General features: G+C 37.2%; 3 protein-coding genes and 1 long non-coding RNA gene across 8 annotated transcripts in view; 2 read left to right on the forward strand and 2 right to left on the reverse strand.

Moving 5' to 3' along the window:
• mau2 (MAU2 sister chromatid cohesion factor) overlaps positions 1-10,821 on the reverse strand; it is a 46,476-nt gene extending 35,655 nt beyond the window's left edge. The window contains exons 1-6 of the mRNA XM_039766682.1: positions 10,558-10,821; positions 9,154-9,171; positions 8,790-8,855; positions 5,071-5,166; positions 4,531-4,625; positions 2,261-2,288 (exon numbers count right to left, since the gene is read on the reverse strand). Of these exons, the coding sequence (XP_039622616.1) occupies positions 2,261-2,288; positions 4,531-4,625; positions 5,071-5,166; positions 8,790-8,855; positions 9,154-9,171; positions 10,558-10,791 (537 nt within the window). The 5' untranslated portion in view covers positions 10,792-10,821. The remainder of the gene's footprint in view (positions 1-2,260; positions 2,289-4,530; positions 4,626-5,070; positions 5,167-8,789; positions 8,856-9,153; positions 9,172-10,557) is intronic.
• A 455-nt stretch (positions 10,822-11,276) lies between these two features.
• Positions 11,277-34,279, forward strand: armc6 (armadillo repeat containing 6). 2 transcript variants are annotated; one of them, XM_039766683.1, is made up of 8 exons: positions 11,277-11,420; positions 17,702-17,844; positions 17,931-18,016; positions 22,589-23,159; positions 30,951-31,096; positions 31,201-31,332; positions 31,489-31,626; positions 33,573-34,279. In XM_039766683.1, exons 2-8 carry the CDS (start codon positions 17,724-17,726, stop codon positions 33,783-33,785), a joined length of 1,407 nt encoding a protein of 468 aa, XP_039622617.1. In that variant the 5' UTR covers positions 11,277-11,420; positions 17,702-17,723; the 3' UTR covers positions 33,786-34,279. The 2 variants fall into 2 exon arrangements, with proteins under 2 accessions (XP_039622617.1, XP_039622618.1); XM_039766684.1 differs by lacking the exon at positions 11,277-11,420 and adding an exon at positions 11,514-11,643.
• Positions 34,280-44,378: 10,099 nt separating this feature from the next.
• Positions 44,379-47,786, reverse strand: LOC120536268. 2 transcript variants are annotated; one of them, XR_005635091.1, is made up of 5 exons: positions 47,710-47,773; positions 46,358-46,543; positions 45,785-45,926; positions 45,575-45,667; positions 44,379-44,783 (listed from the first exon to the last, which is right to left on the reverse strand). It is a non-coding gene; the product is annotated as an uncharacterized LOC120536268 (long non-coding RNA). The 2 variants fall into 2 exon arrangements; XR_005635092.1 differs by lacking the exon at positions 46,358-46,543 and having other exon boundaries at positions 47,710-47,786.
• Positions 47,787-61,137: 13,351 nt separating this feature from the next.
• On the forward strand, positions 61,138-101,073 carry slc25a42 (solute carrier family 25 member 42). 3 transcript variants are annotated; one of them, XM_039766685.1, is made up of 8 exons: positions 61,138-61,397; positions 83,484-83,605; positions 94,955-95,066; positions 96,597-96,622; positions 97,160-97,326; positions 97,418-97,534; positions 97,611-97,762; positions 98,031-101,073. In XM_039766685.1, exons 2-8 carry the CDS (start codon positions 83,525-83,527, stop codon positions 98,354-98,356), a joined length of 981 nt encoding a protein of 326 aa, XP_039622619.1. In that variant the 5' UTR covers positions 61,138-61,397; positions 83,484-83,524; the 3' UTR covers positions 98,357-101,073. The 3 variants fall into 3 exon arrangements, with proteins under 3 accessions (XP_039622619.1, XP_039622621.1, XP_039622620.1); XM_039766687.1 differs by lacking the exon at positions 61,138-61,397 and adding an exon at positions 79,612-79,677; XM_039766686.1 differs by lacking the exon at positions 61,138-61,397 and adding an exon at positions 79,664-79,733.
• Positions 101,074-121,896: the final 20,823 nt, after the last annotated feature.

A 121,896-nucleotide genomic window follows, 5' to 3' on the forward strand; every position in this document is an offset into this window, starting at 1 on the left:
ACTGCAAGATCAACAAGCTGTTCTAAAATTCTTTACCATTAACACATGTGTTTTTATGTGTCCTACAATGGATTAATGTTACTTAATGGGCTGAGGCCTGCCTGGTGAAAACCTTATTTGCATGAATTTGTAAGAAAGATAGATATATCAATGAAACCCACACTGTGTAAATGTTTACTGTGATCTCCAGTAGAGTATCCCTTTCTGTAAAACAAAGGTTGCCATGCATGAATATATGTGTAAAAGCAAAAACAAACAGCAAAGTCCAACCAGAACAGAAAGTAAATAGTTTTGTTTTACTTAAATAACTAAAATAGATATCAGTGCTGTTGATCAAATGTAGGAAGGATTAATTAGCTTAATGATGCTGAGAGTCTAATAAAAAAAGGATGCATAAACACTTGAATAATGACAGCACGGGTCATTGTTGCCGCTTGTATTAACAAACTTACTCTGTTAAAACTAAATGTGCCAGCTCACTTCTGAAATGATTGTAGCTTGATGTGAAACAAACTGAAAACTAAATCTTCAAAACTGCTTAGGAAATTAAGTAATTCTGATTTTTTTTACCAGATAACACTTTGACGGCTGCAAAAATAAAAAAAATTAATACGCAAAAATGTTAAAAATTGGATTTTTCAGTGTTATATGGAAAACAAGTTTAATTTAAACCATATGGTAATGTTTACCTTGGATGGCACATCAGTCATGCAGGACAAATGAAGAGGTGTAGCTACTCTTTTGCACTAGTTCATTCCATACTTATCAGAACAACATTGTGTGGCACATAGTAAGGACCTGGGTGTGGGTGATGCTTGCAAAGACTTTCCCCTGATGTGTGATACTGAGAATTTGCTAAGGACTGTTTTCAGAATTTTCTGCAGGTCCTCTGTTAGGAAGACAAAACTGATAAGAAGTTGTCAATGGTGCGGAAGCAAATGATGTGCCTGAATTTAAACCATTAATAAAGGTCAGAGGGCTATCCAGATATTTTGAAGTTAATGTTGTGATTAGGGACTATAACATATTAGTGGAATACTGCAGAAAACGTTTAAAGATGACAATGATCCTACTCACAATTACTGCGCTATCTGGACCTTTGTAACCAGTACCAAGAGTTTAAGATACTGATTAAAGAAAGATTAGAAACTGCAACTACAAAGGCATTTTATGATATGGTTACATTTACTAAACAACCCAATCAATTCAAGAAGTTATTTTCTCTTATGATCATCCATCCATTATACAACCCACCATATCCTGACTACAGGGTCACGGGGCTCTGCTGGAACCAATCCCAGCCAACGCAGGGCGCAAGGCAAGAAACAAACCCTGGGCAGGGCACCAGCACACCGCAGGGTGCGCGCACACACACACCAAGCACACACTAGGGACAATTTTAGAAATGCCTATGCTCCTAACCTGCATGTCTTTGGACAGTGGGAGGAAACCAGAGTAACCAGAGGAAACCCACGCGAGAACATGCAAACTCCACTCAGGTAGGACTCTGAACGCGAACTTGGTTCTCCTAACTGCGAGGCAGCAGTGCTACCCACCGTGACCACCGTACTGCCCTCTTATGAACATTTCTGGCAAATTCCAAGTCTCAAGTTCTGACCGTGAAAGAGAATTTAGTTTAAAAAGCAATATGAAAACAAATTCCACAAATCACTTAAATGCAGAGCATATAGAAAAGTTGATGGGAACTAAAACTCTTAAAATTCTGGACAGATTATTAATGTTGATTAAGCTTATAACTAATAAAAGAAACAAAAGGCCAGACGAGAAACTGTTTGAACATTTAATCAAATTTTGAGTAGAAACAAACTTTTTAATTTATTTTTGGATACTTAGCATTAAACATGAAATATAGCAAATAATCATGTGTGTGATTTTTTGTGATATTTACAGAAATGCATTGCTAATACTAGAACTTTAAAAATGGTTGCCTTTAAAAACTTGTTGCTCACTCAAAAAAAAAAAAAAATGCATCCACCAGGCTACTACTTAAGGGGAACATTGCTTATAAACTGTTATTTATTTATTATGTATTTATTTTAACAGCTGCATCACAGCTGTGACAAATGCTTTGCTCAGAGGCACACAGTTCTGAAGCATGGACTGAAACTGCAATGTTTTAGTGCACATACGTGTTTAAAAATACAAAAACTACATTTTAAAAAAATTCCTTTGCGTTTCAAGAAATCATTCAATTGATAACTAAAGCAGTACTTTACACATCTCAGTAAACAGTACTCACCATTCCTTTACTCAAGAGAAATAGTGCTCTGTTAAAAAAGAAAAAGATCAACTATTTAACAGCTGGCAGGGACTAAAACAGACACAGAATTTTAGAAAGAATAGCTCAAAAATTTAAGTACAAATTAACTTGTTTACAATATCCAAGCATTAAATTAACTTGTTTAACAATAACATTTATTTATATAGAACACTTTCATACAAAGAAGCTCAAAGTGCTTTACAAGATGTCAAAAAGAATGCAACAAGAAAAGAGAAAAAAATAAGATTAGATAATATTAAAAAATAAGTAAAGAGAGATAAATAAATAATCTAAATGATCTTAAAAACAGATAAATATTAATTAGAAGAGTAGCATCCTTATATACAATATCATGAGGTAAGTCTCTAAGTATGAGTCTGGTGATAAGGTCAAACGGCTCGGAGGGTGGGGGAAAAAACAAAAAGAAAAAAAACTCCAGTCATGCATTTGTTCCCCTTTTACTCAAACCCAGATTTAGAAGTTTTATTCATCTCCAACTGTATCAAAACTCAACATACATTTTTCATGTCACTCATGTAATAGGACTACTTTCCCATTATTATGCTAGAGGCAAAAAGACTTCAATTCAATTAAATTAAAATATAAAAGATATGCAAGGAGCTTAAAGCTGACAAGGGCGAGATCTGTTTTTATGGTTTCAACCTGTGACATATGATACAAACTATTCCAATAAGGGCTGTTTTGGTGAAAGCCAAGAACCCCATAGAAACATATAAAGGCATGACTGATCTTTGCCCAGCCCTGTCTGGAAATAAAAATGTTCTATGGAATGATGAAACCAACAATACTCCCTGGAAATGCAGACCAATGATCTTTCTTTATAGAAATATTGCTATTGGAAGATACTCAGCAAACACATAAGTGAGAGCAGAAACTTCAACTGAACAGTGGGAGAAAACGCCACCAAGAATATTTATTTCTATAGCACGTTTTCATGCAAAGTTTACAGCTCAAAGTGTTTAATATTAGAACCAAACAAGAGGATGATCAAGAATCATGGTAATTAAGATTATTCATGGTAAAATAAAAAAACAGCTTTAAAAATATCATTGTCTAAAGGTGAAACAAAAAGGCAGCTTTCCAACAACTGCAAATGTCATACCTGAAATAAAAATTACACTTTTGTTCATGCAATTGTTGTGAGGTACTGTGTTACTGAGCAATGTACAATATGTACAGTCAAGAGTCCTTACATAAACTGTTGTTATTTACATGGACAATACCATAAACTATCAATTTAAACCTCATAAGATATTTACAAGCACAGTCCTAGCCACTTAATATACATTCTTCTATACTATTTAAATATTTTGACAGTTAATAATCAATGATGCTGATCAGAATCATTGCTTAGGATTACCAAGGCAAAAACTCAAATATTGCATCATTAGTTTTTAACAAACAAGCCTCAAGCTTTCTAAAAATTATATTTAGACAGTGGCATGAGTGTCAAGCATCTAAGTGTACATTCCATATAATTTACAGAATAAACATGCATACACACACACGCTTGTTTGAGGACAGCACTGTGTACAATGACTACTACTTAAATTTTTTTTATGTTGGAATATACATTCTATAATTCATCAATTGTTAGAATAATTGAAACTGCAACCAACTGATTAATCAAATATCAAATTAGTTGTTAGTTGCAGCGATAATGTATGGCATAATTGGTGACCAATAGGGAAGCAACACTAAGTCAATTCTGGGCCAGAACAGATAATCAATCTTTCCAGTTTCAGATATTACAGACATAGATATATTTAATTTTTAGCACTTTTTATTCACAAATCACAAACAAGTTTCTGTAGTTAAGATTTACATGTGTAAAATATTTAAATAAAGTTAACTTGTTTTTAGCAAACATGAATTAAACTGACCAATCTTATAAACAGAACAATGAATATAAATATACACTTGGAAATGTATTTGCCTTGCTTCAATACATAGCCTTTTTTGTTTTACTGTATTTTTTCTGGTGAGTTGCGGTGGTGGCTTCAATAGTACTGCTGTTGCCTTGGTACAAGCTAACTGTAGATTTTTTGCACAATGTACTTGCATCATTTATGGCACTGGTTTAGACAGGAAATCACTGGTAAACAAGAACAACCGGGATCAGCACATTTAATTCAAATTACCTCAAAACCAGAAATTGGATTCCTTGGATAAAATTGTGAACCAGTCTACGTTTCTTGTTTTGAGGAATGTAAAAGATTTTAATTTACCTTGTGTATTCTGAGCCAACCACTCTGGCATATTCTGCTCCAACGCCTAAGAGATCACAGGCTGAAACAAGGTCCTTCTCTAGTGTGTGTAGTTGCTAAGCGAAAGATGAAGCAGAGTGGTGTAATTAACATAATGAAATGCCTTTAAAAAACACTGCTAAATATTCCGCTTTAGTTTTCCTTTCTGTTATTTTATCTTCAACATCCAAATTTCTGCTGCATATAGACTCTTGATTGAGTTAAAATTTAAGCACAATACTAGTAAAGACTGCAAACAATATTGTGTTTCCTGTAACTGATGAAAATTATAGTAATAATTGCCAATAATAAAGTATATTTTGCAATTACCATAAAGTTAAGAACTGACCCTTACCATTCTAAATAGTAAAGCTACGTTCAGAGCTGTTGCAAGGACTGACTATAAACAAGATAGCATCAGGAATCTATGTAATTTGATAAAGGGTCATAAAATGGCAAGCACAGCTAAAATGTTTTACCTGGCCCCACCAACCAAATTAATAAATAGGAAACCACACTTACAGCAAGCTGAAACAGAAGCCGGCAATGCCAGTATGGCGTCTGCTGTGAGATCTGGATTGCCTTCCGTAACAAGGGTTTTGCTGAATCAACAAGATTCTTTGCATAGTAAAAAAAAACAAAAAAAAAAAAAGACAACAATTAAAAGGCTTAAAGAACAAGGCTGAGACAAAACTGCTTCAATCTTACTTGCAACAAATGGGATGTCTCCATATAATACACTGTGATGAGACAAAGAAAAAGAGTAGCACATCACATGAGGTTTTACCTTTTCTTTTTGTTTTGGATTAAAAAAAAAAAAAAAAACACAACCTTTGGAAATAACATTTTGTATCAGACTGGTAAATTGTGTGGAATGCGTCCACATGCTTTGGGATCTCAAACCAATTAACCAACTTTAAACATGTGTGGGTTTCAAATACTTGTATTTTTTACACACATACAATAAATTATAAAAATATTTTTTATATATATGTACCGATTGGCTACACACAGGGACAGTGCTGGAAAAGATGTGCAACAGGTTTTGGTAATAAAGGATAAAGATGGAAACATACTCACAAGCGAGGAGAGTGTGTTGAGCAGATGGAAAGAGTGCTTTGAGAGGCTGATGAATGAAGAGAACGAGGGAGAGAAGAGGTTGGATGATGTGGAGATAGTGAATCAGGAAGTGCAACGGATTAGCAAGGAAGAAGTAAGGACAGCTATGAAGAGGATGAAGAATGGAAAAGTGGTTGGTCCAGATGACATACCTGTGAAAGCACGGAAGTTTTTAGGAGAGATGGTAGTGGAGTTTTTAACCAGATTGTTTAATGGAATCTTGGAAAGTGAGAGGATGCCCGAGGAGTGGAGAAGAAGTGTGCTGGTGCCGATATTTAAGAATAAGGGGGATGTGTAGGACTTTAGTAAATACAGGGGGATAAAATTGATGAGCCACAGCATGAAGTTGTGGGAAAGAGTAGTGGAAGCTAGGTCAAGAAGGGAGGTGATGATAGGTGAGCAGCAGTATGGTTTCATGCCAAGAAAGAGCACCACAGATGCGATGCTTCATCTGAGGGTGCTGGAGAAGTAGAGAGAAGGCAAGAAGAAGCTGCATTGCATCTTTGTGGACCTGGAGAAAGCATATGACAGGATGCATCGAGAGGAGTTGTGGTATTGTATGAGGAAGTCGGGAGTGGCAGAGAAGTATGTAAGAGCTGTACAGGAAATGTACGAGGGAGGAGTGACCATGTGAAGTCTGCAGTAGGAGTGATGGATGCATTCAAGGTGGAGGTGGGATTACATCAGGGATCGGCTCTGAGCCCTTTCTTATTTGCAATGGTGATGGACAGGTTGACAGATGAGATTAAACAGGAGTCCCCGTGGACTATGATGTTTGCTGATGAAATTATGATCTGTAGCGACAGTAGGGAGCAGGTTTAGGAGACCCTGGAGAGGTGGACATATGCTCTAGAGAGGAGAGGAATGAAGGTCAGTAGGAACAAGACAGAATACATGTCTGTAAATGAGAGGGAGGTCAGAGGAATGGTGAGGATGCAAAGAGTAGAATTGGCAAAGGTGGATGAGTTTAAATACTTGGGATCAACAGTACAGAGTAATGGGGATTGTGGAAGAGAGGTGAAAAAAGAGAGTGCAGGCTGGGTGGAATGGTTGGAGAAGAGTGTCAGGAGTGATTTGTTACAGATGGATATCATCAAGAGTGAAAGGGAAGGTCTACAGGACGGTAGTGAGAACAGCTAAGTTATATTTGTTGGAGACGGTGGCATTGACGAGAAAGCAGGAGACAGAGCTGGAGGTGGTAGAGATAAAGATGCTATGATTTGCATTGGGTGTGACAAGGATGGACAGGATTAGAAATGAGTACATTAGAGGATCAGCTCAAGTTGGACGATTGAGAGACAAAGTCAAAGAGGTGAGATTGTGTTGGTTTGGACATGTGCAAAGGAGAGATGCTAAGTATATTGGGAAAAGGATGCTACGGTTAGAGCTGCCAGGCAAGAGAAAAAGAAGAATGCCTAAAAGAAGGTTTATAGATGTGGCGAGAGAGGTCATGCAGGTGCTGGGTGAAACAGAAGAAGATGCAGAGGACAGAAAGATATGGCAGACGGTGATCCGTTGTGGCAACCCCTAATGGGAGCAGCCAAAAGAAGAAGTTTTATATATATATATATATATATATATATATGTTTATAAACACTCAATAGCCATTAAAATTATGCCCAAATGTCAAATTGAGGTAAGCTGTAGGAGTTCTACTATAGCCTAAGTTCAACAAAAATATGAAAACATAGAGGATTTGCATACAGAAAAGGATTTTATAATATAAAATGGGGTATTTTTGACATTATGACTATGCTGTGTCACTAGGAATTAAAAATCATTTTTAAAATAAAAAAACTGGTTATATTATAGAACATTTGCTGCATAAACACTGCATTTTGCACATCCAAAAATCGTAGCAACATGTCCACAAATAAAAGCTGGACAGTACTGTGTGTATGACTGATTTAACGAGACACTAATAAACAGTATAATACTATGATTTTCATTTCTGTTGATGTGCAGGGAAGCCATCTTGGATTTTGAGGTTGGGGTTGGTAAGGCTGCCTAGACTTTCTCAGTAGGAAAGGTGACATGTGCAGGCTTGGAACTTGAAAATTCCAACTTCCCAGTTCAAATGGAACAAAGCAGAAGATTCTACCCAGGACTCAATAGGTGCACCTAATAAAGTAGCTAGTCTGTGTGTGATGGGTGTATATTCCTTATACACACACATATATGTCCAGTATAAACCAACTCTAGAACATTAAGATAATTCACCACGATACACAACTCTTTAAGTATAATTATGGATTTACTCTGACAGAAAAATTGAGCAGTTACTTTGTTTATGTTTTATAAAACTACGACTCAATGACTTTTTAAAATTACACTAGCTTTGTAGTGACAAAAAAATGATTATTTTTGCAAGACTCTTCATAATGAACAACATGCTTTTACAAGTATCGGATAATTGTAATGTCTCCAGATCAGAAGTTGGTCACACAAGTCAGATGTAGTGCCTAAAGAATCATTCTTGTGTTTTACAGTCCACTGCATTACTCATACTGCCTACCTAGAGTGAAATCTCCAGTTTGGAAAAATGCATAGGCACACAGAGACTTACATTTTGAAACTCTGTAGTGAAAAGTCAAGCAAAATGCCACTTTTTATTGGCTATCTAAAAAAATGACAATATGCAAGCTTTCGAGGGAACTCAGGCCCCGTCTTCAGGCAAGATGTAATCTGTATTTGATTGTAAATTGATTACATCTTGCCTGAAGAAAAAAAGTGTCATTTTGTCATGACTTTTCACTGCATTCATAATGGCTAACACAGTACAACACCCTAGTACTACTTCGAAACTCTGCTAGTCAATGCAATACAACTCATAATACAGTTGGTTTTGATTAATTACTCTTCAATTCAACTATCAGGTCATATACTGTTACTATTTGCTAACAAATTTAAACTCAAGTTTGATTTATGACATTCCTAGGGTATATCAATTGAACTTTATTTACAAATAAGCAAAGAATGTGTATAAATAACTAAAGGTACTGAAATGTAGTAGACAAAGAAAGTGTGTGTGTATTAGACACAGGATTTTGACATGGTCGAACTTTTCCATCCACCAATTACTCAAGAAGGTAACACATACAAGAACTTCTCAGAGGACCTACCTGCTGGCAGTACAATTCTGACAGAAGGCTGGCAGCTTCAAATTTAACATCTTCAAACTGTGGTATCTACAGAACTTAATTAAGGAATTAAAACATAATTTTACAGTCAAATAAAAGTCACAAAAGAAACTAATAAAAATAAGATTGTCAGAATCTTCCTTCCAGTGAATCATAAGGCCAGAAAAACAAAAATTGTTTTCACACAACGTTCAACTTTTTGACCAAAACATTATTTTTTAAGATAACGGATTTGAATATAAAAATTTATAATACTTTACTAATTTTCAAATATGAAATCAAAACATTTATCCAACTGCCCTTAATCCAAAACAAACAAAAAAATAGTAACAAGAAAAAAGGATACTTGTTGTGATATCAACCACTGGAAAACACAAAAGAGACTGCATTAGTGACTTCACAGTTCACATTATTGCACAAACAACAATTATTTCTTGGAGGCAACTTGCAATTTATTTTTTCTTAAACAGATATATAATGCTGAACTAAATATTTTCAAACAAATACTAATACTAACTTAATTACTAGTATTTCAAATGCTGACATTATAACAAGAGACATAATTAAAAAGCATACGACTAAAACTGCACAGCACTGACAGAAACCTGAATTTTAAACCTAATACATGATGTACAGAATTGAAAAAAATGAACCCTATAAAAAAGCTTAGCAATAATTCTGGCGTTGACAAAAATAACTGACATCTCTTTTTTTTAACGTGAACATCTACTGATAACTTATTGATCTCACGGAAGATCAAACTGACAAACTGTTGTGTTTGTTGAAAAATATTTCTGAAGTATAAAATCATTATGTTCAAAGGTAAAAACGGCAAATAACAAAATCACCACCCGGTTGACTTTCACTGAAAAGAACATGAATTAGAATTTACAGAACAACTCAAAGCAATACATCCAGTTAGTACCTATACCAAGTGATGCTGTGTAGCAATAGGGGTTAAAAAAAAGTTAACTTTAAATGTGGAAGGTTTTCTTATATTACTGTGCACGGACTGAAACTGAATTAACGTTTAAAAAAAAATGCAGTATATGACTATCCCTTACAAAATAGTTAATGCCAATTAACAGCCAGTAGGTCTCTCCACTGAATATTGTTTCAAGTCCCAGTTTGAGCTCCACTAGTAAGGCTTTGTATTCATATCTTGCACAATGTAGATGGAACAACGTATTACATGCCCAGTGTGTTTTGCATGTTGTCAAAATCAATTTGTTTGAAACAGCTTATTTATCTGCGTGTTTCACAAAGACGTACTGATTTCTGTAAAAAACAGACCACAGTGATCTGAAAAGGAGACAACCCTGTGATTTCTATAAACTAATACCCGTACATACTCATCCCTATAAATGATGCATTTTTAAAATGCACATGAAAAGTGTTTAGAGATACAAAATAAAATCCGCTGCGTCTAAATTGTACTTCAGAGGTTTCTGCACATGTGTACAGCCTAATACCTACGCACCAATCAACTTTCTCTTCTGAATTTGCACGGTTAAAGTACAGGTCACTTTAACTTATACATATTACAAACATCTTTAAAGGCACATAGATATTTAGCCAATCAAACTACTTCGGCGTTAATGCATCTATAGAAAGACAAAATAAACTGGCCCAGGAGATTTGCTTCCAATCATACTGAATCCCAGTTTTGCACCCTGACCCCTGCGCCCCCTTCCGCCCGCTTTCCAAGAGAGGCCTTTTAATCCCCGCGGTTTCCTAGCTGCTCCCTCACCGCTTTCTCCAAGTGATTTCGGGCGAGTTCGCTGTTCTTGGTATGGTGATAGAGCACCGAGCCGACCTGCAGATGAGTCCTAGCCTCCACCCGCTGTGGCGGTTTAAACTGGAAGACGGCCTGTAAGCAGTGGACACAAAGACGAATCTTGGGAGGGCTTGATGTTCGAAAGTGTTCAGCAAAACCAAGCAAGGCGAGGTACCAGGACTCCGGGGCCTCACCACCAGACGCCATTTTGCCGACAACAACAACAACAAGCGATACAGCCGCTATTGCGTCCCCGCGGGATTTCGCTCGGCCACGAGAGTTGAGCGAGACTTGACCCGCACAGCTACATGGGAGTTGTAGTATTCCTTGAAAGAATGTACAGTATGTTTTTTTACCTTCATCTTCTGTAGCAAAGAAAACTATAACTGTTTAGTCAGTGTTGGGTTTCATTCTAATAATTACAACTCAAAAAGGTTTAGTCGATGTTGGGTTTCATTTTAATAATTACAACTCAAAAAGGTTATTTATTAAATTATATGTGTATTCACATACAATTGAGTAAAGTAAATTATCTTTATAGGACCTTCTGTTTTTCACTATTTCTGATCGTAAAATTATCAAACGTTTTGTTGATGGGTTGTTAAGCTGTCAAGCGGCTTCAAACACGTTCGCGGGAATAGAGGCGGGAGTTGAGGCGGGAGTGTCGGGAATTAAAAAAAACAGCGGAACCTTTCTGTACGGTTTTGGGGGCCAGCCGAGACTCGGAAACAGAGATTCTCGAAATGATTTACGTATTTTTGGAGTTCTTGTGATGGGTTGATGTCGTAGCGTACTCTACTTTCTTTGTGTGATTCTACGCGATTTTGAGGGTTGAGGTGAGTTAGTTTTTCTTATTCCAATTCTGATAACCAAGTGCATTCCGAAAATATTGTCCTATACCAGATGCATGTCGTCGGTTAATATTGTCGAAGATACTGTTGATATATACAGTTTCCACACGGTTGTACGAAAACTCGTGATTTACAACAAGATGTGGCGAGGCTAGGATTTTCAGTCCATTGTCAGTAAATTATGAACTTGGGAAGCGAACAATAGCTGGTTAGTGAATTAAATGTTACTATAAAGATGTTTTTATATTTCTACCATAAAAAACTAACATAAATCGAATAGTTTCATTTGATTGTAAATGTATAGTTTAATGCAAAGATATACATTTTACCACACATACTAAGAACAATACGTTTCTAGCGCCATATCGCTTACCGCAAAGGCTTTAAAGGGTACTGCAATTGAAATATTGGCCAAATGTGAAACATTATGTTGTTTACTTTTTATCCAAAGCAATTTGCGATTGACAAGTGGTTGAACATTATCGAAACGCTAAACGGTAAATGATATAATCAATGTATTCCTAAAGTAATCTCCGAAGTGCTTAAGTTAAAACAATTGTACTTTAATATTGTAAACTAAATTAATTTTAATTTCAATTAGTTTTTATGGGACCTTTCACACAGACCACATACATACATATTTCCTTATTGTAGTAGCTCCGTGCATAAGCCCAGCACCAACCCTGGATACGGTGGTCAGCTGTTACAAGACACCCACCCACTCGTGTTCAGTCACACCGAGAAACGTTTGTGTTGCCAATTGGGAGGGAAATCATAGTACATTAAGAAAAATCCAGGGAGATCAGACAAACTTCAAACAGTGTCTTGGAACCCTGGACTCAAGAACTATAAATCTTGAGCCAACATACTGATCCTGGTATCAGTGGGTAAAAAAAAAAAGGTGGGGGGAGTCATATTGTATAACAACTATTTTTAAACTGTCATATTTCAGCATTTCAGGGGGCTGGATACTCTCTCGGCTCACTCGCAGCAATGCAAAAATCAACCCCCCATCCCCAATTCATACTTTTATATGTCCCAGTCACACTCAAATAGGGGCTCATTTGGGATGCCAACTTACCTGCACATCTTGGGGGAAGGCAGAAGAAAAAAAAAAAAACGTCGCCAAGAAAATGTGCAGACTCCTCATGGACACCATCTTAACACCATCACACTGAATCTTCAAAGCAGCAACGCTAACCACTGAAGTACTGTTCCTTGCAATTCACATTGCAGTGTCAGAATAATACAGGTGCCGGTCATAAAATTAGAATATCATGACAAAGTTGATTTATTTCAGTAATTCCATTCAAAAAGTGAAACTTGTATATTAGATTCATTCATTACACACAGACTGATGTATTTCAAATGTTTATTTTAATTTTGATGATTATAACTGACAACTAATGAAAGTCCCAAATTCAGTATCTCAGAAAATTAGAATATTGTGAAAAGGTTCAATATTGAAGACACCTGGTGCCACACTCTAATCAGCTAATTAACTCAAAACACCTGCAAAAGCCTTTAAATGGTCTCTCAGTCTAGTTCTGTAGGCTACACAATCATGGGGAAGACTGCTGACTTGACAGTTGTCCAAAAGACAACCATTGACACCTTGCACAAGGAGGGCAAGACACAAAAGGTCATTGCTAAAGAGGCTGGCTGTTCACAGAGCTCTGTGTCCAAGCACATTAATAGAGAGGCGAAGGGAAGGACAAGATGTGGTAGAAAAAAGTGTACCAGCAATAGGGATAATCGCACCCTGGAGAGGATTGTGAAACAAAACTGTGGGGAAGATTCACAAAGAGTGGACTGCAGCTGGAGTCAGTGCTTCAAGAACCACCACACACAGACGTATGCAAGACATGGGTTTGAGCTGTCGCACTCCTTGTGTCAAGCCACTCTTGAACAAGAGACAGCGTCAGAAGCGCCTCACCTGGGCTAAAGACAAAAAGGACTGGACTGCTGCTGAGTGGTCCAAAGTTATGTTCTCTGATGAAAGTAAATTTTGCATTTCCTTTGGAAATCAAGGTCCCAGAGTCTGGAGGAAGAGAGGAGAGGCACAGAATCCACGTTGCTTGAGGTCCAGTGTAAAGTTTCCACAGTCAGTGATGGTTTGGGGTGCCATGTCATCTGCTGGTGTTGGTCCATTGTGTTTTCTGAGGTCCAAGGTCAATGCAGCCGTCTACCAGGAAGTTTTAGAGCACTTCATGCTTCCTGCTGCTGACGAACTTTATGGAGATGCAGATTTCATTTTCCAACAGGACCTGGCACCTGCTACCAGTACCTGGTTTAAGTACCATGGTATCCCTGTTTTTGATTGGCCAGCAAACTCGCCTGACCTTAACCCCATAGAAAATCTATGGGGTATTGTGAAGAGGAAGATGCAATACGCCAGACCCAACAATTCAGAAGAGCTGAAGGCCACTATCAGAGCAACATGGGCTCTCATAACACCTGAGCAGTGCCAACAGACTGATCGACTCCATGCCACACCGCATTGCTGCAGTAATCCAGGCCAAAGGAGCCCCAACTAAATATTGAGTGCTGTACATGCTCATACTTTTCATGTTCATACCTTTCAGTTGGCCAACATTTCTAAAAATCCTTTTTTTGCATTGGTCTTAATTGATATTCTAATTTTCCAAGATACTGAATTTGGGACTTATATTAGTTGTCAGTTATAATCATCAAAATTAAAATAAATAAACATTTGAAATACATCAGTCTGTGTGTAATGAATGAATCTAATATACAAGTTTCACTTTTTAAATGGAATTACTGAAATAAATCAACTTTGTCATGATATTCTAATTTTATGACCGGCACCTGTACATAGTGATAATAAATGTATTGCATGTATGTGAGGCATACAGTTAGCTTCAAATAAGAATAAGAATGCAATTTCAGTGAGGCAAAATTAAGATGAGAAAGAAAAGTGCAGTGTCTCCTAACGTTTGTTACCTTTGACTCCGTAGTCCCCTGAACTTGAAACAAGACCACAGGGTCAACAGAAAACTTTAACATCACCAATTACAGACCCAGCATCAGTCCTTTGTATTTCACCAAAACCCTGAACATTTCCTATTTCTTTTATCTGCATCTTACCCTGCAAGCAGGCCCTCCAGCCTGCAGGGAAAAACCTGGCGGTTGGTGGCAGAATTGGCACTCCGGCCACCATATAAAACCTCACACTATTCCATTCCATCTGAACTAGTGTGGTGCTGAGGGTGTCACCCGTTGCATGGCTGCACTCGGGTCCTAATCTGGGCATACTGAGTTGGCTTGTCATGTGGTGGGTGTGGCAATGCTCTGTATCAGCACATGCTCCTAACCTCCTCCTCCTATACTTTCTTCATTGTTTAAGAATCCATCTTCAAACTTGCTTTGTCCAATTCATGAACACTGCCAATGAAACTTATCTCAAATATATCAAGAGCAAATCCCAGAGCACATATGCAGTCCCTAAATATTCGAACAGTGACACAATTGGTATTAGTATGGCCTCTAACCAGGCATGTCAGTAATGAAATGAAGCAGACTTTGAGCTTTGGTGTAGACTTTCAGCATTACATCTAGGATATTTACATAACAAATTGGTAAATGGTATAGGAATTGTAGCTCTTCTTATGTAATCCCCTCCCCTCCACAGAGTGGAGACTGCATTTTATGATTTTTATTGTGGTGCACAGTACTACTGTCTTTGGATGGTTGTTCTACTTGGTACAGGTATTGCAATACCACTTAGTGACAGAGGGGGTGCAAACCACCTTCAGTAGCACACCTGTAGAAAGGGACTTACTTCCTCTGTTTTCTTTAAGGCTCTGAATTTCTTTAACTGTCTCAAAAAGAATAGGCTGTGGTTCCCCTTCTTGACCGTAATTATTCGTTTGAAATTTACTGTAAAACATTAGATTTGTACTACACTTGCAACCTAACCATTCATGTATAATGTTGAGTGTGTTTATTCCACCCTAGTTCTTTTATTCTAACAACATAAGAATACTGCAGACCCACCAGAGGAGTATATTCTTTATGAATTCAGTTAAATAAAAGTTTTGCTTTCATATTGTCTGTTGTCAACTTGGCAATTTTCAATTATCAATTTATTAGTACTTTATATTGCCATGATTTATTTATGTTTGCCATAGTATTCCATTCTGTTTTTCATTTTTGTTTAACTCAATAAGTGAATATATATTTATAAATGCTGTATGGTTTAAGGATTTATTATTAGTGCATTTATAGTTGTATAAATAGTTTAGCACCTCCTGAGCCTGTGCGCGGGTGAAGATTGCCAGACATGAATAAATCGGATTGAGTTGCAGTTCCCCTTCCCTCCTCATCGACACTAAAGCAAAGCATGCATTAAAGGCACTGGTTTTCAACAACACCATACCCTGGTACACAGTTAGCATAAGCCAAACACAAAACAGCAAACTCATCCAGTCTAACATGGCTAACATGAACTCATCATGGTGTTGTTAAAGCATGACTGTTTTTGCATTACCTATGAAGAAACTACAGATTTGTAAAGTTTGAACTATAATTTTGTTTAGTATATTTTTAGGAAGTAAAAATGTTAGGTTTCAATATGCATTGGGAGGTCTGAAAATTGAAAGTACCCCTTATGAGAAGAATTTAGGAGTCGTAGTGGACTCTACACTGTCAACTGCCAAAAAGTGTTCTGAAACTATTAAGAAGGCTACCAGAATGTCAGGTTAAATAGCGCCCTGATGTATAGAATACAAGTCCAAGGCGGTTCTGCTCAAGCTTTATGACACACTGGTGAGACCTCATCTGGAGTCCTGTGTAATGTTTTGGTCTCCAGGCTACAAAAAGGACAAAGCAGCACTGGAAAAGTCCAGAGAAGAGCAACGAGGCTGAACCAGGGCTACAGGGGAAGAGGGATGAGGAAACACTATAAGATCTGAGCCTTTTCAGTTTAAGCAAAAGAAGATTAAGAGGAGACGTGACTGAAGCATTTAAAATTATGAAGGGAATTAGTTCAGTGGATCTGTACTGTTAATTTAAAATGAATTCAGCAAAAATACAAGGACACAGTTGGGGACTTGTTAATGATAAATTTCACACAAACATTAAGAAGTTTTCTTTACACAGAGAACCATGGATACATAGAATGAGTTACCAAGTAGTTTGGCAGACAGTAGAACTTTAAGGACCTTTAAAACTTGATTTGATGTTTTTTTGGAAGAATTAAGTGTACAGGACTGGCAAGTTTTGTTGGGCTGAATGGCCTGTTCTCTTCTAGATTGTTCTGATGTTGTAATATTTTAAAGTTTTTATTTAATGTCAGTTTTTATTATACTTTTAAATATGTGCCCATAGCTTGTAAATGAGAACTATGCTATTTAATAAGAAATAAATCATACTTAGTGTTACAGCACAAATTATTCAAACTTACTTAAACTGCAGTTAAAATTGTCTCCTTGTTTTTATAATTGGAGCACTGACATGTTAGTTGATGCTATGTCTGTTGTATGGTGATGGTTGTGGTAGCAACATTATAGTTTACAATCCAATACCTTAGCCACGAGGTCGGAGAGGTAGTACTAGTTTCTCTCATTTTGTGATAGCTTAATTAAAAGTGGTGGTTGTTAATCCTGATGCTGAGAATGTGGTCTGTTATAGAATAAATCAACATATAGAGGTGTCTCGGCAATGATTCTTTTTTTTTTTGGTCGGGGCATATTCAGCTGAAGTGAGGACAGCTCTGTTTGATAGATCAGGTTTCCTTTTGGCATCTTTTCTTGGAAGCCTCTAGCCATCCCGTGAGAGTCTATTGGGGTTGAATTTTCTGACAACTGTTTCATAGTCTTGCTTTGTGAGTAAACTGTTTCTTAAATTATATTTTTTGTTCTGGTAGGTAGTTTGTTTCTACCTTTGTAAGAGCAATGGACAAGGAAAAAACTTAAACCTAAATGTGATAGGGGTCTCTTGGCTCAACTGCTTGATATCCAGACTTAATTTCTGCTGCTATTATGTCTTTTTGTTCTCTTTTTCTATACCTATCTTGCATTCTAAATCAGCTACCCTTAGTTTTTATCTTGTACAGTACACACAAAATGATGGCCTTCTTCAATCAGAGGAACAGTATTTATAAAACCAAATACTAATACACTTGACATGATTGGCTATAAAATATTACTTTTCTAGCTACTGCAAATTTTTGTTTTGCACATTGTGTTTGTGATTCAGAATCTCCAGAAGATGTCACTATATAACAACCTTCCTTTTGATTGCAGGGCCTGTAAAACTGCATCCAAAATGACATGCAAACAGATCACACAGGAGACATTTGATGCGGCTGTCAGAGAGAATATAATTGACTTTGAGATGGAGCCGGAGGAGGCTCTGAGGGAGGCGATAGAGCAGTTTGTGTCTCAAGGTAGGCTCTCTTCCTATCTCTTTCTTATTCACCAGTTCCCGTCTGATGTTTTAAGGCCTGGTCGGTTGTTCTTTCCTTATTTGCAGGTGTGGATCTCCATAATATTGTGAAGACAGTTGTAAGAAACAGTTATGAAAATGATGAGGAAAGACAAAGTCACCTGGTTTTAGAGGTAAATTCAGATTTCTTTTAACTACTTATCATTTAACCACACAGATACATTCTTATGTAGTCCAATTCAGTGTCCCAGAGAGACCAAGTCTTACCCTGCAGCATTTAAGGCAAAGTAAAAATTAATAAATGGGGCATCACAGATCCCATTCTTCTGCACACCCATTCATGCTATATCATTTTACCTATCATGTACGTCTTTGGGGAAGTAAAACCTGGATTATTCTGAGAGAAATTCACACAGACATAGGGAGAATGTGTCACCTCCACAAAGAATGTGGATGGCAGCAACACAAACTACTGTGCCACCATGCCATCCTCAAATACAGTTGTGCTTGAAAGTTTGTGAACCTTTTAGAATTTTCTATATTTCTGCATTAATATGACCTAAAACATCATCAGATTTTCACTCAAGTTCTAAAAGTAGATAAAGAGAAGCCAGTTAAACAAATGAGACAAACATTTGGTCACTACTTGGTCATTTATTTATTAAGGAAAATGATCGAATCTATAATAATAAAAGGCAAAGCCTTCACTGAATGACTGACTGACTGACTGACTCACTCACTCATCACTAATTCTTCAACTTCCCATGTAGGTAGAAAGCTGAAATTTGGCAGGCTTATTCCTTACAGCATACTTACAAAAGTTAAGCAGGTTTCATTTCGAAATTCTACACGTAACGGTCATAACGGTCAACAACGTTCATCATGTTGAACTTTCTTATTTATGGCCCCATCTTCACGAAATTTGGTAGGCGGCTTCCCTGCGCTAACTGAAACCGCTGTACTTATTTCGATGGTATGACGCCACTGTCGGCCGCCATATTGAACTTTCCAACGCCACCAATTTTCAAACTTCCCGTAGGTAGAAGGCTGACCCCATCTTCGCGAAATTTGGTAGGTGGCTTCCCTGCGCTAACCAAAACCGATGTACGTGCTTATTTTGGTGGTATGATGCCACTGTCGGCCGCCATATTTAATTTTCCAAATGTCACTAATTCTCCAACTTCCCGTGTAGGTAGAAGGCTGAAATTTGGTACTTATTTCGGGGGTATGATGCCTCTGTCGGTCGCCATATTGAACTTTTAACGGAAACTGATGTCTGTACTTATTCGTTGGTATGACACCACTGTCGGCCGCCATATTGAACTTTCTAACGTCACTAATTCTCCAACTTCCCGTGTAGGTAGAAGGTTGAAATTTGGCAGGCTCATTCCTTACAGCTTACTTACAACAGTTAAGCAGGTTTCATTTCAAAATTCTACGCGTAACGGTCAACAACGTCCGCCATGTTGAACTTTCTTACTTACGGCCCCATCTTCATGAAATTTGGTAGGTGGCTTCCCTGAGCTAACCGAAACCAATGTACGTACTTATTTCGGTGGTATGACGCCACTGTCAGCCGCCATATTGAACTTTCCAACATCACTAATTCTCCAACTTCCCGTGTAGGTAGAAGGCTAAAATTTGGCAGGCTCATTCCTTACAGCTTACTTACAAAAGTTTAGCAGGTTTCATTTCGAAATTCTATGCGTAATGATCATAACGGTCAACAACGTATGCCATGTTGAACTTTCTTATTTATGGCCCCATCTTCTCGAAATTTGGTAGGCGGCTTCCCTGAGCTAACCGAAACCAATGTACGTACTTAGTTCGGTGGTATGATGGCACTGTCGGCCCCCATATTGAACTTTTCAACAGTATTTGTTACTTATGGGCCCATCTTCAAGAAATTTGGTACACGGGTTCCCAACGCTAACTGAATCCTACTTACGTACATATATACGTCCATAGCCTGCAGCTCGGTCGCCGTATGAGGCGGTGTTGGGTCCCCCATCCCAAATCTCCCACGTTGTTGGCTGCCTGCCTATATAAGGCCTTCCGTTGCTCTGGTCTTTACATTCCCTTCCTTGCTTTGCCACGGGATTCACGTCTCCCTGCTGATAAATGCAGCCTTTTTATTTAATCCATGGCTTCTCCGCTGTTTTATCGTTCGTTTATTACGATTATAGTTATTGTGTAGGTATTTTAGACTTACTTTACATTGTTCAGGTGCCCATTTCCTTTATTATCCCAACCGTACCCCCATTAACGTGTCTATCGAGGTGATCACCATCGATCAAAGAACTGTCACTTACCAAGTGGTTTCCATGCCCGGAGATGGCACCTGCCTTTTCCATTCTCTTTGTTACATATTGCACGGCCATATCAGGCTCACTCTTGATATCCGGAGGAACATTGTGTCTAATGTATTGTACTGATGATGGTACAGGAGATAATTATACTACACAGGAGCACTATAGAGAGTGAAATGCTTAAGCCCTTCACCTACGGTTCTGCATGTGAGTTGATGGCTGCCGCTGAATTGTTCAGTTGTCGCTCTCAAGTGTACCGAAATGGCCAAATATTTTACACCTTTCAACAACCGCCAATGCCTCTTAAACATCCTAGATTCACAGGTAACGATTTCAGTGTGGACACTTTGATGTTTATGAATGTTTAAACTCTCAAAAGCTGGATATGAAGTTATCGATGAAACCGGTTGTATGATTATAACTCTTGACAGATGCCGAATGTCACTTCAACACAAGTCCTGCAAATGCTGTCGTAATTGAAACAAACCATGAAACTCAAACCGATTATGACAGCAGCAACTTTTTACATGGCCAACTGTACATTGCATGCTCAAGAGTAAGCTCAGCACACAGCTTGGTCATAATACAACCGGAGGGCCGAACTGACAATGTAGTATACAAAGAGATTCTTAACAAATAATTATTGGTATATTTTCCCTCAGTTTAAAAAGGTTTAATTTTCTTTTTAATAAAAATTTTAAGGCAGTAGTTCGCCGCTTTGAAGCGCGGGTATTTTGCTAGTATTACATATTTGTGAGTGGCAAATGTATGTGAACCTTTGCTTTCAGTATCTGGTGTGATCCCCCTTTGCAGCAATAACGGCAAAAAAATTTTTCCGGAAACTTTTGATCATTCCTGCACACCGGCTTGGAGGAATTTTAGCCCATTCCTCTGTACAGAACAGCTTCAACTCTGGGATGTTGGTGGGTTTCTTCACATTAACTACTCGCTTCAGGTCCTTCCGCGACATTTCGATTGGATTAAAGTCAGGACTTTGACTTGGCCATTCCAAAACATTAACTTTATTCTTCTTTAACCATTCTTTGGTAGAACAACTTGTGTGCTTAGGGTTGTTGTCTTGCTGCATGACCCACCTTCTCTTGAGATTCAGTTCATGGACAGATGTCCTGACATTTTCCTTTAGAATTCTCTGATATAATTCAGAATTCATTGTTCCATCAATGAAGGCAAGCTATCCTGGCCCAGATGCAGCAAAACAGGCCTAAACCATGATACTACCACCACCATGTTTCACAGATGGGATAAGGTTCTTATGCTGGAATGCAGTGTTTTCCTTTCTCCAAACATAACTCTTTTCATTTGAACCAAAAAGTTCTATTTTGGTCTCATCCATCCACAAAACATTCTTCCAATAGCCTTCTGGTTTGTCCATGTGATCTTTAGCAAACAGCAGACGAGCAGCAATGTTTTTTTTTTGGAGAGCAGTGGCTTTCTCCTTGCAACCCTGTCATGCACACCATTGTTGTTCAGTGTTCTCCTGATGGTGTACTCATGAACATGAACATTAGCCAATGTGAGAGAGGCCTTCAGTTGCTTAGAAGTTACCCTGGGGTCCTTTGTAACCTTGCTGACTATTACATGCCTTGCTCTTGGAGTGATCTTTGTTGGTCGACCACTCCTGGGGAGGGTAACAATGGTCTTGAATTTCCTCCATTTGTACACAATCTGTCTGACTGTGGATTGTTGGAGTCCAAACTCTTTAGAGGTGGTTTTGTAACCTTTTCCAGCCTGATGAGCATCAACAACTCTTTTTTATTAAGTTCTCAGAAATCTCCTTTGTTCATGCCATGATACACTTCCACAAACATGTGTTGTGAAGAGCAGACTTTGATAGATCCCTGTTCTTTAAATAACACAGGGTGCCCACTCACACCTGCTTGTCATCCCATTGATTGAAAACACCTGACCTGAATTTCACCTTCAAACTAACTGCTAATCCCAGAGGTTCACATACTTTTGGTACTCACAAATATGTAATATTCGATCATTTTCCTCAATAAATATTATACTTGGTCATTTATTTTTGTCTGATTTGTTTAACTGGTTTCTCTTTATCTACTTTTAGGACTTGAGTGAAAATCTGATGATGTTTTAGGTCATATTTATGCAGAAATATAGAAAATTTTAAAAGGTTCACAAACTTTCAAGCACAACTGTATTGTTTTTATATCATATCTATTGTATAGAAAACAGGGCTATCAAGTAATTATTGGTGAGATTAATGAAATTTCAATGGATTGAACTGTGTCTTTGGTATGCTCTACCCTTCTATTTCTGTCACTCTGGGCAGTGTCTGAGGCCTGGTCTAAATGTGCATGTTTAATATGCTATTGTCCTATTTTTCAATGATTTCCTCTTGTTTCACATCTTGCTTCTGGAATCCACACTTCATGTATATTTTTCTATTTTCACTAGGCTCTTGAAACACTTCAGAAGTCTACTGAGTCTTCTTTAGTTGATCAAATGGCAGATTCTCTTGCAACATTCACTGAACAGTGCAAGTTGGACTTTGCTAATCGCTATTTGGCAGCCCAGAAAGGAGCATATCCCGTAATTCTTTCAATCTGTAATTTATGGCAAGGGGATAAAAAAAAACTGTTGTGTGCTCTAACAGCTTTATCTGCCCTTACAGAAGGGCAGCCAGATCTTCTGGACTCGGAAGGGAAAGAGCTGTTGATATCACTTCTTCAAGATAAGAGAGAAGAGTTGGCACAGACTCTTGTAGTGGTCCGTATTCTGCGTCACTGCTGTGTAAAACATGAGCAAAACCGACAAGATCTCGTCAAAGATGGCATCTTGTCTTTGCTGACAAAGGTTATCAAGCAGAATCTTGAGGAAACTGAACTGGTTAAGGAGGCCTGTGCAGCTCTTCGAGTCATGACCTTTGATGATGATGTTCGAGTTCCTTTTGGGCATGCTCATGAGCACGCCAGAATGATTGTGCTAGAACACAATGGACTAAAGGTCATCACTGATGCAGCAAAAGGTAGGAAGGATATTAATTAACTACTCGGCTCTCATCTATATTTATTTGTCTGTTGTACATTTTGGGGAAAAGAGTTAGCTCTCTATGAGACTATTTATTTTCAGTCTAAAGAGAAATCTACAAACATGTGTCTGCTTTATTTTCTGCTGTTTCACTTATTTGATTTGCCGATACTCTTCTCTGAAGTTATTGTGTAAGAGTACTTAGTTCAGGGAGCTCACCTAGTAGTGCAGTAGTCAACAGCGTGAGGAAAAAATTAGCCAGTCAAGAATTGGAGGAATTGGGATCCATGGTTTCTGTATATACAGTATAAGGGCAAATTGAAATCCTATGTATTTTTGTTTCATTATTAGGAAACTGAATTTGTTTTGTCCTTCTGCTTGCCTAATTCCACAAGGCTAACATTGGCAGTAACCATTTTAAACTTACTTAAACAATCTGTTTAAATATTGTCCCTCTCCACAGATCTGATAAAAAGGATATTGTACAAATGAATAAATAAAACTGGAAGAGATCCTACTTGATATAGATAAACAGTCATGTAAAAGTAATGTTTTTTTTTTCCTTTTTCGTTATATGTGGACATATCAAGGTTTTATCTTCATTTTAAACAGTATCTATAGACAAAGGTGATTGTCTATTTACAAAAATGCACTTAATTAAAAATGAACAGATAACTTCAGTTTGTGGAAAAGTAAGTACATTCTTGGCTGTAATAGCTGGCATTGCCCACTTTGGCAGAAACAACCTCAGGCAGGAATTTCCTGTTACTCCCTACCAGTCTCTGACATCCTCCTAATGTAATGAGCAAGCACGTGGAAGGATTTTATTTTGCTTATTCAGCACAGGGTTTATAGAGAATGCGATCATCATAGACTACCTGATTTATTCAACCATGTGCATGTACAAAGTTTATTCAACATAAAAATAAATATCAATACTAAAAATACAAATTCAAATATTATTGTAGGAGGTCCACATTATTTAGCAAATAGTAATATTGTTTATGATGTTTTAATTTGCAAAAAATCTTTAAAACCGCTTTCCCCTTTTAAAATCAGTTTTGTTTGTTTTGTTTGACATTTACCATTGTGCTATTTATATTTGCATTGGTATATAAAGGAGACATTAACTGGTTAATAATACCTGTAAATATATAACGGACAGGTCAAATTCAAATTTTAAATGTCACAAATTAGTGATGCTTTTTTGATGATTGATTCTTTGTGAAATCAAACTTGTCAGTTGAAGATTATTATTACTTCAGAATCCTTATAAAACAGTCTTTCTTCTATTATTTTATAGTGTCACATAAATTATCAGATTTAGTAATTGCTTATTTCTAAATAGATTGAGCTTGACTGACCTTAGCTGTAGTAATTGCTTGTAACTGAGAACTGTGTCTCATTCACTTTCGTACCATTCAAAAATATGTAGTATGTGCTTTCACTACATTTATCACATTTTAATTTTTATACTGCTGTAGCAACACCACCATTTACTTATTTAGCACATTTTCAGACAAATGGTATAGCTTAAAACATTTTACAAGAAGTACAAGAAAAATTACAATTACTAAATCAATAATTACATAAAATGGAATAGACCCAAAACTAAATAAGCTTAATTATTATTAAGTTTACACTGCCTGTGACTGATGCAGTGGTCTGATAATCAAAGATGAGAGAAAAATAAAAACTCCTGCCAAATTGATACTTAAGAAATAAACCTATAGAGTATTCAAGGCCAAAAGATCACCCCTGCCCCCCTAGGCAAATGAGCATTGCTCATGAACATTGCTTTGGCTTGAAAAACCTAACTAATGACACAAATTTAGTGTTTACTGATTTGTTGTTGGAAATTAACTATGCTGTTTTAGTAGCCCCACTAACTGCACATTTCTACAATTATATCAACACATTACACTATATCATTAAATTTGCCTTTTACTGCTTCATATTTGAGTAAGCCGATATAGAGATTTTGAAACACTAACTAAACAATTCAATTTTGAAATTATCCAGCAGACTAGCCATGTGTACAGTAGAGATACATCTGTGCAGTTTGAAACTTGGCTTAATTTTTACTTCCTCACAGCCAGTGCAGCTAGCATAGGCATCTTCTCTCCATGATTTCTAATTGGGATAGGCCATTTCTAACTCCTTCATTCCATTGCAAGAAGCTACAAGGTAATATGATTGCAAGTCATTTCACTCTTGAGGTATGCACAAGTTGTGTATTTTTATTTCTGAACTGATTCCAAAGTGGGGTCAAAATGGCAACAACAAAGATCTGTTTTTGGTTTGAACACCACTAAAAATTTCCAATTTTATCAAGTTAACCATTAAGGATTTTTAAATAATTGTCAAGATTCCTGCTTTTTTATTAGCCCTTTTATGCAGTATTCAGTAGGCTAATTCAGAGAACAGTGAGTTAATGGTAAGAATAGTCTAACACAGTTAAAGAGGTACTAAGCCCAGTGTCTAAAGAACATTGCCTTTTCAAAAGTCTAACCAAAAGGTTGATCAAGAGAATTGGAGGAAAAACAGTTGGCCAAGTGAACTGAGGAAATCAACACTGGGTAATATTGAACTGCTAGCTACTTCATCTTTTTCACCACAAAAGGAACTTCCCATACCAATGATGTAGTTAACCATATAGTTGACAATCAGCTTAATTTGAACTCATTGTCTTTTTTCTACACTTGGTACACACAGGATATGTCAGAAGGGAAATAATGATGGTAGATGTAGAACCCACAATTTTCTACTTTATAGTGCCTTCTGTTTTTGAATTTAACTTGTGCTCCTCTTTAATTTATTTAAAATTTGTTCTTACTGTGAAATTTCCTCATTGTATAATTTTGTTAATAATAATTACGGATATTGAATGCTATATACATGCATTACTTTGATCCAAAGTGACATTTTTGGTAACGAAAACTGTATTCTGTTTCTTTTTAATTAATTTGCAGAAAAGACTTAGCAGCAACTTCTCAAAGAGCAGGAGCCAGTCACAGCAGCATTAGGTACTAGTCAGTAACCAATTCTAGGTGGAGAACAAGTCCTTGTCAGGGCATATTCGGCATCCCCCACACTTCTTCATAGTGAACCAGTTTGCCGCATATGCCATGGTTAGATGTGAGAAGAAAGAAGAGTACTGACATGAACAACAGAACAATGAACATATTCCACATAGACTGTACCTGGATTGAGAAGTAGTCACAGGTTTTTGTAGCTGTGAGAGTGCAGAGCTAATTACATTCCACAAGATGATTTAATTTTACAGATCCTTTTATCCCAAGTGATCAAGAAATCCAAGTACAACAGTACAGTTATTCTATATTGCTATAACATAAGCACAAGCAAATGAAGTGATTTACCCTGGGGTGCACAGGGAGTTGCTGGTGAGGATCAAATTATGAGTCTGACAGTTTAGAGCACAGCACTACAGCCACATGGCTGCAGATCCTGGCATTGCTCCAAGAAAACTACTGAGTAATATGGTAGTAAAATAAGACCAAGCAAGCAAAAAGTTAGCCATGGCCACAAAGAAGTTTTTCATGTTGCAGTCTGATGAAAGTTATAGTGAAGCATTTGTTTATTAGATGGTGTTTTTATCAAAAGCAGCTTACACATCACAACAGCTTTCAGACAGACTGAATATGTTGAAGAGATACTGTAGCAAACATCAATTGCCAAGCATTTAGACCACTATAACAAGCAAACACAGTGCATTGAAACCTGGCTGCTGCTGGCAATGCCCTACCACACCAGTATTAACCAACAGTTCTATATAGTATGTGTCTGCAGTTGAGGCATGTTGCCTCTGGGTTTGAATTCCATGTCCAGTCATTCTTAAGAGTGTACACCCACACCATCCCCAAATTCACATTGATTTTTCTCTTGATGCCCAATTTTTACACGTGTGTTTAGTTAATTGGCAATTCTAAATCGACACAATGTACGTGTCTGTGTTGAATATTGGTGTATATTGCTGGTAGCATAGGTACGTAAAATCCTGATGGCCTTAAAATGGATTAAATTGGTTTGAGAATGTTATGTTACCTCACTGTAGTGACTTCCATCAAAGAGTGCTTTCCAAATACAGAAGTATACTCATATAATTTTTATTTTTGAAGCACGTATTTCCTGGGGGACATGCTTAGTAAATAGAGTGAGTCTGAAGTAAGGACTGAGCATTTTACATACTGAACTCATCTAAAGACATATAAGTATGGTATAAAACATATGTTAACGTATTGTTTTGCAGTTGTGGTTCTGGCAAGTTAAATGCTTTTCTTAGGGTCACATGGTAAGACAGTGGTGGGTTATCAATAGGTAACCTTGTGCTTTACAGTTGTGCCATATACAAAGGCAAAGACGGTCATTTTAATGGAAAAAATGTTCAGTGTACCCCTACTAGTGCTATGTAATAGCAGGTGAGAGAGACTATTGTTAGTATAAAAGTTCATTTAAATAGTTTGACACATGTCATAAATCATATAGGATGTTTATTGTTGGCAAAACATATTACCAACAACAATAATAATAGACACCTTGAAGAAGACAAACAAAAAATTGAGTTTTCGTTTCGTTTTAGTTTTTTGTTTATTTATTCAAAAAATATGCCTTTCAATAGGAGAATTATAATGCCCGGCCATCAAACACACTCTACTATAAGCAAAGATTGATAGCACTTTATTTGTCCCACAGGGGAAATTTCGAATACTTTGTCCAATACAAAGTACCATCATTCTAGTAAACTGTTAAAATTTGTTAATCTAAAACAACACTACCATTAGATCACACTAAAGTTTAATGGATAGCAAATGCTGACACACAGCCTAGGCCATTTAAAAAGATCTAGACAAGCTTAATGATTAGGCAGATACTTGGAATATGCAGTTTAATATGGACAAGTGCAACATGTAGGCAAAAAGAATATTAACTACTAGCTGTGCTACCTACCAAACACGGGTTGTAAACTAAACAATCACCGTTGACCTAATATTTTTTATTTGATGCATGTGTTGTTCACTTGGTCATGTACTATAATATGCACCTGATGAAAGAGTGATAATAATGATGAATCAATGTGCATCCCATTTTCCCTCACAGAGGCCTTTTCCTCTTCAGACGGAGTTCCCATTTTCACAGATTCCTCCTAGTCATGTTAGGGCTTTGGTTTCCCAACATGTTGAATAATCATTATTTTCACTCTTTCATTGCCCACCACATATAGTTATCAGTCGTTAGCATTTCAGCTATAAACCAAGTTCACATGGCCCATGTGGGTGCAAAAAAGTTGCTACCACACTGCAGTTGCTGGTGTGTAATGTCAGATAACAGAATAGGCTTTTAAGACCAAGGTTCTTATTTTTAGACCCTTTTTGGAAATTTTTTAGATTTTTGAATTTTTTTGCCCTTAATCTACATGTGTTGTCTATTTAAATATTTTTTTTTTTCCTAACCCCATCAACCTAATGAATACACAGATTCAGAGATACCCACACATACACAGACACTTGTCCTTTTATTAAGATGGATATTAGAGTTACTCTGAACTAAATGAAGCAGTCCCTGAAAAACTATTACCAATAACATTACTGTTGCTAAACTGACATGTAATTCTTAATATTTATGCAATGTGAAGAAGCAAATAAAAGCACATAAAATGTAAAACCTGTAGTGTTGAACTTAAGGACATTATGCTGAGACTCTGTAATGCTCTCAGGAGTCCTGTGTGCAGTTTTGGACACCACTTAAGAATCAAGATTTTATTTATTTGTCACACTTACACACTCAAGGGTATTTATTGAAATGCAGCTCAGTGTGCAGCATTTTATATTTTTATATTTAAAAATTTTATATTTTTTATATTTTTATTTTTAAAAGTATAAATTAAAAGCAGATATAAAATATGTAAAGTTATAATTATTGTTAAATAATAGGCAATAGTTAAATAATATAACTAATCAATAACTATTTTGCAATTTTGAGGAATGCCTGACAAGATGACTATTTCTTATTTTTATTACTTGGGAAATGAAGCATGGACCATGTTAAGTCACTCCTGATGTTGATTCCCAGGTATTAGAAACACTCGTTCCTCTCCAGTGCAATTTCATTAATGAACAGAGGTGTGTACTTCGGTTCTTTTTTTTTTTTTTTCTCTCGTTATCCCTGATGAAATCCATTATGCTTTTTTGCTTTGCTGACATTGATAGACATACTGTTTCATAATACTGTAGTTTCATCAGGTGTGCCAGTCTTATCTGGCAGGCTGCTATTGCTACCATTCGCATCAATCCATGCACTAAGTAAGTTCAGCTCCTCAGCTACAGTAGCATTTGCGTTTGCCAGTGTGGGGGATTTGTTCCTATAGTCAATGATGGTCCTGACACTTTGCCACAACCATCTGGTTTCATGCTGGTCATCACAAGATTTGTGGTTCCTTCATTTGACCGCTCGTCTCACATGTGATCATCTGTTTGTATTCTGGTAGCAAGAATTTGATAGAGTGAACAGATTTCCCAAGTGGAGGCATAGGAAAGGCTTTATAGGCACTCTCTATACTAGTAGCACTGATAAAATAATGTTCCACTACTAAATACTAAATACTCATTGATCTGTATTTTTTCTAGGAAGTTTTTAATTTTTCTTATTCTATGTTAACGGCCATTTTGTTTCTTACTGTTATATGGTAGTCAACCTTTTTTGTTGATCTTTGCATGGCTGTGGCCATTTTGCATACAGGTTATTATAGCCGGTCACATGACATGTCACATTTCTTCCTATATAAAATCTAGGCTTTCATTGTGCAAAGTATTGTTACATGGATTAAAGAAATGCCTTTCCAGAAAGAAAAAAAAAACACCAGTCATTAGGCTAGTTAGGGGTCCTCTTATAAATAAGTCACAGATATTTGGACTTCCAGAGTCCATAACTGCAACCATATACATTCCAGGACTAAATGGCATGTTTATCTGATAAGCCAAGGAAATGAAACCTCTTTAATTATGAGCAGAGGTGACTACATATGGACCTAATCCAGGCTGTCAGTGGATTTGACAAAGATGATTTTTTAGAATTCTTTCAACTAAAGAAAGTCGCCTACTCAAAGACACCCATAGAAATTAACAGAAGTGTAGTTAAGATTGAAGGCAGAAACATGTCTTTACTGAAAGGGTTATAGTAATCTCAAACAAACTACTAAGTTATATTGTTAAAGGTGAAAATTTAAGGAAATTATTATTATGAGATCATATGACAAATTATTGGCTAACCAAGCAAGGTCATTCCATTCTCAAACTTGCTTACTCCATATATTTGTGCAACAAGTTGGTTATTTAATGTTTGTTTTAAATAAATATACCAATTTTCCTAAAGCAGTTTCATGTAATACAAATATTTGTTTAACAGATTTATCTCTTTAATTCTCTATTGTATCAGAATTGCTCTGGTCCATTTAATTAGTTGATCTTTGTGAAGGAGTCATCTTTTAAAACCGCACCTAAACATTTTTTAGCTGTTTGCTTAAACCAAGTTGAAGATTTTCCAATACATACCCAGCTGAAAAAATGTTAATGCATGTTTTTACTTATTAAATAAAATGAATTGATTCTACTTCTTTACAAAAGTGTTGTGTGTATAATATTCTGAAAGAAAACAATTGATAAATATGAAGCTTGCTTGACATCTTAACTTGCCAGAATATTAAGGTTTGAAAAAGCATCCAAGGAGAAAGGGTGGGTGTTCATAATTAAATTGTCTCACTTTTGTCTTGCAGCCCACCTGGAGAACCTGGGTGTGCTCAGTGAACTATGTGCCACATTGTCAAGGCTGGCTGTTCGGAATGAATACTGCCAGGATATTGTTGACCTTGGTGGTTTAAATCTTATGTTAAACCTGCTGGCTGGCAGCCTTGATAATCAGGTAGTAACAATGTTATCATAATAATTTGAAGATTTTTTATTTTTATTTTTTATAAGTTCCTGTTGTTTAAAACCATTTTCAAAAACTCTCTTACTCTCTCATAGGAGCTTGTCAAGCAAGTGCTAAATGCACTTCGTGCTATTGCTGGCAATGATGATGTCAAGGATGCCATTTCTGCTTCAGGTGGAATTCAGCTAACCATACTAGCATTAAATCGGCATGTAGGCAGCTCTCAGGTACACAGCTATAGGACTGTATGTCTTTAGTCTTATACTATAATTTCTTGGAGGAAAGTGATTTTTTAAAGAATAAAAAAATAAAAGAACTTGTCCAAAATCTAGAGTATTTATGTCTCACTATGGAAGTGAAATAAACAGGTTTACTTCCTACAGGTCTGTGAGCAAGGTTGTGCTGCCTTGTCAATGCTGGCTCTCAGGAAACCAGAGAACTGCAGAATTATCATGGAAAATGGGGGAGTCCCAGTTGTCTTACAAGCCATGAAGGCCCACCCTAATGAAACTAATTTGCAGGCAAGTATTACATGTAAAATAATTTCCAAGGGGTGGGATATCAGAGCAGAGAAGAGTTTGTGAGCTAATGTAACATCTCTTTAGAGCATACATGTTCTCTATAAAAGAACATAACAAACAATCCTCAATATGTCCTACAATTAGTAAATAATTTCAAAGTAAAACCTGCTACATGCTATTGTCCCCTGAATTTTGATTTATCTAAGTATAAAACAGGGAATATGCAAAAAAAGTCTGAAAAAGTAAGGTGATTTGAGCCGGGTACTGAGGATCAAGTGCACTTGATGGGTTGATGATCAGGAAATGCTATTAGATCACTATAAAAGAACAACCTTTGACTTTTTGGTCTAGGACATTCAGGTTTGCGATAATACTGTGCCAAAAAAAGGATATCTGTAATAATCTCAGAGAATCAGGTGCTCCTATCCATCAGTCAAGGAAGGCTTATAAGGTCATTTCAAGGCCATGTTAAGTCTGGCATTCTGCTGTAAAAAAGAATTATTTACAAATGAAAATCTTAAGACAGCATTGCGAACTTTCATAGAAGTGTGTGTCCCAGTAAATTCACCCAAAGATCAAACCAGATACCCAAAGCTACATTTAAGAATTTACATGTCTCTATTAATATGGTAAACCTAGGTTTTCATGGTTGCATCTGAGGAAAGTATTGGACTTCTGGAACTGGAACTTCTCTGAACAAATGAGATCAAACTGAAGTTGTTTGGCCATTCCGCATATAATGCTTGGTGAAAACCAAACCCAGCCCATCGCTATAAGAACTTTATACAACCCATCAAGCACACATTGATGAAAGAAGAGATGATTTAGGGTTGATTTTCAGTCAAGAAGACCTGGGTGACTCTCAGTCATTGTGAGTCCATCGGGAATCTTTCCTTGTGCCAGAATGTCCTTGAGACCATCTGTCCTTGAGCTAAAGCGTTAACATAACCGAATCGGGCAATGGGACAATCTGCAACTAAATGAATGTAAAAATAAACAATCAAGATTCTGGAACAGTCAAGTCAAAGTTTAGAGCTCTGTTTTAATTAAATACAATTTTTAGATCATAATAAACCTGGACATATATAATTACCCTCAAACATCAATGAACTGAAGCAGTATTTTAATGAGTAGCAGGCCAAAATATATCCAGCACAATTTAAGAGATGAATTAACTCATACACTGCGGTGGGTTGATGTCCTGCCCGGGATTGGTTCCTGCCTTGCGCCCTGTGTTGGCTGGGATTGGCTCTAGCAGACACCCATGGCCCTGTGTTCAGATTCAGCGGGTTGGAAAATGGATGGATTAACTCATACAAGAAATGGTTACTTCAAATTTTTGCTGCTAAAGGTAGTTCTACAAGCTACTGAATAATAGGATGAATTTACTTTTTCACATGTTTTATGCTCTTTATAGCTCAGGTTAGATTTATCTGATTTTGGGGCTTGGTTCATAGCAGATTGATTTTTAGCTATGTTCTGATATGTGAAACTGTAGAGTTGAAAGAGGATGTGCTTATAATTTCACATGACTCTAGTATAAAGACCTGATTTCCCTATCAAAACTGGCATGGAGTAAATAAGCAGGATTATGCAACAGATTGGCTTCGCAAATATACAGTAGATGGTCCTTGCCTTCTACTTATTGCTACCAAGGTAAGCTGATGCATCTGTACAACTCTGTAGTGGAAAATTAATGTGTTGTGTCACTTTGTATGTAGATAGCTATTGCCACATAATGAAATTATTTGAAACTTGCCTGAATGAAACATATGGCTAAGGGGCGCCAAAATGTCTGCTTGAATCTAAAATGCCTTGGTTTGTATTGTCCTGATGAAATTTGAAGATGAACCTCTGCCAGTCCTGAAGTTATAAGATAAGCTTAGGTGCCACAGATCTAATATCAGAGATATCAAATTTCAAATTGTCTATCATCTTATTTGTAGAAGCAAGCCTGTATGGTGCTCCGGAATCTGGTGTCTCGAACTCGGGATTTTAGTTCCGCTATATTGGACCTGGGAGGAGAAACCCTGATAAGCCAGGCCATGGTGACACATCGAGACTGTGAGGATGCAGCCAAGGCAGCACTTCGTGACCTAGGCTGCAAAGTGGAGCTACGAGAGCTGTGGACTGGAAAAAAAGGTGGCCTCTCCCACTAAGCTGACCTTGTACTGCATGGTAACACTTCTCAAAAAGTGAGCTAGAAACAGACAGCATCTTACAGTATGAATTCACTAAGTGGTAGCTCTCTGACTAGATTACCTTTAAATATGTAGTCCGTCACTGAGCCAGACTGATGTGTACAGGATGTCGGATGCTGAATTTAAAATGAATGCTTATGAGTTGACCAAACAATTGGAGTGAGACGTGCCAGATGGCAAGCTACAGATGTCCAACGAAGCTGAAGGCACTAAATTAGAATAAATTATTACTAAATGTTGAAATTAACTTATGTATCGGAAATGTTAAATATTTAAAACAGCCATTGCCGCATGTGTCCTTGTCTTGTTGCTGTAATTACTTTGAAAACTGAAAGAATGTCTCATGTTATCTCTCTCAGCTTTGTTGTTAATCTTTGTCTATGGTAAAATAACTATAATATTTGAGAGTCCTTAAAAGGTATGTAAATTCATAAATAAAAATATGTTGAAAGTAGCTAAGAGTTGTAGTGATGCTCACAATTAAGTATGGGCTGGGATTAGCACTGTTCCCTTTCTGTTGTAAAGCTTTTTTCATCCTGTTTTTTCTGTTCACTTGAAATGATGTATGATTTGTATTATTCCATCAGAATGTGAGTAAACTAGTGTAAAAGAGGATAAAGGCAGATAAGGGTGACACGGCAACTCTGCATATTGTAAATAAGACAATAAATCAGTGTTTTTCAGCAAAGACATATCTTTGCAAATGCAAGTCTGAAATTGGACTGCCTAAGATGGTGACATTTATGACTAATTGCAGACCAGGCAGGAAGAGGTGAGTCCAGGTGCCCAAACACTGGAAGTGATGTCAGAGGTGGTAAGGTTGTCAATCATCCAGTCTGCAGAGGGAGGAAGAGAAGAGGTGTTAGCATACAGTGCCACCTTGTGCGTCGGTGAGTAATTACCTCCACTAGAGTCTTTAAGCTGTCCCCAATGTGCAAGTAAGTGTGTGACGTTAGATATAATGGAAAAGTACATCTGGCTCGTGTCACTTGTTAGGTTCCTCATGAATTTTATATCTCTTTTTAAATAACCACAGTTATTAGCTTTGCATGAACTGAAAGATGGTGATAGTTTCACTAACCTTTGAATGAGTGACTCTGTTTTGTAGTTTTATGTGCACTTCATACATTCCGTTGGTGTGTGATGCAGGATACAGGATTCAAAACATTAGTGGTGAAAGGTCATTATCAATAGCTTAAGACTTTTAAGAACCTGACGTACATCTTCCATTTCCAGGTGTGAAATCTGAGTTTCTGAAGAAAACTCATTTTTAATATCGAGAGAGCATGCAAGTTTCACACAGCTGTACATTTATTAACCATTTGAATACTGTGAAATAGTAATGCTGTGTCAACCCAAGCAGAAACAAAAAAATAAAATACTATTAGTCAAGTGTGGAAATTGCTCTGCTGTATTACCCCTCACTGCCATAACATGAATGTTACCCCTGTTTCCTTGGTTACTTAATTCTGAGTCTGCAGAGTAATTATAGTATATAATTTTATTTTTGATGTAATTACAGAATCTAAAACAAATTAAAAAAGATTTGAAAAATTGGGTTTATAAAGTTTTTTGCCATGTAAATTCAAGAATATTACTCCCTAAAGCCTCATTGACACTTATGGAAGACCGACATATTTGCCCCCATGGAAACATAGCAAAAGGCTCCATTGCACCATGGGAACTTGCACCTTGCTGTTACCTATCAACCACCGGTTCCTGCTTCTTGATTGCTGCAGAGTGGTTGAGGAGGTGCATACTCCAAATGCCATGGAGGAGTGTACTGAGTATGATTGCCATCACCAAGATTGTCATTGAGATTTGCAAAGTAGGCATCATACTAGCTGAATAACCAAAACTAAGTTCAACAAAATGTATGTGTGCCAGGAAAAGAGTGAAGTGATTTTTATTTTTTCTTTTCTCACTAGAGGTGAGAGGTTGCACTGACAGCATGTTGCCGCACCCACCACATGACGAACCACCTGGATTAGGACCCAAGTGCAGTGTGTTATGCCTCAGCACCACAGAACAGTGTGAGGTTTTATACAGTAGCTGGAGTGCCAATCCTGCCACCTACCCCCAAGTTTTCCCTGTAAATTGAAGGCCCTACTTGCAGGGCTAGATTTGGATTAACATTATACCCAGGACAAAGCAGTTGCAGGTTAAACGCCTAGCTCCACGGCCCAACAGAGTAGAGTTACTTGTGGCATTTACGGGATTTTAACTGGTAACCTTCCGATTGCCGGAGTAGATTCTTATCCTCAGAGCCACCCCTTAAATGACAGGCAGACACATGCAGATCTGGTGCAAGAGAATTGGTCCAGGGACTAAAAAGTTTTTTTCTTTGTCAGTAGTGCAGATTTTGCAGTGATTTTTAATGAAGCGAAGTTTTGCTACAGCTTAAATTGTGTATGAACTGCTGCATCATTGCATATATGGCAACACTTTAAGATGGTAGCATGGAATTCAAAATATCCTAGTTTTAAAATTTCCAACACAAATGTTTGTTTTTGTGTTTATTTTGCTTAGGGATCTTCCCATGGGTAGTTTGGCTACTGAATTTGGCTCTGCTCTCTAAAGACAATGTATTTTGCTTGCATCTAAATCTTGGGTCACTGGCACCTTCCTGTTTTTGGCTTTGAAATTTGCCAAGTCCTTTCAACAATTTTCTTCAAGCCATGTCTTTTCTTATTTTATTATTATTATTATTTTTAGTTTAAAAGCAAATAACAATCCATATAATCAAATCAACTTAAGAAAACCACCACCAAAATGAAAGAAAGAAAGAGAAGAGAGCCAGACAACAAAAAATCATTTCTAATTAAAATAATTTTAGACACAGACATTTTAAGCCAGTTTCTAAAAGACGCTAGATTAAAAAGGGCTTTTACATAAACAACTACAAAAACAACAGAAAAAACTGAAGGAACACGTGAGCAAGTTATCCGCCTCTTCAAGACAAACTAGTCATGGAATTTAGCACATTCAGGCAAAAAGTCAAATGTTTGCCATTGGCTGGAGTCGGGTCTTTTCACAATCCTTGCATTCCTCCCACTGACCATTTCTCCTGGAATCTTTCCAAGTTCAGAGGTTTTATCAATCAAGTTCTGCTTGTTTTTGACCAAAAACATATGCTGTACTACTGAAAGTTCTAATGTTGCCGTTGTCATTTCTTTTGACTGATAAGCCTCTTGATTGGGCTTCCTTCCTATATGCTACTAGACATCGTTGTAATTGTGTGTTTTAAGATTCTGTTAAAGTATTTTCAAAGACTTTTCATTCACCTGTTTGTAGAAACTCTATAAGAAATTAAATGATAAACTGATGAAATCATAGACTCCACTTTAGTAACACTATTTTGTAGTGGTTCTAGTGAAAATTTTTAAAAAAGTGTTATGATCTTCAGGTTGTTAAGGTTATAAATGTAACATTAAAATTAAGATCATGGAGAAATGCAAGTTAGAATGCAGTTATCATAGGTTATATACTGGAAAAAATCTCCCAACCTTAGACACTGAACTGAGCAAAACAAGGAGACGTTTTAAAGACAAACAAACAATAGCTGGTCAAAGTTTTTAATATGGGAAGGCTGGTCATATGACCACAAATTGTTCTAAGCTGAAAGAAAAAGCTCAGGGGCATAACAATTGGTTTGGGGGGGTCCTGTTGTCAAGCCCAGTCATTTGGATTTTTTAATCTAGATTCTTTGATTTCAGGACCTCTCTTTCTTTCACACTCATCACCACCAGGCAATATTGGGTAGAGTCAACATAATCGCACTTAGGCAGTGTGGTGAACACTTTGTGAATTTATTTAATGTTCAGAAGAAGTTATAGAAAATCAAACAAAAGTACTGAATGTTGCAATATTGACTTCTGGTTTTTCTTAAATATCGAATCAAATTAAAAAATGAATATATTGTCCTGCCCAAAGAAACACTAAGGTTTTGTCGTTAGTGGATCCAAGTTTGATCGACCAGAAAGTGCCCAACGCTGAACTTTAAACTGTCGCGCCATGAGATCATGCGTTTCACAATCCTGGTTGTTATTGACTGTGCATGGCAACAGTTGCTTTCAATAATGAAATCGGAAGAAAGAGCAAAGTTGGGAAAGCACGTTAATGCTGTAACCAGGTGAGCAAGAATCTAATAAACTACACCCAGAACATAAGACAAAAATATGCAGTGAAAAATGGGAGAGAGAAGACTGAAAACCAGAAAATTGCACTTAAATCGGCCATAACCAGAGACGTAAATCATAGTCAGCAAAGCATAGTCATCATAGCAAAGATTCTGACACAAAAAGAATCTTTCAAAAGAATAGACAAACAGATTGCTGAGTCAATTATAAGTGGGTCCAAACTTGAAAAACCAAAATGTCCAAGGAGTTAACCTTTATACCCCTTGACATGTCGTGTCACACCATTGGTGACCCCGATGTTGCCCCCTAACAACCAAATAGCAACCATGAACACTAAAGTCTCAAAATGGCGGTTGCAAGAAAAAAAAAGAAAGAAGTGTCATCACAGAAGAATGCAAAAATAAGTAGTATAAGAAAAGCTGTACTAAGATAAAAAAATAAAGGTGACCATTGGATTCTTGGGTCTCAAAAAAATGAAAAATAAATTAGATTTAGAGGAGGAGCAGAAAAAATTAAAATAGTCATATTGTAACACCAAACATAGCCTAACAACAGCATAGCAACTGTCAACTGAACTGTCTCATAAGCAAAACAAGGCAGTGCCGCTGAAGAATATGAACCATTTTTAACAATTTTAAAAACACGTAGGAACAACAAATAAACTCCAAAAATATACTCAGATCGTTTTTACAAGCCAAGGAACAGTTTGGAAAATTACACTTCATGATGCACACTGTTACAGCAGTTAGTCTCATTTCTTGCAATTCATACCATCCGGGCACATCTGAATAATTTAAAAACTGCTCTTCCAAAGTCCTGTTTAAAGAAGCAGTTTAACATTTAACACTCTTGTACCATCAAAGCTGCTCACCAAACTCCTACATTTCAGACTTCGCGTCACCCACTACAACTGGGTTTTGATATTCCTAACTATCACACCTCAGATTTGCACATTGACAGCATCACATCCTCCATGCTAATTCTCTAACACGGGCATTCCAAACGGTAGTCTGATGAGCCCCAATATGATTGCAGGTCCAGACACAATGCTAACTTCATCACTAAATATGCTGACAAAACACCATCATAGGCCTGAGAACCAATGTCATAAGAAATGACAAGATGACTTTCAGAGAAGAGCCCTACCAGATGAGTTAAAGGTGCCTGGACAACAATCTGATATTTAATGTCATTAAAACCAAGGACCTGGACGTAGACTACAGAAAGCAGATCACACTGCCATCTCTTTTGGGGGAAATGGTATAGAGAGGGTGAGCAGCTTTAAATTTCTTTCAGTAAACAGCATGATATGTTATTACTGGTAAATTGAAGTGGAAACAGCTCATTATGACTTTTGTCAAGTTCACCAATACCGTTACTTCCTCAGATGCCTAACAGTTGCACATTGGAATCCATCTTCACTGGCTGCATCATATCCTGATAAGTCATCCACATCCATCCATCCATTTTCCAACCCTCTGAATCTGAACACAGGGACACGGGGGTCTGCTGGAGCCAATCCCAGCCCACACAGGGCACAAGGCAGGAACCAATCCCAGGCAGGGTGCCAACCCACCGCAGGACACACACAAACACACCCACACACCAAGCACACGCTAGGGCCAATTTAGAATCACCAATCCACCTAACCTGCATGTCTTTGGACCTGTTTGGCTTATTGCAGAAGGTGGTGAAGGCCAAATAAAATATTACCAGCACCCAGCTGCCTTCTGTTTGGGACATTTATAACTCATGCTGGCAAGATTATTACACATTTTGCCATTCTACACACTTGATTTCCTTAATCCTCCCTTCTGGCATATGCTAAAGGACCAATGGCCCTCACACCACTATAGATTCAGTGATAGCATTTCAGTTGTGGAGTTACTGAACAGTCAATCATAATAACAAATATTGTAAAAAATGCAAACTATACACCCAGAAATTTTCATGTTTTTGATAGAAATTGATATTTTTTATCAAGATACCATTCATTTTATTTAAAAAATACAGCCAAGACATTACTAGTATTACTAATGGCTCTTACTCCCTGAAATGACTGATTTTAATTAATTGTTCCCAGATGACTCCAAAGCTCATTTTAGTAGCCAATCATCCAGAGTACTAATAGTCAACTCCTTCAGCTTATCCTTATTTACTTATTTTAAATTCTGTTTGGTTATTAGAGAAACCTTTGTAATTGGATTAGCATGACTGAAACCTGTAATTGAAGAGCTCAGTTCCAAAATCAACTAAGTGCAAAAGATACATTTTGGAGATAAATAGGAAAATCTGGATCCGTACTTTGCAGATTTTGAAACTAAATCCCTAAAACTATAACGCTACACTGTTGCAATTAGCAGGTTTTGAAGCTCAAACATATTTTTGGTGCATGACCAACTGCATGAAAAGTCAAAATCACGTGTTAACTAAATTTTACCAAAAGGTGTAATTAGCAGATTTTGAAACTCACATCTTCAATTCTGTTCACTTTGATTGCAAGGTATTGGCATTCCTAAATTACCCTCCTGGGTTCAAAATGGCCAAAATGAAATGCGTCAATCTAATTTTTGTAAAACAAAATTAAGGTTATTCCATGTGAAAGATTGCCAAAAAAACTGAAGAAGTCATACAAAGACAGAAAATGAAGGCCCAGATGAACAACTATAGAAGATAATATGAACAACAAAGTGAGTAGTTTGAGAAAGAAATGTCCTTCTGGTCCTCAGTTGGCTCTTTCCTCAAATACAACATGCCATGCCAAAAACCAGTGTCATCTGCATCAGTGAAAAGACAACTCTAGGATGCTGACCTTAGAGGCAGAGTTTCAAAGAAAAAGCCATATGTGAAACTGGCAAATAGAAAGAAGAATGGGCAAAAGAACATACATAATGGACAGAAGATGACCAGAAAAGCATATTATGGTCAGCATCCAGCACTTCAGGATGATTCAATATTGAATGCACACTGTATCTGACTCACTATTCTTTTTATCATTTGATATTTATTTTATATAAAAAAGTTAATGATTGTTTTTTTTGTCGATCTGAATTTTTTCTCAAAACTGTTTATTGCAAACAACTTTAATGCTGTTATCTACACTGGCTTAAGATGAATCAAGATTGTCTCAATCTCAACAGTTATTCAGATATGTTGAATAATGTAAATCTTATAGCTGCCACATACCAGTCAAGTGTTCTGGGTATGGCATATTATCACATGCAGCTTTTAGTAATGAAATAGCTGAAATATTGATAGATCAAAAAAATCAATAAAAGACTTGTACAGATTTTCAATTTATTTGTAGCACTGTCTTGAAAACCTTTTAAAAATTTGTAAAGTTTAATTTTGTTTCACATGTGTATGATTTGCTAATGGGAAGGCAAAATACCTTTGTAAATAAATCTCTTTGTACATCTGTGCTTGTATATACTGTATGTACATGTTTCTGCCAAGATTAGGACCATGTTGAATTTCTAACAGTGCCAAAAAAATATGGTTAATGCTATATTCATCCATCCATTTCCTAACCTGCTTGTTCAGAATGGGGTTGCGGAGCAGATGGACCCTATTCTAGCAAGCATCAGGCATGACGCAGAAACAATCGCTTTCCAGAATGGCAGGTGCAATGCATGGTGAACACATGGACACGAGCCAATTTAGCATTGTCAGTTCAATGAACTTGCATGGCTTCGGACTGTGGGATGAAAACAAAGCATCTAGGGAAAATCTACACAGACAGGGGAAGAACACACAAACAGAGCTACCATTTCCCTACTGTTCATTCTGCTAATGGTATGTTACTGATATACAACACATTAACAATCTGCTAATTGTAAATATTTACCCTATAACTTCCATGTGTTTGAGTGTATAGGAAGAAGATAATACAGTTTCTTAACTTTATTGTTGGTATTCTGTTAGAAACACCTGATGGTAACTAATATGGTCTGCTACTTGTATTATAATGTAACATTTAAGTAAAAAAACACACATTTTTAAGGTATGGGAAAGTTAACACCTATGTGATATGTGTGATAATCACATATGTGATTATGTGGCTTGTTTACTACGTTAAAAAATATTGCCGCATCCCGGGTTGGCAATATGGCAAACGCCTCTGGCAATGCTTTGGTCAGGGCGGTATTTTCATGTATTTTTTCAACAATACGAAACAACAATACGAAAAAGTTAAGTGTGTACCTAAAGACTGGCATTCACATCCAGTACCGCATTTTTATGATATCTTATAGGTGTTCATGGTGTACATGTTCTTGATTTAAATATACTGACTTAGGTGCAGGGGAGTCTTAGGAAAGGGGATAGCGAGGGGGTTTGTGGCAGTGCTGGTGCAATGCTAGAGAAAAGTTGCCAAGGTAAAAATTGCGCTCTTTCTTCATGTTTCTGCAAGAAAATCGAATCAATGTCATATTTCATAAGTGCTAAATAGGTTATCTTTGAGTGGCACTAAAACCAGAATAAGTCTCTATTCCCTCGGTATTTAACTCTCTGGTCTGCCAGGTAGCTTACTGTCCGGACTGCCCAAATATAATTACAAATTTCTACGAAGCAGAAGTGTAATGATTATCCTTACCTAGGATTCAAGTTTGCAGTATATTCGCTAATTTATGCAGAGAAAGCAACATAACCATCTGAGCAATGCATGGTGCCAGCTTTTATGCGAGATAAAAGCTACAGAGATCTGTTTTAGCTTTCCAGGAGCAAATGTGTAGGTACAGAACGTGTTTTCCAACTGTTTTTCTGTGGTGGCACGTTTTCGTAACCCAAAAAAATCCCAAAGTACGCCACGATTCTACCAATCACAAAAGCATTAACTCTGATTTTTTCTCTATATATATACTGCTCAAAAAAATTAAAGGAACACTTTTTAATGAGAGTATAGCATCAAGTCAATGAAATTTCTGGGATATTAATCTGGTCAGTTAAGTAGCAGAGGAGGTTGTTAATCAGTTTCAGCTGCTGTGGTGTTAATGAAATTAACAACAGATGCACTAGAGGGGCAACAATGAGATGGACCCCCAAAACAGGAATAGTTTTAACAGGTGGAGGCCACTGACATTTTTCCCTCCTCATCTTTTCTGACTGTTTTTCACTAGTTTCACATTTGGCTACAGTCAGTGTCACTACTGGTACCATGAAGTGATACCTGGACCCTACAGAAGTTGCACAGGTAGTACAACTTCTCCAGAATGGCACATCAATATGTACCATTGCTAAATGGTTTGCTGTGTTCAAGGTAGTCTCAAGGGCATGGAGGAGATTCCAGGAGACAAGCAGTTACTGTAGAAGAGCTAGACAGGGCCATAGAAGGTTCTTAACCCATCAGCAGGACCAGTATCTGCTCCTTTGGGAAAAGCAGAACAGGATGAGCACTGTCAGAGCCCTACAAAATGACCTCCAACAGGCCACTGGTGTGAAAGTCTCTGACCAAACAACCAGAAAGACTTCATGAGGGTGACCCAAGGGTCCTATGTCCTCTAATGGGCCCTGAGCTCACTGCCCAGCAGCATGCAGCTGGATTGGCATTCGCCATAGAATACCAGAATTGGCAGATGCACCACTGGTGCCCTATGCTTTTTACAGATGAGAGCAGGTTCACCCTGAGCATGTGACAGAAGTGAAAGGGTCTGGAGAAGCCATGGAGAACATTATGCTGTCTGTAACATCATTCAGCATGAGCACTTTGGTGGTGGGTTAATGATTGTCTGGGGAGGCATATCCATGGAGGGTCACACAGACCGCTACAGGCTTGACAAAGGCACCTTGGCTGCCATTAGGTATCAGGATGAAATCCTTGGACCCATTGTCAGACCCTATGCTGGTACAGTGGCTCCTGGTGCATGACAATTCCTGGCCTCATGTGGTGAGAGTATGCAGGCAGTTCCTGGAGGATGAAGGAATTGATACCATTGACTGGCCCCCACACTTTCCTGACCTAAATCCAATAGAACACCTCTGGGACATTAACACTCTAAAAACTACTGTTTTGAGCCAACAAAAAAAATTAACGCAACGCTCTGCATCAAGCTTTTTAAGTTACTACAACTTCTGATTAAAATTACGTTGAACCAACCCACAACATTGAGTAACTGGAAAAGGTTTTTCTTTCAGATCTTAAATTGCTTTTAAGCACCATCAGCTTAAAAAATTATAGGGTACACAGAACTTTTTAAATTCACTGCACATAAAAAATTAAGTTGTCCCAACTAATTTATGTTACATTTTTAAAGACTCTTTTAAGTTCTACGTACTTAATTAGTAATATATTTTAAAGTTGTGATGATGTAAAAAATGAAGTTGGTGCAATTAGTGTTTTCACACTATTATTTTCAGCTTCATCAAGTTTAATTATTTATTAAATTATCAAAAATACAGCCACTTAAAGAATGGAAGTGTTGCAAAATTTACTTTATTGGAAATATAACATGGCATTTTTACATTTTTCAACATCTTTCAAAAACTTTGACTAACAAATAGCCATACTACAGTGGTTTGAAAGAAAAGTGTTGTTAGAAATTGCTGTTCTTGAAATTCATTACTTTTTCCACATGTTTTTAGTCCATCAAGTTCAAGGAGCAGTTTCAGAAATACTTTGTATGTACATTTGAGACCCTTGATAGCTCCGATTCAGAGCACATATTAAACCCACGAGCAAAGCACAGCACCTTAAGACATCAATTCCATCCAGGATTTTGGCTGCCTCGATCACGATGGTTCCAGTGTTCGGATCCTGGTCTTTGATGATGGCGATGTTCAATACTTGCCTGTCAAGGTTTGCTTCAAACTCTTCAATATCCTGACAGAACAAAAGCAAAAGTATATTAAGAGGTTTAGTAAAACAGAATTGTGTTATTACTGTTGACGTTATTTTAACCATTCCAACACACAACCATACATATCTACTTACATGAGCAGTGAGTAGCATTGCCATCACACAATAGCTATGGAGACAAATTTAACTCGCTTTTTTTGTTTGTTGGGGTCAAAAGTGCCAATCTGAAGTATTACAAGAGCAGTAAAGCTTACTAGAATCTTCATAGTGGCAAAGTTGGTCAGGTAGTAATCCACCAACAAGAAAAGACGGTGTTTGGCAGCCTAATCAAAAACCTGACTATGTCCGGACTAAGCATTAAGTCAATACATTCAGAATTTTTTTTTTTCTCAGTTACAAATGGAACAATGGTCAGATCGATTTCCAGGATTTAGCAAAATGCTGCTGTGCTTATTTCTATTATTTAATGAAGTCTTCTTGCATATAATGTGTTAAGTTATCCTCTAGCATTATAATGTGTCATTCTTTAGGAAAGTGAGAAGGTTTAATCTATTTGTGATGTCAAATTTTGCCACTGTAGAACTTACTTTCAATTTTCAATTCTTTGGTTGAGGTCTGCAGAGAACAATTTCCTTTTTAAAAATGTCATCTCTTACTTTAGGCATATCACAGTGAAAGTTATAAAAACACCACATTTTTTTTTTTAAATAACCACTTTACAAGTGAAACAGGTTTTCAGTAACAATTACAGTCCTCTACAGCAGGTTTTTTCCTGGTGTATTAAAATGTAGATTCCACTGTGATAAATTACTTACATTAAACTCCTTGAAAAGGTCCTGTTCCTTTTCTCCAAGGTAGACAACCAGGCAACGAATGGCCACCTCTCACCGTACGTCAATTGCATTGTTCTTATTGAGTAAAAAGAGAAAAAAGAATAAAATTAAATTCCAATATGACTAATCCAAAAGGGTGACAAGTCAGCAGGCTGAATTTCAAAGACAGACAAGTCTGATTAGTGTTCATACCTCTAGAAGCTGATTCTTAATGTGCCTTCTCCTCAGTCCTGAAATTCCTCCCCTCGATGAGACTACATCCATTAATTTGGAGTTTGGCCATAAATGTCGATTCAAGACTTACAGTGGTTATTCTTGTGAATTCTTCATTTATCTGTATTTTACACAAATAAGTTGTCACATAATTAAAGTTAGCAGGCCATTAGCTAAACCACATCTTGATAGTTCAAGAGCAACAACAAAACGCAGCCTAGTGATATTCCAATATGACTGTTCACCAGTAATGCACTACGCTGCTGGGCTTTAGCTTGAATGTGTTGACTGCTGTTTAGTACCTGGCGCGCTCACTCTTGGGAGGTTAACAGATAATTCGACCTTAAACTAGGGAGGCATCCATCCAAAATATTCAGTATCAGTTACTGGGTCACTCAAATGGCATTGCCACAGCAAGGACCAGTGTTCTGCTTCTATGTGGAGAGCCACTAAACTCAGCAGGACTGGAAACACTTTGCAATTAACTGTCTAAAGCATGCCAAGCAAATGTTGACTTTTAAATAAGTTTTAAATAAGAGTGTACAATCTCACCTGTGTTGCATCAAATAAAGCAGGCCATCGGTCAATGATGTCTTTAATTGCAGGGGCCTGATAAATTATTTCCTTCCTGCTAAGAGAGAAGGTTTTGGCCATTTTCTCTGCAACCACAACACAATTATCCCTCTTCATCACTTCATATAGAGGTTCTTTCCTTCTCCAAACTTCCACTTGTTTCACCTTGAGGATAAGGTGGTAGATAATTTACTTCAGCCTTTTTTGGTTTTTTAACATTTTACAAGGGGGGCGTCGAATAAATGAACAAGACATCAAAATTGTATTTGAAATTTAAATGTGCAAGCATATAATCATAATGAATGAATTATAACTCAAATTAAAATAAAACATTTCTAAGGCAGAGATCTAATGACTAATATGTGCCAGCTTTAAAGTCCACAGTCTGTCCAGGTTTGGTTTGATATCCGAGATACGACACTCTGAGCTCCTTTTGAAGTTTGTTTCTATGACGAGCGCCACTGCTGCTGCTTTTATAGTCGCGTATTTTCAATCCAGAAAGTTCGAGACGTATCGGTGTCTGTCGCGAACATTCGGGTAACAGTAGATCAGGTGATCATGCAGCGCAACTGCACCACCTTGGCAGTGTAGCCAATATTACCAAATTGAGTGAAATAATTTACTGCGTATTGGGTTATTTTCGTGATACAACTAACAGCGGCATAATTTTTGTCGAAAATACGTTCGTCTCGCGCAGATTGACTTCATCGGTGTCGTCGTTTACGAGATTTTTAAAAATTAAAACATATGTAATCTTTTCTTTACATAAAAAAATTAAAGAAGAATAAATAATTTATTCTTTGTTTTGGGGATTAGAATTACTACCAAAAACCGCACAAGGCATTTTAACAGTCATTAAAGCACTTAAAAAAAATACATTGTAAATATTTCATCGAAGTTAGCCGAACACATGCAAATCTTATGGAACTAAAAATGATAGGATACAGCGACACTGCACGAGTATCATACCTTTGTTAGTTGTATCAGGGGTTATTGCCATCTATTTTATATTATGCAGGGGGCGCAGATTTATTCCAGGTAGAAAGGGGTGCATAATACGAACGTTTGAGAACCGCTGTCTTAGAGCAATGTAAATAATTATTAACTTGAAATGGCTCCTCTATTACTTAGCTTTTACCTGCTCATCTGCATAATGCTAGTTAGACAGCCATTACGTTAGCCTGCCTGACTCCGTTGCTTAACTTCTACAGACGTAAAGTAAAATTACTAGTCCTGTCAGCATTGCGCAAATAATAATGAATGATTACTGAGGGAGGAATTAAGTACTATTCACCTTTGACAGCAATTAAAATATCTGCTATATCACTCACCGTAGTTGTTTGTTTCATTAGCAGTATGGCGTTACGATCTTGTCACAGCATGTTAAGAGGGAGGAGCTTCTTGCCCACTCATGAAACAGATAAATTAAGTAGCCATAACATTATATTAGGTTAGACGAACTTGAATATTGCTTTTCAATAAATGAAAAAAGGAATTTGAGTTTAGATTACTTACAAGTCTAAGCTAAAGTATGTACTAATAAAATTCTTTCACGTCAACATACTAAATCATGTTTTCAAATTAAAATGTTTAATAAAATCATTGAACTTGAATTTTTAACCTAATATAATGCATTTGGTTAAGTGGTGGTTAGAGGTCCCTTGAATTGCTTTTTATATGTTTTGGTCCATCCAATGCCACCAGGTTGCACCTCAGACTGTCCAGGAGCTCAGTGATGCCCTGGTCGAGATCTGGGAGGAGATCCCCCACAACACCATCTGTCATCTCATTAGAAGCATGCACCGATGTTGTCAGGCATGTATACAAGAACACAGGGGCCATACAAACTACTGCGTACAATTTTGAGTTGCTGCAATTAAATTTTGGCAAAATGGACTAGCCTGCCACATAATTTTTTCACTTTGATTTTGGGGCGTCTTTGAATTCAGGGCTCTGTAGGTTGATCATTTTCATTTCCATCAAACGATGTGGCATCCTTTCGTTCCTAACACATTACCCAGTCTATATCAGTATAGATATCCAGGAGGATTTCTTTTTCCCATTGAGATCTGATGTGTTTTCAAAGTGTTCCTTTAATTTTTTGAGCAGTTTATATATATATATATATATATATATATATATATATATATATATATATATATATATATATATATATATATATATATATATATATATATCGTTCGGAGTCTGAATCACAATCTGATTATGTTTGGTCTGCAGACATGCGCCCCGGGTGCCCTCTCAGTTACGAGAAGCAGATCATAGAATGTTACATAGTTAACTGTCAAATAATTGCAAAGAGTACGCGACACGAGTACACGCCCTATTTTGGACTCATCAGGCGTACACATTCCACTGCACCCCTCATCGGGGACCGAACCTCGGATGTCAGACAAACGCACTTCGATTGAGACATTGTGAGAAAAAAAAATCCTATTCCAGTTCCACCTCCAGCCCATACCCTCCCTAAACACGTTTTTAAATCCCTTCTTTAGTCGATATAAATTGGAAGGCTAACTAGATCACATCCGGAGTTTTGCAGTAGCTCGCGCGTTTGATCGGGCGTGCGGGACGACCAGTGTGTGAGATGAGAGATCTCAGACTGGCCTGTATGTCAATCAAGTGGCAAATGGCATAGGGAGGATATATGATAAACTAACGTTTAAAAAAAAAAATGAATGCAACGCGATCTACCTGCACTACCTTTGCGATCTACCGGTCGGTCGCGATCGAAGCATTGGGCAGTCCTGTGTACAGTATAATTTCCAATCGTTGATAATGAAGAAGCATTACATTTAGCATTTGTGGAGTTTTAACACAGGTTTTAATGTACACCTATTTAAAGGGTGTTTATTTTTTCAATTAATTCAGTGTTTAGCAGTGCAGTCAAAGTCAACAGTCGTATCGATCGTTCCTTTTTACTTTGACTCGTCTGCATCTCATATGTAATACCAATTTGATCATTAATACGTTAGCCTCGTTTTCTTATTGCCTTCTTTTCAACTTGCCTTTTAGGAAGGTATTCAAATTCGGGTTGTACTTGCCAAAGTAGTATTTTGTTAAAAGTTCATGTTTAAGGTTATTGTTTAACTTTAAACTGTGACAGTTTTTAAAATTCCTGAAATTGCTCCGTCCTGGATATGAAGTTAATCTGCATCCAGCCCTGCAAGCAGGTCCTCCAACTCCAGGGAAAATTTGGGGGTTGGTGGCAGGAATGGCACTCTAGCCACCATAAAAAAAAACCTCACACTGTTCCAGTGTGGTACTGAGGTGTCACCTACTGCACTCAGGTCCCAATCCAGGTGGTTAGGCGTGTGGTGGGTGTGGCAATTTCAGCAACTGGATAGCCAGCAACAATTTTTTCATGGCCCTTTAAAAAAACTCTGTTATATCATTAATCCCAGTGCATTCTTAAAGTCAGTTAAAAAAAAAAAACGATATCTGCCAGGGTAAGTTTTTGGCATCTAGGACTGAAAACACAGTGACATTTGGCATTTGTGAAGCCACTTCTTTGAACGCTTGTGTCAGATGGTTAGGCTGCATGACAGGTTTGTTCAAGTCCCTTGGATCGATGTGAACTTTGTCAGTATCTCTTTTATGAGCAGATACCATTGATGAAACCCAATTAGTTGGTTCTGAAATGAATGTTATTAGTTCCAGATTTATCATGTTGTTTAGTTCTGTCTTCACTTTATTTATCCTTCATTGCAATAGGAACGGGGTGGACAACAAGAGTTATATTTGGATTTAGTTTCATTAAATATATCACCAGTAATGAGCCTATTTCATCACTGAACAAATCAGCATATTCAGTAAATATTTTACATGACAATTCAGTGTTCTAAGTGACATCAACCTGATGCACTTCGTCATTTAGAGATATTGAGTCCCCTTTTCAATCAATCTGGTAGTCCCAGTAATGGCTGGACCTTTTTATCCACTATATGAAACTGCAACATATGTGACTGGTGTCTGTTCGTCCTGCACTCAAGTAACACTGTGCCTGTAGTGTTTTTTTACAGCTCTTTCACAGGCCACCAGTTTTGTAGTTTGCTTTTCAGTGATTTTCCTTTTGCATCACAGTTCTGTAGGAGATCAAGGGTTCATGTCCCAGGTACTCCCTGCGTGGAGTTTGCAAAGTGCTTTGACTATTGAGAAAAGCACTATATAGGTATTGCTTCAAATTATATTATATTTCGCTCCAGTGTCCACTTTATGATCAAGTGCCTACCATTAATTGTCACACAACAATGAATTTCTTGTTTTTTAATTTTAACTTCTTTTATTGTGTCATTTTCACAAGCATCTAGTGATAACCCATACATTTGAAAGACTTCTTCCCTGTCACTCATATATTCATGAGTTGTCTAATTGACAGATTTGTAATGCCTGCCTTGTAGGGCAGGTCTATAGTGAGATTTAAAATGGGTATAATGTTTACAATAGTAATACCACAGTCTGTATGCTCTGCACTGATCTGTTTTTGCTGGGTGATATCTACCACAGTTTCTGCAACTTGCAATGTCCTGTGTTTTGCAGTCTGGCCCTTGTGCTGCTTCTGGTTAGCACTTTTGTGTCCTTTTCTTAATGTAAGCAGGACTTTGATACGAGTTGTTGCAATGGGCTTCACGTACTGCTCAGTTAACTTACTGAGCTGGTGGATATCAATGTCTTTGTTAATTAGTTACTTGTAACGTTTTCCTTATGATGTCACTGACTGGGCCACAAAATTAATCTGTCTCTTATTAGCTCATCTTGTAAAGTTGCAAATGTACATGTTTTCGCTTTGTTTTTCAACGCACGTCACCCTCTTAGGCAGGGGTGAGCAAAGTCAGCCCTGGTGGGCCGCGGTGGCTACAGGTTTTTGTTCCAACCCAGTTACTTTATTAGAAAACAATCCTTGCCAATTATTTAATTTCATGGTTTGTTAGCACTTTAACTCTACCATGTCAGTTCATTCCAATATCCTAGATTTGTTTTTCCTTTCTAAGAATATCATACAAATGATTTGAAGTCTTAAAACAGATTAATAATTCTCAGTCCTTAACTTTTGTCTCTTCACTTTCCTTCCAAATGTTTAATTAAACCAAATACTGCACAATTAATACACATAGATGTAAATGGAAACAAGCTAAATGGAGAAATGCTTTTTTCTTTTCTTTTGTCAATTGCATTTTACTTCTATTAAAAACCAAATATACAGTTGTTAAGGATGAAAATACTGCAAGTAATAAGGGTTCAAAATCTTAATGAGCTTGACAACTGAAATGAAGCAGAAGTGTCACTTGAACAATAAGTGCTTCTTATTGAGCATTTGTGTTAGAACAAAAATCTGCAGCTACTGCGGCCCTCCGGGAACGACTTTGCCCACCCCTGCACTGAGATGCCTTTCTATTGTGATGTTGCTTTGTGGGCTGCACATTCCTCTAAACTTTCTTCTCAGGCATTCTGGGTCCACATGCCACTGAGCTGGTGGAATTATGCCTCCACTGTTGTTGACATAAATAACACAACATATGTGAACGAACGTTCCCTTTCAATTGCCTGTGGCTCCACAAGATTGAAGAATATGAGCATTCTTTTTTTTCCAGGCTTGCTGCTGTTCATTGCAGCAATAAAGATTTCGTATTCTTGCTTAAATATCTTCTAGTTCTTTGCTAAATATCAATTTAAGGTTAGCATCTCTGGCTGCTCTTTTAGCCTTCTCATCTTTTCCATATTGTTTACAAGTTGCTACACCAAAAGAAGAAAGAATTGCGAACTGGTTGTTTTCCCGGAGAAGTTAAACTGGAGCTTGCGTTAGTTAGAAAATCTTAGTTTTTTTTTTTTTTTACTTCAGACACCATGTTGATTGCTCTGTTAAACTTCAAGTAATCAGGTTTCAGAACTGCAAACATTTACTAATAAACCATTCACAGAACATGCACCTAGCAAGCACACATCCAACTCCCAGTTTCTACATTAAAGATGTTTTGCACATGTCAGTTTGTCCCTACATAAAACACTAAGGTATATGCAGCGTGTATGGTGATGAATCTTCTCCTTCTTTTGGCTGCTCCCATTAGGGGTTGCCACATCTTCCTGTCCTCTGCATCTTGCTTTGTTACACCCATCAACTGCATGTCCTCTCTCACCGGTGATGAATAAACAAACAATATTATTACTGTAGTAGTGTAATTAATTAATAAGTAATAATAATAATAATAATACTGGGTAGTAGTGAAGAGTTACCAGACAGTTGGGAAACTACAGCAGAAGTAGTAAGGGTGACAGCAAGAAGAGTGCTTGGCGTGACATGTGGACAGAGGAAGGATGAAAAGGAAACCTGGAGGTGGAATGAGGAAGTAGAGGAGAGTATACAGAGGAAGAGGATGGTAAAGAAGAAGTGGGATAGTCAGAGAAATGCAGAAAGTAGACAAGAGTACAAGGAGATAAGGAGCAAGGTGAAGAGAGAGGTGGCGAAGGCTAAAGAAAAAGCGTATGATGAGTTGTATGAGAGGTTGGACACTAAGGAGGGAGAAAAGGACCTGTACTGATTGGCTAGACAGAGGGACCAAGCTGGGAAAGATGTGCAGCAGGTTAGGGTGATAAAGGATAAAGATGGAAATGTACTTACAAGCGAGGAGAGTGTGTTGAGCAGATGGAAAGAGTACTTTGAGAGGCTTATGAATGAAGAAAACGAGAGAGAGAAGAGATTGGATGATGTGGAGATAGTGAATCAGGAAGTGCAATGGATTAGCAAGGAGGAAGTAGACAGCTATGAAGAGGATGAAAAATGGAAAGTCCAGATGACATACTTGTGGAAGCATGGAGGTGTTTAGGAGAAACGGCAGGGGACTTTTTAACCAGATTGTTTAATGGAATCTTGGAAAGTGAGAGGATGCCTGAGGAGTGGAGAAGAAGTGTACTGGTGCCGATATTTAAGAATAAGGGGGATGTGCAGGACTGTAGTAACAACAGGGGGATAAAATTGATGAGACATAGCATGAAGTTATGGGAAAGAGTAGTGGAAGCTAGGTTAAGAAGTGAGGTGATGATTAGTGAGCAGCAGTATGGTTTCATGCGAAGAAAGAGCACCAAATATGCAATGTTTGCTCTGAGGATGTTGATGGAGAAGTACAGAGAAGGCCAGAAGGAGTTGCATTGCATCTTTGTGGACCTGGAGAAAGCATATGACAGGGTGCTTCAAGAGGAGCTGTGGTATTGTATGAAGAAGTCGGGAATGGCAGAGAAGAACATAAGAGTTGTATATGATATGTATGAGGGAAATGTGACAGTGATGAGGTCTGCGGTAGTAGTGATGCATTCAAGGTGGAGGTGGGATTACATCAGGGATCAGCTCTGAGAAATTTCTTATTTGCAATGGTGATGGACAGGGTGACAAACGAGATTAGACAGGAGTCCCCATGGACTATGATGATAGCTGATGACATAATGATCTGTAGCGATAGTAGGAGCAGGTTGAGGAGACCCTGGAGAGGTGGAGATATGCTCTAGAGGGGAGAGGAATGAGGTCAGTAGGAACAAGACATGTATAGAATGGTGAGGATGCAAGTAGTTGACAAAGGTGGATGAGTTTAAATACTTGGGATCAACAGTACAAAGTAATGGGGATTGTGGAAGAGAGGTGAAAAAGAGAATGCAGTCAGGGTGGAATGGGTGGAGAAGAGTGTCAGGTGTAATTTGTGAGAGATGGGTATCAGCAAGAGAGAAAAGGAAGGTCTACAGGATGATAGTGAGACCAGCTAAGTTATATGGGTTGGACACAGTGGCACTGACCAGAAAACAGGAGACAGAGATGGAGTTGGCAGAGTTAAAGATGCTAAGATTTGCATTAGGTGTGACAAGGATGGATAGGATTTGAAATGAGTACATTAGAGGGTCAGCTCAAGTTGGACGGTTGGGAGACAAAGTCAGAGAGGCAAGATTGTGCTGGTTTGGACATGTGCAGAGGAGAGATGCTGAGTATATTGGGAGAAGGATGCTAAGGATAGAGCTGCCAGGGAAGAGGAAAAGAGGAAGGCCTAAGAGAAGGTTTATGGATGTGGTGAGAGGGGACATGCAGGTGATGGGTGTAACAGAACAAGATGTAGAGGACAGAAAAATATTGAAGTAGATGATCTGCTGTGGCAACCCCTAACGGGAGCAGCCAAAAGAAAAAGAAGAAGTGTAATTAATTAATAAATACACTTGTAATGTCATAACTCATAACTCATTCTGCACTCATCTCTGTGTAGCTTATTGGCACAAACTTTGTCACAGCATTAATTAATTTTGGTTCCTTGAAGTCGAAGTGTGTATGTGACATGATGCTACTGTCTGTAAAGGTAAAAAAAATAAAAACAACATTACTTTTACTGAACCTCAACTAAATATTATAATGATTAAGTATTTCTCTTGACACTGTAATTTATCCGTAAAACGGCTCAACCATCCACTATCTGTTATGTGCAGATGCTGCCAGCAATTTTAACTTAAGACTTCTGCACTGATGTTAAATCTCCATCAGGTACTTCTTTGAAAAGTTTTGTTTAAAAACTACAAATAGCGACAGACCCTCCACACCCAACAAGTAACAGCAGCACATGAATCTTCTCATCACCTGAGTTTAAATCTGCTGTCAAAGAAAGCAATTTTAGCCAAATGATATTGTAAGATGATGTTAAAAATGTATTTTCTGCACACTACTAGTACAGGCATACATGTAAATGATATTCTATTATTATTTCAGTTATTTTGGATATGGCTCAGGTCAGGTTGGGGAACATGCACTAGTACAGCACCCACTACATGACAAAAGAGCTGAGGATCCCGGTTGGCAACCCCTAAGTTGAGTTCCACACCCCAGAAATGGCGATCTATCTGCTTCAGCCTGGTGTTACATGGGTGTCCCCTTGGCCTGGTCCAGCCATTCAGACTTGCAGCAATGAGGATCATGTGAGCCGGATCACCCTGTGGAATTGTAACACATGTCATAGTGCCGGAACTGATGCTCCCTCAGAAGGCAGGTAATGTGCCTCATTCTGAACTCTGTGAGTAACCGCTCACTTGACACAAAGTCAAACCAACAGTACCCAAGGATTCTCTAAATAGACACAGTACTGAAGGAGTCCAGTCTTTGTTTCAGGTCGCTGGATAGCATCCATGTCTCGCAACCATATAGCAAAATAGGAAACACCAGGACTCTAAATACTTGGACCTTCATCCTTTTGCATAGATACTCGGAGCACCATGCAACCCTTTCTAGCAAACTCATGATGCCCCAAGATCTACCAATCTGTTTACTGACTTCAAAGGAAGACTCACCAGAGACATGAATGTTGCTGCTGAGGTAAGTAAACCTCTCAAGGAGGTCGACACTCTCTCTGCAGACAGACACACTGCTGATAGCTGTGCCCAAGAGGTCAATAAAGGTTCACTGTAAAAAAAAAAATATGTAATAAACAAAAATGTGACTACAAACGTTTTAATGAAGTCACTAGAGAATTTTAAAATACTCAAACTTTCAAACCAGCTATCCAAGTCTACAAACACACCTGAATGTTACACCGTGCACACTGTTTGTTACTTTTGTTGTTGTTTAAGTGTACACATTTCTTTCCTGATGTATTTAACAGAAAGCTTAAATTTATAAAATTAGACCAGAAGATGTTAAGAACAAGAATTGTTCTGTGTACAGATCAGCGGATGCTGCTAAAGAAAGTTAATGATTATGTACTATAGAGTTAGCAATTAAATTATATCACAACCCTCCAAAGGACAAGATAGTGTTTCTGAGCAGAGAAAACAAGTAGAATCCAGATGTTAAACATTTTAAACAGGCAGCTTTAGATGATGAACATAAAAGATGTGATCAGTGATTTCACATTACACATATTCTACCAGAGTGCATTTGCCAAAAGGAGAAATAGTATGAAGAAGATATAAAGAAGTTAGGCAACTTGTGAAAAATAAAAAGGGGTCAGAGACAAAAAAAGTTAAAACAACAATAACAACAACATTTATTTCTATAGCACATTTTCATACAAAAGATGTAGCTCAAAGTGCTTTACAGGATGAAGAAAGAGAAGAAGACAAAATACAGAAATAATGTTAGGCAATACTAATTAACATATAACTAAAGTAAGATCTGATGGCCAGGTGGACAGAAACAACAACACAAAAAAAACTCCAGATGGCTGGAGAAAAAAAAAAACAAAATCTGCAGGGGTTCCGAGACCATGAGACTGCCTAGCCCTCTCTAGACATTCTACCTAACATAAATGATCTCAATCAGTCCTCTTTGTATTCTGGGTTCACATGGAAGAACTTGATGATGACAGTCATGTGGACCTCTGGCCTTCAATCCATCAATGTAGGGACTGCACGGTGCTTTGATTGGGTGGTGGAGACACAGATCACCACCACAGAAAACTGGAAAGAGAACAGTAAAGAAAGTAGGGGTTAGTATGGAATTTACAGCCACCAAGAATGATAGTGATAATTAAATGCATGTACAGAATATAAGGGTTAAACTAAAATGAAGCTATGAGAAAGCTATGTTAAAATAATGTTTTTTTAGCAGTTTTTTAAAGTGCTCCACTGTATTAGCCTGGTAAATTTCTATTGGTAAACTGTTCCAGATTTTAGGTGCATATCAGCAGAAGGGTGCCTCACCACTTCTTTTAAGTTTAGCTCTTGGAATTATGAGCAGACACTCATTTGAAGATCTAAGGTTGTGATTTGGAGTGTAAGGTGAAAGGCATTCTGCAATATACGATGGAGTGAGATTATTTAAGGCTTTGTAAACCATAAGCAGTATTTTAAAGTCAATTCTAAATGGCACGGGTAACCAATGTAGTGACATAAGAGCTGGAGAGATGTGCTCGGATTTTCTTTTCCTAGTTAAGATTCTAGCAGCTGCATTCTGCACTACTTGCAATCGATTGATGTCTTTTTTGGTGGTCCTGAGAGGAGTGCGTTACAGTAATCTAGCTGACTGAAAACAAAAGCTTGAACTAATTTCTCAGCATCTTGCAGAGTTATATTTCTTAAGTGAAAACATGCTGTCCTAGTAATTTGATGAATATGTGATTTAAAATTTAGGTCAGAGACAATAATTACCCCTAAGTTCTTTACCTCTGTCTTGACTTTTAATCCTAATGCATCACGTTTATTTCTAATATCCTCATTATATCCATTCTTGCCAATCACTGAAATTTCTGTTTTCTCCTTATTTAGTCTGAACTTAAAAACCAAAATCAGAATGCAAACTAAACTTGTAGACCAAGAAACACACACAGTCTTTATTCCCTAAATAGATTCTGCACTAGCTAACATTGCAAAAAGCTTTGTTGTTGAATTTAATGACATGCTGCCATTTTAAATACCCATCAGATGAGGACATCATACGGTGCTGGGTTTCACATGATACCAAGAGGGCAACATTGCTAAAAACAACTTGGGCACTGTTCCCAAAAATAATCAAGTTAGCAGTGCTAATAAAAAATAAAACAGAGTCATTACAATAAATATAGTGATGAATATTTACCTTGAAATTGACAACAAATTGCAAAACACATACAAATTTAGATCTACAGTGCTCAAAATATCAGAATCAGAGTACCTAACAATTATTACTAAAAAAGAAGACCTTTGCTTACACTAAAAGAAGGTGGTCATTTTTTAGCTGAATACTGGGCAGTGGGAACCAGCCTGAATCACTCTGAGAAGGGTTTAGGCTTTGCACTATCAAGGCTCCAAAGAGGGGCAAACATTTCACCATAACCACTATTATCTCTTAAAGGCAAATGAGACATATCTATACTAGAAGTTACAGTATCAACAGGTCAATGAGGACCAAATGAATGATGAGTGCCAAAAAAGCATCAAATCAGTCACAAGAGAAACGATTCAGCTCAAACACACAAGCACATGCTTATATTACCTCCTGGTCTGGTCACTGAGTCAATAGACATATTATTAACTCGCAGAATGCTAAGGATACAGAGTAATCATCATCCTCAACAAACAATGTATATGTGTTCCTTAATTGTTGTGTTTCCAGTTAACACAACATTCATGTAAAGTTTCGGTGTCATAGGTCATATTTAATGTAAGGGTATGCAACTGCATTATGTGAGTAGTTATAGCAATTTTAACTACCTCCATTATACATTTACAGTATTTACGACAATACATGGAAGTTGGCTTAGTAGCATTTCTTTTGTTATGTATTTATAGAAATATGGGAATTTTATACTTTGCAGTATTTGCAAGTTGTACAACTATATTATCTATAAAAACCTGTTTATAAGAGTGGTCCAAAAAAAAAAAGAACTAACAGATTCAAGTTTTCCATAATTTATAGCAAACACACAAAACTTTAATAAAAATAAACAATATTTAGAAGTCACTCCATTTGGCAGTTTTTATGTTATTGGATCTGAACAAGTGTTCCAAGCTTGTAGGTCTAGCACAATCTTTGATGAAGACGGAAAATTCTTGGCAAGGTTTGTAAAGAGTCGAAGAATAAACTATTTCTGTTCATCGCACTTTGTCAGTATATTATTGTACTTTGCAATGAGACTTACATCTGTTTCAGTGCTGTCATTCCCTACTGTCTTGCTTGCTGACAGATCACAACATTTGTTGAAGATCGGATAACCTGTTCACTGTTCTGATGGTTTCCTCAGAAATGACTATAAGGACATTAAAGAAGGATGTTGTTCTTTATGTTACCAGATCCTCCAGCTTCAGCTTTTCAGATTAATTTATCAGCTTAAGATGTCGAGGGATTTCTGTTAACTGTGACTGCTGCAGGCTTTGCACTATCCATTCTTTTGTTGTCATCAAAAAGGGTGAAAATAGAAACTCCTATTTACTACTAGAATCTTTTTGAAAATTCTACTTAATACTGCAGTGTTCTGTAAACATCCCCTTAATGTTACAGGAACTTCACCTTAGCACTAGAATATACTGTGTTTGATTTTTTTATTTTTATTTACTAATTACTTTGTTAAGAACTCTGTGTACATAGTAACAATACAAGCAAAAATTTCAGAATGGAACGAACTCTAAATGTTTCACAATTGGGCCAGAATTTCATGGGTAAGCAAGCTATCCCTAGCTGACAAAAGTAAGTCTTGTGGAGAAATGATTCTGTAAGCATCAGCTCTTTGCAATAGTTTGTGGATCACCTACTGGTGTATACACTATCTGCACCCACCTTCTCTATTGTCTTTTTGTAAAAATATTAATGGCACTAATGCACAGAAGATATTACATAGTTCAAAAGATATAGAAAGCCTTTTGTTTGAATGGCAAATCCTTAAAATGCGATTTAGGGTGCTGTCATTTGCTGATTATAACCTTGTTGGCATAAAACAATGAATGTATGTCTGTCAAGGTTGTGTCGGTTTAATTATCTCCTTGAGGCACTGCAGTATTTTTGGTTACTGTCCAGTACACCAATTTATTTGTTACATTGCACTACTAAAACCCAGGGTGGGCTAATCAGTGTCTCATTTGCTTAAATCAGGTGTGATGATGGTAAAATTTAACAAATACATGAAAAGGCTGGGGAGGGTGGAGGAGAGTTTTGGAAAATAGCTTGATGGTGTCTTAACCATCTTACAAGATTTCAGAAAATAACAGTTTGCATTTACTCCAATGGTAACTTGAAAGACAATGGATGCTCAGATATATGTTCCTTTTATCAAATGTGTACACATAAAAAAAGAGCAGGAGATTATCTATGACATTTTAATAGGATATGCTGTATACTTTAACTTTACTTGGTAATAATTAAGCTAGAATCCTAACTGCTAATATTTTAGAATAACATAGCTCTTCAAAGGGCTGGTACAATGGCACAGTAGTTAGAGCTACAACGTCCCTGCCCCAGCATAAGAACATAAGGTATTTCACAAATAATACCACTCACTTTTATTTGATTAGCTAATGTCTATTTTGTCCCAATATCTCATACAAATATGTAGATTTGTCCCACAGTCCTTTGCATAAAAAATGTCTTAATACACTTTCCTTAATTTCCAATGGTGTCCTATTCACTATTTAACTGAAAACATTCTGATCGATCAATTTTATAGCCATCTTTAAGAATTTTGAAGACCTGGATTAGGCCCCAGAGGGTTTTCCCTTCTCAAGACTAAAGAGTATTAATTCCTAAGACCTTTTTAGAAAATTGCCTTCAGTCCAGTGGTGCACTGGTTGTCTTTCTATGCATAGATTCTAGTTCGGCTAAAGGAGACTGGGTTTGAATTATTGCCGGTTTATGATCTGTGTTGAATCTGCATGTTTTGTCTCTGCTTGGGTTTCTCTAACTTTAACTTAACGATTCATCCCACATCGTAAAGACCCGCATTTTTAGTTGATTGTCAACTGTAAACTGAGTCTCTCTGAGTGAGTGTGTTAGTGTGGCACCGATTAAAAGTGTTCATTGATGTGGGTGAAATGCTGCTGTAGCTCTAGCAAGGTTTCCTAATATAATGTTATTTCCTAAATAACTCATTTGTTTCGCAGTTTAAATTTTACAATATTATAAGTATCAATTTTGTTATTTGTCTGAATCTAAAAATAAGTTGGAAAAATTAAGGACAACACGATGCAATAATATTTGTCACGTTTTCTTTTCGTGACATTAGCGGCTGGTTCCGAGTCACTAAGACTACATTTCCCGTCAACCCCTAACTGCCGCGAGGAAACTTCATTCACCAGAGTGCTCTGCGCATCGTTAGTGGGGCGGTGGAGAAGGTTCCGTCAAAGTCACTGAGGCGTTTAGGTGGCTTGCACTTTGAACAAAAAAGAAACGTAACAATGTTCATTTGATAATACTAAAAAAGGAAGAAGGCGAGTGAATGTTGCGCACTCCAAAGGGAGGCGCTTCAGTGTGCATTGTGTGTGCTACATGCATTCCAGCCTGTAAAAGTATTTGCATGTAGTTTCGTTTAGGAGAAAAGTCGAGAGGACTGAACAGCTGTTAACATGCAGTAAGGAGGTAAGTAACGTGTGCAGTTATGGCATATTGGGGTTCTCGTTGAACATGATACCCAATTGGTTAAAGGTGCAGTGTCGTTTGTCGCCAGTGTTAGGTTGACAGATCTTCGCGCGCTTGGGCGTCGAGGGGGTGTGGCGTGGCGTGGCGTGGCGTGGCGTGTGTTGTGTTATTTATGATACGCTGTGCTTCTCCGTGGCACTATGATGAAAGCAAGCACCTTGTCCAGTTTGTCAAAAGTTTCACAAGAATAAGAACTGTGTAATTACTGCAAGGGGTCGCCAGGGGGCAATGACTCTTTCGTCCCCACGCATTTTGTTTTAAAAACGGATGAGCTTTAACGCCGTCACGTGACATCAGTGGGTTTAGGATTCCCTTTTTACCATCATTAGCTGTATTTATAGGCCAACGTAACAGGAATTTAAAGCTATAGTTTAAAACTTGTGTGATATAATTTGGGGCCATTGATGGGCATCCCTGGCCTTAGATATAGTGCTCTTTTCTATGTCCCCCTACCATCATTGGAGCTTAAGTTTGCCGTGCTTTAGATGGATTTGAGAACCCTCATTGGTAAGAATCTTTTTGTGCAAGACCTGCCCACTTATAAGGGTCTGGTGATATCTGAGCAGAATTCTAGTGAGTTAACATGATTGTACACATTTTGGGTTTAAAGTCAAACTTCAGGAAAGCAATGAAGAAGCATTGACATTTTGCAGACTTTGAAGGACTTTGGTCTTTGTTTTGTGAGTAGAATTATGTAGAAAAATATCTGATATTGAGAAATCTAAAGCAGACTGAAGTGTATGCTGGATAAAGTAAACAAAAACACAGAAAAAAAACTATTAGACATCAAACACACCTTCACCCCTTCCTTCACATACTTTCCGGAGGGAATATACTTTGCTTCTGTAACATCAGTGGAATTGAAAGTGGTAGTCTTGTCTAATAATACAAGATGTAAATTGTGCTTTATCAGTTTTATTTTGGAAAGTTTACATATCACATTTGGTATGTAGGATGACCAGATATGTGTTTTACGTGGTTCTGTATGTATAGAGTTAACATTTTCAGTGAAATGTGCTTAGCTTAGTAATTAACTTTGACCAAGACTAGTCTGATGGCAAACATTTTGAGGACCATACTGCTGAATTTAATAGGCAAGGGCTCAGATATGATTAGTTGTTTTTAAAATTGCTTTTGTTTTTACCATACCCTTGCCAGGCACCTTTATCCAAGATAAATTACAAAGTTGTAAAAAGTTACATTTTGTTACATGATGTATTTTTTTTTTACAGTTGGATCATAATCAGATTAAGTGTATTGAACCAGAATAACCGGAGTCTGAAGTGCAGCGCCATAGCCGCTGTTCTGATCTGGACACATTCTTCTACCAGGGGTCCTCAATCACGGTGGTCCTGGAGAGCCGCAGTGGCTGCAGGTTTTTGTTCCCACCCAGTTGCTTAATAAAAAGCACTTATTGCTAAAGTAACACTTCTGCTTCACTTTAGTGATTTTGAGCCCTTATTGCTTAATTTTGTCTTAAACAGCTATTTTAATTGCTCCTTATTATCAATAACCTGCAAATGACAAGAGAGAGCAGCATTTCTCCATTTAGCTTATATACATTTACACCTGTGTGTATTTATCTGCACTATTGGGTTTAATTAAATACTTGGAAGAAAAATGAAGAGAAAAAAGTGAAGGACTGAGAATTACTCATCCATTTTAGCCTTCAAATCATTTGCATGATAGAAAGGGAAAGAAAATCTAGGATATGAGAATGACCTGACATAGCAGAGTTAATTTAATTTCATAGCTTGTTAGTGCTTTATTGGCAAGAATTGCTTTCTAATTAAGCAACCAGGTCAGAACAAAAACCTGCAGCCACTGCGGCTCTCCAGGACTGGGATTGAGGACCCCTGTTCTATCCTGTTTCAGAATACTCGTTTCTGTTACAGCCACAAGGGAAGCAGAAGCTTGTCCTGGTAGCATTGGGCACAGGCAGAAGTCAAAACTGCATGGTGGCCAGTCACAATACAGGACATGTAACTCACACTGTAAAACATTAAAGCTATAAATTAACATAACATGCAAGTCTTTGGAATCTTGAATGAAAATCAAGTACCTGAAAAAAGCACATAAATCCTGAAGAGATTTCTTTTATAAAGTTCATTCAAACATTAGCTTAATCTCAATCTGTAAAATACAATCACTTATCATTGTGCCACTATAACATTATATTTCAGATATGCAGTTGTTGTTCTGATGGTGTAACTTTGGCTTTTTCCTCTATAGTTCATACATTACTTTGATACAGCCATGCCTTACTTCATGTTGTGTTTACTACACCAAACTATTTTATGAAAAGCAAATAAAATGCCCAACTGTGTTAATATAATACATTGAATACACCTAATAGTATATATCAAAAGTACAGTATAGTTACATTTCCAGAATAAGTCAGAATAATAAAATAGAATTTAAGTAATTAATGCCAGAAAATATTCATTAAAGGTATTATTGAAAAGTTTGAATTTTAATAGTGTACAGGAAAGTAATGGGAGTGATGGTCATAAAAGTTTATTCAGTGTATATTTGAATGTTTAACTTTAGATTGGCGAGCAGCAAAATAGTGAACATGATTCAGCAACTGACATAAATTCAGGGTCATATATTGGATCAGATAGTTTGTTGTTATAGATCTAACTTGGAACTCTCGTTGTTTTAAGTTTGTTCTTCATTATAGAAAAAACATTTTAAAAACAGAGCCTTTAATTCTTCCTGCTTCCCATATTCATGAGTTTTTTTAGAATTTAAAAATAAAACTACCTTAAAGAACCCATGCCAGGAAATATAACTGATTAAGATTGATACTTTATTTGATAAATAAACTAGCATCAAATAATTGATACTGGTGTAACTATCGTTTGACAATACTTGTTCACTTAGTGCAATGTTTTTTTCAGGAGTGTTCCATAAAATGTAGAAGTACTTATTTTTGCCATCATGTCTGTCTTATGTCCGTCTGTTTACATGAAACAACACTGCTCCCAGTGGACTTTACAAGCAAGTTGTACAACCCATTATAAGGTTGAATTCTCCCATTCAAAAAACATTGACAAATTTTTTAAATTGTTTTATCTTTAAAATGAGAAACATTCTACATGACATCAGTTTCTAATTAACTTAGGGGTTCAAATTTATCTTGAGAGACTTTATATCATATTGTATATTCTTTTAATATCTGATAGCCACTGATAACAGCAAAACAAAAAGGAAGTACAAGTTATTGACATGCTAATGGGAACTCTATTGCCATGTCTTCTGCTTGTCCAAGTAAAGGCAGACTTTGTAAACACTCTTCAGAGTGCATTAATTGAATATCACTAGTGACACAACAGTTTTTTTTTTTAGGAAAATTGAGCTTTTTTTTTAATGCTGATATACAAGTTTAATGTAATCAGGCATTGACTTCAGTTTTGTTTTGACAGTGCCTTTTGTGATGTCATCTTTACCCTGGATGTAGTGTTTTCTTAATTTCTATGTGTTGGCTGATTTGTGTTGCAAATACTTGAAGCACCAGAGTATCTGGTTATACTCCCAGTGTATGCCTATTTTAAATGAATATGGCTACTTTATACTTCTTTTATAACCTGTAAAAACAGTTGAGCATCATCTGTCTAAAAATGAAAAGTCCAGTTTAGTTTATTCTTTAGATGCTCTTTATTTTCCCCATACTTTCAGTATTTGCATCAACTCCATAAACAAACACTGCTTGGCTGACAAACAACTACACATGCCCAATGGGAAAGAGTTACATGTTTCTTCCTTTTTAATTGACAATCAAAAAACCTTTGGAGTGATATTTTCAAAATATCATTGTTGGTGTGGACTAAGCGTGAGTTCCCACATGTTCCTGAAACTGTGCATACATTTTCTAACTTCTTTTAAATTTGTGTTTTTTTTTTTTTCGGTGCTGTAAGAACCTTCTTTGTGTAATTTGCCTCATATCAAGCTGCACAATTTTTAAACTGTGATGTTAGCAGATCAGTTTAAATATCTAGGGGTAAATATCACAAGTAAATATAAAGGTCTTTTTCAACAAAAGTTTGCTGTCTGCATGGAAACAATTTAACAACACATGAAGAGAAGGTCTACATTCCATCTTACATTAGCAGGGAGAATCAACATTTCTAAGATTATCATCCTTCCCTAGCTTCTCTTCCTATTTCAAAGCATCCCCATATACATTAACAAATATTTTTTTTACGAAATTAGACTCAATCATATCATTTATTTGAAATTTGAAACTTCCACACATCCAAAAGGTGACTCTACAATGACCTAAAGCAATAAGGGGTATGGCACTACATAACTTTAAATTGTATTGCTGGATGGCAAATATACAAGCTATAAAGACCTGGGGTCTCATGTATAACGCCTTGCGTAGAACTCACACTATAACATGGCGTAAGCACAAAACCGGGAATGTGCATACGCAAAGAAAAATCCAGGTGCAGGAATCTGTGCGTACGCAAACTTCCATGTTCTTCTGCTACATAAATCCTGATCAGCGTGAAAAGTAATGCGCCTGCTGACCCGCCCCAGCTCCTCCCAGAATTACGCCTCTTTGAATATGCAAATGAATATAAATAGCCCTTAAGCTCAGCCTTCTGTGAAAAGACAATGGGAAAAGCACAGGGGAAAATATAAGAATTTCAGCGAATACCAAGTGGAGGCAAGGAAAAACGTACTATTTGTTGGTTTAAACAGTGGTATAATCAACAAAAGGAAGTTGTTCGAGTGACAGAGTGTTGGAGAAACTCAAAAGCTCAAGTTGACAAAGTCGCACAGTGCCTGAAATAAAAAAGAAATTGTCACATATCAAAGTCGCTGTGAAAAGGCGAGTTGTAGCCCACTGTCTGAGTGCCATATGAAAGCTTATTAGGGTACAGAAAAAAAAAAATAGGCACACAGTGGGAAAGAAGCACGAAATGTCAACTTTAATCTCGAAATTTCCACTTTAATCACGTAATTCATGAAAGTAGAACATCATAAACTTCATCTTAAAATCGTTTAATTTACTAGTTTCTCAATTCCCATCGTAACTAAAGTAGCACGTTAAATGCTTTGTTTTGTATGTGATCTTCTATGTGCTCATTGTGTGTGAATCACTACGTGCTTCCATGCTTTCTCTTTCTCCGACAGGACACAATATCCATTACATTTGTAATATTACAGCTCTCTGAATAATTAAAATACTGAGATGTATACGTGATATCTTTTTCATGATGATAGGAATGAAAGCATGTTATTAAACATGGGAACATGGTGGCGCATGCGCGACCTTCGATGAAAGTATTGCAGCAGTACTGTCTCTTTCAAATGTACTAACTTCCAATACCTGTCCTTGTCTTTCTCCAAATACCCAATTGCCACACAGTCAGCTCTGTAATAGACGTTAAGCCATCTGTAAACTTACAATGACGATTCTTCAAAACTTTTAAGGAACATTGAAATATCTTTGTAGTACGTGTTTAATTATTCTATCCATCTATCCTTCCAGTGTCGCACCAGCCCAGCAAGAATACAGCACGAGGTAGGATCAATCTGTGAACTAGCTAGCGCTGCAGCATCGTGTCCTCACATGTTTAATTATTAACAATACAGATTATTTAAATGAAGTTAAAGTTTTATCTGTATAATATAATCAACATATTTTGCTGCATTTCATCTTAAAAATGATATCGTCATCATATGTAAATACATATATAAAGTGGCGCAGGTTGTGCAATATTATAACTGTAGTGCAAGTTTACAGTGAGGTGATTGTACTTCTAAGTACAAACAGTTCTACAAGGAGCACTTGATGGACTGATTGACTGTGTTTAAAGTTCTTGGGATGAAACTGTTTCGTAACCACGAGGTCCGTACGAGAAAGTCTCTGAAGTGTTTAGCCATGGCTGAAGCAGCATGTGCTTGATGCTGTATCCCGATAATTCTCTTTCCGATCAGCTTCCGCTGTGATTCCCTACTCAGATATAGTGATATAAATACTCCGAGTGGTGCAGTGAGAGTAATATGGAAAAAGATGATCCGCTATGGCAACCCTTGACGGGAGCAACTGAAAGAAGAAAAAAGCTGCACTGACAGTAACAACGCTAAAGCAGTTATGGTTTTGGAACACTATGGCTATTCCCTGGACCATTATATTGTTACAGGTTGTGGGATATGGCCAGCCATTCATCCCAGCCAATACCCCCAGGTCGCCAGGTGGAGCCCTTCTTGCAACATAGAGGTGCCCTGAGTTCCAGCAGGGCATCATGGACAGTGGAGTTTTACATCACAGCCCTGCTGGATACCATGGGGGCCTCCAGGAGATGCTGCAGGAAGGAGAAAGAACTTCTATTTTCCCCATAACCCGGAAGTACATCTTAATCACAGCGACAGAGGAAATGACGTACTTCCTCGATGAAAAAGAAGAGTTTTTGATCAGACCCGGAAGTGCTAGGAAGTCACATGGGCTGAGGGTTCAGAAGCACTTCCGGGTCAAGGACTATAAAGGACTCTGGGAAATCCAAGACGGATGAGCTGAGTCGGGAGGAAGGGTGGCAACGAGTCTGGGAGTTGGAGGATTGTGTATTATTGGCTATTGGTTTATTATTGTACTAGTAAAATACCTGCGCTTCGCAACGGCGAAGTACTGCCTTAAAATTTTTATCAAGAAGAAAATTAAATCTTTTTAAACTGAGGGAAAATATACCAATAATTATTTGTTAAGGATCTCTTTGTATACCACATTGTGAGTTCAGATCCTCCGATTGTAATATGACCAAGCTGTGCGCTGAGCTTACTCTTGAGTATGCAACATACAGTTGGCCATGTGAAAAGTAATCTTGTTTCAAATCCCACAGCTTGGATTGCTGCTGTCATTATCGGTTTGAGTTTCATGGTTTGTTTCAATTACGACAGTATTTGTAGGAATTGTGTTGAAGAGACATTCGGCATCTGTCAAGCGTTGTAAGTATACAACCGGTTTCATCGATAACTTCACATCCAGCTTTTGAGAGGTTAAACATTCATAAACATTAAAGTGTCCACTACTGAAATCATCACCTGTGAATCTAAGATGTTTAAGAGGCATTGGCGGTTGTCGAAAGGTGTAAAATATTTGGCCATTTCGGTACACTTGAAAGCGACAACCGAACAGTTCAGCGGCAGCCATCAACTCACATGCAGATCCATAGGTGAAGGACTTAAGCATTTCACTTTCTAGTGCTCCTGTGTAATATAATTATCTCCTGTACCGTCATCAATCCACACCTTGAACCTGTCCCAGTTATTCAATACATAAGACACAATGTTCCTCCGGATATCAAGAGTGAGCCTGATATGGCCGTGCAATATGTAACAAAGAGAATGGAAAAGGTAGGTGCCATCTCCGGGCATGGAAACCACTCGGTAAGTGACAGTTCTTTGATCGATGGTGATCACCTCGATAGACATGTTAATGGGGGTACGGTTGGAATGACAAAAGAAATGGGTACCTGAACAATGTAAAGTAAGTCTAAAATACCTACACAATAACTATAATCGTAATAAACGAACAATAAAACCGCGGAGAAGCCGTGGATTAAATTAAAAGGCTGTAGTTATCAGAAGGGAGACGTGAATCCCGTGGCAAAGCAAAGAAGGGAATGTAGAGACTGGAGCGACGGACGGCCTTATATAGGCAGGCAGCCAACAACGTGGGAGGCGTTGGGATGGGGGACCCAACGGCACCTCACACGGTGACCGAGCTGCAGGCTATGGACGTATTATATGCGTAAGTAGGATTCAGTTAGCGTTGGGAACCCGCGTACCAAATTTCATGAAAATGGGGTCAGCCTTCTACCTACACGGGAAGTTGGAGAATTAGTGACGTAGGAAAGTTCAATATGGTGGCCGACAGTGGCATCATACCATCGAAATAAGTACGTACATCGGTTTCGGTTAGCGCAGGGAAGCCGCCTACCAAATTTCATGAAGATGGTGCTGTAAATAAGAAAGTTCAACATGGCGGATGTTGTCGACCGTTATGACTGTTACGTGTAGAATTTTGAAATGAAACCTGCTTAACTTTTGTAAGTAAGCTGTAAGGAATGAGCATGCCAAATTTCAGCCTTCTACCTACACGGGAAGTTGGAGAATTAGTGACGTTGGAAAGTTCAATATGGCGGCCGACAGTGGCGTCATACCATCGAAATAAGTACGTACATCAGTTTTGGTTAGCGCAGGGAAGCCGCCTACCAAATTCCGTGAAGATGGAGCTGTAATTAAGAAAGTTCAACATGGCGGATGTTGTCGACCGTTATCGACCGTTATGACCGTTACGTGTAGAATTTCGAAATGAAACCTGCTTAACTTTTTTTTTTTATTAATTTTATTACAATCCATACAAAGCAATCAAGTTTTTACAAAAAGAAGAATTAGTTAAGAACAGATCGATCCCCACCCTGAGAGAGAGAGCAAGCCAAAGTGTAAAATTTAAGGCTTGTAAAATACCTAAATTAATAAATTCTCTGTGCTTTATAAACTTATTTTAAAATATTACTGATTAGATCCTGCCATGTTTTGAAAAAGTCTATACGGATCCTCTAACTGAGTATTTGATTTTTTCCAATTTCAAATAATATAACACATCAGTTTCCCACTGACTTAAAAGAGGAGAGTTTGGGTTCTTCCAGTTTATCAGAATAAGTCTGCGTGCCAACAGTGTAGTGAATGCAATCACAATTTGTTTGTCCTTCTCCACTTTAAGCCCTCTGGAAGAACCCCAAACACAGCTGTTAATGGGTTAGGAGGGATTGTGAGTCCAAGGCTGTCTGAGAGGTAATTAAAATTTTTGTCCAGAATAATGTTAATTTGGTGCAGGCCCAGAACATGTGACCCAGTGAGGCTGGGGCTTGGTTGCAACGTCGCAGGTTGGATCATGCCCTGGAAACATTTTGAGAGTTTTAGTCGAGACAGATGTGCTCGATATATAATTTTGAGTTGTATAATTGTATGCTTTGCATATGGAGCTTGAGTGAATTCTCTGCATTGCTACTTTCCACTCCTTTTCTGATATATTAATTGAGAGATCTTTTCCCAGTGTCCTCTTGGATCTTTGAAAGGAAGGGATTGTAAAATGATTTTATATATTGTAGAGATGGAGTCTAATCCTTGAAATTGAGCAATATTTTTCCAGTGGATGAGGGTGCAAGATGAGGAAAATCTGGAAGGTTCTGTTTAACAAAGTTCCTGATTTGAAGATAGTGAAAGAAATGTGTAGCTGGAATGTTAAATTTGGAATGTAATTGTTCATAGGATGCAAAGACGTTGTCTATATAAAGATCTCTAAGCAAGTTAATTCCAAATTTTTCCAGATATTAAAACTGCATATGTTTGTGAAGGTTGAAAGAGGTGGTTCTCTTGCAGAGGTGCCACAGATAGAAGCTTCTCCGTCTTAAAATGCTTTCTACATTGGTTCCAGATTCTAAGTGAGTGGAGCACAATTGTTATTAGTGTATTGCCGATAACGTGTGTTTATTGGAGCACAGAGCAAGGAATACAAAGAAGTACTGCAGGATTTTACTTCTATTGCGGTCCATGCCTGTGTATGTTCTTCTATTTGTGTCCAGGTTCTTATCCTGTATATTTGCTGCCCAGTAATAAAACTGGAAGTTAGGTAGAGCCATGCCGCCTTCTGCCTTTTGTCTTTGTAGGGTCGCTCTTTTGATGCGTGGATGTTTTGAATTCCAAATAAATGAGGTTATTGTTGAATCTAATTGCTTAAAGAATGATTTATTAATGTATATTGGGATGTTTTGAAATAAAAAGGAGCTTAGGAAGAATATTCATCTTAACAGTGTTAATTCTTCCAGCTAGTGTGAGATGAAGGGTTGACCATCTATGCAAGTCTTGTTTAATTTTTTCCATGCAGACGCTAAATTTTGTTGATAAAGAGCTTTATGTTTACTTGTGATGTTTACCCCTAGGTATTTAAACTGTTCTGCAATGATAAAAGGTAGGGTGTCTAATCTAATATTATATGCTTGAGAATTCACTGGAAAGAGTACACTTTTATTCAGATTAATTCTGAGACCAGAGATCTTTTGAAATTCTGTGAGTGCTGCTAAGACTGCAGGCACAGAATTTTCTGGGTCCGATATATACAGTACCATGTCATCTGCATATAATGAGATTTTCTGTTCCAGTCCTTCTCTGCTAATCCCCTTTATCTGATCAGTATTTCGACAATGTATTGCCAGTGGTTCAATGGCAATTGCAAACAGCAGTGGTGACAAGGGCATCCTTGTCTTGTGCCACGCTCTAGTTTAAAGTAGTCTGAGCAAATGTTATTGATGCAAACTGAAGCTTCTGGGTTAGTATACAGTAATTTAATCCATGCACAAATGTTCGGGCCAAACCCAAACTTCTCCAAATAGTAAAAGGTATTTCCATTCAATCATGTCGAATGCTTTTTCTGCATCCAATGATAATAATATTTCTGGGGTGTTTGATTTAGTTGGTGAGTATATTACATTAAACAGGCGAAGATTTGAAGATAAGTGTCGGCCCCTAATAAATCCAGTTTGGTCTTGTGATATTACGAGGGAGCACTTTCTCCATCCTTCTAGCTATGATTTTAGAGAGTATTTTAACGTCGTTATTCAGAAGTGAAATTGGTCTGTATGATGCACATTGTAATAAGTCCTTATTTTGTTTTGGAAAGACAGTGATTAGTGCTTGGCAAAAGGTTTGTGGAAGAGATTAGTTATCTCTGGCTTCTGTAAATGTTGCTAATAGGAGGGAGCTAGCTGAGCGAGAATTTCTTGTAAAACTCTGCAGGGTAGCCATCAGGGCCTGCTGCTTTTCCACCTTGGAGTGACTTTATAGCATCTAGTAATTCTGATAATGCCAGAGGTTTATCAAGTTCCTCCACACTAAAAGCGCCAATTTGTGGTATCTGTAATGTATCCAGAAATGCATTAGATTGTATATTGTCTTCTTTAAACTCAGTAGTATATAGGGATTTATAGTAGTCTCTGAAAGTGTGCATTATATTTTTGTGTTCTATGATTTTATCTCCGTTCGTGTTAGTGATTACCGAGATTGCGCTATGCACTTCTTGCTTGTGAATTTGTTGAGCTAAAAGCTTATTAGCTTTCTCCATGTTCATATAATGATGTCTGGATTTGTAAATTAGTTGTTCAGTTTCTTTAGTTGTCAAGAGGTTTAATTCTGAATGTAGAGCCTGCCTCCTCCTATGTAGAGTCTCGCTTGGTAGTCTGGCATGTTCTTCATCTATTTTAGTAATTTCGCTTTTTATCTCTGCTACTTTCTTCGCTTCGGATTTATTTCTGTGGGAAAGATATGAGATAATCTGTCCTCTTAAGAAGGCCTTAAGAGTTTCCCAGAGTATTCCTGCAGAGATCTCGGGGGATGTATTTGTCTCTAGAAAGAATTTGATTTGTTTGGATATAAATTCAGTACAATTCTCGTCAGCTAATAGAAGCGGTTGAGGCCATCTGCGGGTGAGTGTATGGGGCTTAGTAATTTCAGCTCCAAGATCATAGGGCATGGTCCGAAATAACAATAGCATCGTATTTACAAGATTTAATCTTAGGCAAGAAGTTATTATCTATAAAGAAGTAATCAATCCTTGAGTAGCAATGATGTACTGGTGAGTAGAAAGAATATGTTCTTGAATTTGGGTTTAAAAACCTCCAGGGATCTGATAAGTTGTGATCAGTTATAAACTTTGTAATTATCTTTGTGGTGTTAGTTGCCATTCCCCCTGTGGAGGAAGTCTTATCTAAAAGTGGATTTAAGTCCCCAGCCATTATAACTTTATGAGTGTTCAGATTGGGAATGGATGCAAATAACCTGCTTAACTTTTGTAAGTAAGCTGTAAGGAATAAGCCTGCCAAATTTCAGCCTTCTACCTACACGGGAAGTTGGAGAATTAGTAGTGAGTGAGTCAGTGAGGCCTTTGCCTTTTATTAGTATAGATACGTATTGTGGAGTGGAAGGTGCTTAGTGCACATTATTGTTCAAATAAATTTAATATTTGGACTTTTTCCAGGTGTTTGAAGTCTGATCAGAGGGTTCAAGAGGACAATAGCGCCCTCTATCTGTCACAAGGTTAATTACAATCAGATGCATTACACTAATAAACAATATGCGGTTAGTTTCAGTGTATTTATAAAGCCACGTCAGGAATGTAGATCTAAGTAAGAAAGGGTAACCACACAGGAACAGTAGCACTGCTTTGAAGCTGGGTGCCGCCAGTCTGCAAAACCGAGCGCAGAACTTGCGTACGACAGGGTATGAGATACCGTGGAAATGTGCGTGGCTTTACACCAAATTTTGGTTTTATACATCGCGATTTGAACGTGGAAACGTTCGTATGCAACATTTCTGTGTGTATGCACTGTTTATACATGATGCCCCTGGACATCTACACAAATTGATGAATATATATAGTCTGCAATAGAAATACATCCTTGAAGTACTTCTTTATATTCCCTGCAGTGTGCTCCAGTTAATACAAATTACTGTCAGTACATCATTAATCCAATTTACATCCATTCTCTTCAGAATCATGGAACCAATGTAGAAGCACTTTAAGACAGAGAAGTTTTTATTTGTTGCATCTCTACATGACAACCACCTTTTTTCCACCCTCTCAAACATATACTTTATGTAATGTTTGGATAATGTCTTCAATTAAAACACTTATGTACTTGTACACAGATAATGTCTTTGTATCCAGTGAACATTTTCCTCACATCCCCCCCTAGTTTTATTCCAGGAGAAATACTGATCAGAAGACTCATATAGCATCTCTGCAATTTATAACAGTATTATAAATTCCCTTCCTTTCAAAGACCCCAGAGTACCTTGGGAAAAGGATCTGTTACTTAATATATTATTAAAGGAGTGGAAGGCAGCCATGCACAGAATACACTCTAGTTCCATATGCGCAAATCATTCAATCATTCAACTTAAAATCTTTTATCAAGCGCATCTGTCTTGTTTAAAATTGTCCAAAATGTTTCCAGGGCAAGATTCAACTTGTGAACATTGTAATCCAGCTCCAGCCTCACTAGGTCACATGTTCTGGGCATGCACAAAATGAACAACATTTTGGACAAAAATCATTGAATGCCTGTCAGACAGCCTTGGTATCACAGTTATTCTGAACCCATTAACAGCTGTGTTCGGTTGACTTCCAAACAGGCTTAAAGTGGAGAAGGATAAACAAACTATATTTGCCTTCACCTCACTACTAGCACGAGACTGATCTTACTCAACTGGAAGAATCCCACCCCACTACTTTCAAGTCAGTGGGTCAGAATAAGCTTCCATTTCAGGGAAAAGACTTTCTTGTTGCTTTTGTGGAGTAGATTTGGTCAGTGGTTCTCCTCTCTGTCTCTTGGATGGGGGTTGAATTTTGCTTTGCCTTGTCAAGTTTGACTTGATTGCATGGAATTTATTTCCTAATTAAAATCAATAAAAAATATTTAAAAAATACACTGTGATGGATAATTTGCAGATTATTTAGTAATTGTCATGTAGAATTATGATTTAAAACAGTAAAAGTCTAACTGAAAGCATTTTATAAAATAGTAGTACTAGTGCTGTTTAGATCTTTCTTGCTGTTAGAGACTAGGATAAGGAATGAGAGATTGATGAGATTAGATTTGAAGAATCCCAATTTAGTCTTTGTAGGAAGTTTTTTTGCTTGTTTTTTTTTGTTTCTTTCCGTTTATCCATGTGGTTATGTCTTTAGGTTACTTTTCCCATGTATCTGGTGGCTCCGAATTAGTTTAATTTTTATGTAGTATTTTTGAATGTATACCATGACAGCTTTGTATCCCTTTTTGTTTTATTGTAATCTCTTTGGGTACTTTGGTTTACATGTCTCAAAACTGTATATATTAAATTAATTTATGACTTTAAATTGAGCTGCCACTTATGCATATTGTAGTGACTCAGATAAAAAGGTCAAGTTTACAAAGGCTTTTTAAATGTTATTAAAAATTGGAGAAATTATGTAAATAATAGGCTTTTTTGAAGGATAAATCAAAATAGTAGTCTTTAGTCAGAAAAGGATCACAATATACAGTAAAAAAGATTAGTGAGAAAATCAAATGGCAAAGTTCAATATTAAAGATGTGCTTTAAAGAAATTTTCAGTGTAAACACTTTTATTACAGAGGTAAAAGGAAAGACAGAGTATCTTATTTGCAAAGAAAGTTCAGTAATCTTCATAGAGTATATGATGTTAAGAGACTCTTAGATACAAAGCATGCTTACACTAATTCATAGTTTTCGATGAGGTTTGGAATAGAAAAGCTTATGAAAAGGTTAAGAAGATGTTCCATCTGATTTTAAGCAGCAGGAGAATCTCATTTATTTAAAGGCAGCAAAGTAAAGAGCTGTTTGTAATTTTGTTTATAGCCCATTTTCTAAAACCATTATTTTGCTTTCACACAGAAGTTTATTCTGTAGCACTAATAAAGTTAGAATGGAATGGAATTTTTTAAGTGTTTGTTTTTGTTTACAACTGTGTCTGCTCTTCATTATGTTGTTTGCTAATTGTCAGAGTTTGGCTTCAATTAAGCATGCAAAAAAAAAAAAAAACAATTAAGCAAAACTTATATAGAAAAATAAAAATGTTTCTAATTTTCTTAAAATATTTCATTAACACTCTTGCTGCATTATAACTACAAAACCATGTATCGATAAAGACTAATTTAACAAGTAATTCAATTAAAAGCACATAGAGGTCACATTATTGAAGTCTGTTGAAATATAAATCTGCACACTGGCAGCTTTAGTTCCAAATTTGAAAACCATTATCTTTGAGAAACACTGCAGTGTTTATCCATCCTCCAAATGATGCAAGAAGATACAAAGACTGTGCATTACAAGATAAAAAAAGTTTAGGTGGAGCTAATGGTTAACTTGCGAGCTTGCCAGTGGGCTACATGACCACCACCTTCTTTGAAAGCTGGATGTTTTTGTGTAATGAGTCACTTATTTTACAGGCATATATTATCTGTTTAAGCATGATGTTTTTTTGGGTTTTTTTTTCGGTCAGAGTCCATACTCATTCCATTTTCTGTTTGTGTAATGTATACAGAGTAAATGCAGTAGGTTAATATTTCTGTGTATTTTGGAATTAGGTGTGCCAAATTAAACCTTAGCTCAAGACTGGAATTTTACTTCTTGGTCTCAATATACCTGTGTGCGGTGTAAATTCGGTTGCATTGTTGCAGAATGTAATTTCATTAGTTCCAGCGATTTTGGAAATATTTCTTTTTACCTTTTTTATTGAGCTTGTAAATCACATTACAATAATAGAATACTATTCAGTATTGCAGTAAGCAGTGACTGTATGTGTTTATTTTTTAACAGCCCTAATTAATTCTTGCCAAATTATAAAAGCTTTTTGACTGTTCCTTGAACATTTGCCATTTTTAGCTTTAGATGAGACATAACTATCCCTTGCAGTTATGGAATATAAGTTGGGATTCTTCCTATTAAGTTAGTTAACATGTGAACAATGTTGTTTAAGATTTCACAGTGGATTTTTGCCCCATAATGTTAATCCATTTGTTTTTTTTTTTAAAGTAATCATAATTAACAAGCTAAGTGGTTGGCACAATAAAAAATCAACATGTTTCCTTCTAAATAACACTACATTTTTCACTTACAAATAAAGCAGAATGTATACTTTAAAAACCTCTGTGTTTGTCTAATCGTATTAAACACAATCATATTAAACATAATAAAACACAAAGAGAAACTAGAACACCTTTTTTTATAAATAGTAACAACAAAGCCAATCCTCCAGTTCTGTCTATTTGATTAAGAATTAAAATATACCATACTATTTGCTTGATTAGTTTTCCCAATAAAAGTGTTAACTTTTTCTAAATAGCTCCATTAATGTTAGGTATATTGAAAAAAGCTAGGGAAGATAACATTTGTAACACAAACACAATGTGTAAATTTTTGTTTTTCCAAATTTACAATAAAGACCTCTTTAAGTGAGCAATCATGCTACTGTTCAATGAGATTTTGCTGAAAGAATTGTGAAATTGCTCCCTTCTATAGTATCACAAGATTGAACTGGATTCATTAAATCCAGACATATATTATTTTACCATTGATGATTATTTAGAATAGCTTCCAGAAGTCCTGTTATCGCTGGACTAGGGATACCGTGATATCAGAATGAAACTCATTAATTTTTCAATACCATGACAAAAACAAAAATTCCATTAATTTAATTCAAAGTACCTTCATTATTCAAGTGAACAATATTTTGCCTTTTTCTGTAACACTATATAAAATATATAAATACTAACAATAACAACAGCTTTAAAGTTGTGCTGTATTCTTCAAGTAGTTACCTAACAGTCACATAAGTAGACTAGTATTGGCATTCATAAATATCAAATTAATTTTTTAAACTTAGCTGGGAATCGGCCAGTGCACCAAGTATAGGTGAGTTAGTGAATTCCAAGATCATTCCAAAAATTTTCATTTAAACAAACTCTTTAAAGTTGTTTTTTAAATAACATGCTTGTAAAATGTGGTTTGTCAGAGAATCACTGTTAAAGTTTGTAACATTTTCTACTGTAAGATTTATATTTGCAACATTAGCTGGTGGTGGTGCAATGGTAGTGCTGCTGCCTCACAGTAAGCAGACCAGGGTTCATGGCTCAGGTCCTCCGTGAGTGGAGTTTGCATGTGTTCTTGCATCTGCGTGGGTTTCCTCTGGGTTTGCAGATTTGTTTTCAGTGATGAAATCTGCTTGTATGGCATTCTTGGTAACTGCTGGCATGTCTCTTCGATTAGGCACTTCAATAACTGCAGACAACAATTGTTCATTGTTGGTGTAAATAAGGCAAATAGACAATTGGTTTAAAACTAGCTTTGATTTATACTTGCTACAGCTGTTGTTAGCAGTACCGCCAGTGTGCATTTTCTTCCAACAACTCACAACTCTATAGGTGTGATTTTAGATGCATGCGAGCTTACCACAAATGCTGGTTAGAAAATGAATGGATGCTTAAAGGACATCTGTATACATACACATTGCAATCTGAAATTGAATGTGAAGCCCCCATACCATTTTATCTCCTGTTAGAAATTTGAGACACTGCAAGTTAGATGATTACATTTAATATTTTGAAGTCTCATTTCTCAAAGTATGCACAGATTTTTTTCAGACTTAACTCCATAATGAGATAAAAATGGCAATCATGAGAGGCTGTGTGGGCATATGTTTTGCCTTTTTTATTTTCAAATAATGCAATAGCATTACCATCGTTACATGCTGAAATTCTCCTGCCTAAACCGCAATGTATTTCCAGACATGACTTCTGCTGTTTTTCACCTCAATTGTGTTAATACAGTGCTGTAGCATCACCACTTTGAACTCTTTTCATATGTGGTTTTTACTCACGTTCTTCTCATGTATGATTGTGACTTTCTCATATTCATCTTTTGATTGCACATACAAATGTATTCAGTGCACAACAAAAACAAATTAATTGGCCTTGCTGTTCTAGTACTTTTGAAGAGGACAGTATTATAGGTTACAACACATAATTATTTGATCACTTTCATTTAATCTTTTTGTCATGCAGCTACTTGCACCGTGATGAACATTTAGACATGCAAATTCACTGGGCTTTTCATCGCAGTTCGGTTGTACAGTGGTGTATGCATCAGTTTCTCTATCCATGTCAACGTTTGATGACCAGTTCACATTGTCATCACTATAACTTGTTTCAACTAATGGTTCTGTTTCAATCTGTTCTAAAACTGGCTTGATAGCTTCTCATTTACATGCCACTGTCTTTTGGTTGAAGGCTCCACACCGCTCATGAATATTGATGAGATTGGCAGAAGATTACTGTCCCAAGATTTATTCTGGCTTAACACTCTAAAGCAGATCATTACACGTCACCCCAAGTCTGACTTGGGAAATTCCAAGTCCAAGTCACTTTTGGGGTTAGTGTCATTTAGATTAAATCTGTTATTCCCTTTGTTTTAAAAAGTAAGCTACAGATTTACACCAGTTTCATTATATTATTGAAAGTCACGTGTTGGTTGGCTGTGCTTTGCTTGTACATGATGAATTCAGTAAATCAGAAACTAAGGGCAGAACCTACAGTGCATGAACCTCTCACCTAATTTGCTCTACAAATCCTGCAGTGACAGCTTCCATGAGTGAGGTAAGAGATAGTTGTACTGTTTTCACTTAAAGTTTGCTACTGAAGGAGTGTTTCTGGTGAGTTTAAACTAAGTTATATCTGTTATATTCGTATCAGGAATTTATAAATAAGCCTGCTTCTTGATATATGTGCTGTTGCCTCAGCAAAACATTTCTAAATGAGCTTTACTGATGCCTTTTTCATAATACATGTGGGCAAAGTGGCTTAGAATTTGAAATCCTAAAGGTTGTTACTTGAGTAATACTTGTTAAACAGAATAAGTTACTTAACAGGATATATGTTGCAACAGTTGAACCAATGTTTCTGTATTTTCAAGTATTTTGGGTGATGCTTAGTGGGAAAAACACTTTATTAAATTTCTGGATTTATGTTGTTCTTTCGGACACTTGTAATTATTAGTTTTCACATTAAAGATTGTTTTAATTATATTACAAACTAGCTGGCTTTTTAAAGGAGATTTCTTCAGACAATAGACCTTGGTTATAGTGTTGAGTGTAAATAACTGAGTACTTTTCAGTATACAATATTTTTGCCCCTGGGTCTAATATTATTAGTTCACTGGAGTTCCCATGCAGGCACGAGGAGAACATGCAAACTCCATGTAGGGAGGATCTGCCATTGTGCCACTCTTATGCCCACTCAGGAGCATGCTATGTGCATATGCACATGAATAAAGTATTCCTGCTGTAGATTAATTCTTGCTTCCCCTAGTGACTTGGCTTTTGTTGATGGTCATTGAAAAACACCTTTTTAGAGGAATTAGTAGGAATTTTGGGTATAAATATAATTTCACACTATATCAGATCCTATAAAAGTTGTAGCTTTAGTCAGAACTGAATGTAACACTTTGATTTGTAAACTTTTACTGTTAAGTTTTGGAGGATTTAGATTAAGAGCAATATACACTGAATTGCAGTTTCCTTTAACTTATTATGTATAGCATTGACATTTACAGGCTGCACATTGTGTGACCCATTGAATGAACTCAATGTTTTAAGTACTGTACAGATTAAAAAAAAGGAATAGAAATAATATCATGAGCTATGTACAATGTCCATCTTCTCTATGTTATGACCAAGGGGGACCCCTTTAGTGATCTGTGCAAATGTTTAATCTGACCAGGGCATGAATTGCTCCCAGTTTCTGTTGTACACAAAGCTTGAAGTGGGCTGGTGCACTGTACTGCCAGTTCCGTTTTTGCTTTGCAATGCCGAACATTGCAGCACACCACAGTCTGGCCTTGGAAAGGACACTCCAGTTCTCCAAAATATGTATTTTATCACCAAGCTGAAAGTCCGCCACCCCCACCGACCACTTTCTAAAGTTTATGTATATAAGAGTGCTCGACAATCCAGTCTGTCTTAAATTTGCATGTATTTTTTTTCTTCATTGAAGAAAGAGGTCACTTGTTAAGCAAATCTTTATGCTTCGCCTAATGTTTTTCGTCAATTTCACATATCATTTTCCATGAAGCTCTCCACCTTGTCTCTTTTTCCTGTGAAGGACAGCTGCCCTTTTTCACTTGCCACAATAGTGCTGCTCTGATTGTTTGTTCATTTGCATGAATTGCAAGCCACATTATTTTGTGCTATTTACATTCTCAGTGCTCTGAAGTAATAAGGGAAGCGCTACCTAAGAACACCCTACTCGGTAAAGCTTTATTACCAGCAAATATTGAGGAATAAAAAGAGTGGTTGCTAATTTTCAGTTTTCTATAACATCACCAAATTTCAATCATATCCGTCCGGGCATTTTTGAGATTTTTAGGCATTTCATTTTTTTGTTGAGGGGAGGGGGGTTACCACTAAATATCAAAATTTCAAAATATCCTTTCCTAGATCATACCAACTAACTAAGATGTATTATCCTGTCAAACTAAACTGAAATATTATTTTTGTTGATGAATAAGTGACTCAGTCAGTCAGCTTTGCATTTTATATATATTATTGAGTAACTGTGTTCCATATTTGATCACTTTAAAGAGAATGATGAGTAGATTTCATTTTAGAATGACTCAAAGGGTGTCAGACAGAAATGTGAAAAAAATAAACATAAATATTTTTCGAGAAAAAATAAAATTGCTGACCTTAAGACTGGTTTACTCTAACCTTGTGTAGGTATTAATTAGTGTAAACTTGAAGAAATAACAACAACATTTATTTATATAGCACATTTTCATACAAAAAGTGTAGCTCGAAGTGCTTTACATAATGAAGAATAGAAAAATAAAAGACACAGTAAGAAAATAAAATAAATCAACAATAATTAACATAGAATAATAGTAAGGTCCGATGGCCAGGGAGGACAGAAAAAACAAAAAAAAAACTGAAGACGGCTGGAGAAAAAAATAAAATCTGCAGGGATTCCAGACCATGAGACCGCCCAGTCCCCTCTGGGCATTCTACCTCACATAAATGAAACAGTCCTCTTTGTATTTAGGGTTCTTACGGAAGGACTTGATGATGATGATCATGTAGACTTCTGGCTTTTAGTCCATCAATGTTGGAGCATCATGATGCTTTGAGTAGGTGGTGGTGGTAGCGGAAAAGAAACAGAAGAGAGAGTAGGGGTTAGTACGGATTTTAGAGCCACCATAAATAGTTATTATAATGAATTGAACATACAGTGAATCAGGATTAAATTAAAGTGAAGTTATGAGAAGGCCATGTTAAAGTAAGGTGTTTTCAGCAGTGTTTTAAAGTGCTCCACTGTATTAGTCTGGCGAATTCCTATTGGCAGGCTATTCCAGATTTTAGGTGCAGCAGAAGGCCGCCTCACCACTTCTTTTAAGTTTTGCTTTTGGAATTCTAAGGAGACACTCATTTGAGTAGTTAATGTTACGATTTGAAATATAAGGTGTCAGACATTCCGATATATAAGATGGAGTGAGGTTATTTAAGGCTTTATAAACCATAAGCAGTATTTTAAAGTCAATTCTGAAAGACACAGATAACAAGTGTAGTGACATCAAAACTGGAGAAATGTGTTCGGATTTTCTTTTCCTAGTTAGGATTCTAGTAGCTGCATTCTGCACTAGTTGCAAATGATTGATGTCTTTTTTGGGTAGTCCTGAGAGGAGTGCGTTACAGTAATCTAGTCGACTGAAAACAAAAGCGTGAATTAATTTCTCAGCATCTTTCAATGATATAAGAGGTCTAACTTTTGCTATGTTTCTTAAGTGAAAAAATGCTATCCTAGTGGTCTGATAAATATGGTGTATGATTTTTAATTACATTTTTCCAGGTCTACCACAGATTAGGGCAGAAATTAAACAAAGACTTGTTTTTTTAATATAATTTTTAGTATGAGTTTATTCTTTTTCATTTTTAATTCTAATTCATTATATTTTGAAGGTATTTTTTCCTTTAAATGATCCATTTATTAGATTTGCACTGCCATCTCATCCAGGATTAGTTCTTCCCTTGTGCCCGATGCTGTGAAATCAATAAAATGGGAATGGATCGATGATGATCTGTTTCATTTTGTATATCTCAGCTGAACGAATAGTAATAGTGAATAGGTAAGATGTAATCAACAGATTCAGGAGAACATACTTTAGCCCTTGATTGCATAATACTGTTAAGCATAGTTTGATTTTAAGATGTAGCAGATTGTATACTAAAGAAAGCTGTTCGTTAAACAGATTTCAGTGAGTGCAGGCACATGTTTGCACTTAAAAAACAGTTAAATAATAGTACCAGTCACACTGGTGTAAACCTTTCTGTGATGTAAAATTCTTTCTCTGTAATGCACTCACAATTGATCCAGTTTTGTAAATGTCTGACTTACTTTACCTTTTATTTTAGATGACTGCAACTTTGCGCTTACACAACAAACCGTGGCTAGAATGGGAAACCCTGTGAAGGAAAAGAAGAGCTCTTTAACACAGGATGAGGTACACTCTGTAACTGCCAGCAATCATGCAGAGGTAAATTCTGTTTGGCACCCAACAATAAAAAGCAAAATTAGAATGAAGGTAGTCTTGCATATACATAAATAACAGTGTAACAGCAGCATGATATTTCTTTTTAAAAAAAATTACTTAAAAACACTTTAAAACTTCATGAAGATGAGCCAAATTCAGCGACATCCATCAGAGTGTGGGTGCTTAAATTTACAGGGTAATTTTAACAACTGCCCACTTTTTAAGCTGTCAGAAAATAAGTATCTTTTCTAAGAAACTACAGTACTATATAGATGTTATTTTAGTATTGATGGCATTATTTGGGACCATTTAAATTGTTAATTGATCTTGACAATTGTTTCCTGATAAGAAAACACAGAAATTTGTTTAACCCACATTATGAAAGGTCAGATAAATAATGTACTGGAATCAAAAGGCAAGTTGACTCTGGTATTGCTTCCTTTGAACAGCAATCAAGGGATGAAACATAGCAGGAAGTTGAGAAATGTCAGCAAACTATAATGAGACACTTAAGTATTATTTTTACAGCATATTTTTGATAAAAATAGCATCTATAAAATTAGCTTCAAAAATACAGCAGATGTACTTATAAGTTATGATTGCACCCCCACTTATTAGACATTTTAAATTACAATAACAAAGTAATTATACTATGTGAGTACAGTGAATTATAAAAAGGATAAGGTTTATCTGTTGATATGTTTACTATTTTAGTTGTTTCTTTGATTTTGTTGTTTTATGCATTTGCTTTTTGTAAAAGAATTCCTTCTTAAAACACATTGATTTTATTTTAATGCTGCTTTGTGTTTCTGGTCTGGAAAACTCTTCTACGGGATGCTACTGTATTGCAGTTTATGTTCCACCAGATTTTCACTCAGATTCTTAGCAAGACACAACAGTTGACAAGTTTCCATTTTTGCAGTTTATTTATTTATTTTTCATTCTACTACATTCCAAACACATGTAAGTAACCTTTATTTTGTTTTGCTTACTTACTGGATTTGGGCCTGCAGCATTTTCCTTGCCTATGCAATGGAGTCTGCAGTTGTTGTAATGTAATCTGATAAACATGCAACATATATAGTACTGGCTGTTTGTTTGTCCATTAATTTTGTTCTTTTTCCCTGCCTTGTTTCTTATCATGCAATACCTAAGAGACCAGTGACAAATGTGGACAACTTACCTTTGTTGGTACAGCTTGGGAAATGTATTGATTTTTGAAAATCTTTTTCTATAAATTGCATATGATTTTTAAATATTGTCTATATCAGAAGTTGGTATGCACTGTGTGTCTAGAAAATATTCCAGTTTGAAGTGAATACACCCTTAAATTGACCTGCGTACTATAACTGTGAGCGAATATTCACTTCATTTTCAGTTTGTTTTATCATTCTTTGCACCTCTTGTTATTATAATACTACCAAAAAAGAAATGTGTACACATTTTTAGCAAATGAAAGTGCATAAAAACTGAAACGATAATAACATCAAATTTTTCTGCAACAACACAAAGACAATGAATTTTGGCAAAACAAGAATGTATTTATCTGTTAGATCTATCAATGAAAATGCAGACAACATTAAATAATGCAGATATTTGTTAAGCATACCAAGAACAGGTCTAGCAGTCTTTCAGAAGTTTAAAAAAAGATTTGTTTATGGAGCAACAGGAAACAATTGCTCAAGCGCTTCACGCACCCAGGAAAAACAGAAATTCTGTCCAGTAGTTTCTAGGTATATTGAAACATCATGTAAATCCTAAACTCAATATTTGGTAGAATTGGTCCCATAACATTCAGTTATTATGTTTTTCTTTTTTGTTCTTCTGTTGATAAAACTGTACAATGCATATAGGTACTATTGCCAATTAAGGAAAAGTAATTTGACTTTAGCTTAAATGCCCTTTTTTGTGCAAAATTTGTTTGGCAGGAAGAACATATTAACTGGTAACAATTTTCAGAGTATCAGAAATATTAAACAGTTCTCTAGATTTGTGTGCTATTGAGGACACAGTTCTCAAAAATATTTCTTTATGCTACTTACTACATAAAGTTTGTAGTTATGGTGGAAAAAACATTTAAATTTCTGAAAGGATGGACATCTATGGTGGCAAACAATATCAAAAACATCCATTAAAAAAGTCTTACTTTACTCATGTCGCATAATCTGAATGTTTAGTCATCCATTCATTTGCCCACACCCAAGCACATAGTTTCACTAAAATATTGTGAAATAAACCAGTTCCGGTAAAGAGTCATTGTCCATAATCTTTCTGAATATGGGGTCAAGTTTTTAATTACAGATATGGATTCATTATAATATCTAAATTTTTACTTTTAAGATAGTGTTGGGGGTTTAGTACATCACCAAACAGAACTGATAATGCAAAACCGGACAAACCATTGTTTGATTATTACATCTATCATAATCGACAACAGTGCTTCAGAATCTATACAAATAAAAGGCAAAACTCTCACTGATTGACTGACTTACTGACTCACTCATCACTAATTCTCCAACTTTCCATGTAGGTAGAAGGCTGAAATTTGGCAGGCTCATTCCTTACAGAATACTTACAAAAGTTAAGCAGGTTTCATTTTGAAATTCTATGCGTAACGGTCATAATTGAATCCTACTTACGTACATATATACGTCCATAGCCTGCAGCTCGGTCGCCGTGTTAGGTGGCGTTGCGTCCCCCATCACCACGCCTCCCACGTAGTTGGCTGCCTGCCTATATTGTGTCCCCCATCCCCACGCCTCCCACGTAATTGACTGACTGCCCATATAAGGCTGTCCGTCGCTCCGGTCTCTTCATTCCCTTCTTTGCTTCGTCATGGTATTCACGTCTCCCTGCTGATAACTGCAGCCTTTTTATTTAATCCGCTGTTTTATTGTTCGTTTATCATGATTATAGTTATTGTGTAGGTATTAGACTTAGTTTACTGTTCAGGTACCCATTTCCTTTATCGTTCCAACCGTACCCCTATTAACATGTCTATCGAGGTGATCACCATCGATCAAAGAACTGTCACTTACCTAATGGTTTCCATGCCCGGAGATGCTGCCTGCCTTTTACATTCTCTGTGTTACATATTGTACGGCCATATCAGGCTCAATCTTGATATCCGGAGGAACATTGTGTCTTATGTATTGAATGACTGGGACAGGTTCAAGGTGTGGACTGATGACGGTACAGGAGATAATTATACTACACAGGGGCACTATAAGAGTGAAATGCTTAAGCCCTTCACCTGTGCTTCTGCATGTGAGTTGATGGCTGCCGCTGAATTGTTCGGTTGTCGCTTTCAAGTGTACCGAAATGACCAAATATTTTACACCTTTGGAGAACCGCCAATGCCTCTTAAATATCTTAGATTCACAGGTGACGATTCAAGTAGTGGACACTTTGATGTTTATGAATGTTTCAACTCTCAAAAGTTGGATGTGAAGTTATCGATGAAGCCGGTTGTATGCTTACAACACTTGACAGATGCTGAAAGTCACTTCAGCACAAGTCCTGCAAATACTAACGTAATTGAAACAAACCATGAAACTCAAACCGATTATGACAGCAGCAATCCAAGCTGTGAGAAAACAGTAAAAAGGAGGCGTGTCAGACGTCGTGGTGCATTTTCTGATGCAGCTAGACGGAAATAACTTCGTGCTGCTGCCGTCAAATACTCGCAGAAAAATCCACAAGTTGATAGACACGCTGTTGCTAAATACTCGCAGGCAAATCCACAAGTTCATAGAGACGCTGTCGCTAAATACTCTCAGGCAATTCCACAAGTTCATAGACACGCTGCCACTAAATATTCGCAGGCAAATCCACAAGTTAATACCGGGAATGCCTGTTAAACATCTTAGATTCACGAGTAGCGATTTGGGTAGTGAACATTTCGATGAATGAAGCCTGTTATCTTTACAACGGTTGACATACATGGAATGTAACATGTCCTCCAAATACGAACCTGATTGAAAGAAATAATGATAATCAAATCCTTGATGACAGCAATACTCATAACAGTGACAAAACAATTACATTGACAATCATGTTACATTATTTTTAAAATGTTTTATTTTTCATAACTTCTTTAACACACTACTTCTCTGCTGCGAAGCGCGGGTATTTTGCTAGTATACTGCTCAAAAGAATTAAAGGAACACTTTTTAATCAGAGTATAGCATAAAGTCAATGAAACTTATGGCATATTAATCTGGTCAGTTAAGTAGCAGAGGGGGTTGTTAATCAGTTTCAGCTGCTGTGGTGTTAATGAAATTAACAACAGATGCACTAGAGGGGCAACAATGAGATGACCCCCAAAACAGGAATGGTTTAACAGGTGAAGGCCACTGACATTTTTCCCTCCTCATCTTTTCTGACTGTTTCTTCACTAGTTTTGCATTTGGCTACAGTCAGTGTCACTACTGGTAGCATAAGGCGATACTTGGACCCTACAGAGGTTGCACAGGTAGTCCAACTTCTCCAGGATGGCACATCAATATGTGTCATTGCCAGAAGGTTTGCTGTGTCTCCCTGCACAGTCTCAAGGGCATGGAGGAGATTCTAGGAGACAAGCAGTTACTCTAGGAGAGCTGGAGAGGGCCATAGAAGGTCCATAACCCATCAGCAGGACCAGTATCTGCTCCTTTGGGCAAGGAGGAACAGGATGAGCACTGCCAGAGCCCTACAAAATGACCTCCAGCAGGCCACTGGTGTGAATGTCTCTGACCAAACAACCAGAAAGACTTCATGAGGGTGACCCAAGGGCCCCATGTCCTCTAATGGGCCCTGATCTCACTGCCCAGGAGCATGCAGCTCGATTGGCATTCGCCATAGAATACCAGAATTGGCAGATGCACCACTGGTGCCCTGTGCTTTTTACAGATGAGAGCAGGTTCACCCTGAGCACTTGACAGAAGTGAAAGGGTCTGGAGAAGCCATGGAGAACATTATGCTGCCTGTAACATCATTCAGCATGAGCAGTTTGGTGGTGGGTTAATGATTGTCTGGGAAGGCATATCCATGGAGGGTCACACAGACCACTACAGGCTTGACAAAGGCACCTTGGCTGCCATTAGGTATCAGGATGAAATCCTTGGACCCATTGTCAGACCCTATGCTGGTACAGTGGCTCCTGGTGCACGACAATTCCTGGCTTCATGTGGTGAGAGTATGCAGGCAGTTCCTGGAGGATGAAGGAATTGATACCATTGACTGGCCACCACACTTTCCTGACCTAAATCCAATAGAACACCTCTGGGACATTATGTTTTGGTCCATCCAATGCCACCAGGTTGCACCTCAGACTGTCCAGGAGCTCAGTGATGCCCTGGTCCAGATCTAGGAGGAGATCCCCACAACACCATCTGTCATCTCATTAGAAGCATGCACCGATGTTGTCAGGCATGTATACAAGAACACAGGGGCCATACAAAGTGCTGCGTACAATTTTGAGTTGCTGCAATTAAATTTTGGCTAAATGGACTAGCCTGCCACATAATTTTTTCACTCTGATTTTTGGGGCGTCTTTGAATTCAGGGCTCTGTAGGTTGATCATTTTCATTTCCATCAAACGATGTGGCATCCTTTCGTTCCTAACACATTACCCACTCTATATCAGTATAGATATCCAGGAGGATTTCTTTTTCCCATTGAGATCTGATGTGTTTTCAAAGTGTTCCTTTAATTTTTTAGCAGTTTATATATATATATATATATATATATATATATATATATATAAAGTGTGTGTGTGTGTATGTATATATGTATACATCTATATATATAAAAGCCAAATACCACTGACTCATGGGGCTTGAAATTTGGAATGTAGGTTACCCTTGGCCCATAGGTGCTTGATAAGAAACAGCTTTAAAAATTTCGTGGTCCATGCGCGAAATTTGTTATAGTTTTTTAGACCCATTTGTATGTGTGTCCACTTTTCACGAGTGAACTACTTAACGGAGTTAGATTGGGTTTTTTCTATAATTTGCTTGAACATTCCATTGTTTTAACAACTTTCCCATTGCACTAAGTATCATAGTTCGGCGGATTTCCCGGGTAAAGGTCTGTAGGGAACTGAGAAAGACAGTCAGTGCACTCCGCCGACCCCCTGGTCGGATGTTTTATTTCAATTACTTAGACCCTTTAGCTGCCTCCTACTCGCACGTGTGTGACAGTATATTTATTTATATGTACACAGTCATATGAAAATGTTTTTAATCCCCTCTCAGCCTGCATAATAACTTACTTTCAACAAAAAAGATAACAGTGGTATGTCTCTCATTTCCTGGGAACATCTGAGTACCGGGGTGTTTTTAGATTTTTAGTGAAGCAGTATTTAGTTGTATGAAATTAAATCAAATGTGACAAACTGGTTGTGCAAATATTTGGGGACCCTTGCAATTTTGTTGATTTGAATGCATGTAACTGCTCAATACTGATTACTTGCATCACCAAATTAGTTGGATTAGCTCGTTAAGCCTTGAACTTCATAGACAGGTGTGTCCAATCATGAGAAAAGGTATTTAATGTGGTCAATTGCAAGTTGTGCTTCCCTTTGACTCTCCTTTGAAGAGTGACAGCATGGGATTCTCAAAGCAACTCTTAAAAGATCTGAAAACAAAGATTGTTCAGTATCATGGTTTACAAAAAGCTATCTCAGAAGTTTAAACTGTCAGTTTCAACTGTAAGGAATGTAATCAGGAATGGAAGGTCACAGGCACAGTTGCTGTTAAACCCAGGCTTGGCAGGCCAAGAAAAATAGAGGAGCAGCATATGTGCAGGAGTGTGAGAATGGTTACAGACAACCCACAGATCACCTCCAAAGACCTGCAAGAACATCTTGCTGCAGATGGTGTATCTGTACATCGTTCTACAATTCAGCGTAATTTGCACAAAGAACATCTGTATGGCAGGGTGATGAGAAAGAAGCCTTTTCTGCATTCACCCCACAAACAGAGTCGCTTGTTGTATGCAAATGCTCATTTAGACAAGCCGGATTAATTTTGGAACAAAGTGCTTTGGACTGATGAGACAAAAATTTAGTTATTTGGTCCTAACAAAAAGCGCTTTGCATGGCTGAAGAAGAATACTGCATTCCAAGAAAAACACCTGCTATCTACTGTCATATTTGGTAGCGGTTCCATCATGCTGTGTGGCTAGTTCAGGGACTGGGGCCCTTGTTAAGGTCGAGGGTCGGATGAGTTCAACTCAATATCTACAAATTCTTCAGGATAATGTTCAAGCATCAGTCACAAAATTGAAGTTACGCAGGGGTGGATATTCCAACAAGACGATGACCCAAAACACAGTTCGAAATCTACAAATGCATTTATGCAGAGGGAGAAGTACAATGTTCTGAAATGGCCGTCACAGTCCCCGTGACTTGAGTATCATCGAAAATCTATGGGATAATTTGAAGCAGGCTGTCCATGCTCGGCAGCCATGAAATTTAACTGAACTGAAGAGATTTTGTATGGAAGAATGGTCAAAAATACCTCCATCCAGAATCCAAACCCTCATCAAAGGTTATGGGCGGTGTCTAGAGGATGTTATATTTGCAGAAGGAGGCTCAACTAAGTATTGATATAATATCTCTGTTGGGGTGCCCAAATTTATGCACCTGTCTAATTTTGTTATGATGCATATTGCATATTTTCTGTTAATCCAATTAACTTAATGTCACTGCTGAAATACCACTGTTTCCATAAGGCATGTCATATATTAAAAGAAAGTCACTACTTTGAAAGCTCAGCCAATGATAAACACAAATCCAAAGAATTAAGAGGGGTTCCCAAGTTTTTCATATGACTGTATATATGCATATGTATATGTGTATATACAGTTGTGCTTGAAAGTTTGTGAACCCTTTAGAATTTTCTATATTTCTGCATAAATATGACCTAAAACATCATCAGATTTTCACTCAAGTCCTAAAAGTAGATAAAGAGAAAATAGTTAAACAAATGAGACAAAAATGTTATACTTGTTCATTTATTTATTGAGGAAAATGATCACATATTACATATTTGTGAGTGGCAAAAGTATGTGAATCTTTGCTTTCAGTATCTAATGTGACCCCCTTTGCAGCAATAACTGCAACTAAATGTTTCCGGTAACTTTTGATCATTCCTGCACACCGGCTTGGAGGAATTTTAGCCCATTCCTCCATATAGAACAGCTTAAACTCTGGGATGTTGGTGCGTTTCCTCACATTAACTACTCGCTTCAGGTCCTTCCACAACACTTCAATTGGATTAAGGTCAGGACTTTGACTTGGCCATTCCAATGCATTAACTTTATTCTTCTTTAACTATTCTTTGGTAGATCGACTTGTGTGCTTAGGGGTCGTTGTCTTGCTGCATGACCCACCTTCTCTTGAGATTCAGTTCATGGACAGATGTCCTGACATTTTCCTTTAGAATTCTCTGATATAATTCAGAATTCATTGTTCCATCAATGAAGGCAAGCCGACCTGGCCCAGATGCAGTAAAACAGGCCCAAACCATGATACTATCACCACCATGTTTCACAGTTGGGATAAGGTTCTTATGCTGGAATGCAGTATTTTCCTTTCTCCAAATATAATGCTTTTCCTTTAAACCAAAAAGTTCTATTTTGGTCTCATCTGTCCACAAAACATTCTTCCAATAGCCTTCTGGTTTGTCCACGTGATCTTTAGCAAACAGCAGATGAGCAGCAATGTTTTTTTTGGAGAGCAGTGGCTTTCTCCTTGCAACCCTGCCATGCACACCATTGTTGTTCAGCGTTCTCCTGATGATGAACTCATGAACATGAACATTAGCCACTGTGAGAGAGGCCTTCAGTTGCTTAGAAGTTACCCTGGGGTCCTTTGTGACCTCGCCGACTATTATACGCCTTGCTCTTGGAGTGATCTTTGTTGGTCAACCACTCCTGGGGAGGGTAACAATGGCCTTGAATTTCCTTTATTTGTATACAGTCTGTCTGACTGTGGATTGGTGGAGTCCAAACTCTTTAGAGATGGTTTTGTAACCTTTTCCAGCCTGATGAGCATCAACAACTCTTTTTCTGAGGTCCTCAGAAATCTCCTTTGTTTGTGCCATGATACACTTCCACAAACATGTGTTGTGAAGAGCAGACTTTGATAGTTCCTGTTCTTTAAATAACACAGGGTGCCCACTCACATCTGATTGTCATCCCATTGATTGAAAACACCTGACTCTAATTTCACCTTCAAACTAACTGCTAATCCCAGAGGTTCACATACTTTTGCCACTCACAAATATGTAATATTCGATCATTTTCCTCAATAAATAAATGACCAAGAATAATATTTTTCTCTCATTTATTTAACTGGTTTCCGTTTATCTACTTTTAGGACTTGAGTGAAAATCTGATGATGTTTTAGGTCATATTTATGCAGAAATATACAAAATTCTAAAGGGTTCACAAACTTTCAAGCACAACTGTATATGTATATATGTATATGTGTATGTATATGTATATGTGTATGCATATATATATATATATATATATATATATATATATATATATATATATATACACATACATATATATATATATATATATATATATATATATATATATATATATATATATATATACATACACATACAGTACAGGCCAAAAGTTTGGACACACCTCCTCATTCAATGTGTTTTCATTATTTTCATGACCATTTACATTGGTAGATTCTCACTGAAGGCATCAAAACTATGAATGAACACATGTGAAGTTATGTACTTAACAAAAAAAGGTGAAATAACTGAAAACATTTTTTATATTCTAGTTTCTTCAAAATAGCCACCCTTTGCTCTGATTACTGCTTTGCACACTCTTGGCATTCTCTCGATGAGCTTCATTAGGTAGTCACCTGAAATGGTTAGCATACAACAGTCGGTAGTTTTCCTTGTATATTTCAAGGTTGTTTTGGGACAACCTTCTCTTTCACCAGAACATACTGCAGATGTCTGGGGGCTTCTGAGTATCCCTTCACCAGACCAGAGCCTTCTTCTAAAAAACAATCAAAACAATACAATTATAATGCAGTGCATTAATGTGTATTTTAGTGTATCTTAGCCCTACATTTACAGAGAACACAGAAAAAAATGTATGTTTAACACCCTAAGTGCCTGTTTTCTTTTCCATAATTTGTTATCCCTGGATCCCTTGGACCGTTGAGGCATTGTACCCAATCCTCATCTCATCCACATATGTTAATACTTCCTATGGTATTACAATCTTGGTCAAACATACTTATAAGTTTGTAGTTACTTTTGCTTTTTGATTGTAATTTAATAATAACTTCATATGGATCTTTTCTGTCATTCTTTTCATTGGTAGACTTGTAATAAACTGACTACATTAATTGAAATATAAGATGTTTTCCGATAGCAGGAACTTTTTTTCAGAAACTAGTGAGATCCTGTACGATGTTGGCCATTGCCCACTTGTGATCCCTGGTCACTTGTTTTGTGTTTCCACCTCACAACAGGAATTGTAATCTTTATGCAAAATATGTGATGTGCAAAAAAGAGAGATACTGTGCATGATGAGGCACGTTCAGGAATTCCCAGGGGATATTATTGCTTCAGTCTGGTGCTTTGCATGGTACACCCGGGAGGCAACTATGAATGGTGATGCAGTGTATTTCGGAGTTCATATGGGACACTGGCACCTTACTAATTCCAAGCGATCATGAGTTCACAAGGGAGATTATTGCTTCAATGCTACAGATGATGCAGTGAACCAAGAAGATGGTTTATAAAAGAGTGATCCGGTGTGAAGTACAGTGCTCCATCTTCACCGTTAGCTCTCAAATTAATAATAGATTTGTAAGATGGTTGGCATAATTCATCATCCAAGCCCCTCCCATGATAGTTCCTATTTGAAAGAAAAGTACATGCCCTGGAAGAATGAGCTTTAAAAAGTACCAGGAACTTCCTACCTGGAACTGCTAATGGCCCTGGTTACTGTGGTGGGAATGCTACAAAAGTTCCTGAATTTCTAAAGTTCCCTGGTTCCTGATAAAACATTCCTGCAATGGGAAAGCACCTTCTTTCCTATTTACCCATGGTTTGATAATGTGCAGTATAGTGTTATGTTTCATTTGATGTTTAGCTTGTTACTGGTGTTACAGGCATCCTGTAAATTGGAGAACTTTGGGCATAGTTGACTTAAGTACAAGGGAGTGGCCATTATTTTCCCAATATAGAGTATCCTGATTGTGATGTAACTGAGATAATTTTTTACCCAAATTTGTAGTGATGTACATTTTAAACTTCTACTGTTTTTGCCAAATTAATCACAATGGATTTTTCACCAGCTATAATTTTTTAAATTTAGGGCAATAAAGAGAGTCATAATGTGTTAAACTCCTTGGTGTCTGGGGCATTTGCTGGAGCTGTGGCCAAGACAGCAGTGGCGCCATTGGACAGAACAAAGATTATATTTCAAGGTAGGTTCTCTTTAAATGTTAACATTACTGAAAAATCTGAAGTTTTACTATATGGTTGACCTTAAATTTTTTTTTACCTTAAAAAATATGTCAATAAATATGCCAACTGACAAATGATAATTTTCCCCAGTCCACACAATCAGGCACAAATCAAACGACTAAAGACATGCCTAGGTAATGGGAGGATGGTTTACTGATAAATGGTGCCACTATATAATTGCTGTGTAAAAGTCAAACTAAATTGTGCTTATGTTACATTCTGTCTTTGCAAAAGTGGCTACATTTAAGGCTGGTTTCTATGCCTTGCAGTAAGTGGTATCTTACCATGAACTACAGAGATAGACCCAAAAGTTTACCGCACCTGAAAATAGTGCTGCATCTTCTGACTGAAACTTTTCAATGGAAGAGAGCTGTCAGCTAGTGGGATTACATGTTTTTTAAATAATAAAACCTAGGAGCTTTATATGATTGTAGTTTTAGCTTACAGAATTTGGTTAACATTTCTTTTTGGGACAGTTAGTCAGTTTTTAATTTATACATTGCCCTAAAGGGAGAGAGAACATTATTGTCATAAAAATATCAAAGAAAATAACTGAAAGAGCGTGCCATAGTAAGTGTTAAATGAAAGCATAATCAGAATGAGTACAGAAGTGGTATTATATGACAGTTAAGTAATACAGAGTTGCAGGTGAAACTGATCAAAATGCCAAAAAGGATGATTTCTTTTCAAGTATTATTTAAATATTAATACTGACAGAGCTTCACAGATTAAACTGGTAAATGAGTTTTTGAGTTTAGGATCTTAAATGCTCATCGTTCTTGAGTTATATTACAGTATAATGTGGAGGTCTCAAAGAATTTCTTGCATGTACTAGAGTTTGGTAGAAAGTATGGGTTGTGGAAATGACTGACTTTGTATGTCAGTAGCGGACGTTGGGTGACAGTATGATATATAGTACTTTACAATTGTATTCAAGCCATTTTAGAGGTGATGTGCTTATTGCATTTCATCTACATTACAACTCTGGTAGTAACATTTTGAACCTATTTTAAACTCTTACTACTTATTGCAGGAACATCACTGAAAGTGAATTGTGATGTTTGTGATATAGTAAAAATGTGAATGGGTATTTTTGTTAGAGGAGGGGAAAAAACGTTGCACTGTTGTATGTCAATTTTGGAATGACTGGAAATATTTCTAAGGATCAAGTTGTAGAGATAAGCATTAAAGGTTCTCAAGGTATACATCATAGTATAAACAGATGTCTTGTTAGTGATCAGCTCAAGACATTGTACTAACAAATATCCATACATTGTTGTCATTAAAGCAGAGGGTGAGCTTAGTTATATCTGGTTGAAATGCCAGAATGATTTTCTTGAAGATCTAGGTATCATCAGAATACAGTTATTGTGAAATACAAGTTCTGGCAGAAGAGTTGTTTAAAGCAGTAGTATAACCCTTTAGTATGTGGCAATTGTAGCAACACTGTCACAAACAGATCTTATTTCAGTGTCTTTCTGTATTTTCAGTTTCGGCAAGAAGATTTTCAGCTAAGGTAAGAACATGATGGACTTTTTTTTTGGTGTCATTAAATGTAGTAGTAACATTAATATCTGTAATTTACAAACCATCCTTGCATAGCAACTTTCATGCTGAACATCTTCCTATAAGGATTTACTTATAGAGCAGAGCCTTTGGGTTCTTTTGTTTTAGACAATAATACACCCACATCTTATTGCTTGATTTAATCATTGTTTCTCATTTCGTGCCCTTTTAAATAATTTGTTTAAAGCCATAATCCATCATTAGGAATGTGTGTACTTGTGTGTGTGTGTGTGTGTGTGTGCGTGCATGTGCGTTTAAATCTACCTCAGCTCTTACTTCTTTCTTACCTTCAAGTTGAGCAGCTCTATTTCCCAAATAAGTGTATGCAATTTTTCTATCTATCCATCCATCCTAATATAGCTAGTTAAGACATCGTGGAGAAATTGAAAAAGTTGATACCAGTAATAAAGTGGTCAGCATGACCAGTTGAGACATTATTGTAATCCCTCCATGAATCTTATTTTCATTTTGTCCTTCTGTTTTGTAGGAAGCCTACAAGGTAATTTATCACACGTACCTTAATGATGGCTTCTTCAGTCTGTGGCGAGGAAATTCTGCCACTATGGTCCGTGTCATCCCCTATGCAGCCATCCAGTTTTGCTCACATGAACAGTACAAAAGACTTCTTGGAGGTTATTATGGCTTCCAAGGAAGGTAAGGTGGCAGTCACAACTTGTAATTCTGAATAACAGAGGAGATCATTTCCAGCTTGTTTTTGAGCTCTTTTATATCTTTTCATTTATAGAGCTTTGCCCGCTTTTCCTCGCTTCCTGGCTGGATCTTTAGCAGGAATTACTGCTTCCATGCTGACATACCCATTGGACATGGTCCGAGCTCGGATGGCAGTTACACCTAAAGAAATGTGAGAGGCTGTCTACTGAATGTCTTCTTGGCAGTGGTGTTCTTGCCATTATTGACTATCTTATCCATTTTCCCAGGTACAGCAATATATTTCACGTGTTCATTCGTATCTCCCAGGAGGAGGGTCTTCCCACACTGTATCGAGGGTTTACACCTACAATTCTAGGAGTGATTCCTTATGCTGGACTAAGCTTTTTCACCTATGAAACCCTAAAGAAGCTTCATGCAGGTACTTTGTGAGTGGGGTTGTTGTAATGGTATATCTTTGCAGCACTGAGAGCTCCCTACCAATCTTTATGCATTTGTGAGTGGCTCACTTCACAAGTATGATCAAGTTGTTCTGGGAAAGTAAAGTATTAAAAGTGTTAATTACTAACCCAGGAAAAGTGAAAGTATAATATCACTTGACCTCACTAACTACACAACAAGTATGAGGGAAATCCAGGTTGCTTACAAATGCATTTCAAGTATGACCTTACAGAGTTCTCTCTCCACAGATCACAGTGGTCGTCTGCAGCCTTATTCATATGAGCGTCTATTATTTGGTGCCTGTGCTGGTCTTATTGGACAGTCGGCTTCATACCCTCTGGATGTGGTTCGTCGGCGTATGCAGACCGCTGGTGTGACAGGCCACACGTACAACTCCATTGTTGGCACCATACGAGAGATTGTCAGAGAGGAGGGCTTTGTGCGGGGACTTTACAAAGGACTTAGCATGAACTGGGTAAAGGGACCCATTGCAGTGGGTATTAGTTTCACAACTTTTGACCTTACACAGATTCTTCTGCGAAAGCTGCAACAATGTGGTTACATCCAGCAGTAACCAAAACTGAAGAATTGTGGATGGACATGAGATGAGTGCAAGGGGTCAGAGCAAGAAGATGATACAGAAGGTCAGTGCTGAAGTGTGTTCAGATGGATTTCACTTCAGAGTTCCTCACAACAGCACCCAGTGTTTAATTCATTGTTCCTGTGTTCGTTTTAGTATCTTGGGCCATTACTTTTAAACCAAGAGTCGTCCTTGTGTAGTCCTCCCATTCTTGGCTACAGTTGAGTATCAGTATTATTAAAATGCATCAGACATTTAAAGTATGTTGCCAAATGTTTTAAACATTATGAAACATACAATATTTTATGCCCATATGCATATGAAAATTGCAATTCAAATCCCAACATGACTAGGACGTAAAGCACAGGAGTCATAGTTTAAAATGTTTATATTCCATGATTAAAATGTATGCAAAAAATGAAAAATTACACATGTACCAATAACATCAATTTTAAGCATTCTGCCAAATGCAGGGACCGTGTGGACATTTTGAGGGCCATCACTTGTTTCTAAAATATTTTCTTCTAAATTTCCTTCTGTGTCTATTGTATAGCGACAGCTCAAATTAGTGTAATTTGTTTTGTTTATTCTTTTTGCACACATCATAAAAGCATAAATAATACATTTACATGCGTATGATTGAACACATAAAAGCATACCATCAGCAGCTACTGAAGGCTACAAGTGAGAAAAAGTCTTCAAGGGGCTACTCCTTGGTTGGAGCACATCATCCCTTTCCTATTATTGTTGGAGTTCTTTTGTGTTCATGCTTCCATAATAGAAATTACACATTGCTTCTGTTTTGCTTTTGAATGAGATTCATGGTAAAGAACAACTGATTTTAATGGATATATATTATGTCAATGTCAGAAATCTCCAACAAAGCATTGCTAATTCACATTGAGTCATGGCAGTAAATTTTATATAATCATCTTATTTACCTTAAAATATACTATATCAGTACATCTTTCAGTGCTCTGTAGTTCATGTTGGTTTTTGCTGTCTGTTCTCCTTTCTTGCCCATATTTTAAAAGACAAAAGAAGGATCATTTGTATAAATATTTCATAGAATGATATATAACAGAGGTTTTCTAGACTGTTTTATGTTTGGTCACCAGTTAACAAAATTATTGAAAATTGTCTACTTTGTTTTTAGATTGTAATGTATGAAAGGATTTTATTTTGTTTTATTTTGATAGTGATACCTTTAAATGACATTATGGTGGTCTTGTGGACTTATTTGAATTTACCTCTTTTAAAGTCATTTTTAAATGCCAGCGTGGAAGAAAATACCCTTTTTTAATTAAAAATCTTATAACTGTATATTTTTGCCCTCATTGGAACAGTAGCAAGGAGAGATTCCTATTATTTATTTTTCTTTACTTTCTGTTTGCTTAATGCAACATTAAAAGAGGATTACTATGATTTCTTTATTATATTTAAGCTGCAAAGCACAGAGTTCAGTTACAGGTAGGAACCCATAATAGGGGTAGTATATATCCACAAGAAGCTGTCACTTTTTTGACCAGGAGAGGTCACCATTGTCCTCTGTAATTCTTTTTAAATTCATAATGACTTTTTTTGAATTCCTGTACTTTTTCCTGTTGTATTGCCTACTTACTGACTGACAACACACAAAGCTACTCTCTGCTCTGATTGTTGGTATAATCCTTCTCCTTGGACTATTTGGCATAACTGGAAATGTCTTCAACAATTTAACAGGAACTTTGTGATATGATTCTTCCATCTGATGTTTGGACACTCACTTGGAATCTCTGTACACATGCATCCTTTTTAACAAAGCACTTCTAGTTTAGAAGATACTGACTCCTGTAAAACATATAGAAAGTTCATACAATCCATCTTGTCTTGTGCCAGAAGTAGCAGTGAAAAAAACGTACATACTCATGTACCAAACTATAGCATTAGCCCAAAGTCTCTGTGATACTTATAGTGAGCTGTGAACTCTTGAGAGAAGAATTCTAAATATGTGTGGGATTTAAGATAAAATGCGTTTTATCATTAACATTCACAAAAAGATTTGCAAAATAGTTTGAGCTGTTATGATTTTATGTTAACAAAGTAGAAATTAAATGTGCATTACAGTTTTGGAATGGTTAAGAGTTTATATGGATCATTACTGATTTAAAGCCAAGCAGTGTTTGTTTAAGTTTTCTCTTTATAAGATTAGATTTTTTTAGTTATTGTTCTTGAATTAAGTTGTGTTATATAAGATTTTGGATATAAAAATTTGGTGAAACAGACAAAAGTGTTTTCTTTACCTTCAACATGTATCCTTCAATTAAATTTGTGATTTGTTATGCTTCTCCATCATTTGCCACAAGGTGGCAGCACTTCCATTTATTATAATACATCTAATTTTTTTTCTTCTGTTCTTAATTCAGAATTAATACTAGGAAAATAATTTGTAAAGATTTGTTTTACTTTTTTTGGAGGTTATTTCTGAAACCCCAATAAAACTTTACAGGTTAAACCAGAAGCCGCTTGATGTTGGTGATGTGTTTTTAATGTTGGACAATACCTGCACAATAAAGAAAATGGCTTGGGTCCTGGTGCATTTTTCGCGTTACAGATTTTAATGCATTGTCTTCTTCTAATCTTGAAAGTCAACACTGTTCTTTGTTTTTGTTGTGGAACTGTAACAGTTTGACTGCCAAAGTGTCTTTTTAACCTTTGTCATTTTTGTCCACTTATTTTTGTGGACGATTTATAATAGTTATATTTTGGGCTGCTATGCATGCTTTCATTTTTTTTTTTGCCAACAACGAATAAAGTATTCAGAAACAACATTTATTGTCTCTTCTGTATTTTTAATTCAAAAGTATTATAGATACTGCAATGTGTAATTAAAAGTGTAACAGTTAAAACGTTTTTTTCCACAAGGTTGGATAAAGAAGATAAGGGACATCAAGTTCCACAAAATAAAACAAAATCCTAATGATTTCATTAACAAACTGAATGGGGTCCTGCTATGTATGATGACACAGTAGTGTCGGTGGCTGAATTTTTAGTTTTCTGGGATCCCCAAAAATACTGCATTATTTCTTTATATAACTATTAATGTTACAAGACTACATTTCTTTTAAGTGAATAATATCTAATATATGACCAATTTGGCAGATGAGCATGTAATTTTAACGTTTGTTTTTTTCTTGTAAGTTGTGTTAAATGATTTTGTTAAAAGAGCTGATTTATTTAATTTAATATATTCTTTGTTATTTCCTCAAAATAATTTTGAGTTTGTTGTTTGCAGACATGAATCATTTTCTCTTCATAGATATTTATGGTGCAAGAGTGTTGTGGCAGTTCACATTATTATTATTATTACTATCTCCTCATTCAGCGAGCATTTTAAAAATGTATATTACTTCCCAAACTAAATTTGAAATGAGGTGGAACTACCTTACTTCTGACCTGTCACAGCGGTTTTACATACTGTGAGCCACATTGATGGTGAGCCACACAACAAAATAAAGTGGGCTTTCCATAGGCGGCAGTGTTGCATAGGAAAATCTGCTTTGGAAAGCCTGGGAGACAAGATTTCCTTTCTTTATACTGCTGGGGGAGGGGGCAAGCTCATGTCTACCCCCCTTTTTTTTTGGGATTTTTTTTTTTGCACTTGACCTTGACAGTGACATCCTGCCAGACCCATCCCCGCTCTTGTGGGGCTTCCTTCCATGTCTTTGGCAGCCTAACGGAAAGCACCAATGATGCCACATGCTTTAAACAAAGATGCAGCAGGGAGGAAAGGAGATACCGCCTCCCGTCATGAGGGTTGCCATAGATATCTGGAAGCATGCCAACACAGAAAAGCCTCTTTTGCATGTATTCAAATGATGCATGAATAATTTATGATGCCGCATCTCTCCCAGCCATGAAACAAACAATGGGTTTTCGCAGTCCTGTGCCCTGCCCTTGCACATTGTATATAGCCTTAGTGAGCCGTGTGGGAACGGAGACGGGGAATGAAAGGATGCTGATTTGAATTCGTCCCCATCCCTTCGCTGTATTTCTGTAGACTCTTGTGTCACAGCCCCGTGCAGCCATGTTTAGAAAGAATTTTTTTGAAATGTCTTTTACTTGACGTTGTGATGTTTTTGGAATAAAGCTATGTTTGTTTTTGTACAATAACAAGACTCCACTGAGGCTACACTGCAATTTTTATCAATTTTGTAAGGTTTGGTTCACACATTATCAGTTAAAAATTAAAGACAACGTAAAGTGCAATTTTTGCATCTGCTTAATCAGAGTAAAAAGATGGCTGCCACATCTTTTTTCTAGGAGTTGCCCTATTCGTCATTTAGTGGTTGTTGAAGTTATTGGTTGAATCTTATGCCAAGCTTCTATATCAAGCTCCACAACTGATATGTTTATTTTTCTTCTTTTTGCTTATAGATTCTTTCATAAATCTTACAATATCTTGGAAGATGGCTATTGGGACAATTATGAACCCCTAAATATAAATTTATCCCATAAAAGAGGACGAGGACCAGAAGAACAGTGCTTATATGACTGCACATGGATGCACTGTAAAAAAAGAAGTACTTTCTTTGCTTCTTCTTAATTTTACATGTTTCAAAGATGGTTGCATTTGAATTCATTTGGCTGTTGTATTGAGCAGATGGTGGATGGATTTTAGTTTTTAACCCCTTTTCTATCACCAAACAAACTGCAATTTCTGTGCTAAACTGTGTAATATTGTTCTGGCAAACTAGATGTGGAAGTCACTTTCGGCAACAAATTCAAAACCGTGTACCATGTTCCACTATTGATTAGTTACTTTGAGGAGATTAGTAATATTTTTCTTCTCCTGGAAATGTAACTATTAATTAAAGTTTCACTGGCTTCTAACCATAATAGTTTTTGCTGGACATTGGCTAGGCACATATGGCAGTGTTCCAGGTAGTTCACATTTGAAGTTGGGTTTCAAAAAGGTCTAAATCCTTGCCAAAAAAAAGGACAGAATACAATTTGTCTTACTGTCACAGTTGAAACATGCAGCCACAGAGGCTAAACTTGACCTGATTTGTGTATGAAAAGCTGTTAAAGAAGGCAATGGTAGAGGCGCTCGAAATAATTTTTGGCATCAGTATGCCCCAATTCTGAAGTGCTGTCAAGTGGGAGCTGTGCTCTCCTCCTCACTATACAAGATCATTACTTAAAGAGAGGTGTGCTTTTTTGGATAGACAGATGTATCTTGAATCAACGGAATATCAAGTAGAAACGAGGAGCTAGTAAAGATCACATCCTGGCAAATTTAGATTTTGGCATTTGTTTTTGAAATACTATTTTTTTTTTTCTAAAATGTGTGATTGCTTGAGTAATAGAATAAATAAATGTGAAGACTAGATAGAGATAAATGTGTCCCATCAGAGTGAGTGGATTTTCCAGTCTGCTTAACATAATGGTAGATGCAGGAGCCCACTTACTGTTGCGGGCTTCTCGAAGATGTGCCGCAGCTGCTGTCGCAGTCCTGGAGTCGAGTACAAGGCTGATTATTAAAATATACACATATGTGTATGTTAATATTATATGTGTGTGTATGTTTAATATATTAAAATATACAGTGGCCTTTTTTTTCTTTAAAGAATGGGAAGGTGGTGGTGGGTACTTCTGAAAGTTAGCATGACAAAGGCAGGGTTCCTGTGAACCTTCTGCTCTCTGTGTTTGTGCTGACATAAGGCTCAATAGACCGGCATGGTTAGCATAATAAACTGAACCCTCAGTCGCTGTTCCATCATTATCAGCCATTCAGCACCCCCTCCCCCAAATCATAGACATTTAATACCGTCTGCAAGGAAGTCTGGCTTGGGGACAAGGGCTAGACACCAGGCACTGTCACAAAAGAGTGGGAAAAGGGCTGACTGAACACCTCTGTTCCAAGATGCCTCATGTTACTACAAATATTTGAAGAGAAGTACTGTACAAGGATTCTGTCATTGCCTATGGGCCACTACAGACCCCAATTTGAGGTTTTAGGTGTGTGACATTGTAAAGGTTTCTGTTTTTTTGTGACTACAGAATGATAAAGGCTATTTATAAAAGTTCCAAAGTGTGGAGATGGAACAGGATTATTACTCTTGAGTAGCTAATCATACTAGAAAAGAAAAAAATGCTTTTGACTTTCTACAACAGGACAGTATTTTGATACAGATTGAGGGAAAGGAAGTGGCCCCCTTTCAATTAATAAAACGTTGCAACTTGCATACACCAGGATCCTTAGAGTGCTTTTGTAAGGAAATGTGTAGTTCTAGAAGAGCTGACCATAGCAAGTTGGCTCATCATAAGGTACAGCATAAAAGAACTATACACTGCTGGTACCCATAATGATAATATTAAAGCTTAAAAAGAGCTTGATTAGAATAGGAGTACAAAACGTGCTCTTGGAGTTGGTGTAAATCAGCATGATTCCAGTTTCTAGGTGGTCTACGTATATATGACCTGTTGAAGCCTGGCCCCATAAAATTGTGTTATTCCCCTTTGTTCACCACTTCTGAGCATAAGAATGTGAGTTTGGTGCAACCTCCATCATGTTGTGGACTAATGCATGACAGATCAAGATGGACTAGATATTCTGAATAGAAAATGGCTTTTGGTATGTGTAACATTCTAGCCTAGAAATTAGCCAGAGCAATTTGATGAAAATGGTTGAAAAGTAGTTACAGTCACACTCACTACTAAAAACAGTATTCCTCTAAAACCAAATTGCTTGATTGTGGGTAGTATTTCTTGTGCTTTTGAGTTGAGCCATAAGAGGGGCCCAACAAAGCTGTAGTATCGCCATTAACTCCTGACTGAGTGCCATGCATTTGGAGTTAGTAGTTGTGGTCAAGATGGTCACCTCAAGTGTGGAATTGTAGTGGAGATGTGAATGCATTAAAATTGTGTGACCTAGTTCCAGGTATTTATTAAACACATACAAGAATGTTGTGACTTATAAATTGATTACACTAATTGTAATAACAAGTATTTGTGTGGCTATCCACAATGAACGTATGGAGAAAATCACTTTGGTACAAGTTGTTCTATTTGCAGCATCTTAATACATGTTTTATGTACTTTATCGTTTTTAGTTTAGTTTCTGCTGCCAGTTTGAAATTTGGCTCTGTACTTTCTAGTTTTATATTGGCCCTTCCAATTTACATGGAACACTGTCGTCATCTCATATCAATAGCTTTACTTTGCAAAAAAAACAGAGTGTTGTACAAAACGAGACTGGTTTAGGTGACCACATTAAGTATTTCAAAATGGTGGCCAAAACAACGGTATATTTAGGAGCTGCCTTATCATTTCCGTGACTGTTCCAAGTGAAATTGGCTGTTAACCACAACATCAATACAAGCTCATTGACAGCATTCCCATTGATGTGGGTCACACATAGAGTGTATGTCCTCGAAGAGATTTGTAATTTATGATAACCTTCAGAAAAAAATTAGTGAAAATGAAAGACAAATCAGACTTAGTCTGTTTGTGGTTTGTGGCAAGAAAACAGTGCTAGAGATAGGCATAGCCTCCTGACTTTGTAGTGGCAGGGAAATGATGGACAGACTGGGAAGGACCTGATTAGGAGAAGTGGCCAGTCTTATTATATTCTTGTGTTATTGTTGGATTTCTGTGCAAGTCGTTGTTTGTCCATAGAAAATAGATGTTTAGATGTTTGTGTACTCTGGGAACAGAGCTTCTTATGCTAAAGGTAGCCCATTGCGGCACTCCTTATGGGATTTTGGACTATACAAAAATAAATTGCATTGTATTGTAATGACTTAGAAGTTGTATCATCAGTCTAAGGCTATATAATCTGTTCACCTTGACAAGAGATGTGCTGAACTGTCAACTGATGACTGCTTTATGGCTAGTTATGTAAGACAACTGAGATAGCAGCAAGACAGACCTGGAACTCAAAAGCTAGTAATGATGTGCTGCAGATACCTTGCTCTTACTTACTTTTGTTCAGGTTATGCCAGAGGGGATATGAAATGTGAATGAAAACCATTCAAGATATCAACAGTGGAGGTGGCTTAAAGTAGCATTATCTGAGAGGTGCTCTTTATCATGAGGCTCATGATGTATGCCATTTGAAAGACTAGACATGTGTCTGCATTCTTGGCATTAGATCAGTTTAAGGTTGGCAAAGGACTGTGGTGAGGGTCAATCTTGTTTCCTGTCCAGTTTCTTTTTTTTTGTTACCAGATGCACTTATTAAGGTATATCTGACACAGAGAGTTTACCGTTTCATGTTTCTCTGTTAGTTCTGATTTAAAGTAAGCCGCTGGCCAGTTTTGATTGTGGTCTTCATCATACATTAGCTTAGTTTGCAGTCATATTTGACATGGTTAGGATGATAATCATTACCTATACAGAAAAATTTTAGACATTTTGATGGTTCTGTAGTTATTTGAAGTTTATTTTTTCATGTAATGGTAACGGTCCCTCAGTATTTCTGAGACAATGGTTCTGTGCTTGGCTCACTAGGAGGAGATAGTTTGGAAAAAGAAAGCTGAGTGTCTCTCAGCTAGCCAGGTGGAAATGTCGAACACTACTGGAAAAGAGAAAAGTGTTCTGATGAAAGTTATGGTAAGTACAGTTAAAGTGATATGTTCTGAGTAAGGCAGAATGGCCTCCTCTTGCCTTCAGGGCTCATTGGCATCCTCAGACACTTGTGGAAAATAAGTTTTTCGGGATTAAAAATGCTAAATTTCAGTTTCATAGTTGGTTGACGTTTATGTGACATCTGTAATTTACTGAAGGCTCATACTAATGTATTACTGGATGGAAATATCAAATTATATAAAAATGAGCCTAGGAAAGCAATTCAAGTGCTTACTGATTATAAACGGTTGTCTAATCTAGTTGTAGCCACATTTTCTCCCCAGGTAAACATACTGCTTTCTACACCCACTTCAAATGTAATGATCCATCTTCCTCCTGATGTAACGAGAATTTTTTTAATGAGTCAGCATGCATAAAGTATCTGTTCCAGGTGGATTATTAGGTTTTTTTTTAGAAAACTAGCAACTGATTAGCTGGTGTTTTTATAGACCTTTCTAAAGCCTCACTGAGAGAATCTAAGGTTTGAACTGCTTCAAAAGGCAGAAACTTTCATTGTGCCACAGAAAACAATATTGTTTTTTTTTTTTTTTTTAATATAATTGTTGACTAGTGGCTCCCATTGTGATGACATGCTTTAAAAGACTGCTGTGAGACACTAAACCTAAAATTCCAGACATTCTGGACCGCTTCCTGTTCAACTATTAGCACATAGGGTTAACAGAGGATGCCATTTCTGTTGTCTTCATATTATCTTGGCACATATAGATAATACAATTTGCCATTCCAGAGTACTGTTTATAATCTATAGCTCAGCATTTACCACACTTATTTCATCCAGATTTATTACCATATTCCTAGGTTTTGAACTTAATGTCACCAACTCCAACTTGATTATGGACTTCCTTACTGATAGATACCAGAATATTTGGGATGGCAGTATCACTTCCCTCACACTTCTGCTATAGTACTATCCATCCATCCATGTTAAGGGCTACGCTTGGACATATGCAGGTGGATGAGCCTATGGCATCCTGGATAATAAGCTATCTGTCTGAAAGAACGCAGTTTGGCTTATGAACTGAGTCTCTACTGTGGATGTGAGCAACACTGGAGCACTACAAGGGACAGTCCTGTCTCCTTTTCGTATCACTCTGCAGACCTCAGAATTTAAATATAACAGGAAGTCATGTTACTTGTAGAAATTACTTGATGGTTTTGTACTAATGAGGTGTATTGACATTAGGGAGTACAGGACTCTGCTGGAGAACTTTGTTTCTCGGTGCAAAAATAGTTGTGTGCAACTTAACATCAGCAAAACCACAGAACTGTTTATTGACATTTGCTGCACAAAAGAACCTTTATGCCTGGTCACTATTTTGAGTAGTACGTAGGAACTATATAAGAAAGGGTAGAGCAGACTCTTTTTTTTTTTTTTCCTTAGGAGACTGTGGTTCTTGGTGGTGGTGGTGGTGATATCCTTTGCATGTTCTACAGCTCTGTGATGGTCAGTGTGATTTTCTTTTCTGTGGTGTGCTGGACCAGTAACATTACTTCAAGACATTGCCAACAATTCAACAATCTGAATAACAGGGCAAACTCAGTACTGGGAGGCAATAGCAGAGGACAGAATGAAGACAACACTGATGACCATTATGAATAATGCTTCACATGTTTGCTTTGACTACATACAACTAATGAATTATTCAATGGAACTGTGTCCAGAAACACTGATGGGGCTCCTAAATACCTACAGCAATACACCTGCATAGTGCCTTTCTATGATTGCTCTCTTATCTTTAGCAAAGAAGTTTTTCCTTCATTTTTGTAATTCTTTTTGAATTTTTGTTTGCTGCATTTCTGTATTTATTCAGCTTCTCTAAAATCCTATGTTAACCCTTCTATCTATCTATCTATCTATCTATCTATCTATCTATCTATCTATCTATCTATCTATCTATCTATCTATCTATCTATCTATCTATCTATCTATCTAATGTAAGATAACATGGCACTATTCTTGGTGTCTCCTGATTTTGGAAACATGTGGGTGGTATACATTTGGTGGTGTTTAGCTAACAAAAACTTTTAATGATTCAGGTCTTCATGTATTTTTCAACTACAATTTCTGGCTTACATTTTGGGTTTTGGTAAGTTTTGGTGTGTTGATCTTTTGGCTTAAATCTCTATTGTTTTTCTCCTAGTGTTTTTCCTCTCATATCCTGGTCTTTGAATGTTTTGTGTATCTGTTTTTCTGTGAAGCAGAACAGTACTCAGTGCTGCAAATTGCTGAATAACCTGAATTGGAAAGTGGGTTCAAACAAAATAGGTGAGTTAATGCATATACGGGAGGACTTAGTGCTCTGAAAGTCAACTTTTGGTTTGGTCCTTACCAATGAGTGCCAAAACCCAAAAATTCTTTATATGTAGGTTAGTTCTGCAAAATTTTAAAGGAATACTCCCCTCAAAAGGATATGTTTCCCCTTTTACTTACCCTGTGGTTTTGTTTTGATGGCCAAGAAGTATTTCTAACCTCATGTTCTCATGGAGAATAGATGTCAACAACATTTCTGATATAATTGGCTTCAATGGGGACCAGTAGGGGCAAATGCTGAACAGCAGCAGATACTATTAAAATGTCCATGAAGGAATCTCAGGTTACTTGTGTCTATATATATCTATTTAGTGTATGTGCAGATGAGCTTGTGATTACCCCTCAATTGCCTGCAGTTTGACCATGGGCAAGCCAATTAGCTTGCATTTTTCCCAGCTCTGGAAATTTTGTTAAACTGTTTGAGATGGTGTAATCCATGAAATGTACCATGTAAGCTTATATTACTCAGTTTACCTTGGCCGGTAAATAGGCTCTGAAAAGTTGAATTAACAGACAAATGAAATGTTAAACACACTTGCACTGCTTAATATACAACATTTATGAATCTTTTTTTCTGCAGTAAACTAAAAGTGGTTTTAATATAATGGTTGATGTTTCATGTGACGGATAATGTTATACATCCAATAGTATGCCAGCGTAATCCAATTCAGACTTGTGAGAAGCTGAAATGTATCCTAGCATTCTTAGGTGTATGGCAGAGTGCCAGTCCATCATAAGATTCACTCACTCATATGTGGCCAATTTAGAATTTCTAGTTAACCTGACTTAAACGTCTTTGTGATATATGGATGAAGACGAAGTACTAGGACAAAGAACATTCAGACGTGAGAGGAAATGAGCAGTTTCCAAGTGAGGCAGTGCTTAGAAGCCAGATCCTGAAACTATAAGGCAGTGACACTAGCTAATGCACTTCCATGATGTCTTCCATGAAGAAGCAATAATTAGAAATACACTGTATGCTGTCTTGCAAAGTTGCCATCTTGCCTTGTATTTTCTATTAGTTTCTTTATCATTTGTATGTTCATTTGACATAAGGGAACTACATTGCATCCAGAAAGTATTCACAGCGCATCACTTTTTCCACATTTTGTTATGTTACAGCCTTATTCCAAAATGGATTAAATTCATTTTATTCCTCAGAATTCTACACACAACACCCCATAATGACAATGTGAAAAAAGTTTACTTGAGGTTTTTGCAAATTTATTAAAAATAAAAAAACTGAGGAATCACATGTACATAAGTATTCACAGCCTTTGCTCAATACTTTGTTGATGCACCTTTGGCAGCAATTACAGCCTCAAGTCTTTTTGAATATGATGCCACAAGCTTGGCACACCTATCCTTGGCCAGTTTTGCCCATTCCTCTTTGCAGCACCTCTCAAGCTCCATCAGGTTGGATGGGAAGCGTCGGTGCACAGCCATTTTAAGATCTCTCCAGAGATGTTCAATCGGATTCAAGTCTGGGCTGTGGCTGGGACACTCAAGGACATTCACAGAGATGTCTTGAAGCCACTTTTTTGATATCTTGGCTGTGTGCTTAGGGTCGTTGTCCTGCTGAATGATGAACCATCGCCCCAGTCTGAGGTCAAGAGCGCTTTGGAGCAGGTTTTCATCCAGGATGTCTCTGTACTTTGCTGCAGTCATCTTTCCCTTTATCCTGACTAGTCTCCCAGTTCCTGCCGCTGATAAACATCCCACAGCATGATGCTGCCACCACCATGCTTCACTGTAGGGATGGTATTGGCCTGGTGATGAGCGGTGCCTGGTTTCCTCCAAACGTGATGCCTGGCATTCACACCAAAGAGTTCAATCTTTGTCTCATCAGACCAGAGAATTTTGTTTTTCATGGTCTGAGAGTCCTTCAGGTGCTTTTGGCAAACTCCAGGCGGGCTGCCATGTACCTTTTACTAAGGAGTGGCTTCCGTCTGGCTACTCTACCATACAGGCCTGATTGGTGGATTGCTGCAGAGATGGTTGTCCTTCTGGAAGGTTTTCCTCTCTCCACAGAGAACCTCTGGAGCTCTGACAGAGTGACCATCGGGTTCTTGGTCACCTCCCTGACTAAGGCCCTTCTCCCCCAATCGCTCAGTTTAGATAGTCGGCCAGCTCTAGGAAGAGTCCTGGTGGTTTTGAAGTTCCACTTACGGATGATGGAAGCCACTGTGCTCATTGGGACCTTCAAAGCAGCAGAAATATTTCCGTAACCTTCCCCAGATTTGTGCCTCGAGACAATCCTGTCTCGGAGGTCTACAGACAATTCCTTTGACTTCATGCTTGGTTTGTGCTCTGACATGAACTGTCAACTGTGGGACCTTACATAGACAGGTGTGTGCCTCTCCAAATCATGTCCAATCAACTGAATTTACCGCAGGTGGACTCCAATTAAGCTGCAGAAACATCTCAAGGATGATCAGGGGAAACAGGATGCACCTGACCTCAATTTTGAGCTTCATGGCAAAGGCTGTGAATACTAATGTATGCCTACATGTGATTTCTAAGTTTTTTTATTTTTAATAAATTTGCAAAAACCTCAAGTAAACTTTTTCACATTGTCATTATGGGTGTTGTGTGTAGAATTCTGAGGAAAAAAATGAATTTAATCCATTTTGGAATAAGGCGGTAACATAACAAAATGTGGAAAAAGTGATGTGCTGTGAATACTTTCTGGATGCACTGTATAAAGACGTTTATGCCTTTGTTGCCTTCTCTTGCAAGGTGACTCAGCAATTCACAAATTGGGGAAACAGGTGTGAAGGGAATGTGGTGTCTTTAATTACATTGTGGTGCAAGCCTTCTTTGCCATACATACTGTATAGTGATAAACACTTGAATGAAGAACACAAGGGTGTGGTAGGCAGGCTATATAGGTTTTATAGTGTGACGTGTGGAGTAAAAGTCAAGGTGGGTCATGATTACTGTAAGTTAGTTAGCGTATTTTTAAAATCTCCTCTGGAGTAATGTGTGGCGTTTTGGTCTACATATTACAAAAAAGTGTTTGAGAAATTCTTGAGGAAAGAAACTAGGATTTGGATGTGCCCCTTCCACCCTTACCTCCTGCTTCTTGCTGTTAAGCTTTTAGCAATTAGCCAGCTTTCATTGTTTAGTCTGGCTATTGACATGACTTCCTCCAGATCTCATTTATAATTTTTATAAACTATTGCTGGCCATGTGAGTCTTCCTTTGGATGGAGTAATGGGCAATATTATTTGAAATGTAACCTATCATAACCCTATTCTGTGTTTTCTAATTCCTTACAGTGCCTCCATGTTCATGTAATACTAGAAAAAAGATCTTTAGCTGTGTAGGTAGCTTCTTCTTTGTGATCTTCGAGCTCATCTTTCTGTGAGGTGAATTGAGTTGTTATATCAATGTAGCCCTTCTATATTTGGGAGGTGTACACAACACATCAAGATAAAGATCATCAATGTTATGGGGATTTTGAAGGAAAGTTTTGCTTGATAATAAACTTCTGAAAATGCTGTGCTAAAAGCATATTCAGAAATGCATTTTCTTGTCTTATTTCCCTTTTGTGTTGTGAGTGTCACTATGATCCTATGCAATTCCGGGGCACTTTCAGGTAGGCGAGGAAAAGAGAATGTGGCAGAATATGTGTGTATATACAGTGGTGTGAAAAACTATTTTCCCCCTTCCTGATTTCTTATTCTTTTGCATGTTTATCACACAAAATGTTTTTGATCATCAAACACATTTAACCATTAGTCAAATATAACACAAGTAAACACAAAATGCAGATTTTAAATGATGGTTTTTATTATTTAGGGAGAAAAAAAACTCCAAACCTACATGGCCCTGTGTGAAAAAGTAATTGCCCCCTTGTTAAAAATAACCTAACTGTGGTGTATCACACCTGAGTTCAATTTCCGTAGCCACCCCCAGGCCTGATTACTGCCACACCTGTTTCAATCAAGAAATCACTTCAATAGGAGCTGCCTGACACAGAGAAGTAGACCAAAAGCACCTCAAAAGCCAGACATCATGCCAAGATCCAAAGAAATTCAGGAACAAATGAGAACAGAAGTAATTGAGATCTATCAGTCTGGTAAAGGTTATCAAGCCATTTCTAAAGCTTTGGGACTCCTGCGAACCACAGTGAGAGCCATTATCCACAAATGGCAAAAACATGGAACAGTGGTGAACCTTCCCAGGAGTGGCCGGCCGACCAAAATTAACACAAGAGCGCAGGGACGACTCATCCGAGAGGTCACAAAAGACCCCAGGACAACGTCTAAAGAACTGCAGGCCTCACTTGCCTCAATTAAGGTCAGTGTTCACGACTCCACCATAAGAAAGAGACTGGGCAAAAACGGCCTGCATGGCAGATTTCCAAGACGCAAACCACTGTTAAGCAAAAAGAACATTTTTCACAGAATTTTGCTAAGGAACATCTCAATGATTGCCAAGACTTTTGGGAAAATACCTTGTGGACTGATGAGACAAAAGTTGAACTTTTTGGAGGCAAATGTCCCGTTACATCTGGCGTAAAAGGAACACAGCATTTCAGAAAAAGAACATCATACCAACAGTAAAATATGGTGGTGGTAGTGTGATGGTCTGGGGTTGTTTTGCTGCTTCAGGACCTGGAAGGCTTGCTGTGATAGATGGAACCATGAATTCTACTGTCTACCAAAAATCCTGAAGGAGAATGTCCGCCATCTGTTCGTCAACTCAAGCTGAAGTGATCTTGGGTGCTGCAACAGGACAATGACCCAAAACACACCAGCAAATCCACCTCTGAATGGCTGAAGAAAAACAAAATGAAGACTTTGGAGTGGCCTAGTCAAAGTCCTGACCTGAATCCAATTGAGATGCTATGGCATGACCTTAAAAAGGCGGTTCACGCTAGAAAACCCTCAAATAAAGCTGAATTACAACAATTCTGCAAAGATGAGTGGGCCAAAATTCCTCCAGAGCTGTAAAAGACTCATTGCAAGTTATCGCAAACGCTTGATTGCAGTTATTGCTGCTAAGGGTGGCCCAACCAGTTATTAGGTTCAGGGGCAATTACGTTTTCACACAGGGCCATGTAGGTTTGAATTTTTTTTTCTCCCTAAATAATAAAAACCATCATTTAAAAACTGCATTTTGTGTTTACTTGTGTTATATTTGACTAAAGGTTAAATGTGCTTGATGATCAGAAACATTTTGTGTGATAAACATGCAAAAGAATAAGAAATCAGGAAGGGGGCAAATAGTTTTTCACACCACTGTATATACATATATATATATATATATATATATATATATATATATTCATTCTCTGTATGCCCAGTACACCATAATAGTTACTGGGGTGTCTAATACCTGTCCCCACCACCCCAACTACCTCCTTCTGGTCCAGAGTAGTTGTGACTACTTAAATGTCCCCCCAGGTTGTTGAGCTGTGTTACAGAGAGTGAGGCCCACAGCCTTTACTTTAAGGACTTGGCTACTGGCTCAGAAGCACTGATACAAGCAGATCAGTGTTTTCCAGGACAGAACAATGACATCTGGTTTGAAAGTGTTAATTCATATCTCAGCTATGCCAAAGCTCTATTTGATCACCCTGGAGATCACAGTAGAATTAGAGTGAAAAGGGCACACAGAAGTGACATTTGAGGTGATCTGAAAATGGATACTTTCCTTCCTTTGGATGCACATTGTTATCCTATACATTTTAGAAAGAACAGGACCTCAGAGACATGTTGTGTGGCCATTGCTACCACCTTTTTGCAAAACTGACTTAACAGCATGAAAATTAACACAACCCTTGCTTCTGTAATAAAGAACCCAAATGATCAGATACTCCAAAAGCACTGGGTTCAAAATTTTTATTTTCCAAGTAGCTCTCTTAAGATACGTAAAAATAAACAAACTTAAACATTTTCCAGGCTAAAAGACACATGTAGATAGAATTAATAAGCCCTTTCAATCTGTGAAATATTTGTTCAGGGACAAAGACTGGGTTCATTGTTCTGTAATCAAGACGGAAACTGTATTTTTCTTCCTGAAACTAATTTCAGAGCTTTTCTTTGACTGCCCAAGCTGAAGGTATGTTTCCGTGCAATTGCAAAACATTTCAACCACTTCTGTGGCATCCTTACAGAAATGGACCCAAACCCAGGGGTAAAGGCAGTCAGGACAGCATTCTACTTTCATCTGTTGGGTTTTGGAATGGTTTGAATCTATTAGTAAAATTTCTTCATTTTAGAACACAATTTCATGTGGCAAATGGATACAGTATATGCAATGATTGTGAAGAAATAATTTCAATTTGAAAAATACCAAACTTATTCTTTAACTTGGTGACTTCCCTTACCATGTTGGTGTTGCTGCCATGTCATACACTGATTTCTTTTTAAGCCTTGTAGATTCCTTGTGTACAGATGGCTGAACAGGGTCCAATCAGACTTTATAAACACAGCCTCCCCTTAGATTATCCAGAGGTGAAAATAGAACTTATCCCAAACAGAGGTGCTTAGTTCACTTGTCAGTTTAGCTTGCGTTTCAGCTGTCTGAACAAGCCTATCAAGAAGTGAATATAGAATATCTTAGCCCCTCTCTTGATGTGGTGTCCAATACATATTATTTTATTTTGGATGAATCAAATCAAAAGTTCATCAATGACTTTTAGCTCCGCTATACTTACAAGCATGCTTAAACATGGTGGAAATGCGTTGAGTTTATTACACATATTTTGATCATTAGGCCATATTGCCCAATCACCGATCTCCAGGTGTGTCTGTCATCTCCCACAATACCTTTTAAGTTTCTTAGTAGAACTCCAGAGTCAGTAGTCAAGCATCATGTTTCCTACCTCTGCTTAGGCCAAATACTCTGAATAGTAGTTTTCTGCAATTTGGCCTTAGAATAAAATTAATGCAACCCACTTTGTGGCATGTATGTATCTCCATTCTTGCTTGAGGGTGTTTTTGCATAGCATCCCAAGAATACCAGAGTTCACCCTAACTGAGAAGTCTGATTGCAGAGGTAATGTTGCCATTAAACAAGGACTCAGACTTTATGTAGTGTGTAATTTTCAAACTCTTGCACAAAGTGAAAATAAATAGTAAAGCTCCAAACAGCCAGTGTCCACCCTTTACCTTGTGAGTATTAGTCCACGCTGTGCCTCCACATAGTTCTTGTGGAGTGTGTCTAACTGGGCTTAAGTGATTCATTTGGCTTTCACTCTCTCATGGGCAAACAACATCCTCCAAGGTTGAGTCCCGTTCTATTATTTTACAGAAAAGATTTTCCTTGTTTGTGGGTGAACCTTTATAGAGGACGCATTTAGACTAAGGCTTCCCATTTCAAGACTTCAAACAACATGGCTCTAGAGATTCTTTAGGCATAGGAGCCCCAACTGCTAGACAATGTAACGTTCCTGGGATAGGAAACATTAATAAATCAGTCTAACTAGTGTAAAATTGTGCTTTTTAATATTTCTTTTCCAGTACACACATTTTGCATTCCTTTGTAGCCCAATTATTAATAATAATTGCTATGTTTCCCTAGTTATTTGGAAGCCCCTCCAATGTTTTGCTGTGGTTCATCTCGATGTTCCTTATGCATTACACACTTCTGATAATAGCACAGGTCTGCACCAAAATCCTTCCATGCAAAAGAAGAAATCAGTTTAGGTGTGCTGAATCATTTCTGAAATTGGAATTTCCCTACCGCAGGCTGTTTTCATAAGATAACAGATTCAGTAAAAGAATAATATTTTGAAAAAAAAAATTATTTTCTTTAATAAGTTATATTTCTTTTATTCATATGTATATTTTGTGCTCAGAATAATATTTTAAGTATATTTTGAGCTGAATAATCACTGTCTTCCTCATTAACATTAGCTTGGGTGTAAACAAACCGAAAATCAAATATTTGTTACATATTCTTTGCTCTGTGATTCTTTCTCTCTTCTTATTCCATCAAAATAGCCATGTATTTATATTTAGGTGAAAAGATGCCCCTTTTAATACCCAGAATAGAGAAAGTTGTTGTTATATGTTTTTACAGAAATGTGCAAATTTGGGTTAATCCGTCTAATATTTTGACCTGGTGACAGGTAAGTAAACAGTAAGAATGCACACCCTAACCCTTTATTGACAATAAAAAACAGCGTGTGCCACAGTTTTCTTGGGAATACAAAGATGCAAAACTACGAGAAAGTAGTTGAGGAGCTTCTGTGTCTTTCTGTCAAGTATTTAGGTGCAGCACATCTTTAAAAATCCTTTTGCTATACTCTCATTTGGATTAATTTACCTGAGGCCATGGGAGTGATTGCAGATGAACATACAGATAGGTTCCATTGAAGCATCGCTCAAATGGAGACATTACGGTAGAAATTAGTGAGTGAGTCTGTGTTAGCAGACCTGTTGGTCATTTCACCGTTGAACATCTTTTAAGGATTATAAATATGTGGTATGTATAATTTTTTGAAGTAAATAATTTGGTTTAAAAATATTTTGTTGTTTTTTTTTCTCTAAAATAGTGTTTTTTAATTTAAAACCTTTATTTTTCAAAAACTGGATGTGATAGAGTGATTCTTTTGTCAGATATACTGTATATTCAGCACCTTCAAATCTATAAAGAATACCTGAAAAATTTGATGAAAGAATTTTTTTTTTTTTTGCAGACCTGTGTAGTCTAAAGATACTTGCCAATAAAACTAGAGAATGCCTGTGTGCTAAATTGTATTTTAGGGGTTTAATTGTTTTTTTTTTTCTGTTGCAAATAAACAGTCAGATACAATAACAAGACAGTAAGAAAGTTAGCATTTGTACCTGACTCTGTTCAATGTGAATTAAGTGCTTAAGGTAAAAAGTTGAGGATTAGCTGTAGTAGTCCACTCTGTTACAAGCAATATTTTAAACATTTTTATTAAGAAGCAAAATGGAAGATGCTACTGATAGAAATTTTGGACTAGTGAGATTAAGAGCAGGTATTACGTATGTCATTTAATATTTTAGCAACGATTGGCATCTCTTTAAAAACTGGGAAAAACAAAAACCTGTAGCCATCATGGCCCACTGGGATAGAAGGCTCTCCAGCCATGAACTAAAGTTACAAATTATGAAATATGGGGCGTTTTATTTTGAAAACGTTTTGTGTGTTATTTCTACTACAGCATAATATCAGTATATACATAAGTAGGCTTCACAACTGTTCATACAATGGTGTTTCCCAAATTTGCATAATAAACTGAACTGTGAAAACAAAACTTGGGTGAAGCAGTTAGGTGTATATTGCCCTTCAATGGCACAAGGCATTAATGGTTACCAAGACTTGTTTACCATAGAAAGAGCATTCACAGCAAAACATTCTACATAATGTATCTTTTTTTGTCTCCCTTAAGCAGAAGTTTAGATTTTCAAACCAGGTAGTTCAGTATGTCTGTGCTGTCTCTGCCTCAAGCTTTGTTGCATGTTCTTTTCATCTTAAGAACATTTTTTTTTACTTCAAATTTGGTTTACTCCAAGTCTCACCATATAATTGTCAATCAGAATGACAATGTTTCCCATGTGGCAGAAGTTATTTTAGGCATGAGTTTGTAGTCAGTTTAATGTTTAAGTTAACTAGTTAATTATATTTTGTGCAGGTGTATGTACATATTTGGGGGACCATTGAGAATGCCACTTTAAACTTCTTGCATCTAAACATCAGCTCTCTACTGCCCACATTCCTATTGGGAATCCAGGAGTTTTTAGGGACTCTTTTCCAAGGTCTGTGTTTGTAAAGATGGTAATGCAGCCTAGTGTTTCTCCATTGCACTTGGTAAGCATAACTCACCCAATTTGTGAAGCGGAGGGAGACTGTTATATTTTACACTTATGATGTGTAGTTTACTTTTGTTTAAAAGTAAGTTTGAACTAAATATATAATTAATTTTTAAATATCTGAAATTGTTTTTGTATATAAGGGTTTTTTTAACCATTCTTGTGCACATCTAAACCACAGGAGCACCATGCTGACGTCATTCTTTCTGATGGTTTCCTTATTACTAGTAAAAGGTTTCACTAATTGTCCACATAACCTGTTTTCCTGGCTGGCACAACTGACATAAAATTCACTTTTGCCTTTTTATGACATGCATATTCTTGCAAAGAAGGGCTTCCATATCTAGCTAATCAGGGAGCACACTGGGCCGATTTTATCCACTCCAGCAGTTTTTGAGGATAGTGTCAGCTAGTCTGAGCTGCGCTCCTGCTGGAGGCTTTCAAAGTGTAACTCGCAGGGTGTTGTTGTAATCCTCCAAGTGTTGTTTAGAAAGAGGCTTGTGTCATGAAGTTTATCCCTGGTGAGATCTGGGGATTCCGCCATGCTTGGTAAGCATGTATGAAGAGCTATCTCATGGCTGAGTAGCGACTCCGTGGGTGGGCTGCGGTCAATACTGCACTGTTCACTGACTGGACAAAACAGGATAATCTGCCATTTTTCAGATCAGCTGCCCTCCCAGTGGATAAGTCATTGCCAAGGCTCCTGTTGAAGAGTATTGGCTGACCCAGAGGATCCTTGACCTCTGAATGCTTTTGACACCCTTTACTGTCTTTTTTTTTAATAATCCTACATGTTTTGCATTTTGTATACATAGTTTTTAATTTTAACGCATTTTATCATAGCTTAATAGTGCCCAGAAAACAAATCTTGAACAAGGCAACTTTTCAAAGATGCATATTATACCAAAGCACCCAAATTTATTAGCCATTTATCACATTAAATTACTGGCATTATATATTGCTTTTAATTGTTATAACAAGTATAGTATTTCCTTTATTGAGAACCACTTTTCATTAGTGTACCCGGTCCCGCTTCACTCTGGTCCAGTTGTTGCTGTGAATTGCTGAAATTTGTCTTCTGTGAGAGTTGTATACTTCTTGGCCTTCACGTTAGTAGAAAGTTGAGAAGGTGAACACTCTGCTTTTTCTGTGTTGTTTGCTAAACCTCCTGTTTTATTTATGGCAGGCATAAGTGCAGATCTGCACAAGCACTTCACTGTCACACACACGAAAATAAATTCACACAGATACAAGTTTTCATCTTTTACTTATTTATTGTAAGTTAGATTATACATAATAATTGAAATTCACATGCTGCTAAACAGCAAACAGAACATCTTACAATCTTAAACAAGTCAGCCTTTCCCTGCATCTAAGAAACTCATCAAAAATAGACGTTTTCAAGGAGGATTGCTGCTACCCTTGCATTTCGGATTTTTTCCTGGTCAGTGCTATTTGACATCTGATCTGAAACTCAACTAGATGATAGTCATTTTTCCTTTGTTCCGCTATCCCGGACTCCTGTGAAGAGTATGTGTAATCTATACTTTTCAGAAACTCAAATATACATGGTGTATATATTTGGCTGCTCTTTCTGTCTTTTGTCAGTGGACAGTACTCAGGTACTAAGAAAAACCGTTCTTCCCCACTGACTCCGTAGATTCTCTTCACAAATAAGAATGGTCGCTCTGTAATTTTGATATGCTACACGGCTGCTGTCTTTGTCCATCTGAAGTGACACAAAGGAATATATATGCTTGTTCTGCCTTTAAAAAAAATGGTCTGGGTTTTATGAATGAACCCACCTACTCTCTCTTGGACCTCTTAAATTGGATTAGTTGTAAAGAATAGCTGTACTCCCTGCTTTTTGTCAGAAAGTAGGCCCATTGTCTTTACCTCTGTGAAACAAAACTAGTGAAGACATTTTTAGGTGATATGGCCGTTCGAATATGGAGAGAATGGACTGCAACCCACAAAGCAGTTGTATATCTTCCACTGTTCAAATCACCTAGCCTACTATGGCTTTAATAGTAGAAATATACACACTTACAATGTTGACCTCTGATTTCTAAGTACATCTATCCATCATCTAACCATCTTATTTCAATTGTTGGGATTAAATTGGTCACTAAATAAATCTAGCAGTGAGGCATTCATTAATTCTTTTTGAATCTCCCATATTCAGCAGAGGGTCATGGGGATCCTGGGCTATCCTAAACCAAAAATCTTTGGCATGAGGAGGTTCCGCCATTTGGCACATTGATGCACACATCTCAATTCATTCACATTAGGACAATTTAGTGATGCCAGTTAATGTAGCATGCATTTTGGGGTGTGGGAGGAAATCTGATGTAACTAGAGAAAAATCGAAGAAGAAACTCGGGGACATGGGCAAGCTCTGTAAAGACAAGGTCCAGACCAAAAATCTGGATCTGAGAGGCATCAGCTATAGCTGATGGTGTTATATTAAGACAGACAAAAAGACTATTTTTGCTTTGCACCCTCCCTCACCGTAACCTATTATCTATGGGGTAGGAGCGAAAGCTTTAGATTCATTAAAAATTTCAATCTCCGGTTTTTGATGGGTCTCAGTGTTTTCGGGTCTCTTGATACTGAAAAGATTGATATCTCGATAAAGAGTGTGTCTGTCTGTTCTGTCTGTGTGTCTCAGTTTCTTGAGTATGGTCTAGGGCTAAAATGGCTGGACAGAAAAATACCAAATTCGAAACTTAAGCCTGTTATGAGATGACGATGTGCTGACTAGTTTTTGAGCCAAATCGTGGAAGAGAAAGAGA

The sequence above is a fragment of the Polypterus senegalus genome, chromosome 10 (assembly GCF_016835505.1).
Source record: "Polypterus senegalus isolate Bchr_013 chromosome 10, ASM1683550v1, whole genome shotgun sequence".
Taxonomy (NCBI): domain Eukaryota; kingdom Metazoa; phylum Chordata; class Cladistia; order Polypteriformes; family Polypteridae; genus Polypterus; species Polypterus senegalus.

What these genes read in the sequence shown, in the direction of transcription:
- armc6 (XM_039766683.1), top strand. Translation starts at nt 17,724, where the DNA reads ATGACATGCAAACAGATCACACAGGAGACATTTGATGCGGCTGTCAGA. An exon ending in AAAGTCACCTGGTTTTAGAG is followed by an intron (nt 18,017 to 22,588) that starts GTAAATTCAGAT and finishes TATTTTCACTAG; the next exon opens with GCTCTTGAAACACTTCAGAA. An exon ending in CATCACTGATGCAGCAAAAG is followed by an intron (nt 23,160 to 30,950) that starts GTAGGAAGGATA and finishes TTTGTCTTGCAG; the next exon opens with CCCACCTGGAGAACCTGGGT.
- slc25a42 (XM_039766685.1), top strand. Translation starts at nt 83,525, where the DNA reads ATGGGAAACCCTGTGAAGGAAAAGAAGAGCTCTTTAACACAGGATGAG. An exon ending in CAAGAAGATTTTCAGCTAAG is followed by an intron (nt 96,623 to 97,159) that starts GTAAGAACATGA and finishes TCTGTTTTGTAG; the next exon opens with GAAGCCTACAAGGTAATTTA. An exon ending in CCTAAAGAAGCTTCATGCAG is followed by an intron (nt 97,763 to 98,030) that starts GTACTTTGTGAG and finishes CTCTCTCCACAG; the next exon opens with ATCACAGTGGTCGTCTGCAG.